Here is a 144179-nt window from a genome sequence, read left to right on the forward strand (position 1 = left end):
TTTCTGTAGCATGGGCCGGTTCCGGGTCCAGTTTTCACTGAATCGGACCCGGCAGGTCGGGCCCGGTTAACCGGCCCGTGCCCACCTCTAGTACCGGTTGTGTTAATGTTTAAGTTTGTGTTTAATACTTGTTTAATCATGTGATTTCTATAGGTGAGTGAAGAGGTCAAAATATGGGTGGAATTTTTTATTTTTTTATTTTTTACAAAGAGGATCAACACCGCCTAATAAGGGGTTATCAAAGACATACGAAATGTAATAATGCACTAATTATGGTGGTTTACCATATGTGCCCAAAAGAATGTATCATAAACCATAACCCCAAAATGATCAAATCTACTTCTCTTGCAAGCCACAAGAGTAGAGATGGCAAAGGATCGGGGCGGGTGCGGGTATTGTCATACCCGCACCCGCACCAGCTACACCGCCCCCATACCCGAACTTGAACCTTAACCCGACTGATCTTCAAAACCTCAACTCACACCCGCATCCGACGGGTAATATGGTACCTGTGAGAATACCTAACCCGCCGTGACTCTATTTAAAAATATTTAAAATAAAATTAATATACCAAGTAAAAATTAAAAATGTTAATCCAAAATCATAGTTTTTTTTGTTTGAATGAACACCATAGAATAGCAATTGAAAATAGACATTCAATGCAACACAAAATAGAAAAATTCAACACCATAGAGTAGGAATTTAATAAACTCTAACAAAAAAAGAAATTGAATATATATAATTTGGTATATTTGTTAATTGAATTTCGGGTCGAGTTTGGGTTCGGGTATGGTATCAGGATTTCTATACCCGCACCCACATCTGTTTTATATCCGGTTTTACCCAAATCCGACTTGAAACTCCGTCAAACCAGATTTCCCCTATTAAATTCGGGTCAGACCTGGTCAGATTTGGGTATTATTGCCAATAATACAAAAGAAACCTTGTAAACAGTTGATGAACATTGTTACGAAGTATTTATATAATTTTTTAACACTATTGCATACTACCACAGCTCCACTCACGCACCATTAACGTGACTTTCTCACTGGACCATGCAGTGGTTGCCTAATTGATATTTTGAATTATAATGAAATCTATGGTCTTATTTATAATGTTTTAATATTTTAAGAAAATCTTTACTATCATAATATCTTGTTTTTATAATATACACATATAAATACATGTTCTTTCATATAAAAAATATAAACTATATTAATTAAAAACAAAAGGAGTATAGGAACTACAGAAACAAGTGAGACAAAAACAAAGCTACAAAAATGTCTTGAATACTGACTAGGTACAAATATGATTACACCAATATAAGAGATTAGGAGAGGAATAAAGAGGTCCACTAGAAGCGAAAGAGAAAAATACTTATCACGATAGCTAGGAGCAGTGGTGGAGCTACATGCATTTTTTGTGAAGTCCATTGACCCTACAAAAATTTAAAAAATATCAACAACAATTATAATATGCATTTTTTGGTTTGGCAATTATAATTGTTGTTGATATTTTTTAATGTTACAGTTCTAATGTTAAAAGTTTTAAAGGACCTAGATGCTAGGTTTGGCAATTTTTTGGTTTCCTTTTTATTTTTATTTTCTTTGATATGTTTGAAAATCTAAACGGAAGACTATGTTTTTACTTCTTCACTTGTGAAAGATTTTTGCCTAACTAGACGAATAGGATCACCATTGCACTAATTCTTTTTTTATTTTAAAATTAAAATCCTAAAAAAGTAAAAAAAGTTGGGCTACATAAAAAAAATTAATTAAACACTAAAATTATTTTTAAACTTCAGTTGCTTGTGATAATTTTTTAAATATACATTCTTTAATATAATTTCTTTGTTTGGGTGGATTTCAATTGATTTTTTATATTGTTTTAATTATGACTGTTAAATAATATATATATATATATATATATATGATTCATTTTATATTATAGATGATAATATTATATTTGTTTATTGACTCCATTTTATAAATTTTTTAGCTCAGCCACTAAGGGAAAAGATAAAAGCCATGCTCTCACAGGAAAAATTATGCCCAAAAACCCAAATTGAATATCGAAGAGTTGACATATTCAATTTAAATTGGGACACAACATTGTGTTGGATACGATTGATTTTTGCTATGTGGGATATTGGTAAATAAAAAAATTATAAGTAAAACAAAACTTTATATTAAATGTAAGAGAACTTGATCCTGAAGACGAGGAGAGACAAAACCTGATACAATCGTCTTCAATTACAAGGCATCACCACTTTATAAATCTAGCAAACTGAATTATATGTCTTCAATTGCAAGGCATCACCACTTTACAAATCTAGCAAACTGAATTATATGAGCTCTATCATACGAAACTTAGGCTTTCGATGAGAGAGTAGGTGAAAAGAAATAAGTGAAGTGTGTTTTTCTCCTCTAGAATTGTTTTTTTTTTATTGTATTGTATTTTTCGTATGCCTTATATATTTAAAGTTGAAGATTGAAACCCTTTATATAGCCTTGAAGACAAACCTTTGGAATTCAAAAAGTTTGAGACCTTTTAAATTCTATGAAATTGAAAAACTCTTCAAATTCTAACTTAATTTTAGAATTCTAAAAGTTAAAAACCTTTTAAATTCTATGAAGTTGGAAAACTCTTCAAATTCCAAAACCATTGGAATTCTTAAAGCCAAAGTCTTTTCAATTTCTAAAACACCGATTCTTACAAACATAAATCAACCATTTAAATTCCATTCAAAATTAATTTTCCAACACATTGCTATGGATCCTGGTTGGAAAATATCACAGACATTCCAAAGATGCTAACACTCAAAGCGAGATTTACTTTGTTAATTGCTTTAATGCTCTATCTGATTGCTACCTTTTGCAGATGTATCTTGGATTCCTAGTAATTAGATTGATGGAGCGGGTTGCATCAAAGTGAATACTCATAGAAAAATTACTGTTGCATGATATGACAGAATTGAAGCCAATTCCATAGTAAAAGCTGACCTCTGTGCTGCAGAAATTGGTCTCAAGATTGCTGGCAAATGGAATGTAAATATTAGTACCATTTTCACAGATTGCAGAGGTTTTAAATAGGCTCTTGATAATGAAAGATGCGATAATACTTGGAGATTCAGACAAAGGCTTGCAAATTTGAGACTCAATTATATGTTAGACAACAGAAATATTATTGTCATACCTCGGGACTTGAAAGAGATTGCTGATAGGTTAGCCAGTCAAGGAAGGCACTCTCACACTATTTCCCTATTCTTTCCAGGTTTAGATCTCGGTGGCTCATGAAAAGAATTAAAAAAAAATTCAGGTTTCCATTTTTAAGCGTTGTATTTTCTTCTTTGATGTTTAGCAGTTGCTTTGTTCTAACTTATCTTTTGTATCTTCTTTGTTTCTTTTAATAAAATAGTTACAAAATAGCTCTTCCGTTTCCAAAAGATATACCTCTCACCCATGGCTTTATAGTCATGTAACCAACAAAACCGTTCTTATCTTCTTTTATCTTTTTTTGTCCTCAAAATTGATTTTTGAACATATGATGTTTGAAAGAGATCAAATCTGTTTTCAAGTGTGAAAGTGAAGGTGAAAATGGAAAGGAGGGATTTGAATGAGATGATCATCTCGCCAACGAACTCGTAATCTATTTGAACCAAGTTTTTTACGTAGATTGTTTGTCTCTTATTAAGGGAATTTAAATCCCAGCTTACACAAGATGAGAATACATATGTTGAAATACTAATTTCACGTCTATGCACACACACCAAACATGTGGTTTGTCCATGTTTCATAAAAACAAAAAACAAAAATCACACATTGATTTCACAATTATATAACTTAAGTCTTTTATCCTACTAAGATATTTTAGTATTTAATTAAATATATTTTGTGGTTCTATTTTTAAGTAGTTTTATTATTATTTTGAATTTTTATATTAAATATATTACACTGTTTACAACAGCCAAGAAATAATTATTGCTCTATGAATTATTAAATATCAAAATATGATCAATTATTTGTTTTTTAACGGGCTTAGTATAAATATACTTACATTTAAAAAATAAAATGGTATATTACAGTGACTTCATAAATATGAATATGAATATGTAAAATATCTCTTCTTGGATATTTAACCATTTTATTGAATTTAATTTAATAATATTGTTAGTTCCGGTGGGATAGGAGTGTGACAGATATTCTCTCAACACACAACAAACATGCAAGAGGGAAAAAAGACACAAAAAAATGATTACCCAGTTCGGCACAATCTTACCTACATCTGAGTATGTAGCCCGGAGAAAATAATCCACTAAAAGAGGTAAAGAAATGAAGAGTACAACACACTCTCTCACTCACACGATAACAAAGAAAACTCTCTCAAGATTGCCCGACATCCCTATGTCCCAACAAAACTTTCTTTTTTAGATTTTTATGCTGCTTCCTAACTTAAATACTTTCCAAAGTCAGATGTTGCAACACCAGTTACAACCGAACTTACAACACAGCCCACCTTGCTGAACCTATTTGAGTTCTATCCCAGTAGCAACTGAACTTGCGACACCTTGACTCTTCCAGAGCTCCTCCGTTCTACAACTGCTTTCTTCCTCACGTCATCTCAGCAAGTCCCTCTCCTGAGGGTCACACCTACCATGGCGCGAAACCATCTCACCAAAGATCCCGATTTTCTTTCCAAACTTGGTCCAAGTTTGGTCTTCACACAATCCTCAAACTTGATCTCCATTCTTCCAAGTTTGGATCTCCAATATATTATTACTAAACTTGATCTCCTCTTATCCAAGTTTAGCCTTCGATATCTTCCAAGCATGATCTTCAATCATCTAAGCTTGGGTCTTTAATCTTCAATCAAATTTCACCATATATGTCTTGTATCTTTAAATAGTTCTGCCCATAAATAGCCTTCATATCAACTTATGCTTCATGCAATCTTCATGATGATCTTGCCAATCAATAAATTATCTCTCTTTTAGAAATAAATCTCTCATGAAAAGAGTTTACCAAATATATAATTTATCATCTTGGATCTTACCAAAGATAGATAAAATCATATCTAAGATAAACTTGCTCTTCAAAAGAGATCATTTTACCTTGGTGCTCATGCTTTCCTCAAATGAATCTTTTTGAGAGAAATATTCCAATCATAGTCTCCTACCAAGATCTTCTACCCACATCACCAAATGCTTTTGCCATTTCATCATCATAGTCACCTTGCTTGCCAAATCATCTCCTTTGCCTCATCAACAATGCTTGTGCCACACCATCTGCTTGCTTGTCACATATTGACAACTTTAGGCTTCCAGACCTAACAAAATTATTTGGTTTTTATGTAAAACTAATATATATGCAACATGAATAGAATTCTAGTCCAATTTCTAATTGTTAGTTGCTAAGTTGAGTGGAATAAATTAGTTTATCTACTGAAAAATAAATATGGCAAAATTAACTCCAGAAATTAGTTTTGATTGTTGTTGCTATATGTATTAGAGGAACTAATAACTTCACATAAATTAATTTTTAAAATATGGATTTAAATATATCACATCAACTAATTTATAAAATACGAATTTAAATATATAAACTTGATTTCTTAAGATATATACACTAGATTAAGTTTTTAGACTAAATCAAATATTTGTTTTGCAATAACTATTGTTGGATTGTTAAATAATCTTGTAGGTTTGTGGTTGTCTCAAGTCAACTCTTATTATTTGATGCATATGCCAAACTTGAGCTATGATAAAAAAAACATGTAATAAATTGATTTTGAGCAGAGATTGAGCATGGGTTTGCCTTTTTGGAGCTTAGTTTGAAAGCTTATAAACATTGAAGATATCATTATATCAAATTAATATCAAATTCTTGCATTTTTCTAATAAAAACAATTATAGGATCAAATTCGCTTTTTGTGGTGACCTAATCATGTCGTACTTGTACTTTTTGTTTGTCTCGTGTGTGGAATCATGTCTTTTCGGTTCCAGCTTAATTGAAGTAGATGGGACTAGGCGATAAATGGTCCCTTCTTGCCTAATTACCCATTAGTAAGCGGTCCTTCGATTCCATTAGGTCTTATACGGTCTCTGAAAAGGGAGAAAACTACCTAACTTAAGAGACATAGTGCTTTTTCTAAAAATAAGCGTGGAGAGCTTTTTACTAGGAAACTTGTGTTTGGATTGAGGGTTAGGGAAACAAAATAAAGGAAAGGAATGGTTAAGGAGGGTTGGGTTGAACTTTCCCTCTGTTTGAATAAATTTTTTTAGTTTAGACAAAAAAAAGTAAGAATCAACTTTGACCCTTCAAAATTATTCAAAACCTCACTTTTTTAAGCCCCCAATTTGGACTGCCAGGAGGCGAGAAAACTTTCAAAATAATTTATAACTTGTAGAAATACTATAATTCTCTTAATTTCTTAATTATTTGTTATATAACCTCACTTTATAATAAAAGTATAATATGTAATTCATATTACTATTTATATTTTTCTTTCCTTTTCCCTCAATAAGTATTCCAACCCATGATCCCCTAACCACTCTGCCAAAGTTGGTTTTTTATTAAATTGCTAAAAACTTAAAAATAAAAAAAAATTAAAAAAATATTTTCCACTTTTTTCCCTCGATCTATAGTACCCATCTTTATCCAATTATTTTGCCCTTAAAGTCATTTTATTTACTTTAATTGTTATTCTTAATTTGCACTAATGATTGGATTTGTGCTAAAGTTTGACAATAAGAAACAGGAATGAGAAGTGTAAAAGCTAGTGAATTTTTTTCACTAACAATATGATATTGATGAGTACAATAACCACCCTCGAGTCGAAGCAAGAGCCATAAACTGATGTTGATGAAAAGATAAAGAGGTCAGTAGGTGAAAACTCTGATTTATATTAAGAGAACTACATGGGCTTTGTCATACCCATAAAAATTAAGAACTTGTTTGAACTTGATGGTTCCGATGGGTAGTGTGGTAATATAAGTCACTCAAGAAACTCACTCGAAGATTGGACACACACACACACAATCATGCAAGAGAAAGAAGACAAGCAAATTGGTAATCCAATTCGGCATAACCTTGCCTACATCTTGGGGGCTAGGCCCGGAGAATCAATCCACTAAAAGAGGCTTAAAAATAAAGAGTATAACACTCTCTCACTCTCTCAAGACAAAGAATATCCCCTTAAGATTGACCGATGCCCACTCTCTTTAATCCTTACCAAATCTTCTCACTCCGTGGCTCATCCTAAATCTTTAAGCATAATATTTTATATAGACGCACCGACATCCAAATAAACCTTCCTTTTTTAGAATTCTCCGCAGCTTCCTACCTTGGACACCTTCCAAAGTTAGATGTTGCAACACCCAGTTGCAACACGGTCTACCTTACTAAACATGACTGAGTTCTAGCCAGTTGCACCCGAATCTGTGACCTTCAACCTTCCCGATTCCTTCATTCGGCCTTATAGTAATTAACTAGACCTGAGCTCCTCCTGCCTGCAGCTACTTCCTTCCTCACATCACTTCAGCAAGTCTCCTCTCCCGAGGAACGTGCCTACCAAGGCACACACAACTATCTCTCAAAGATGGTTACCGAAGATCTCCCGATCTTCTTCCCAAACTTGGTCCAAGTTTGCTCTTCCCAAATGATCTTCATTTGACTCATGAAAATATTGTTACTAAACTTGATCTCATCTCATCCAAGTTTAGCCTTCAATATCTTTAAGCATGATCTTCAATCATCCATGCTTGGATCTTTAAATCTCTAATCATATCTCATGTAATATTCAATCAATCTCCATATCTGATTAGACTCCTTGAATAACTCCGCCCATAATTAGCTCTTGGATCTTTCTTCAAATTGTGTTGCTAAATATGGTCTTGATAATCTCATTGGCTTGTCCTTGCCTAACTTAGTTTGTGTCTTCAAATAACTCTACACCAAACTAAGTTCCATACAATCTTCATGATCTTGAATTCTTGCCAATGATAGAATATTCCTCTCCTTCTTTAAGATAGATCTTTCCTAGAAGAAGTTCTATCAAAGATATAGTTTATCATCCTAAATCTTATCAAGAATAGATCCAACCATACCTTAAATAAAACTTACCCTTCTTGAAAAGATCCTTTTAACTTGATGCACTTTCCAAAAATAGTTGATCATCACATGACTTCATTGAGAGGAATATCTTCTAAACTTAATCTTCATCTTGATCTTCTAACCCTTGTATCTTCACATGTCATGACATTAACATTTTGCCACATCATCATCCTAGTCATTACTTCCTTTGCTGAGTCATCATTGCCACATCACCTTCCTCTTGCCATGTCATAACTTGGCTTGTCAAATAATGCCAATCCACATTATCAGACCTAACAGAACTTTCTTCCCCTTATGCACTTTGATCGTGCGGTTCGTGTGCTCTCACTATAGGACCTGTTATTACCACTGCATCTATAAGGACTTAAACTGAGAATTTGAACTTCTCACATTAATATTTTTTGCAGTGGGATTAATGCCACTGGACTATGAATCCCTTGGCTAGTCATATATGTGTGTGTGTGTTTTTATAACTTTTTTAATGTCAAAAATAAAACGCTAACTACAATTTGATTTTTTGTTTGGTTAATTGGTTGGTTGGTGACTCAAAAAGCTAATAATTTAATTAATTGCACATGCGTTTGACTACATGATGTTGCTTTGTAATAAAGGACTAAATCATTTATCTTAATTATTTACACACTTTTTTATTGGTTAATTAGTGGCTTATAAGCTAATTTTTCAAGGCTACTTTTTAAAATTATAATAAGAAATTTAGTTATGAGAATGAGAGCTTATTGTCTTAGGTGATCATGGTAAAATCTTAGGGGATGTTTGGTGTTATATGATAGTAATGCTGTGATGACATTTAATTGATGGGGAAGTAATTGATAGAAATGTGATTCCTTGGAAAGTAATATTCCTCTGTTTGGCATGCATGGGAGTATTTGATTAAATTAATGGAAAAGTAATATATATGTGTTTGATATGAGAAGATATACTTGGAAATTTTTTGCAATAATGCCATAAATACTTATTCTACTTATCAACAACTTGTCAATTATTTTTAATATTAAAATAATAATAAATTAACTTTCTATACACATTAACAAACTCACTAGCATATAAAATAAAGATTAACATATTAAGCAGAAAATTCAAATCCACAAAACTTAAGATGGGAATGGGGAGTAATTTTGAAAAAAAACTTGAGGGTATTTTGGTAAAAAAAAACGGGTTTAGTCTCCCAGGGGTAATTGACTTTCTCATCATGTATTGAGGGAATTACTTTCCCTCAATTTAATGGAATTACTCTCTCATGGCAATGTTATTTTTCTGGGAAAATAATCTACCAAATATGGTAAAGTGAGTATCTTATATTACTTTCTGGGAAAGTTGGCTACTTTCCTATGTTCCAAACACACCCTTAGAGAAGGTGTGTCATGAAAATGAGAGGTTAATGTCAAACAACAACACAATTCAAATCTACATCATTCATATCTACAAAACCAGATATAAGATTCTACACATCACAATCCTTGAAGTAATCAAACTCTTCAAATCACTTATAAATCTCATGTAACGATTAATATGATCAAATTGTTAATGTTGTTATGATATGTATCTGATGTGCCTTGTGCTTATAAAGGACATGATTTGTATTATTCTATTTTTAATTTATGGTGAAGCACACATTGAGCATATAGATTTGATCTTAATTTTCTGCATATCATCTTTGGTTTTCTATAGTTAAGACTAATGGGAGATTAATTATGGTGAAACAATTCTTAGATGAGATCATTGATCACCAATATCCATTAAGGAATATGAGTTCTTCCTTAGTGTGTAAGACTATTGTTTTTTTTTTCCTTGTGAATTAATTCTCTTTAGCTTGGCTTGGTATGTGTAGTCACGTGGTGACAAACCACTTAACAAATCTTATGTCCTCTTCTCTTGATTTTTGTGGGTTTGTGTGCTTAATGATAAGAATTAATAACCTACAACATTTAACTGAACTAACAAAAATAAATGGAAACGAGATACAACAAGGCAATAAAATAAAATAATTTTATCAATGTCATGAGCTTTATATGATTAAATATAAATAGATATGATTGATTTCCTTAAATTTATTTTTTTTAAAAAATAGTCTCAAAACATTGTTGACTCCTCCTAGGCTTTTCACTATATTGTCATTGAAGAATGCAATTGATTATTTTTTCTCTGACTTACTGATTTAACTTTTTCAAAGTTTTGAATTTTATATCCTAACCCATATCATGTTTTGAATCTCAAATTCTAGCTTCTATTAGAAATTTTTTATAATAATTAGGTTATTAATAAAATTATTATTATCGTGTTGTTCAAATTTGAATATCTTATATAATAAAAAGATATCTTAATATATCAAAAGGGTGCATTTTATCAGGTAGTTGTCATTTAAAAAAGAAAGACATCTACTTGTTTGTATATAACGGCTTACATCTCTTAGTTATTATATGATACTTTGCATCTTTTTAATGATAATTAACGGATAAGATATTTTTTGAATAGTTGTATCATTTGGAAAACAAGTCCGTTCATAAACTATTAATACGAACGGAAGGTTAGTTTTCAGACATAACAAACAATCTCAATTTTTTAAAATTAAGGAGAAGATCAATACCTACATTCCATTTTTTAATCAGGGTTTTCTCTACACTAGTGCTGGGTGCAGAAAAACAAAGGCTTGTCTTACCCACTAAAGCTATTTGCATTCAAATGCTACAGCAATCTTAGAGGAGAGGGGGCAAATAATGCTTTTAGGAGAGAGTTCATCAACACATTTCAAGCCTATCCATTATCTACATAGATTTCCAACAATCTAAAAGCGTTATTTTAAATGGATTCCGACACTATCAAAATGATGAATCAAGATTTCATTCGGTTGGATCGCTTTGATGGCGCAAACTTCACAAGATAAAAAGCCAAACTAAAGTTCATGCTTACTTCTTTGAAGGTTTTCTACATATTTGATCCAGATTTAGAGCAAATTCCTCCTCCGAATGTTGATGACTCTAATGATTTAATTATTCAAAGAAAAAAAAGAGAGAAAGACGAAGTTGTATGTAGAGGACTCATCCTTCATTCTCTTTTGGATCCTCTTTATGATCTATATACATCCGAGAATTCCGCACTTAATATATGGAATGCACTAAAATTTAAATACAAGGCGAAGGAGGCAGGTACTAAAAAATTTCTTGTTTCAAAATATTTCAATTTAAGATTTGAGAATAATGTGCCTATCTTACAACAAGTACATGAGTTACAAGTTATAGTAAATCAATTAAGAATTGCCTAGATCGATCTTCGTGTTGCTTTTCAAGTTGGAGCAATTGTGGCCAAATTGCCAAGTTCTTGGAATGGGTATCGAAAGAAATTGCTCCATGATTCCAAAGACTTTACTTTGGAAGAATTACAAAAGCATCGTCGAATAGAGGAAGAGTCAAGGGGAAGAAATAAGAATGAGGAGTCCCTTAATGGAAACAACAAGGCAAATGTTCTCAATCGATCATCTAAGCATAACAATGGCAAGAAAATCAAAGAAAGTTTTCTTGGTCCAAAAAAGGAACAAACCAAGCTCAAAAAAATAAAAAAAGGGAATTGCTTTGTGTGTGGAAAATCTAGCCACTATGGAAGGGACTGCAAGTTCAAGAAGGTGCATAAGTCAGAGACAAATTCTCTAGATTTGAAGTCAGATATTATTACAACTATTAGCGAAGTTAATTCCATAGAAGGAAAAGTGCTCAGTTTGTGGTACGCCATATGTGCCACTGTTCATGTTTGCTATGACAGGTCTTTGCTGAAGACATACATCACTATTGATGATGGACAAGAAGTACAAATGGGAAATGAAATAAGATCCAAAGTTATTGGTAAAGGAAACATGGAACTGGTTTTTATTTTGGGTAAAAAAGTGATCCTTACTAACGTACTTCATGTTCCAGACATGAACAGAAATCTAGTTAGTGGAGATTTGTTAAGTAAGCCTAGAATAAAATTTGTGTATGAATCGGGAAAGTTTATCTTATCCCAAAATGGTATCTTTGTTGGGAAAGGGGTTTTTTTTTTAATGGGATGATTAAACTATTTGTTGTACTTGTTGAGAATAATAATAACAAAGTTGATTTTGCTTATATGGTTAATTCTTTATTTTTGTGGCATAAAAAACTTGCACATATTGGTTTTAATACTATTAAAAGAATGATAAAATGTGATATATATAAATGAATTTAAAAATTATGAATTATGTGTTAAATAAAAAATTAACAAAAAACCTTTTAAAAGTGTAGAAAGGACTTCAAATTTGCTAGATTTAATACATTCTGCTATATGTGAATTGAATGGCATACTTACTAGAGGTGGAAATAAATATTTTATAACTTTTATTGATGATTTCTCTTGATATACTTATGTATATTTGTTAAAACATAAAGATGAATCTTTTAATGCTTTTAAAAAATATAAGGCAGAAGTAGAAAATCAATTAGAAAAAAGAATTAAAATTCTTAGAAGTGAGAGAGGTGGAAAATATTTTTCTAATGATTTTAATGCATTTTGTGAAAAACATGGCATTATACATCAAAAATCTGCACCTAGAACTCCTAAACAGAATGCTTTCGCTAAAAGAAAAAAATAGAACACATCTTGAAATGGTTAATGCTTTATTGTTGCATGCTGAATTGCCTTTTAATCTTTGGGGTGAAGCACTTCTTGCTACTTGTCATATTTTGAATAGAATTCCTATGAAGAAAAATAAAATTTCTCCTTATGAGTTGTTCATTATTTTAAAGTGTGCAGATTCCTTGCTTATTTCGAAGACAATAATCCAAAAAGAACTAAGTTAGGTTCTAGAGGGATCAAATGTGCTTTTGCTAGGTATACTTTTAATAGCAAAGCCTATAGACTGCTAAATTTAGAGTCTAATGTGATACTTGTATCTAAAGATGTAGAGTTTTTTTGAACATCTTTTAATCTCAAATGATAAAGTTCAAAGTTCCTCCAATGAACTATCATCAAGTGAGACATCTCAAAAGGTTACTAAGCAACCAAGTTCTCAAATAATAAACAAAGAACCTAGTGAATTAAGAAGAAGTACTAGAGTTCGAAAGCCAAAAGCACTTGTGACTGATGAGATTAACTCACAAAATATTTCCTTTTACCTTGTAGAAGGTGATAGAGGTAAATTTTTGAAGACAATTCCTATTGTCCTTCAAATTAAAGATGAACCAAAAACTTCTAATTACGCAATGGCTGCTAGGGATGCAAAGTTTTGGAAAGATGCTATAAATGATGAAATGGATTCAATAATATCAAACCACACTTAGGAATTAGTCGATTTACCTCATGCTTCAAAACCAATCCATTGTAAGTGGGTATTCAAGAAAAAGCTTAACATCAATGGTACTTTAAACACTTACAAAGCAAGGTTGGTTGCAAAAGGATTTTGATAGAAAGAAGGCATTGATTACTTTGATACTTTTGCACCTATAGCAAGTATTACTTCTATTAAAATAATTTTTGCATTAGCTTTAATTTACAAATTAAATGTTCATCAAATGGATGTTAAAACGACATTCTTAAATGGAAATCTCGATGAGGAGATCGAAATGGAACAACCAAAAGAGTTTGTTCTACTGGGAAATGAGCACAAGGTTTGTAAGTTAATTAAATCATTATAAGGTTTAAAGCAAGCACCTAAGAGTTGCCATAAGAAATTTGATGATGTTATATTATCCTTTGATTTCACACATAATGTTGCTGATAAATGCATATATTGTAAATCGTGTTATGATTATATAGTAATTATTTGTTTAAATGTGGATGACATGTTAATTAATGTTATCAATGATATAAAAGCTATAATCGAAACAAAAGAATTCCATATTCAAGATGAAAAATCTTGGAGAAGTTGACACCATTTTGGGAATCAAAATAAAAAGAAATAGTGGGGGTTATGTATTAAATTAATCTCACTATATTGAAAATGTGCTAAATAAATTCAGTCATCTAAAAATAAAAGGGGCAAACACTCCATATGATCAATTATCAAATTAGTAAAAAATGATGGACTAGCAGTTGCACAAATAGAGTACGCAAGTGCAATCGGAAGTCTAATGTATGCCATGTAATGCACTAGACCAGATATTACATTTGATGTTAGTAAATTAAGTAGATTAACTAGCAACCCTAGTTTGGAACATTGGAAGGCTATTGCTAAAATTCTTAGTTTTCTTAAGAAGATTAAGGACCTTGCCTTACAATATTCAAAATTTCCTGCTATTTTAGAAGGATATACAAATGCAAGTTGGATATCAAATTTAGGAGATAGCAAATCTACTGCATGTTGGATGTTTACCTTAGGAGGTGGTGCAATCTCTTGGAAATCCAAAAAACAATCTTTAATAACTCATTCGCCCATGGAATTGGAGTTTGTTGCTTTTGCAGAAACAGGAAAAGAGGCTTAGTGGTTGCGGGACTTTCTTTTAGAAATTAAATTTATTTCAAATAATATAAGATCAATTTCAATATTTTGTGATAGTCAAGCCACTCTAGCAAGAGTATATAGTGACGTTTATAATGGAAAGTCTAGACATATGAGTTTAAGACATGATTATGTGAGGAAATTAATTAAAGATGGAATTATCTCCCTCAAATTTGTGAAATCTAATAAGAATTTGGCCGATCCTTTCACTAAATCTCTTACAAGAGATTAAGTAAAATCAACATCTAAATTGATGGGTTTAAAACTCCTAGATTTATCCACCATTGATGGCAACCCTACCCAAAATTATGAAATGAGTAATTCTTAGGTTCAAAGGGTAAAAACAAGTCATTAATTAGTGAATGCTTAAGTACTTAAATTTGATTGGCCAAATTGTGATAAAAGTACTTATTGTCACTATGCAAAGGGTTGAGTATCAAAACTCATAATGAAATTCAGTTTTGGGAACAAGTGTCTTAAAAGTGACAAAGACACTGGAAGAATTTCACTTATGTGAACTTACAAGTGGTGCCACTTCAATTGAAAGTTTAAGAGTTCTTTTCATGAAAGTTCATGAAAATGGATAGCACATGGCCATGATAAGCACTGAGCAAGTGTTTGATTGGAATAAAAGGATACAATGTTTATATATGTGTATAATAATACCAGTGTTATCACAAGGAATAACTAGTTCAAAGCTTCATGCTACTAGAGATTTCAATTACACTTTGTGTTATAATAAGGTAATGTTCAAATCGAAAGATACATTATTTTATGCATAAGCTTGATGATATTTGATCTTCTTTAGAATAGAAATTCCATTTTGAACAAGTGGGAGATTGTTAGAATATTTTATAATAATTAAGTTATTAATTAAATTATTATTATTGTCTTGTTGAAATTTGAATATCTTATCTAATTAAAAGATATCTTAATATATGGGTTCATTTTATCATATAGTTGTCATTTTTTTTTTAAAAACAAAAAAATACATCTACTCGTTTGTATATAACGGCTTACATCTCTTCGGATAAGATATTTTTTGAATAGTTGTATTGTTTGGAAAACATGTTCGTTCATAAACTATTAATACGAATGGAAAGTTAGTTTTCAGACATAACAAACAATCTTAAGATTTTAAAATTAAGGAGAAGATCATTACCTACTTTCCTTTTTTCAATCATGGTTTTCTCTTCACTAGTGTTGGGTGTAGAAAAATAAAAGCTTATCTTATCCACTAAAGCTATTTGCATCCAAATCCTATAGCAATTAATCTTAGAGGAGAGGGGGCAAATAACACTTTTAGGAGAACGTTCGTCAACTCATTTCAAGCCTATCCATTATCTACATAGATTTCCAACAACTTCTGTGCGTATAAGTCACAAAATTAATCCCTTTTGACTTACCATTTGGAGGTTTTGATTTTATAGGTTAATATTTATGATATGCCGTTGATCTTTAAATTTATTTTTCTATCATTTGAGATGATCTAATCACTATTCTTTCTTAATTTTATATTTTTGACTCTTGACTTATCGACTATGAAAAAAATCAATCATTCCCTTTGTGGAGATAACAACTGTTAATTTTTCCTTTAATTCTTCTCTTTCATGCTCTTATCTGATACAGTTTCAATGATTTAAGGTGGTAACCACTTCATAGATTTAAGTACTTAGACAGCTCTTTTCTGATTTAATAACATCTCTAACTCAATTACATTATTTCTTTTTAGCTATGATTTCATCTACAGTCATCCTCATTAAATTCAGTTCATGCAGGAAGAACAACACCTCAATAAAGTTGAAAGGATATGATATTAAATTTATTTAGTCATAACAGCATGAAGAAACAAGTCTATCACACTGCAGAGTATTGCTCAGTAGGCATCTTGATGAGGCCGGCAGAGTCAGGGGTGCATGGATGGAGCATGTTGCTGGTGAACGGATAGAACCACACCTCGTCATGACATGTAGTTTCTGTGTTGAAAGGGCAACTGATGATAGACTTGCCGTCTTTAGAGATGCAGAAGTTTATCTTTGAAAGCAATGATTTTCTTGGCTGCCAAATTGGCCACCAAGTATTGACGCACTCAATATGGGTTGACAAGCCATAGTTGACCCGGAGAGCATTCTGGATATCTTGGAGCTTGTATCTGGTTGAAGATGAGGGGACAATTCGGTTAACATCAAGGACCTCAAGCAAGTTGACATGATAGGAGATATTGAGTGCAGTCTGTATGTAGTCATGCTGGTTGAGGTTTGAGCACTGGCCATAAGTGCACCATGTTTTCTTCCAGTTTTTGAGCCCGTTGTTAGATGGGCAGCTCAAGTCGCTCCAGTGTGCGTAGAGTTCGTTGATGTAATCTTTCATCTATGGATATAGATGATTAGGAAAAAAAAGTAATATATTAAATAAACCAAAGTGTTAAAATAAACCTCGAACACAGATTACCATATTAACATAGAATTGGCATGTCTTCTTGCAGTTCTTGACGATCTCTCCAGTTTGGTTGTTGTATGTCTTGATATCTTCCACCATGAAATCCAGTGCCGGTTCTCCTGTAGTCGGCATGCAGCATTTTTCTGAGGTGCAGAGTGTCCCGGGCCACTGCAAGGATGGACAAATCATTGTGTTATTATTTTCTCTTAATTTGATGCTTCAATCTTTAAGAAATTAAAGTGATGATATCATGGTACCGTGAGAGTCAAGTAGAGAAAATCCACATCTGAGGATGAGGTTGCTGTTGCCGGGAAAGATAGGCAGAGGATGGTGATGAATAATGGAAACAGAATGAGTGCTTTTGATCTTACTGCCATGGTTTGTTTCAAGGATGATGTGTTTGTTGGATGGGATGAAGAAAGATGCAGAGGAATGCATGCCTTCTTAAAGGGAATGGTAGTACGTTGTTGCGGCTTCTTTCAATGCCTTTTTTAATGGATGATGAAACACTGAACTACTTGTCACATGTTGTGCCGGATATGAACCTCAATTTTTATCCGGGTTTTCATATATGATTTAATGTTAATTCTGAATTGTGAGTTAAAAGTGAATATTTACATGAATGAATTAGAAGCTATGGTTAGCTTATATAGTCGATAATGTTTTTTAAGCAAGTCTTTTATTCACACAAAATGCCTTCTAGAGTGTTCGATATGTCACAATTGTCAATCTAAAAAATGATTTGTAATTTTTCAGAAATATGTACGAGAGGTTTTGTAGGTTAAAGAAACCCCAATTTGTGACCAGGCAACAAATAAAATATTAATTTTTTGAGGTATAATAATTTCATTGTTAGTAGAAAAATATCAAATTATCAAATTGGATAGTTCAATGGTTTAACACAAGAGTGCTAAAAAAAAAGTAAATATTCGAATTTTTATTCTACCAATACTGTCATATACTGTTTATCAATATTATTTATAGGCCTGAGTGTGGGTTCCCTATAAGAGAAATAGTGGTTTCACCTTTTTAAAATTGTAAGGTATGGAAATTATCCTAGAAAATCTGTAAGCTAACTAATGTACTCCATACTTATAAATTTTTTTGACAATTTTTTAAATAGGGAGAGCTTGTCGGTTATTTGTCAAAAAAAAAAAAATCAACAACAAATATAAGCTTTGCTTCACCGAATATTAACTAATTAAACATTATTATTTAATGTTATTACAAGCCATTAACCGTAATAAATATTTAAAGACAAATTCAATCATCCCATTGGAAAAACCATTTATTTTTTTTTAATTTTGAAGATAAAAAAATAAACCAATAGAGAGAATTTGAGAATTTTTTATATATATATTTTTTATGGGTTGGTTGGTAGCCTTAAAAGATAATTGAATTGCTCATGTGATTCACGAAAAAGGTGCACATGTGATTCACGAGAAAGGTTAGCTTTTACATAATATTGCACTATGACAAAGGATTAAATGAGGCATACATTAGGTTTAATTTTTAGATAGAGCTTGAATTGTTAGGTTTAATTTTAATCAAAATAAAATACTAAAGTTCAATCATGGTCAATGGTTTTAATTTTAACCCTTATATGATTATTTGTCAGATTTAAGCATATTTAATTTAATAATAAGTAGCAACTCAGCCCCAACTTATCTTACCTTTGTGATTGGTCATGTTTGATTTAGCTTTGATTTGATTGTAGTTTTAGTTAACTTGATTATTTATTAATGGGCAAAGCTTATAAGTAATATTATGATAATATAAATAAATAAAAATATTAAAATTTTTAATATTATATTAGATAGATGGGTATAGATCAAACTCGAGTAAAACCTAACCCACTTTAGTCTGCCACGTTCCCACCAGTTTGAGTTAAACATGGTCCGTTATATATAGTCTACCTTATTCACACTTTTGAGTTTTGACTTTTTTAGTTTCACTTGTTCTCATTCTTGATTCCAACTAAAGAGAGCTGATACCGTATTTCAAATATCAATTTCATATGCATTTGAAATTTTTATGAGTTCTAGTTTTAAATAAAAAATATAAAAATAATAATTTAATCTTTTATTACAATTTAATAATATTAAGCTTATTATTAAAGAGTGGATATATATGAACTAATTTTTTTTTAAAATAAACTCATTTTGATTTTAACAAGTACCACATCATAGCACGGATTTTTTTTTTTGACAAAATTTACAAGCACAGCCACACAAAAGAATATTATCAAAAAAATTACATTATAACATAGAATTAATATTGGTATAATATCTATATTGGTCTTTCTGTTTTTTTCTATCTTCTCTTTTGGACTTCTCTTTTGGACCCTAATTTAAATTTTTTTTTTTTTGTCTTTAAACTATTTGAATTGGGTCAATTACATCCAAAACTCTACGAATATTAGTTCCCAGGTTATTTTTTAGTAATCTAATTTTTACTTAGATTAAAATATTATTAAAAAAATATAAAAAATAATAAAAAACAACTCCAAACAAGGATAATAAGTTTTTGATCTGAGATTCCCTACTCCCTCTCCGTTCCCCTCCTTCCCTCCCCGCTCTTCTCCTTGTCCTTTAAGCGTGCAGCTAAAGCACTCGTAGTCAACAACTAGACCCAGACCTAACCACTGTTGTCCTCCGCCCTATGGTCACTGTCGACTCCATCATCCTTCACCCAACCCCTATATCAGTAACAACATTAACCCCGAAGAGCGCAACTACCTTTAATCAATTCACTTATTGATGATATGAGAGTTGATTGAAGGCTATATTTGTTTGAAGCTAATTAAACAAGGAGAATGCTAAATTAAATTGAAGATTTAAATTAATTGAAAATATATTTAACGAATTCAAATTTTATCAGAGATCATATGCGTCTAATTCAAGATTGATTAAAGATGTATTAGAATGATTTGAGAATTGACTGAAGTTTTGTTTAGCATGACTGAGGAACACCATGATTGGGTGTGTGATTAAAGACCAAGTTGGGTTCCTGCTAAATGGCATAATGATCAAGCATTATTAGTTGGCAGTTTGGTTGAGATTAGTGGGTGATTTAGTCATATTTGATTCGGACTCAACCAGGAGCATTAATTGATGTCGTTGTGAGGTCGTGTCGCAACATGGGCTTGTAACTCAGGCTAGTTTTAACAAATGTGTCAGCATATATTAACTGTGTGTTGGGACACAAGTGATGATATCAGATTCAAAGATTTAGAATATATACTATAGAGAGACATGAAATAGAGGGTAAGAACATCAATAAATCTTGTGAGAATGAGAGTTTATGTTATCCAAGGTGATTATCGTAAAATCTCAATGAAGATATGACATTCAACAAGAGGATTGAGACTAATGGAAGGTTAGCGAAAGTGAAGTTTCTCTGATGAGACCATTGATCACCAATATTCATTAATGAATGTGTGCGTTTGTCCTTAGTATGTAAGGCTATTGTATTTTTTTCTTCCCTCTGCTAGTGGATTAATTCTCCTGAGTTTGGCTTTAAATGTAATCATGTGGTGCCGAATTGAATTAGCAAATCTTGTGTCCTCTTCTCTTGATTTTTGTAGTTGGGTACTTAATAATAAGAATTAATAATCTACAACATTTACTGGAACTAATAAAATTAAATGGAAATAGATACAACAAGCCAATAAAAAAGATCAATTTTATTAATTTCATGAACTTAATATGATTAAACCTGATTGATTTCCTAAAATTTATTTTAAAAAAAAGTCTCGAAACATTATTGACTCCTCGGCTTTCATTAGTTTCTCAAACAGGAATGCAATTTTATAAATTTTATAAAATTTATTTTTATAAAACAAACTTGGTTTGTGATTTTCTTTTTTATTTATTATTTTCAAAATAAGATCGCAAAATTGGAGGGTAGATCAGTTGGTTAAAATGCCCATGTAAAAGGCATAATTAAGGAGGGGAACTCTTCGCCTTCGAATGTTGCACCCAAAGGCGTTAGGAAGAGCGAGCGTCACAAGAAGCAGTCATCCAGATGGAACGAGGAGGCGGGTTACGTGGCAGAGCCTCCTCGATCGACCAAGAAGAAATTCATGCGGGATGAGTCAGCAGAAGGTACGCCTTCTATGCCACTTCTTATTTCCGATTGGTCCAATGCTCAAATTGCTAGCTACTGTTATGTATGTGGTATTTCATTTGATGGTTCAGCTTTACATTTGGATGAATGCATTGATTTTATCCGTAAAGTAGAAAAGACTCGTTCCTTGACATATGTTGTCTCCAATTTGGAGCATACGGAGACCTCCTCGAGGTCCGCGGCAACTAGATAGTTGATTATGAATATTATATCATGGAATGTTAGGGGTCTGGGCAGACCTGCTAAACGCTTTCTTGTGAAAGATTTTCTGAACCTCCATTTTGCGGATGTATGCTGTTTACAAGACTCCAAACTAGAGGATTTGCCCGGAACTAAGTGGAGAGAGATTGGAGGACCACGCTTAGACCAATTTGCTTTCCTTCCTTCGGTAGGGACGTCTGGGGGCATTATTGTAGGCTGGAACAATGTGCTCCTTATGGGTACTGTAGTTAGGAGGGGAGTATACTGCTTAACTGTAGACTTTGTTTCTAAGAAGGACAACCTCATTTGGCGATGTGCTTCAGTTTATGGACCGAACGCGCGAAATCTAAAGCGGGATTTCTGGAATGAAATTAGGGGCTGCTGTGGAGGCCCAGATGTGCCTTGGGTGATTTGTGGTGACTTTAATGCTATTTTTGCGTTGGAGGACAAATGGGGTGGGAACCCGAACTTAGCGGACATTCGTGATGCAAACACCCTGTTGTTCGATCTCTGTCTACATGAACCCCCGCCGATTGGGAGAAGGTTTACTTGGACAAATGGGCAATTTAACCCTATCTGGGTTAAGTTGGACAGGTTTCTTGTTAATAGGGCCTGTGCGGATCATTTCCCAAGGATGATTCAGAATTGCCTTCCTAGACTGGGATCGGATCACGTTCCAATCAGGCTTGAGGTAGGGATGTATTGTGCAACTCCGAGATCGTTCCACTTTGAGAATGTCTGGACCACGATGGAAGGTTTCTCTGATTTGATGTCTATGTGGTGGGCGGGATCCAATCCCAGGGGTTGCGGTGCCTTTGTTCTGGCTAAGAAATTGGCTTGGCTTACGGACCAGCTCCGCAGGTGGGCTAAGGAATGTTTTGGATCCATTAAACTCCGGAAGCTTTCACTGCTACATGATCTTGAGCTAATCAATGTCATCAAAGAATCTAGGAGCCTTAGCTCTAGTGAAATTATTCAGGAGCGCGGCTTGAAGAAGAATTTAGCGGATATTCGTAGACAAGAGGAAGTTTATTGGAAATAGAGATCCTGGTTACAATGGTTAAAGGAGGGGGATGAGAACACTAAATACTTCCATTCTGTGGCTAATGGGAGGAAAAATATCAACTTTATCCCTTCCGTCAAATGGGGATCCGCTTCCTATACTGATGGCAAAGTATTTAAACAGTGTTTTAGGGATCTTTTTGGACAAAGAAGGCCTTTTCGTTTCAAGGTGGACCTTTGCAACCTTTTGAAAAACAAAGCTTCGTAGATTTATCCTCTCTAGAGTGCCCGTTTACACTGTAGGAAGTGAAAGGTGCGGTTTTTGACCTGGGAAATGACAAAGCCCCCGGGCCGGATGGGTTTCCTATGTTGTTCTTTTAAAAATATTGGGAGATTGTAAAAGGGGAGGTTGTGCAACTTTGTGAGGACTTCTATGATGGAAAGGCAAATTTGGAACGAATTAATTGGCCTGCATTGTGCTCATTGCCAAGGTCGTGAGCCTATCTACACCGGGGGAGTACCGACCCATTAGCTCGATTAATTCTTCTTTGAAAATCATCAGCAAGATTTTGGCCATGAGACTTATCACGGTGATGGACTCCTTGGTGGACCATGCACAATCTGCTTTTCTCAGTTTCCATAAAAGAAGACTGCGTGGACATATACTCAAGGTGGACTTTTTTGCTAAAGCATTTGACTCGGTTGACTGGGACTTCTTGTTGGAGCTTCTGAAGGCCAGGGGTTTCGGACCCAAATGGTTAGGATGGATATCCTCACTCCTCAACTCTTTAAAAGCTTCCATTTTAATCAACGGGTCCCCTTGTGGATATGTGAGGTACCAAAGAGGATTGAGACAAGGAGACCCTCTATCGCCGCTACTCTTCGTGCTGGTTTTGGATGTATTGTGCGCTATGTTTGACAATGCGCTGATGTCTAAAATCCTGATTGGGGTGCCATGGGTGAGCATGGTAGCATCTGCAACTTGCACTATACGGACGATCTTCTGGTTATGACGGTGGGAGGGGTTGAGGATCTTAGGATCATCAAGCTGATCCTTCTAGTATTTGAAGGGCTTTCTGGTTTGGAAACTAATTTTGCCAAAACTTGCCTTTACTCTACCTGTATGCATCAACTTCCGCAGGATGGTGAGGCTAAGATGGTTAACTATGGGGTAGGCCTCCTTCCTGTTACATACCTTGGTATCCCTGTTTCGGGCAGAAGGCCTCGTAAACAGGATTGGGAGAGTCTGATTGCCAAAGTTAAGGGGCGTCTGTCATCCTGGAAATCCAATTACCTTTCAATTGGGCGCCTGTCATACTGGATGTCATTGTACAGACTGCCTAAGTGGGTGATAAAGGAAATTGACAGGATAAGAAGAGACTTTTTGTGGACAGGTCCAGATATTGAGCACCCCGGATGTCGACTTGTGGCCTGGAAAAACATTTACCGCATGAAAGAGCAAGGTGGCTGGGGTATCTTGGATCTTTCTTCCTTCAACTTGGCGCTGCTGGGGAAATGGAGATGGAAGGTGTTGTCTGACTCGCACTCGGGGGGGAGTGAAGATTTTTTTGGTTCAACTATAACGTTCCCACTTGGGATTTGTTTAGGCTCCCAAAAGGGAGGGTCTCTTTTTTTTGGTCTGGTGTTTCTCGTTGTCTCCATGCTTTTCGCGGTTGTGTCTCGGTCCAGGTCAAATTTGGAGCTGAGTCACTCTTCTGGAAGGATAGATGGTTCAATGGACTGGCGCCGATGTACATCTGGCCAGAAGAATTCCGTGCATCCCATTTGCCTAACAGGACAGTTTGGGATTTGGCGTTTTTACTGGAAAGACCGCCTTTCGTGAATGACCCGAGGGCAGCGCAGCTCCTCTCTAGTTTGAACTTGGCATCGTGGAGGATAAAGATTTAAAGTTTTGGTGTTTGACGACCAACGAGTCCTTTTCTGTCAAGTCCTTCTACTGTCTATTGACTGAGGGAGGACTACGGTGCCCCCTTGCAAACTCCTTTTGGAAAGGTCCCTGCCCGAGAAAGGTTAACATTTTTAACTGGTTAGCTTGGAAGAACAAAATTCTTTCTCTTGAAAACCTTGCCAAGCGGTGATGTAATAGGCTACCGACGGACACATGTGTTCTCTGCAACTCCAATGTTGAGTCGCTAGATCACCTTTTCTTAAATTGTCAGTTCTCTCGGGAGGTGTGAGCGTACCTCAGTAGATTTCTACAACTGCCTGCGCTCCCCCTGTCTATGTCACTCTTGTGGAGCGACTGGAGGTCTACCTTACATCCCGCGGTCCGGGTGTTTGGGGATTGGATTGTTAAAGCTTTTGTGTGGTCTATTTGGCTTACGCGAAATGATTATATCTTTGCTGATAAATGTGATAATGCTCTTGTTGTTATGACAAAAACTGCTCATATGCTGTTATCTTGGTTCTCTACAGCTCCTGAGGGTTTGAAAGTAAAGCTTGATGATCCTATTTCTTCCATCAGGCGTAGCTTAGAGCTTGGTGAACCTCGTTCCAAGGAGGTGGAGGTCACTTCTTTGACGGAGGTTGTTCAGGATGGTGGGGAGGAGTAGTGATTTTGTTGATTTGGGTCAGGAGGAGAACCGTTGTTCCTCCTTTTTTTTATCTTGAACTTGTTTTTGTTCCATAGCTAGTGGGATGACTGTTGTACCTTTTTATTTTTAATGCATGTGGTTTATCCACCTTTTCAAAAAAAAAATGTCGGTGTATCCACTGTTTGTATATAAAATTTTTTTTTAATCATTTACTAGTTACTACCTAGTTTATTACAATTGAAAAGTTTTTTTATTAACTGATGCTGTAAATTTTTTTTTGAAAAAAATAAATAAATCACTTTAATTAAGAAAGAAATGAAGCAAACACACAACCACAAGCACATGTGGTGATAGTACAAATAAACACCTGATCACTAAAAGTGATGCAACATCAAGACCTAGAAAAACAAACATAAAAAGCAAAACAACAAGCAAGGAAGAACAACTTCCTCGAAGCAACTTTGCAAGCATTTTTATGTCTAGAAAATACTTGCGCCATAGATGACAATGTTGATTGAATACATTGTGATTTATCCAATTTAAAAAAAAAATGCTGGTTGAATTCATTTTGTATATGTTCTATTTTGGTTGAACATTAATTAACTTGTTTTCTTGTTTTTGTTGAGTATTAATTGAAGACTGGAGCTGGAATTGGTTTCTGTATAGATGCAGTCAGTGATTCAGAAAAACAACATATGAGAATGTGCTTGAGATTAGAATGGGAATTTCCAGTATTTGAATTTCAGTTCAGATTCACTAGTGCTGAAGAGGGAATGAAGGAACGACTGTGATGGATGAGAGGATCTGGATAAGAACGGATGGCTGGGGTTTGATGATCCAGAGAAATGTCGTAAGTTCAAGGCAAATCAGGTTTGAGAGGTGAACGTGGTTAGATGCAGACGCGCGTGATGGTGATTCAGCTAATGTATCATTTTGAATATTGAAGTTTGTGTAGTGTATAAAAGGATACAGTCTAATTTTTCTCTGTAATGTTTTTTTTTTGGTGTTTTACTGAATTTCTGTGTTCTTCCATGCTTGTATGAATTATCCTGATGAATAGAGACATATTTGTGCTTTGATGTTTATAAGAAAGTTGTTCCTCATGAAATATATTATCTATATAGTGATTATTAGTGGTATCAGAGCCATGGTTGAGGCGTGAGGCTATTGAAAAGCAATGTGGGTGTGATTTGGTGTTGCTCTTGATTGTGTGTGTGTTTGAAGTGTGATTTGATAGAGGAATTGGTGTTCGTGTGAAGATGTCTACAGGTTCATTTATTGAGGTAATCACTACTTCTCTTCCATTGTTTAAGGTGAACGTTATGATCGGTGGAGTGAGAAGATAGAGACTTTGTTTAGAAGTCAAAATTTGTGGAAAATAGTTGAAGAATGACCCTTGTCTGAAGGTACTGAAGTTCAGAAGATGGAAAGTGCCAAGGATAATGCTAAGGCTTTTTTCTATGATTCAACAAGCTTTGGAGGAAGCTATTTTTGATAGAATTATCAGGTTGAAGACAGCTAAAGAAGCTTGGGATTATATCAAGACTAAATATCATGGATGTTCCAAAATTGTTTTTGTGATAAGGCAGACTTTGAGGCAACAATTTGAATTATTACAGATGAGAGAAGATGAAGATGTACAACATTAAGTCTCAAGAGTTGTGGCACTAGTGAATAGAATTAAAGGGCTTGGTTTTGACATTGAAGACAAGAAAGTGTTTTCTAAAGTAATAAGCAGTCTAACACAGAAGTATGAACACATAATTACTTCAATAGAAGAGGCCAGAGATGTTGAGAAATTGTCTTTGAATGAACTGACTGATCCTTCCAAATTTGACTCCCATAACTGCTTGAATATCTCCTCGATTTCGTGGCAGTTTGCAAGCTCATAAGGCCAGATTGACAAATTTGCAGAAAAAGTTGAAGTTAAAACTTTTCAGACAAAGGGCCAGTATGTTGAGCATTGTGGTACAAGTGGTAATCAGTCCACCGAGCAAAGAAGAGGTGGCAGATCTTTTCAAACCGAGGAAGAGCTGGTTTTAAAGGAGGTAGGAGTGATTATGATAGTGGCAGGAGTGGAAATTTCAGAAGTAATCAAAGAAGTAAAGGTTATGGAAGAAATCAGTTTGTTGGCCAAAGGTTTTCTGGCAATTCAGGGAGAGGTAGTTTACTGAATACTTAGTGTTATCATTGTGGCAGATATGGACATATGCAATCACATTGTTGGTCTAAGTTGTCTCAGGGTGATGGAAGTGTTAATTCAGTTGGGTCTCAGACTATGACTGGTGGTACTATATATGGGAATATATTTATGATGGCTCAGAATGTTGTATCAAAAGGAAAGGTTATGTGCTTAGTTGATAGTGGATGTTCAAGTCATATGGCAGGTAGAAAGGAATTTTTCCATCAGCTTAATGAATCAATAAGACAAAGAGTGAGAATGGGTGATGACAGTGCGCTTGAAGTTCAAGGAAAGGGTGTATTGCAGTTCAAATGCCTAATGGAGGAAGAAGATTGATTCATGATGTGAGGTATGTTCCTAATCTTGCATATAACTTGTTAAGTGTGGGTCAGTTAGTTGATAATGGGTATAGACTTGTGTTTGAAAAAAAGAGATGTTGTATACATGATACTAGAACTGGAGAAGTGTTTATGGAAGTGTTCAAGGATCAACATAATTTGTTTCCTCTTGAATTGTCTCACTCAGAGGTGGTGAATACACTGGTAGGCAGTAATGAGGAAATAGCTTATTTGTGGCATAGGAGATATGGGCATCTGAATTTTCAGGGTTTGCAGTTCTTACAAAGGAGGAGTATGGTATTAGGATTACCTAGAATGCACAAAATACAGCAATGTGAAAATCATATCTTTGGCAAGTTGACAAGATTCCCATTTCAGTCAGGGAAGTCATGGAGAGCAAAGTATAAATTGCAACTTGTTCATGCAGATGTGTGTGGACCTATGCAAACAGAATCGTGTGGAGGCAGCAGGTACTTCTTATTATTTGTTGATGATTTCTCTAGAATGTGTTGGGTTTATTTTTTGAAGAACAAGCATGAAGTGTTTGGCATGTTTCAAAATTTTCTTGCTTTTGTGGAAAGGCAACCTGGTAGCAAGTTAGATATTTTGAGGACTGATAGAGGAAGTGAATTTTTGTCTAGAGAATTCAATGTGTTTTGCTTTCAAAGGGGAATTAAGCATGAACTAATAGCCCCATATACTCCTTAGCAAAATAGAGTTGCTGAGAGAAAGAATAGACCTTTGGTTGAAAAAACTAGAAGTATGTTGAATGATAGTCATTTGCCAAACAAATTTTGGGCTAAAGCAGTAATGATTGCAGTGTATTTATCTAATATTTCACCCACATTTGCTGGATCACAAGGAACTCCACATGAGGTGTGGTTTGGAGTGAAGCCCAAAGTCTCACATCTGAGGGTATTTGGTATGTTGCATATATTCTTGTTCCATCTCAAAAATTAAAGAAGATAAATAAAAAAGGTAGAAAAGGGTATTTTCATGGGGTACAGTACAAATGATAAAGCTTATAAAGTTTATATGCCTGATTCTAAAAAGATTGTTGTAAGTAGAGATGTGGTGTGTCTTGAGAATCAAAGTTGGAATTAGAAAGGAAAACAAAAGACTGATAAGCAGAAAACATATATGAAAACAAAATTATTTTTCAAGAGGTGAAAAGGAGGCAAGTGCAAAATGAAGAGAATGGTGAGAATACCATAGATGTTCAAACTTCTAGTGGAAATGGTTCAACTAGTGGAAATGGTTCAACTAGTGGTCAGTCTCAAGAATTTGAAACTGAAGGAGAAGTTGATGATTTACCAATTCAGAGAGTGAGAACTCTCAGGGATATTTATGAGAGTAGTTCTTTTGCTCTCACAATGTCAGATCCAGTGAATTTTGAAGATGCAGAAAAATCAGAAGCTTGGAGGCAGGCAATGGTAGAAGAGATTAAGGCAATTTAGAAAAATGATACATGGGAATTGTGTCAGTTACCTCATGGGAAGAAGGTTATTGGAGTAAAATGGATTTATAAAACTAAGATAAACCTAATGGAGAAGTGGATAAACTCAAAGCTAGACTTGTGGCAAAGGGTTAAACTCAAGAATTTGGGATTGATTATGAAGATACTTTCTCTCTAGTAGTAAGAATAGACACTGTCAGAATGTTTATAGCATTGGCAGCTCACAAAAGATGGCCAATTTTTCAACTTGATGTGAAATTAGCCTTTTTGAATGGAAGAATTGAAGAAGGAGTGTATGTTAAGAAATCAAGAGGCTTTGAAGTTGAAGGTAAAGGAGACATGGTGTATAAGGTAAAGAAAGCCTTGTATGGGCTTAAACAAGCTCCAAGAGCTTGGTATGGCAGGTTGGATACTTGGTTTCAAGTTCAAGGGTTTCAGAGAAGTGTTACTAAATTTACTTTTATAAGAAGCTTGCGAAGAATGAAGCAGGGATGATATGACGAAAGAATTTGAGATAAATGATTTGGGCTTGATGTGCTATTTTCTGGGCTTTGAAATAAAGCAAAGTGAGATAGGGATTCATATATCTCAAAAAAAAATATGCTGAAGATGTATTGAAACAGTTTAGAATGCAAGGATGTAAGGCAGTGTCTGTACCTATGAGTTAAGGCACCAATTTGCAATTGAATGCAGAATCTGAATGGACAGATGTAACACTGTATAGGAGTCTGATTGGTGAGTTATTGTATTTGTCTCGCACAAGGCCTGACACAGTGTTTTCAGTGAATTTGTTATCTCGGTATATGCCTAATCCTACAAGGATGCAGTTTTAGGCAGCTAAGCAAGTGTCAAGATATGTGGCAGGCACAAAAGACTATGGAATTTAGTACAATATAGTAGTAGAGAATTACAATTAGAAGGTTATGCAGATAGTGATTGGTGTGGAGATAAGCAAGATAGAAAGAGTACTTATGGGTTTGTTTTTAATTTGGATTCAGGTGATGTGTGTTGGTCATCAAAGAAGCAAACTATAGTGGTACTGTCAACAACTGAAGCAGAATATAATGCCTTATGTGTAGCCTGTTGTAATGGTGTATGGATGAAAAAGATTTTGTTTGATTTTGGAGTGAGAAGTGAAGGTCCATTTGAATTTAGGTGTGATAACAAATCAAGCATTGCCATAGCCAAAAATCCAACACTGCATGGAAGAACAAAGTATTTGGATGTGAAGCTACATTAAGTTCGAGATTTGGTGGCAAAGAAAGAAGTTAACATCAGGTATTATCATACGGATTTGCAAATAGCTGATATTTTCACAAAATGTTTAAGTGTGCAGAAGCATTTGCAGGTCAGGGAAAGTTTAGGAGTATGAAAGCTTCAATCACAAGGGGGAATTGTTGAGTATTGATTGAAGACTAGAGTTGGAATTAGTTTCTGAATAGATGCAATCAGTGATTCAAAAGAACAACAGATGAGAATATCCTTGAGGATAGAATGGGAATGTCCAGAATTTGTATTTCAGTTAAGGTTCCTTAGTGCTGAAAAGGGAATGAAGGAACGGCTATGATGGAGATCATTTACATTTAAGTTCGAGGTAGAAGGTGATGAGAGGATCTGGATAAGAACGGATGGCTGGGATTTGATGATCTAGAGAAATGTTGTAAGTTTGAGGCAAATCAGGCTTGAGCGGTGAACGTGGTTAGATGCAAACGCGTGTGATGGTGATTCAGCTAATGTATCATTTTGAATATTGAAGTTTTTGTAAAGTATAAAAGGACACAGTTTAATTTTTCTCTATAATGTTTTTTTTTTGGTGTTTTACTGAATTTCTGTGTTCTTCCATGCTTGTATGAATTATCCTGATGAATAGAGAGATATTTGTGCTTTGATGTTTATAAGAAAGTTGTTCCTCATGAAATATATTATCTATATAGTGATAATCAGTTTCTTTGATTAATCTTGTCTTTCATGCTCTTATCTGACGCTGTCTTGGTAACCACTTCATAGATTTCTCAAGTAGTAGTAGTTCACTCTATTGTGATTTAATATCTCTAACACAATTGCAGATATTAATTCGTCCTCTCATTAACTTCAGTCAATGCATGAGAACTACTACACCTCAATAGATTTGAAATGATACGATATTGCATTTATTTAGTCATAACTGCAAGAAGAACGTACAAGCTAGTCTGTTACACTGTAGAGTATTCCTTAGTTGGCATCTTGATGAGGCCGGCAAAGCTGGTATCGTAGCATGGACGGAGCATGTTGAGGGTGAACGGATAGAACCAAACCACGTCAGTACATTTCGATGTAGTATCCATACTGGGAGGACATGGGATGGTAGACTTGCCATCTTTAAACACACAGATGTTTATCCCTGACAGAATAGACATTGGTGGCCAAATTCTCCAGGGTGAATGACGCACTTGATGCGGAACGATAAGCCCAAGCTGGACTGGAGAGCAATCTGGATTTGTTCTAACTTGTAATAGGAGGAAGATTTGGGGACAATGCCCTTAGCCTTAAGTACATTAAGCACGTTGGCAAGATCAGAGATATTGAGAGCAGTCTGTAATGTTTGTCTCTAGCTCAGTTGACCAAGTTTGACTGAGCTTTGGATCCAACCTAAGTGTCCCCACTTGTGGGCCATGCTTCCTAAATTTGTGGATTTGGCGGGCTATTTTTTTTGAGTTTGGAGATGCTTTTAGAGAGGTTGGTCTGAAGGCATGCTCAACTTCTTCTTGAAAGCTCTCTCTTTCTCCTTTTAAGAAGTCTAAAGCTTGGATGTTGGAGGAAGGATCTCTTCACCGGCAAGCTTAGAGGTAGGCTTAACCCTGTAGAAATTCTGAAAACTTTCTTGCCTTGTTTCATTTGTTTGGTGTTTGATTATTGATAGATGATGTCTGAGCTTGAGTTATTACTTTCAGAGTAAATATGTGTGTATATCACTTGTTTTGTTGGAGTTAAAGCATGCATTTCTATCTCTCTTGTTTTGAGCATATTGAATCCATGATTTCTTTGAGCATGTCTTGCAGGGGTGGATTATATTTTTTTATCTTAAGTTATAGCTTTGAGTAAGCTTGTTGTCTTGAGTGAATTTATTTATTTGTGCATCTTTGTAAGAATCCAGGTAAATCAGTTCATTGACATCTAGATATTTATGTTTATACCTGAAAGCCTGCATTCAAGAGTTAATTTAAGTAGATTATATATATATATATATATACAGTTGAAAATATGAGGTGTAAGCAGACAACCAAAGTATAAACCTTTTCATTCTTATTTTTGTTTACTTTATGATTATATATATTTAATCATGCAGTTAATGAGGTTCTGAGGGTTTGTTTAACCTGAAGTTTTTGAACTTTGATAAACCTGCATCCTAGTTGTTTCTTGAGGGTTCAATTAAATTTTTTTCTAAAAGAAAAGCATGGCATTGTTCTTAAATCATTCTTGTTGGTGTTATTCATATATGTGTATATATATGTGCAAGGTTGTTCTGATTTTAGCTTTGAAATCTTGAAAATTATTTATCCCTTGGTGGTTAGAAAGTTTGTTGTCTGAATTCTTGTTGTGTAAAGCTTGGGTTTTAGTTTAGGCCCGGCCCAGAACTTGTAATCTAAGTTAGATTATTTTGTTAGGTAGATCCTGTAGCGAGCCCGAATTCAAGAGACTTGTTGAACCCAACTTTGTAGCTCGGAGCCAGGTAAGCTCTCGCACCTGTTTAATTCTACACTTATTGGTGTGTGGTTAATTATTGAATTATTTAGAAATTTTATTTATTATTTACTTGATTATTTATTTATTTATTTATTTATTTATTTTGTTTTTGCATTATTTATTCGAGTTTTTCTCTGTCTATACTCTGTATTCCTGCGGTTTTAAGTACATCTCCATTCCTGGCTCGCCCAGCTAGGAGGAGTAAGTTTTAGCCATGTGCACATGTTTTCTGTAGTAGCGCTACCCTCCGACTATGGTCGAAGATCCGGCTTCGGCTGTTGATATTCTGTCTATTCTGATCTAAGTTCACAGTCGAAGATCCAGCCTCGTGTTGTTAATTTTTGTTATTAGTCAGGGAGATGTACACGTTTGTTTTCGCATAGTTCTATATTTCTGAATCTGATTATTTCTGTATTCTGAGCATTTTTTGTATTTCTGTCTGTATTAATTATTTTACAATATCTGTATTATTTATTATTTCTGCGATTCTACTGGGCCCTTGTTACTCATGCACTCTGTGATTCCCTCTTTCGCAGGAGAAGATTAAGCCTAGGAGTGGGGGTTTATCTTGGAGTCGTATTCCTGTCTGTGGTTGTAGATCTTATAGTGAAATTTCATGTGAGAGAAAGACTTGTATCCTGTCTGTATTTTTTATTCGGAAACTGTTTGTGTGGCACAGTTTTCTGTAAGGCTGCTAAAGCCCATATTTATATTAACTCTGTTACTATTGAATCATTTGTAGTTCTGTATTATTGTTTCCTGTTCTGCTTGTTAGGGTTGACTCTGACCAAGTCAAATTTGAGGCCTTGCACCCAGTGGGGCCCAACCCCGTTGGATGCGGCCGATTTGTCAGCGAGCCCGACTATGGGGCTGGGGCGTGAGTACATATTCTGTATGTAGTTATGTTGGTTGAGGTTTGAGCACTGACCATAAGTGAACCATGTTTTCTTCCAGTTTTCGAGCCCGTTGTTACATGGGCAGCTTAAGTCGCTCTAGTGTGCGTAGAGTTCGTTGATGTAATCTTTCATCTATGGATATGAGATAATTAGAAGCAAACAATATATTAAATAAAACAAAGTATATATTATAATAATGTGGACCCCACCCAAAGCTTGATTAGAATAATCAAAGCATTATTTCTCCCCCTTATTCCCTTTCCTTTTGTCAGGTTGCTCTCAAATCTAGTGGTAATGAGGAATTCCCGGAGTAATTCCTGGGTTTCCATCATGCCTATGACTTTGATAACTGAGCCTTTTAATGTTATTGTTTTCTTCTTCTCCTTTTCTTCTTCTTCATTCCTTTCTCTTGTGAGGGAGGTTGCTAGCTGGGAGGTTTTTGAAGCTTGGATTTTCAGCTGGGCTATCTTTTCAACTCTCTCTTTTCCGGCCATCGTAGTAAGCCCCTAGCCATTCTTGGTTAAATTCTTTTAGTAGTGTTGTTTTTGGTAACTAAAACCATGACTTTTTCTCTATCCTTTGACTAGTTTGCCATGTCTTGTTGAATAGCATGTTAGCTCTTTTTATTTAGAAACCTTGGCATGTTGATGGCTAAATTCGGAGTTGTTCATGCTTGTTGTTCTCTTAGTTCATAGCTCAAAATTGTTGTTGAAATCCTTGGAGCTTAGTGTTAGCTCAAGGGCTTGTGCTTAACCATCCTTGTTTTGAGAAAGATTTGACCTTGGCATTAGTTTAATGAGTGTTAAGTTGCTTGTTTCTTGCTCACCCAAGCTTGGTGGAGATTTTTGGACCTTATTTGAGGGTAAAACCAGCATGCTAAAAGTCATGCATATTGTGTATGTTTCCATGTATATATATACATATATTTCTTTTTTATATATGTGTTGGTTGTATAAGTTGATATATTTCTTCTCTTAGTTTGGTTCTACAACTTTTGTTGTTGGTGCAGTGGTTTTGTAAAGTTGATAGCATTATTGTGTTAATGTGTCTGAAGACTAGAGCTTAGTTGTGAATCTGCGAAATGTTTTTTTGTGTTAATGGTTTGCATTTTTGTATTTATTAGTTTAGGCATTGTAAGAGAATGAGCGAAGTTTTGTAGTGGAATGTGTTTAGAATTGGATGGTGGAGATGTTCTCATCAAGTTAAAGTATTTCTTCAAGGCAAATGTCAAATGAGTGAAGGTTAAGCATTGGATCACTTTAAATTTGATCATGTTAATTATTTAAGCTTTTAGGGTGTGTTTTAAATTCCTGCATGAGTTCATGCAAGACAATTATTGTCATTTATTTATTTATTTTATTTTATTTTTATTTTCAGTTGCTCTCTAGAAAATGCTTAGGGTAATACTTGATGAGTGTTTAAACTTGCAATTAGAGTAATTTTGTTTTAACTATGGTAAATCGTTGGGGTTTAGGATTGTTTTAGGGAGTGGCATTGGATCTCATTCTTGGACGTAAGCTAATATCAAGTAAGTAATCTACCGATATAATTATTGCAAATATATATATATACACACTTCATTATCATTTGTCTTTTTTTTCTGAAATTTTCAAAAAATATTATTTTTGTTAATTACTTAGTTGTTTCTCTGTTATTACTAGTTTGTGGATAGATGTGTTTTTCACCTTTTGATTAATTCATTTGGGAAATTATTTCCATTTTATTTAATTATTCATTTATATACTTATTTTTATTCTATTTTGGGAGAGTTATGGATAATCTTGAATAATTTAATGTTTTATTATTCTTTTCAAGCTATTCATTGAATTATATTTTTAGTTGTATTACCATTATATTTTATGGTTTGGTTTTTGATAAGTTATTTCTATTTAAACTCGTTGGAACCATGGTCCCATTACCTTCAAATTATTATCTTGATATTTCCGTTATTTAATTGATTTTGTACACAGGTACTTGAATTCAGCCAAATACTTTATTTGAAATTTTTCTTCCCTTTGACTTTTAGATTTAAATTTTTCATCCAATTATGGGATTGATTGTCTTAGTTGTAATATCTTATTATTATTCTCCAAAGCGGAAATCAGGTTATGGCTTGAAAATGGGTATATTCTTATACATATAATTTATTTTTATTTTAATTTGAATACTTGGAAAATATCTGTGAATATTCTATTTTCTTGGCTTTGAAATCTATCTGAATATTTTGGTCTCCAAATAAATGATATGCAACCCTGCAGTGGGGGGTTAAACCCTAACCTTGTCGACAAGAAATTCTGGAAAATAAGACTGCAGTTTCGCACCGTGTCCGTTTGGTGAAATAATCAACGACCACCTGATATTCAGTCTCGGGTCACCGAGTATAAATAAATGATCTCTGTTATTCTGGCTCGGGTCACCGAGGGTAAAAAAATGACTTTTGGCATCTATAGTGAATTTGGAGACATACACTTGAATATGTTACGTTTTCTCTTTGCCCTTTTGATTTTGATTTTCTGCAAAAATACAAATATTTGTCCTGCCTTGAAATTCCTGTATTTTTTTATATCATATTTCTGGGCTTTGAATTCTGGTAAATCATATTTGGAAATATTCTTTTATTAGAATATTTCACTTTATATTATGTTTAAATTATGTTTTGAAGACCTATGCTCATTTCTGGCGAATTATTATTCGCAGTTATGAAATCTGGTTTTCTTTTGATTTCAATTATCTTGAATAGCATTATTACTTGAGAACTATATCTCTGATGAATTATTTATTTTGTACTTGTCTAAACTCTGTTTAAACTTTGAATTATTCTTAATATCTGAAATCGAGTTTCATAAACCCTGTTGTTTTAAACAATTTCTGGATTACTTACGGGGCTAGTGAGCTAATGGATTTTCTTTAAATCCAGTTATGAAATCTGGTTTACTTACGGGGCTAGTGAGCTCATGGATTTTCATAGACCGGCGTGGATCTTGAAAGATTGTCTGTAGATGTTGTCTTGTCCTGTTGTAAATTTTGAGTTCTTGTTATTGTCTATCCCTATATTCTTGTATTTTGTATTTTGGATTTCTGTATCCCGGTATTGTGTGCTTTATAAAGTTTGTAATCCTATAACTCAGTTGGGTTATTATAGTTTTGCCTATCCTGAATCAGATTCTGAGACCTTGCAGGCCTATGGGGCTCACACCTTGTGGGTCTGCGGCCGTTTGTTTGCACAATGGGTCCGGAGAGCCGGGTTCGGGGCGTGACAAATAAACCTTAAAGACATATTACCACATTAACATAGAAATGGCATGTTGCCTTGCAGTTCCTGACGGTCTTTCCAGTTTTGTTGTTGTATGTCTTGATGTGTTCAACCAAGAAATCCAGTGCCGGTTCTCTTGATGTCGGCATGCAGCATTTTTTCGGGTTGCAGAGTTTCCCTGGGCACTGCAAGGATAGACAAATCATTGTGTTATTGTTTTCTATTCGTTTGATATATATATATATGCTACAATCTCTAAGAAAGAGATGATATCATGATACCGCGAGAGTCAAGTAGAGAAAATCCACATCTGAGGATGAGTTTGCTGTTGTTGTAGCCGGGAAAGATAGGCAGAGGATGCCAATGAATAATGGAAACATAATGATAGCATTTGATCTTGCGTCCATTGTTTGGAGAGGATGATGTATTTGTTGAAAGGGATGAAGAAAGATGCAGAGGAATGCATGCCTCCTTAAAGGGACTGATAGTACTTTGTTGCTGCGTTTTTTACGCCGAATATGAACCTTAATTTCCCATCCTGATTTTCATGGATGAATTAATGTTAGTACTAATTTGCAAGTTAAAAGCCAATGTTTTCTTGAATGCATTTTAGAAGCGAAGGTTTGCTTTTGTAGTTGATAAGCAAGTCTTTTGCTCACACAAAATGGTTTTGTGTGTTTGATATGTGACAATTGTTAACCTAAAAGAATAATCAATTTAAAAGAAATATGAAGGTTTTTAAGAAATATGGACAAGCGATTTTGTAGAAAGAAAGAAAATCTCAGCCTTCAAAGAAATAAAAAATCAACTCTCTCTCATATATATATATATATATAATAATAATTTCATGGTTTGTAGGAAAAACATCAAAAATATAAGTTTTGCTTTAACCCATATTTATAACAATTAACAAATCCAAACATACTTTTTAAAAAATTATTTAAAGCTTTTTTTTTTTTAATTTTTTAACATAAAAAATAAAACAGGACAAAAAAAAAAAATTAAGATTTTTGTTATTGGTTGGATGACAGCCTTAAAAGCTAATTGAATTGCACATGCAATTCACGTGAAAGTGGTTAGTTTTCTCATGATATTGCGCACTATCACAAGGATTAAATGAGCTATTTAAATTATTTGAGATTAAGCAATATAGGCAATCGCTTGTCCATATTTCTTAAAAACAAGAGAAAATCAAAATGATTATTCTTTCTTTCTTTCTACAAAATCTCAATCGCTTGTCTATCACATGTATTGTTAGGTTTACTTTTAATCAAAATGAACAATAGAAAATTAAGCATAATCAATGGTTTTAGTATTAACCTGTATGTGATTATTTGTTAGATTTAAGCATATTTAATAACTTTACACAACCTTATGATATGGAATTAATTAATACCCTATTGATTATAACCACTGTTTTAATTATCAATACACTTAATGAAAAAATTATCTTACGTAGGTTATGAGAAGAAAATAAAATCTTTGAAAGCAATCAAATTAATGTGCCAAACACTTTCTAGTGCAGTGGAAAGACACATGGACAAAAGTGGGTGGACCGAATCCTTTAAAAAATAGTACTATAGCAATATTATGTAAAACTGTAGAAATATTGTGCAATACTGTTTACTGGTCTTGAGTGGGACAAGTCGTATTCTCTACTTCTCCAACTTTGCAAGGAATGCGATATTTACAATTAGTTTTAAAATATCATCTTGAGCACAGGTGGCAAGACGTTATTGCCCAACGTGTTAGCCCGACCAACATGATAAATCTCTAAGGAGTTAAAATCTACTGTAATTGGTGCATTATTTCAAGAGAGAGCGCATAATGTGTAGCAATTCGTCAAACACTTGATGTGTAATTTCACAAACACCTAGCAGCATGCTTTGCAAATATTTTATACAAGCATTCACACAAGAACAAAAATATGATATACAAGCATTCACTCAATCTCACAAGAAAATAAAGCACACACATACAATCAAGCAAAAGAAAGAAGACATAAAAGTTGGTTACCCAGTTCGGCACAACCTTGCCTACATCTGGGAGGGGTCAAGCCCGAAGAAATAATCCACTAAAAGAGGTGATAGAATAAAGAGTATAACACTCCCTTACTCACTCAAGACAAAGAATACCCTCTTAAGATTGCACAATGCCCATTCTCCTCAAACCTCACCGAACGGTCTCTCACTTGTGGTTTATCCTAAATCTTCAAGTAGGATATCTTATATAGACGCACCTACGTCCACTTGATCCTTCCTCTTTTAGAATTCTCTGCAGCTTCCTAATTTGGACACCTTCCAAAGTTAGATGTTGCAACACCCAGTTGCAACAGTACCCACTTTACTTAACATGACTGAGTTCTAGCCAGTTGCACCCGAACTTGCGACACCTTCAACCCTCTCGGTTCCTTCAGTTTGCTTCGTAGCAGTTGACTCGTCCCGAGATCCTCCTGCCTGCAACCATTTCCTTCATCACGTCACTTTAATAGATCTCCTCTCCCGAGGAACGCGCCTGCCAAAGCACACGCAACCATCTCACCAAAGATGGTCACCAAAGATCTTCCGATCTTTCTTTTCAAACTTGGTCCAAGTTTGGTCTTCCTAAATGATCTTTGTTTGACTCATGGAAATATTGTTACTAAACTTGATCTCATCTCATCCAAGTTTAGCCTTCAATATCTTCAAGCATGATCTCCAATCATCAATGCTTGGATCTTCAAATCGTCAATCAAATCTTCAAGTAATCTTCAATCAATCTCCCATATATGATTAATCGCCTTGAATAGCTCCGCCCATAATTAGCTCTTAGATCTCCCTTCAAATTGTGTTGCTAAACATGGTCTTGATAATCACATTGGCTTGTCCTTGCTTATCTTAGTTTGTGTCTTCAAATAGCTTCACACCAAACTAAGTTCCATGCAATCTTCATGATGATCTTTTATTCTTGCCAATAATAGAATATTCATATTTTTTAAAATAGATCTTTTCTAAAAGAAGTTTTACCAAAGATATGATTTATTATCCCGGATCTTACCAAGGATAAAAACAATCATGCCTAAGATAAAACTTGCCCTTCTTGGAGAGATCCTTCTAACTTGATGAGCTTTCCAAAATTAGTTAATCATCACATGAACCATTGAGAGGAATTTCACTAAACATAGTCTCTAAACATGATCTTCTAAGCCTCATATCTCCAAATGCCATGTCACCAAGCTTTAGCCACATCATCATCCTATTCACTTTTCTTTTTGCCAAGTCATCATTGCCACGTCATCTTCCTTTGCTATGTCACCTCTTGGCTTGTCACATAATGCCAATCCACATCATCAGACCTAACAAACACCAAATTTAACATGGTTCGGCCAAAAATAAGCCTACATCCTTAGAAAAATAATGCTTCACTATGCCTTGCGAACTAACAAGAGGACAAGAGTATTAGAAAAAAGCATAAGCTACGAGAGAATTACTAAGCTCTAAAAACTTAACCTCACCTCAAAAACAAGGATCTTACCTTACTTTAATGAGATTAAGAAGGAGAGCTCTCCTCTACAGCTTATTCACTCTTTCTTTTGACTCTCTACATATAAGAGAACTCACCCTTCATCTCTCTCTCTCTCTCTCTCTCTCTCTCTCTCTCTCTCATTCTCTTTTTCAACATCTAACAAATAAAACTCTATATAAGTAATAGAAACAATCTAGACCGTTGGATTAAAATATATCAAGATTTAGCTTCATTCCAATGATCAAACCACATCCCAAAAATATCAACTCAATATTTAACATGCACTACTATACCTCTGCCTGACAACCCCCTGTTGGGTTGTGGACCACACAATATGTAGGGATATAAGGATTTATGTGCATAAGTTGTGTAGACTTACACAACTAATATTTATAATTGTGTATATCTTATTATATTCAAGTTTTGAATAGACCCAAATTGTGATCTGATTCAAGTTTGAATTGGGTCCTAATTATCTAATTTTAAAAGTGTGGATATACATATTAATCATATGTTGTGTAGAATTCCTGGTGGCAAAATTGTCAAATCTATGATGGGCAGACTTATAATTAACCCCATAAAGATTTCTTATAAATAGGGTGTGGTCCCTGACTGAGCATGCAACAATTGAGATTCAGAATTAGGTTTTCTGAATTAGGCTCTGCGTGTGATTAGTGAGAAAAACCATAAGACCCAATCACCTTTGCCGTAATCAATGGATTCAAGTGTAGGTACGCTTCCGCCACTTTCTTTGTTCCTAAGCAATCTCCAAGCAAGAAGATTCAGGGTTTGAACTAGGATTTATACCCATTAGATTCATCAAGTGGTACTAGAGCCATCTTGTTTTAGAATTATTTGGGATTTATTTTAATTAAATCTTGAATTTATTAATTAATATGCATGTATATATATCTATTTATTTATTATGTATGCTTTCAGTCCTGAATTTTCATGTTAATACGATTATCGTCGTATATCGATTGGGTATTTATATATATATATATATATATATTCAATTTAGAATCCGTAATGATGTTATGATTGTATAATTGATATATATATATATATGCACTAATCAAGAAAACCCAAGTGCTGGTTTACTTGTTCATCCTAATTTATACAAATCTACTACATGATGATATTGTTTTTGTGTGAATTAATTGTTTCACGGATTTTGAGAAATTAAATGATCTTATGATATTATAAATAGTTAATATTATATATCATGTCATTGTTATGATTATATGATATATCATAGCATTGTTTGATAGAGATGAATTGATTTATAAATTCTTCATGATTCAACGTTTTTAACACATGATTGGATTTATTGTCATTATTATCATTATTTTATTACGTTAATCTTGATGATTATTAAAATCAAAGCTATTGAGTATAATTAATTAGTTATGTTACTTTGATTTTGAATTAGGTTAATATTTGAATTTTAGTTTAATTATTATGAATTTAATTTTTAATTCATAATTATAAAGTTAGTTTTAATAATCATTAGGAAATAACAACTTAGAGTTGCTTCTATAGCTTTCTTGGGTATTTACTACAATTGGTAGAAGCAGCATCATTACCAAAGTCACCTCTGTTGTGGAAACCTTTTGTTTGTGAATGACCATGGTGTTAGTGCATGCTTATTCTCATGCAGATAACACGTCGGCCCGAAGGAAGACTGTTGTCTGGCAGAGATTTGTTTGCACATGTGGTAATAAGTTGTTTATAGTTATAAAGTGTCTATTGTGAGTATTTAGTCAGCCCAAAAGAAGACTTTATACTTGACTAGATTTTACTATAAAACTTGATTACTACAACAAGTTAATTACTAATGAATTGAATCTTTATCCAAAGACTAGGTTTAATGTCACCACAATTAACTTGAAGATGGGTGGTTGTTATTTATATGTTTGATTATTATATTTTTGTCATTTAATTGTGAGTTGATTTTTGTTAATTGCTTTATGTACAGTTGATATTATGAGTGTTAGCAATGTGTCTGCTACACTCAGTGGCGTTCTTGTGCTTAACAGCACAAACTTTAAAACTTGGAAAAACAAGGTGACACTTGTTTTGGGATGTATGGATCTGGACTATACGTTAAGAGAACCATGTCCTGCACCTCTTACAGATCAAAGCTCTCTTGAGAATAGGAGAGTTTTTGAGAGGTGGGAGCGGTCTAATCACATTGGTTTGATGATCATAAAGAATACAATCCCGGAGACTTTTCTGGATACTAATGCTTTTATTGCCCCCACTATTTGATCCTTCTCCACCAGTGTTGTTAGATGAGTGGCTTCCCTCTCCATTATTGTTGTTGTTGGTGATGGTGTTATCCTCAAATGGATAATACTCATGGAGAACATATGCTACTTTCAACAAGGATAATTGGTAGTAAATCTTCATACTCCACCGCTTGTAATTCATGCCATTGAATCATTCTAGCCTTTCCACTTCATAAGAGAATGGTTTGATTGAAGGAGTTGCCATTGGAAGGAAAATAATATTCAAGAATTGTTGGATATAAATGCACTTTTGCTTTCTCAAGAACTCAGTTGAACCAGAAGGATTGAGAAGAGTTCTCAATACGGGAAGAAGATTTTTCTGAAAAGTTAGGTTTTTTTCTTTTAAAAAAGGTACAAGATTAGATTTTAAAATGATTGGAGGGGGTATTTATAAATTTGAGAAACCTCTTCGCATCACAACTGCTATAAAGTGAAGAGGCGTGAAAACGTTCAGAAACAACCCTTGAAAATATTTTATTACTTTATGTTTTATTTATTTATTTTTTTGGGAAATTTATGCAACACTTTTAACAAAAAAGACACCTAGATGTTGAAAAAGTAATGCTATATCGTGCGAATAGCTTGGCCGAATTCATAACACGAATGAGATGGCAGCTAGGTGTCATCCATTATTATCTCTCCTAATCAGCAACATTTTTTTTAAAAAAAATAACAAATCAAGCCCTACTTCCTCACTTCTCTCTTCGTCATCACACCTTCGTCATCTCACTTCCCACGCTACCAAACTTGTCACCCGCCGTCGCTACAGCCACCGACTTCGACGAACCCCCATCACCTGTCGCCTGCAAAAAAATATGGTCACCCACTCCATCCCATCTTCGCTCTCGCCTGCAAACGAACCTATCACTGCCGTCACCGAAGCCGACTAACTCCATCACTCATCGCCCGTAAACAAACCCTATCGCCCCCGCCATCCCATATTCTTCTCCTTTTTTTCTTCTTCTTCTTCTTCTTCTTCTTCTTCTTCTTCTTCTTCTTCTTCTTCTTCTTCTTCATCTTCATCTTCATCTTCATTTGCATCTACGTCTGCGTCTACGTCTTTGCCAGCCAATGCACTCTGTCACTCTCTCTAATCTCTCTCAAAGACATACTCACTCACACCAAAAGCTGATAACAATGTGTTTACGGTGGGGTGAAATAATGTAGACCATCCTCTTGGGGATGACCATAGAAATTGTTCTGATGGTGTTGCTTGCAATTGGGTCCACTCGTTCCTCCGTTGACATCAGTATTTTGAATGAATTTTCAATGAATTCTGGGATTTGTTTGCAGATGATGTATGATTTACATAATTTCGTTAATAATAATCTATTGATTAGTGATGATAACTCAATGATTTCACTTTTAACTATTTGTGAGTTCTGCCAATGAGCTTTCGGTGTGGAGCTGGTCATTGGCGTGTTGCTTTTCTATGCATTATCTCTTTATAAAACTCTTATGAACAACCATTAGATGAACATTTCCAATTGAATTTAAAATAGTTGAGGCAATTTAAAAAACCATCATAATTGATATTTACTCACCACTCATCAGAATTACTTCAATTACTCATCAAAATCACTATATTTAGGTTAAGAATTTAAGACCTGTGATTTAAAGAAAAGAACACTTCAATGAAAGAAGTAAGAGCCTCTTTCCTCAACAAGGAAAGATTTGCCTTTGATAGTTCAGCATGTTCTCCATCAATTTGTGAATTAGAGACAAAAGAAAAATAATTCTCAAAGGAAAAAAAAAAACTTGTAGAAACATCTGGGATGGCGCGGGCAATAGGGTTTGTTTGCGGGTGATGAGTGATGGAGTTTGACGGCGTCAATAACGGCAGCGACAGGTTCGTTTGCAGGCGAGAGCGAAGACTGGATGGCGTGGGTGACCATATTTTTTTGCGAGCGACGAGTGATGGGGGTTCATCGGAGTCGGTGGCGGCAGCGATAGCGGGTGACGAGTTTGGTAGCGGGGGATGTAAGATGGTGGCAGTGTGAAGACGAAGAGAGAAGAGAGGAAGTAGGGCTTGATTTGTTTTTAAATGTTGCTGATTAAGAGAGATAATAATGGATGACACCTGGCTGTCACCTCATTCGTGTCATAAATTTGGCCAAGCTATTCGCACGATATAGCATTACTCATGTTGAAAATTTGGAGCCAACTCCCTATAATAATCAGTAACAGTACTCCCAATGTCCTAGTGTGCCAAAATTGGCTATGAATATTAGAGATAGCAAAGACAACAATCGAGAGCCTATTTCAATAATCTTCTTACTCTCAAACTAATACATTTTACCAGTAGTTGATCAGAAATATCATATAAGGGCTTCCCACCACCAGCAATGAAAGCTCTACTATCGTCTATGATCACTCAACTTATACCACCATTGTTTGTATTAGGCACTACCACACCATTTGTATTTATCTTCACTAAGACTAATGTTGGTTTTGTCCAGTTGATCATACTAGAGGTAACTGTAGATGTTTGGTTGCTATAACATGTTTCCTAGCCTTTTACTACTGAGAAAACATTTTCATGGCTAAATTGAGAACGGCCTCTAGTGACATGAATTTCCTATCAACGTTGCCAAATTAATTCGCTAAATTGGCGGATTTTACATTAGAAAATTCTATTTTAATTAGAGGAGTTTTGTTGATTAGGCACCGATAAATTTGTTTTTTCGTGGCGTTTATTAAAATAAACGCCGCTAAATAATTTATTAGCTTGAAAAAATAAACCAGAGGAATGTGAGTTAGCGACATTTATGTTCTAGACGCCGGTAAGTGTGTCTGTTTTGGCGGCATTGTTAGAATAAAACGCCGCGAGGATAGTTGGCGGGATTGGCGTTAAATTTTTTCACAAAATTAAATTTTATTTTGCGGCGTTGAAAATATTAAACGCCGTAATGATTTCATTTGGCGGCGATTATTTGATTAAACGCCGGGAAGGCTTTTATGTAAAGTGAGCTACCTAGGTCGTCTTCTTTCGCTTTCTCTCCCTGCGCACGTTTCTGTTTCTCCTTTCTCTCTGTACGCACCTCCGGTCTTCTTTCTCTCTATCTTCTTTTGCCTCATTCTCACAACTGAAGTTGATAGAGTTCATAAGGTTGGTGATCATTTATCCCTTTTATGTTTTTTATTATGAATTTCATGTTGTAGTTTTTGTTTTTTTGGTTTTTGGTGGTTGATTGGTGGTTTCGTTTGGGAAGAATTGAGGGTTTTCCTTAGGGTTTCTGATTAGGGGTTTAGTTTGGATAAATCAGTTGCTAATCTCTACTCCTCCATCAAGGTAACCTCTTTTCTTCTTATTTCTATCAATCAAATCTCTTTATTTTATTTTGTTTATTTGTATATTTTGATGATGATGAAAGTAAAGTTCATGTGGTGAGAATTTATGGGAATATTGAGAGTGAGCTTCTTGCCAAACAGGTAGCTTGAATCATTGGATTGATAGATTAGGGTTTCAATAGTTGAGGCTTTTTTTCTATGTGAATTCTTGTGTTTTTTAGTTGGCGCTGGTTGTCTTTTTATGAGCACGTATATACATATATATAATAAATAAGAATTTAGCGAAGCTAGTATATATAAAAAAACAGAGCTTAAAACAATATTATAGTGAAAACAACACATCAAACACTTCATAAAAGCGTGTGAGTGTGTGTGTATATATATAGAGAAAGACAAAGAAAGGAATGGGAACCTGGTCCTCTCCATGGGCTTTGGCGGCATTGAACGTCTGTTTAGTGTTTGACAGAATGTCTCAAAGAGTTTAGATAAGAAAATTAGCTTTCTTTGCATTGGTCATTATTCTTGTTGCTCAGATCATGTCCAGCATAGTATTTTTGAATATAGGGTGAATATTACACATTTTCTAAAAGTCATCCTCTGAGCTAATGGAACACATTGTCTTGTACTCATTTGGGATTATATACTTTACTCGCACTGTAGGTGGTTCGAGAACCCAATATGTGCATATCTCCTCTAATAATATCTGTCATCCAGTCAAGACAGTGAAATCCAACACATAATCATCCCCTTTATACTTCGCAACACTATAAAACAAATCTATGGAGGGCCTACATCAAGAAAAACCACTATAGATGAAAGACCCATGAATGTGATACTAGTGAACGTCATAGTTAGTAAAACATACTAATAAGACCAAGATATACACCTTGATGGGGATCTAAGAGATACCTTCACACATTCTTGGCGGTAGACTTTTGTCAAGTTACCTCGCCACCGAAGAACATAGATGGGGAAATAGATTGAGATGGGTGATAAAAGAGAAAGATCACTCCAAAGCCAATGCCAATGAGGAAGAATAGAAAATGAAATGAAGAAGATGCAAGCTTCTCCAACAAGACAAAAAGTAAGGAAGAAGACTTTTGAAGCATATCAAGTACAAAGCACCATGCTGCTTTGACAAGACATGGTGGCAGAATTCCCAAAAAGCAAAGGGTAATGTGGGGTTTTTCAAAAATATAAACGACCAAAGGTGACGGGAGGGATGAAATAGAAATGGTTGTAAAAAAGAGGGACTAAAAAAAATAATATTTTATCAAAAAGACTTACTGGAATAAGCAAAAAATTCCATGGACTAATAAGTAATTTTTCCTAAAAATAAAAATGTAGAAAATTTGAAAGAAATCATTAGATATGTATAATAGATGCAATATATTCCAAGACAAAAATTCATACTATATCCCATGGTGTTTTCTTCTTCCTCCAATATGTTTTAATTAATAAAATATTATTATGTAATATTAATGAAAATCATTAATACTACCACATTTATAAAAATAATTTTCCTACCCAATGGAAAAACCACTTAATTTTTCTTTTAACTTTTTTAACACTAAAAATAAACCGTACTAGAGAATTTGAAATTTTTGTATTGTTTTTTCCCTTTTTAAAGAAAATTTCAGCTGAACAAAACATTGCATAACTAATAACAATTTAAAAACAAAAACCCATCAAATAACAAACATCTAACAAGTAAATGACAATAACAACGCTATGTGGAATATGGATTAAGAAAATTTTCTTTTTGCCATAATCAACCAAACTATATGCTATAATGTTATCTTCCCTAGTTATAATCTCAAGTTCACATCATTCCAATGGTTTAGTATTGACCGCGATGTGATTTTAGGCTATTTTTTATTTTTTTTCTTACATTTAAAATAATTTGTATTTCATTTAATTTTTAGTTTAATATCAAAATAAAATTTAATTTTTGTTTGATTTCAGTTTGAGTTTTGCCTGATAAGCATCTTGTCCATATTATCAAAAATGTGGCTTGATGAGGTTATGAATAAACTTTTCATTAACTTTTTTACTAGTATTATTATATCTAAATATTTAAACATCCTTTTTAGAGTGTCTTCATTCCTAATTCCAATTATAAAAGTCGACTTTGTGTTCATTTAGAATTTTGTTGATTTTAAATGGAATTAAAAGAGGAATTTAATGTTGGCATTGGTAGAGTAAATATTAACTAATAATTTATGATAAATTACTTCAATTTCAATAATCAAGATTAATTCTATTTCTATGTTTGTAGCTTTTTGTTTTCCCCTTATAGAGCAAGCCATAATCACTTTATAATACCGACTGATTTACATTATGAAAACATAAATAAAGAAAATAAATAAATATTTATGATTTTATAGATATCATAAACCTTCCTAAATCTTTCTACTCTCATAAAAGCTTGGACTTCCATACTTGCAAAATTATTTTATATTTTATATTTAAATTTACCTGTGTTTTAAATTTTTTTTTCGAATATAGCAAGCTTATATTAGTGAAGGTGTGTTCATAGTTAAAAATTAAACATTTGATTAGGCATTTTCACACAAGATTTGAGTAAGTTTAGATTATAAGCCCGCATGTTACGATTGAAAATCTGTAACCACCATTGTGCCCAACAAGTTTTGAACTTATTTTTTATAAAACGTAATCCTTATAGAGTAATAAAGAGAAAATGTAATCAACCATAGTAACATAAAAAACTAATCTAACCAACGGCCTTTGGGTCAATTGGTATTGGGTCTCTTACGTAAGGCGTTCATTTCGGAAAAGACCCGGGATCGAACCTCATGTCTTACGCTAGGTGAGGGCACATAGGTCGGCGTTGAGCCTTACTCCCCACATGTGCACGTCCTTGAGGTTCTGGTGCTTGTCGTCTTTCTCAAAACAAAAATAATAATAATAATAATCTAATGGGTTATCGGGTATAAACATCAAATTCCGAACCCAATCGGGTCAATCCGTTATCACTCAAACTCCGATAACGACCAGACCCGAATCCGAAAAAGCATCATATCATCGCCGTGCTTTTGAATCCGTCGAGATCCATCTCTCCGGCAGTGCGATGCCGCTGCGGTGCTTTCTCCTGCTTCGAGGTACGACATCGCTCGCTAGGGTTTCGTTCTTGAAGAATTCTAGGGTTTTAATTCTAGTTATTGATCTAGGAATCTCTTGTTTCAGCTCAAATGCTTCGAATTCGAAGTCGTTGAGGGTTTCTGATCTTGATATGGCGCCGGAGCAAGATCCGGTTGCTGTTGAGGAGGTGAAAAACGCGGAAGTGGCCGTGAAATCGGAGCCGGAGGAGGAGAATGTTGATTTGAAGGCTGAGATCGCGGAGGATGGAGAGATTGATGTGGTTGGGTTTGGGGATGGGGCGGATGTTTATACTGTTCAGGGCGATGATCCGGATGCTACTGAGCATTCGAGCTCCTTTGGGGAGACGTTCTCCGGGTGCGGAGATGGGGGGAATTCGAGCTCGAGTGATGCGGAAGTTGAATCGCGGGTTGAGCAGCATTCTCTCTCCAATGGAGTCCTCAGGATTTGCAGGTTTTTCTTTTTTTTTCTATTTTTCTTTTTTTCGATTTGCTGGTTTCGTGTGACAAACAATTAGACAAATTTGGAATTTTTTTTCATGATCTTGGCACTTGAAAGATGATGAATTTCCGATGCTATATGTTGTGTTCATAATTGATAAAATTTGTGATGTGTTGTTATTGTGTTCAGCATGGAATTGGAGCTGCTGGAATCATTTGCACACTGAACTATGCTTTCTGATTATAGGATATATCCCTTTTATCTTGTGATGTTTTTCGGTGGTATGATTGGAAGAGAACCATCAGTTTGATTTATTTCTTAGATAAATTTGAAAATAAACATTTGTAATGGATTCGTCTTTAATCATGTTTTTCACGTTTTTTGTCCTTTGTTGAATGTATCTTTTTACAATGGTGTAACAAGGTTATTAAATTCTACTTAAAGATGGTGATTGTTGTATTGGTGATAATACAAGTTATTGGATTTGTCCAGAGAATGGCATATCATAGAATCGTCTTACTAGAATTTGTATGGTTTGAAAGAGTGGCACCACTATGAGAACTTGGATGAAGAATTGATGTTAAAAGAGAAAATGCTTGTTGGGCTACTTGTTTTAGTTGATGCTCATTTAATGTTTCAATTTTTAGATGGCATTCATTTGCTTGTACTTTGTATCTCATTAAGTTGAAATATCCGTGGTAATGTGATTGTATCATGGGCATACAGGATTCAATCTATGCTCTTTATTTTCTAAAGTTTGCGTTATGTTTTTGAAAAATATAATAATTTTTCCCATCATTTATGATTCCAGCTATAGTGTGTTACATGTGCATTAAAATCAAAATTATGGCAATAAATTAAAGTGATAAATCTGGTCTTAACAATGTAATCATGAAATATTTTTGTTCAAGGACTATTTTATTTTATTTTATTTTTGAGTAGTTATTTGGTATCACTATTGCATTTGTCAGCCCCTTGAAATTTGCTTTGATAGTCGCCTTTGCTTAATTTAAATGATGATACGAGTTTCACATGCACATTCCCAGGAAAAAGAAGATAACTGACCATTGGAGGAACTTTGTTCGCCCTCTGATGTGGAGGTGCCAGTGGCTAGAGTTGCGGATGAATGAACTACACTCCCAAGCTCTAAAGTACGACAATGAATTAGCAAAATATATGCAGGAGAAGCAGTTGCATTCAACAATGGTAGGCTTAGAGGGATCTGCTTCTAGGATGGTTCCTTTGTCTTGTGGGAGCCGTAAAAATCAGGTAATGAAGAGGAGAAAAAGGAAAAGAAATGAAGAAACAGTTGATACAGCATCATATATGTCACAACACAATATATTCTCCTATTATGGTAATGATTGTGGATATCTTCAAATGCCTCTTTGCCATATCATGCACAGGACATATTTTGATAATAACTTTGTGCATTCTTCTACAGAAAACAAGCGATCCGAAATAGATCGTCACTCAATTGATGATGATTGTGGCGATCCAGGTATGGCTACTTGGTGTGCTTTTCTTTTTTTAAAAAAATAAAAAATAAAAAATGCCACATTCTAACAATTTTCAAGCATGGACATAGATGCTCTTCCACCTTTTCATCCAGTGGATGAAGAGGTTGATCGTGGAGAGTGACATCGAATTTTTCTTTCTGTGAGGAAATTTAAACTTTAGAGGAATGAAAAGAATATTCTTTACATAGCACCTCCACCCACCAATTTCTATCCATGGGACAAAAAAGTTGGGAGGAGTATAGAAGGGAAAGGTAAACAAACAAATCTGTACACATGCACTCACAGGCCTAAATCCGCAACCTAGTTATATTCCTGTACATATTTTTCTTTGATGGAAGGGAAGTTATTTAGAGATCGTTTTTTCTTGGCTTCTTTATCATGTAATGGATTATGGTTAATATGTTGTGTTATATCTGTTTTAAGACTGACATTCTTGTTATGCTTTTTTCAATACTACACAGTGGATGAAAGAAACAGAAGCACTGATGTTTTTGAAGCTTTGAATGAATGGCTAATGTTTGGTGGTCGTGATGCCTCTTTGGAGCAAATCCTGTTGAACATTGATGTTGTTCAGTCACGGATTGTAAAGTTGAGAAGTCGTCTTGATTCTCTTATGAAGGCAAACAATCGAGAGCTAGCTGTGAGCCAAGGTTTTCCTGGTTCAGGAGAAACACGTCATAGCCATGCTTTGAGTCCTAGCTGCTCTCCACGCAATAATGGAGATATAAAATTGCATGGAGCTCTAAATACTCCACCTCATCATGTATCTGAACATGAAATTGGGGATGCAACCTTGCCAGGGAGTACAGTATCAAGCTATGGAGATGCTGCTGAGCCCGATATAGTTGAGAGCACATTGGACCTGTTGTCTGCTGCCCCTTCAAGTCAGCATCAATTTGGAAACTCAAGCAAGGAAGTAAGTAACTGTATTCTCCCGCTGATTAATAACTCTTAGAAATATCACTGAACAAGAAAGTTGCATGTGTAGTACCCAAATGGTAGCTTAATAAGTGATCCCATGATGGCAAGCCAAATAAGAGAATCTATTTCTCAGGAGGATTTGTATCTTTTATATCTATTTGACTATTCATCTTTAGCTCAGAATCTTGGACCTTGACTGAATTATTCATCTCATGAGTAGAGGAGTCATTCTTTCCATTAAAAGCCAATTCATCTGTTCTGTTTATGGGGGTTTTTTTTTTTAAAATATTGTAATTCTATGGGTAATTCTCTATCTCTATCCCAGTGTGTTTGTGGACTAGATGATGGATGTCAGATCACATGATGAGAAGTTGGAACGTGTTTCAAGTAGATATCACATTCATCTTTCGATTACTGATTGCATTTATGCCTGCAGAATGCTGAGGAAGTCTTGATCACTAACCAGACTGCTGACGAAGAACTTCAGAACTTTGATAAGGTCAAGCAAAACCACGAAGTGGTGAAGGAAGAGGCTGAATCAAGCTCATCCGATGAAAGCACAGCCCCTGAGCTTTCAGTGTCAGGACCAGGCTCCGAGAAGGAAAAGCCTAACACGACGCAACAATCAGTTCTAAAACCTTGCTATTCAGGGAAAAAGAGGGGCCGAAAACCAAAGAGGAAGCGAAGAGGTGGTTTTGTCGGTAACTGGAAGAGCGAAAGGCTGAAAAAACGAAAAATGGCATAGAGAACTAGTTGGAATGATGAACTTTGTTAAATGTTGTTTGTCTGCCTTTTGTTAAAAGATCTAAATTCCAGTTCTGTTACTTTCAGAAACCCTTAATTTTAAGGGCCTTTGTTTGGGTGTATTTGGATTTACAAGTAACAAGTGTCATTTTGCTTTAGAATATATGTATATATATAGGGGTTCAAATGAATCACTAAGAAACTCATATGTTAGTGTGTTTTTATTTTTTTACAATTTATTTTTTATAATTTGCATCATTAGATGAAGCCCATAGCATAAGCACCGGTATTTAAATATTTGGATTTTATTTTTTTTAAAATTTGTTTGGTTTTGATTGGTTTTTTTAATAAGTTCCACACCACCTATTTCTCTCTCACTACAAATAATAGTTTTTCTTTTTTTTTTTAAATATTGCTTTTAAACAGTAGAATATATATTTATTATTTAATTGTCTCTCTATATATATAATTTTATTTTGCTTAATTTTATTATTGTTGATTTTTTTTATTTTTATTTGGTTTTATTATTTCTATATATATATATATGTATATATGGTGTTTGTTTTTTTTATTATTTATATACATAAGCACATATATAAACACATATATTGCCTAAATGCCTCTTATGTTTTCATTGGCTTGATTTTGATTGACATGTATTTTATTTATTTATTTATTTATTTATTTATGTGTTTTAAGTTTTTATTTATTTTAAGTGGATCACACATCACTCACCTTCCTTTTTCTCTCAACACATACATGATGTAATATTATATATTAATATTAATATATATTATACTATATTATATTATATGTTTACTAATAATAATATTTTTATTTGCTTTTATTTTTTCCTTAATTTTTATTTAAATTTTTTTATTGTTTTCATACATATATAGACATAAACATGATTTCGTATATTATAATTTTCTTTTTGTTAGATATATTATGTCTTTATTTTAATTTTATTTTCATTGCTTTTCATCTATATATGATTTTATTATTATTATTATTATTATTTGTATTTTTTATTTAATTTATCTAATAATGTTGTCATTTATTATTTTTTTCCTTTGTTTGTATTTTTTGTTAAGTGTTTTTTAAATGATTTGTATTAATAGATGAAGTCAGTAGCGCAAACACGAGCATCCATACTAGTATATATATATATATATATATATATATATATGTGTGTGTGTGTGTGTAAGCATGCGCATCGCCCTGAGAAAAATAAATATTTTTTATGCTTGTGTGTGCGAGAGAATAATTTTTCATGTTTTTCCAAAAAATAATTTTTCATCCACCACCGTAAGCACATGACAAACAAAAGCTAAATAAATTTTTAATATTTTTATTTAGTCAATAACATTGGTGCATTATTCATTTTAACCCCATGATAAAAGTATTTGATGAATTTGTTCATTTTATATTCTCTAGTTGGCTGTTATTGTTATTATAGAAGACAACCGGTTAATATTTAGGTTCAAAAACTTTAGCATTTAGATAAAAAGCGTATCAAAAACCTATGGGGTTTCCTTCTAACTTTTGTTGTTCTCTCTTTTGACCACATGCACATACACATGTACATGGAGGTATGTTGTTAAGAGATTGGAATTCATCCCAAAGCTTCTTGATCCTAGTATAATAGGCTGAAATAGAACTAGATCCTTAAGTAATTTGACTCAACTCCTTCTGAATCTAGAAAAACTGAGGCCCATTCGATTGCTCGAATCTTTCTTATAGTTCAAGCCATATATCACTAGCCTTTTCCATATACACCACACTATCCAAGATTTCTAGTGATAATCCATTCAAAATCCAAGTGATTACCATACTATTACAGACTTCCCAACTCTCTAAATCTTCAGAATCAATCTCTGGCTTCTTGCAAGAACAATCACAAATCCCAATTTTCTTCTTAGCAGTTAAAGCAAATTCCATTACCCTTCTCCAAGAACCATATTCTTCACCATTGAATGGTTTAGAGACAAGCATCATTCCAGAATGATCTGAAGGATGTAAATGTAGAGCATCTAAGGAATTCATAGATACTCTTTTCATCTTTAATGGAGAAATCAGCCATACAGAGTATATAGTCAAACAAAACTCAAAAACAACTCGAACAAAACCTTAAAATCACAAGATCCAAACCAAAGAGGTCATAGAGGATCAAAGAAGAACACATTGTAGCTCTGATACCATGTTGAAAAGTAGATCTGTGATCAAGATTTAACTCACATAAATGCTTCAATTTACTGAAAAACCAGTAGAAAACCTGCTGCCATTGATGAGACTTGAAGCTCCATAGCATCAGATCTGATCTAGCAAAACAAACATGAAAAGAAAGAAGAAGAACAAAGGATTGAGGAGAAGAGATCAAAGGTTTTCATTCAATCTCACACCCATAAAAAGAAGATTAGTGTTTATATATTCTGTTACAAAGCTAGGAATCCTAGATAATAGTTATAACTACCATGCTGATGCGACAGAGCTGTCAGAACTTATTAAGCTTAGACTCCACATCAGCAAACCGTCATAACAAATAATCACGTGTAAATCACATGACAATGTAACATCAAATGAATAAGGCTTTGTTTTCATCCAGCTTCTCATCGAACTGCCACTTCTCTTCTTCATTTGAATGTCTGTCTCTATCTCTTCTTCTCCTTTATTTATTTTGATAACTTTAACTTCAATAATATCTAACCAAACTGATTTTTTTCAAACTCAAAGTTAAAATCCTTCAGTGCAACACAAAGGATGTTAGAATTTAGCATTTTAGTTACATATAATAAAAACAAATAGATTTGACTCTTTTATAGTTTCGAATACAAAGATTTGTAATTACATTATAATATGAGATCTAAGGAATTTATAGTTGCATTTAATTTAATGGCACCTTGGTTTATGTACTATTTATTCATTCTCCCTGTTATTTACATTTTAGTGTCATCATGGCTATTGATTGAACTTGAGCTTATCTTTAAAGTTCCTATTCATGTATTGTGTTTGGCTGAGTTATTATTTAGACATATTAATTGGTTTCTAGCCACAATTGGACGGTGAAACAAACAATCAATCCTTTAGGTGCTCTAGACATTTTCTAAAAATATTTTTTTCTAAAAAAAAAACCTACAAAATTTTCTCAAACATTTACCTCCAAAAAAAAAATTATTATTATTTTAACCTGGATAAAAATTCAATTAAATTTTTATGAAATAACACTTTTATCTTTTATTTTTGGTTCAATTTTTCAATTGTGCGCCGTGTCTATTTTACGGTAGCTCATAGGGAAAGCCAACTTAGGGTTAAGAAGGCTCTAGCCTCCAATAGTTGAAGCGAGCCTTTTACTTTGAAGGAAAAAATAAATATGAAATATATATATATATATATATATTAAAAATAAAATAATAAATTCAAAAAATTATAAATGAATTAAATATGGATTTAAAAAAAAATTATAGAATCTTTCCACTAAAAAAAATCATAGAAAAATTTTTATAGAATGAAAACCCGCTTCAAACTTTGGAAGGAACTTTTGATTCTGAGCTTTGTAAAACATGTGATGGCAATTAAGACAAATAAATATTAATACGTAAATTATATTACATCTCACATTCTGACGAGAGATTGTCTCACAGCCACAGTTTCATAATAGTTACGATTCATTTTTATATTATTTCAATTTAATGATTTAAAAAGTAATTTTTTAAGATAATTATCAATATATATTTATATTATATAATAAATAAATTGATTTACTAGTAATTATCACGAATCCGAGTGTAGTGGATTATTAAAAATACGGGGCCTCACGTGAGACCCAATTGGAGATCACCACGTCATCCGATGAGATTGGGCGCTAGGGCAAAGGGCGGGAATAATTTCATCGCCGCGCGCTTCACTCGAAATCACAAATCACGCGCGCGTTTACAAATAGCGTGTCACAAATCCAATTCTCTGATTCTTCGAAAATGGGGAGAAAAATGAAATCTAGGGTTTCGGAGGAAGAGGCGGCCAACCCAGAAGTCGAGGATGACCAGCCGCATCGTGAAACCCTAGCCCAGGAGAAGAGCTTATACGAGGTATTTCCTCTTCTCCACTTTGGTTTTCTTGAGTGAGTTTGGATTGCTTTTGATTCCCTTGGTTTTTTTTTTCATGATCCTTTGCTGAAGATGGAGGGAAAAAGATTTTTTGATTTATTTTATTGTGGTTGTTCTTTTAAGGTGTTAGATTGATTGTTGTTCTTGACTCTGATTGAGGGTTCTTGGAAACAGAAATGTTTGATTCATTGAATCAAACAGGTGATGTGACTGAGGAAATGGAGGATTTGATGGTTTTTTAGTGGAAAAAAGTTCTTGCTTTGTGTTTTTGGAAATGATTCATGACACTAGTTTTAGGGCACGACCGAATTGGGTGAACGCTATAAGTGGGACATTTGCAGCGATGTGAAAATTTTGGATGTAGTGTATTTGAGAAAAGAATGTAGCAATTTGAAAGGAAGAAATAAGGGGAAATAAGAATGATAGATTAAAGGATTATTGGGAGATGATGAAATTTAGACAATCATGTGCAAAATTGACATGTGAGGTAAAAGGGAAATAGATGTGGTTGCACAAAATTAAAATTTTGTTTTGGATGCATAAATGGTTTGCCCCAACTAAGAAAATTGGTATTTTGATTCTTGGAACTGAGAGAATTCCAGTACAAATTCTAATATGCGAGTTCTAGGTTTCATTGGATGAACTTGCACGTTTCCCCTTCATTCTTCTAAAATTGCACGTTCCTTCTGTCTAAAATAAGGATATTATGCTTGTTAATGTTTCACATGTCTTTTATGGGAGTTGTTGTCTCTGTAAACTAGCGTTTTGTTTATATCTTACTTGAATGAATGTGGAGATTTTTGTTAGATTTTTAATTTGACTTCTTGCAAAGATACATTCAGACTGCTAGTCATCTTAAAAAGATTTCCATGGAGGCATGCCTGTTTACTGGCTTGGACTATGAGCGCTTTTAGCAGATGAACAAAATAGCTTGTGAGAACAATATGTACATGTTCCTAATATAATATTATTTTGCCGGATCATGTAGGAATAGTCATGTTAGTTATAATGATCCATTTATTTTCCTTCTCTAAATCAACCAGATCTTGTTTGTTTTTTTATGCATTGGCTTATGAGTGATATGCTGATTCAGTTTTTGTCAATGAATTTTTTGAACTCAACTTATGCTTTAATCAGTTAAACTAGAATGATCTGTTTATTTCATTTTCACTGAATCAATTAGACCTTCCTTGTTGGTTTTCTTATGCATTGGCATGTGTGATATGCTGATTTGGTGTTTTTGTTTCCATTCCCTTGAATGAAGTTTTCTAGACTCAGCTTATTCTCTAGTCATGTGAGCCATATCCTTGTTATATTTTACTAAATTAATCAAATTTTCCTTATTAGTAGGCCTATGCATTGCTATGGGTGATATGTTGATTCCTTATAGGTTTCCTTATTCTTTGATGTTTGCTGAGGTTTTTTGAATTCAACCTGTATACTATTGGAATATTTTATTTTTGAAGAACTGCTGGTGAAACCAATGTGCGCAAATACTCTTATTAAGCAGGAGCAAGTTATTTGTTCAGCTCATGTCACCAGAGAGCTAGAGCTGCTCATTTTTTTAAACTTGAAAAGAAGCCATAAGATGGAAAATGAAAGCATTGGTTTGAAAACTCTATTCTTGTTCCATGTGCATTTATTTGTGTGATGTAGTTAACTTTTACCTAGCTATTGTTGACACTGCATCAAATAGTTGTTGATTTATAACATTGGTTTTCTTGTAGATCCTTGGTGTGGAGAGGACAGCATCTCAACAGGAAATAAAGAAGGCTTACTACAAATTGGCTTTGCGTCTACATCCTGATAAAAACCCTGGTGATGAGGTGCCAATGCTTTTATTGTTTTAGAGACTTATTTTTTAAAGTTTTGATGTAATACAGATCATTTGTTCTAAGCCTAGTCACTTTCATTCACTCAGGAGGCCAAAGAAAAGTTTCAGTTATTGCAGAAGGTGATATCTGTTCTCGGTGATGAGGAGAAGAGGGCACTGTATGATCAGACTGGTTGTGTTGATGATGAGGTCAGTGATTCAGGATAAGAAATAGTTTATACATTGTTGATCAATATATATATATAGACATATGTATGCTTCTAAAGTTTTTGACAATGATCATCAGGGCTTGGTAGGGGAAGCTGCTCACAATTTACAGGAGTTCTTTAGATCAGTTTATAAGAGGGTATATTGTTTTTACTTTTGCCAATTTGATATCTTACTCCGTTGACATGCCCTGTTGCACCGAAGTAACTTCTGCATCCTTTGTAGGTTACGGAAGCTGATGTTGAAGAATTTCATGCTAACTACCGCGGATCCGATTCAGAGAGGAAGGATCTTAAGGATCTTTATGCCAAATTCAAAGGCAATATGGAGAGGTTTGCAACATTAGATTATTAGATGCATCTGCATTGACTATCTTTTTAAAATTAAGTATTTGTGCAGTTTTCACTGTAGATACTTCAGATAAATCTGTTCATTTGTGATATTAGGATTTAGTGATATATAATATTGCAGAAACTCAGTTATATGATGCCTCATTTTTCAGGCTCTTCTGTTCAATGCTTTGTTCTGATCCAAAATTGGACTCACACCGCTTCAAGGATATAATTGACGAAGCAATTGCTGAAGGTTTGCTTCATGTTCTGGCTACTCTGCTAATGATAATGTTTTCTGAGTCAATGAATTGATTGATAACACCTCGTATTTATTTATTTTTTTCTTGCATCTTTGGTGATTGAAAACCCAGCCAATCAGCACTACCAACTTAAACCTTTTATCTGCTGTCAATCTCTTTTACGATAAAAATAATCCGTTTTGGTTGAATGCTTCTATAGGTGAACTTCAGTCAACCAAAACATACAAGAAATGGTCCAAGCAAGTGTCAGCAACAAAGCCACCCACCAATCCTCTTGCTCGGAGGGGGAAGTAAGTGTTTCTTTGTCCTTAAATCATTCTAAAATTTTTTCTCACTCTCATTTTGTATCCATCCACGCCTCTAGACCAAAGAAGCAACCTGAAAACGATCTGATGGCACTCATAGCTCAACGTAGAGACCAGAGGAAAGAACAATTCAACTCAGTACTTTCATCCATTATATCTAAATGCAATGACAACCTGACCGTGGAACCTTCAGAAGAAGAGTTTCAGAGAGCACGGCAAAGGCTCGAGAGTGACAAGCAGACCAAAAAACGGAAACGCTAGTAAAGTATCAATCATCTCCAAAGCCATTGCCCCCCATTTACTCTGGTTTTATCAATTTGCCATCAAACAACTCCTTTTCCTTTGTAAGTAAGTAGCTTGTGAAGAAAACTCTCCCATGTCATCTAAAACTGTACTTATCTTATCAATGTTATATTAATGCATCGAATCATGAGATAAAACATCACTACTTTGCATACAAGTAGTAAAGCTGGAAGTGGACCATGCAACCAACACTATCTATATATATTACATATCTTAAGCTAAAAGAAAACTAGTGATATAAATACTATTAAATAGCCAACAACTTATCAAAAGCGCACTTTTTCAACAGTCTAATTATCTCCCAACAATTCATTCATGCTCCTTTAGACCAAAACTAGTCATGTTGTTTTCAGTACTTCACTTAACGGGTCGGATCACACCCGAATAACCGCCGCCGAGTAAACGGATCCAGAAAACCCAATCGGGTTGGAAACCCGCATCCACTTCCCATCCTCCAAAACCCAACCCACCATTCCACCCCCCTCCGCCACCCCCGTGACAAACACCGTCTCTTCTCCGATCTCCACTGCCACCGCCACCGCCCTCATCCCCTCCGGCCCCTTTCCCACCTCTCTCCACCCTCTCCCATACTCCCTCACCCCTCTCCCATCCACATACCTCACCCTCTCCCCCGCCGCCGCGTAGATCCCACTGCCGGGCCCATCTCCACCGCCGATCTCCTCGCAGACTCCTTCGATTTTCGTCCATCTTCCCGTTGCTGGATCGTAGCACTCCGCCGCCGGATCGAACCTCCCCTGCCCCTCCGTCCCGTACCCACTCACCGCCCAGAACCTCCCCCCTACTCCCAACCCTTGACACTCATCCCTCTCCTCCCCCATCTCCGGCAACTCCACCCACTCATCGTCCTCCACATCATACGCCTCCGCTGTTTTCAACGCGTTCTTCTGCGAATCATGCCCTCCAGCGACGTAAACCCTACCCCCTGCCACTCCACATCCAAAGAACGATCTCGCCTCCCTCATCGCCTTCCCCGGCCTCCACCCTCCGGTCACCGGATCCACCACTCTCACTTCCCCCACCGGCTTCAGCGTCTCCGGATCCCACCCCCCGATCACCACCACCCTCCCCTTCACTACCGTCACCCTCGCGAACACCGGCACCGCACCCACCGCCCGTCTCCACTCCCCCATCGACGCATTATACGCCACGAGCCTACACGGCGGCGGCCGGAACTCGTCCTTGCTCCTGCCGGCGCCGGAGAGACCACCCGGTTGTGCCTGGATTAGAAGAATCAGATCCTCCGCCACTCCGATGCGGTGTCGGTGAAGCCTGAAGGCGGAGGCGGTGACCAGATCCCGCCAGCGTCGGCTCACCGCGCAGATCACCGGGTGGAATCGGTGCGGCACTCGTGCGATGCAATCGAGTGCGATATCGTCCGGTAACCCTGGGATCAGCGCTCGTTCCTCATCCCAGCCGTTCATTTCCTTTTTAGGTATAATAATAATAATACAATTTATTTCTTAAGGCTAAGACACTTAATAAAGAGCATTGATTGATGAATGGATAGAGCAGGGAGCATGAAGGGGGTTGTGTGTGTATATATATATTGTTCAGGGTGTGTGCAATAAAGGTGGGGTAGGCCAGGCACGCAGCGTCTTTAGGAATAATGTTGATATTTTTGGAAAGCTTACCTTGATTTGATTGGAGGTGGAAATTAATGTATATATATATATATATATATATATAGAAATGGAGTATTATTATTCGGGGGATTGGAGGGCGGTGGGCAAGTGGGGTCACATGCTGGGACTTTGATTGCTACAACGAGTTATTTATGGTAGGGATAAATTTAGAGCATGTTTAGCAGAGTTTGTTTGGATGTGGTTATTTTATTTTAATTCTCTAGGAACACCAATTATTTTTTATAGTAGAATGATGTGTATGGACTATGGAGAAGTTCATTGTAGAAAAGAAATAAAAATCTGATATGTTTAAATTTTTGTTTTGAGTAAAGATACAACATGTTGAAGTAGGATGAAATTACAAATGTTTTGAAGAGTATTAATCCTATATGGGTAGACGCTACTTGTATGGCTTGTATCAAATCAAATAAAAATTATAAATTCAACCCCACAAGACAAGACTCTGCCCAACTATGTCCATGTAATTCTACATCCACACATACACCCTGTGGTGTATTTAATGAGATAGACTCATAGACTAAAGCTGTACCAAATTCCAAATTCAGCTCAGACATGAGTTGGATTGTTAAATTTAAATTGACTATTAATTGGTAAAATAAAAAGCTGGAATATCTCTTTTGTGTTATTATTATTATTTTTTATCATAATGGATGTATTTATTAGATTTAATAGTGGTGAATTTGTTCATGGTCCCAGTTATTTTGCAGGAAGATGGCTCAGAGTACAGGACAAGGCATGCGGCGCCAATGCTTTTGCAATTCCATGCATTGCCAGCTCCAACCTGGTAAGTGTCATCCAGCTCTTCCTCTATTATTATTATTATTATTATTATTATTATTATTATTATTATTATTCAAATTTTTATGGTTTGTTATTACATGATAGTTGGTTTCTATTTGCATCAATGAAAATGATATCATTAGATGAGAAATAGCTTTATTCTTCAACTTTTAGTCTTTTATAGTAAAACAAAAAAGTTAGGCCCACGTGAATAGTAGATGAATGGGAACCATTAACTTCTATCACATACAAAAGCCATGAGAAAATGATGAGAGTGAGTGGGGGAGATGCTACTACTTCCACCCAATTGATACTCTTTCTAGGACCTTCTAGAAGATCTCACCTGGACTCAACTGCATTTTCGGGCCTGTCCAGGGGCCCTCTTGGCCCAAACTGTTCTAATTGAGCCATGTCGTGTAAAAACTTGTTTTTGTGTGTTTGTTTGCATTTACGCAAGAGATAGAAATATGATTCAAAAGTTATATATTTTTCTAATTAAATTCTTAAAAATTATTTTAAGGTGTGTTTTTTTATATTGAAAATTATAAACAATGATTACCACTTAAAAAATTCTTATTAAAAAAAAAATATTTTTTTTATATTTTCACAAATTATTTTTATTTATTTATAATTTTTTAGATTGAATTAGCAATCAATATATTTTTTTTAATTTTGTTTATTTTAATTTTGCTTTTGGATGAGGTGAGGCGAGCTTACTAGTAAAATATGGAGGTGGAGGTGGTAATAATATAATTTTTAAAAAAATTTAAATTAACAAAGACGTAAAAAAGTTTTTTAAAAGCTGTGCAGTCACTTGGCAATTTCTGCGTTGGCTTTAGTTGAATCATTTTATATACTAAAGCTAAACAACAACAAAAGAAAAGTACAAAAGGAATAAAGGGCACATGCAAGCTGATAAACAAATGAAATAAAACAAAATGTCTAATTTATAGACGACAAACAAAGCATAAATAATGGTGTTTATCTTTCTCTTTATTAAAGAATAGTCCTATTAAACTTTTAATATGAGACAGGCCTTAAAAAAATTAAAAAATTAAAAATAAATCCTGGCAAATAGTGGGGCTAAAAGTACATTGCATGGGAATCTTCTCACTCTTTTAAGTCTTTCTCTTGTTTCTACTTCCACATTCTTTTGTTGCAATCATTCATCTCCATGCCCCCTCTCTTTTTCTCTTTTTTATATTAGAACCCATGCAACAATCTTTTAGTATGCCATTTAAAAAGACTCCCTCCTTTTCCAAAGACAATACTAAAGTTAAAAAAATATTTAATAATTTAATTATTATTTTATCTGTTTTATTATAAGTGGTAATTTTTTAAATTGCCCATATTTCAAATTATTTGTTCATATACTTAGTTTAAAAACTAGTTTTCAAAATTTTAATTTAACTAGTTTGAATGCATTGTTTTTTTATCACTATTACTTTAAATGCGTGAATTGAAAAGAAATGGATAGAATGAAAAAAAAAAAAGTTTAATTATTAATTATTTTTTTCAAAACAGTTCACAGAGATATTTATAATGAGATTGTAAGAATATTCAACTAATTTTCTCCCACACAATTTTAGAATGCCGTACAAGTTTTTATAATTGTGTATTTTATGTTTTTTTAGTCTTTCCAATATTTTTAGGTACAATTAAATATTCATATTTAGTTGAATTGGGTCGTTTTAATCAACAGAAATATTTTTAGGTACAATTAAGTCATTGTAATTTACATTTATCTATCTACACAGTGGACTAAAATGACCTAATTCGATTAAATATAAAAATTTAATTGTATTTTAAAATATTGCAATGACTAAAAGATCAGAAAAAATATAATTATAGAAATCTGTACCGTAATTAAATATGTTTTTTTTTTTTAAAGCCAAGGTATTTGAATTCTTTTTCTCGAACAAATTTTTAATGCATTGTGCCTTTTCCGAGGCATGAAAAGATATTTTTCCTGTGACACCCTGATGGCTCATTCCAGTTTGTCTCATCTCATGTTCTTATGTTGATTTTCATAATTTTGAGGGGCATCTCCATTGTGGTTTGTGTACTTTTTGTATATTTATTTTTTTATTTTTTATTTTTAAAATATTTCATATGTATGTTTTGATTTGTAAAATGATGTGTTTGATATTTAAGGTGGAGATGAGAGGTATACATTATTATTTTAATTATTTTTTAAATCATTGTGGAAACCAAAACTGACATTGATAGATATTATTATTTAACATTTTGAAAGCATATAATTGAACTTCAGAGGAGTACACTGCCTTAGATTTTAGTAAGGATAAAATAATTTTCATTTGGTATATTTTTAATCTTTTGACATGTTTTTTACTTGATAAAAGATCTCAGGTGTACGATTATTTTATGAATTTTTATTAACATGAAATCTATGTAGCATAAGTTGATTTGGATATAAAAGTGATTGAGCTTGGTCATGTTAGAATTTATAAGTTGTTTTAAAAATATAATAAATTAAATGCTTTTATGGTTCAAATTTTATTTGAAGTGGTGATCACATTTATTATTTTAAAAATATCAATAAAAAAAAATTACAATGTACAAATGATAAAAATAGGCATATATATTTTCTAATATTTAGTTTTATGATTGTTATTGAATTTTATTTCATAGAAAATTATTTTTTTAATCATTTGATTATGCAATAGATAAATGTGATCATATATTAATTAAGTAATTTTCTGATGTTTATGATTTTATTATTCATTTCAATGGATGCAATTGTATTATTATGATTATATTCATCCAAATTAGTCGATATTGTTTAGGTTGGCGTGTATTATTTTTAATCTTAAAATACCTATTTGGTCTGTGGCTAATTATTATATCCAAATATTTTTTAAGAAATACCTTTAATTTTTCACTCTAATAATCTATACATGAAATAAAATTTCACTTTATTGTTACATGTATTCATTCTCTCAATCAAGAACTAAAATGATAATATTATATGAAACCCATTGAAACATCATAAAATCCTAGCTATTTCATGGTTATCATTTATTGGAGATTAATACACAATGGACTTTTTAAAAAAAATTATTAGTGAATTACGGTTTTCAACCATAAATTTCTGAGTCACAAACATATAATATAACAGTGATTAGCCAATGACTATTTGGTCTATTGGTATCAAGTCCCTTGCGTAGGGTGTTTATCTCGAGTGTCGAGCATGGCTCCCCGAGTTTGATCCCCATCTTTCGCATAGTGAGGACACGGTTCGGTGGTGAGTGTGGCTCCCTCACGTGTTTGTCTCTGGGTTCTGGCGCTTGTCGTCTTTCTCAGAAAAAAAAAAAAATATAACAGTGATTAGGTCTAGAGAAAATATATATAAACATTTAAGTGTATAAAGGTGTATATGTGCCCATTTGGATATGCTTATGAAAGTAAATGCTTAACTTGTGTACTTCAAAAATATTTCAATAAAGTATTCTGTTTTTTTTTTACTCTAAAAGAAATTTTATTAGAAATTATTCATTAATAAAAGTCTAGAAAACTGTTTATTTTATAAAATAAATAGTTTTGAGAAGAACAAAAGCATTTAGGGTGGTTTAAGTAAATTTGTGAATGCTCTAAGTCGCTTGACTTTGAGACCATCGAGAATTATTTTCGTGGAATCAAGGAAACAATAAGAAAAAGATAACCTTATCAAGAAGGGTGGGGATTGTGTGCAAAACATGAATTTCGCTATTTTTTTTTTTTAAAAAAAACTCACGAAATCTACAAAACTTAACTTGGTTCCGCCCAAGTTTGATCATGGTCATGACTGAATCAATTGGGTTTGGATTGAGCGTATGAGTGCTCTCAACCGTGTGGATGGTCCAATGTGCCCATCAACACTTGACTCGGAGTTATTTTGTTAAGTAAAAGAAAGGGTTTTTATCTAATATTTTTTTGAACTTATATGCATGTATATATGTTTGGTAAATATGGATAAATTTCAATCTTCAACCGTTGTTGTGAGAGAGTTGATCCCTCTATCTTTTACTTGGAAGGAACATAAGCAGAACTATTTTATATTTCAAAGTAACTTAATTTAACGGTAATATAGTAAAAGAATTATTGTTGCATATGTAATAATCAATTAAATTTCATCACTTATAAATAGAGGTGGGCACGGGCCGGGTAACCGGGCCCGTCGGGTCCGGTTCACCGGCCCACTGACCCGGACCTGGCCCGGCTGGGTCTAGAACTCGGCGGGTCCGGGTCACATGACGCAGGGCCCAGAACCGGCCCGGCTCCAAGTTGGCCCGGCGGGCCAGGCCAAATCGGTGGGCCAACCCGCCGGGTTGGGCCCGGGGTCGGCCCGCAGCTTGGGCTCGGCGGGCCGGATCGTGGCTCACCTTAAAAATGTAAACAAAATTCAAAAAATTCAAAAAAAATGAGAAAATTTGTGAAAATTCAAGAAAAAATTCAGAAAATTTCATAGAAAAAAATGAATTAATTAAGACCCCAAAAATGAAGACTACAAGTTTCAAAGTAATAAGAGATGTCACGTATTACATCTAAATTTCACTAAAAAAATTTAAATTACACTAAATTTGAAAAATAAATGGCTTGGACTTAATTCGTTTTACATGTCGAATCAAGTTGCCTACGTATCCTCCTGGGTGTAAGAGGAATCAAAGCCCACGTAGTTCTATTACACATTATAATCGATCACCCACTTACTTAATCGAGTACCATCTAGGTCTTGGTCGGGACTCAATGATCGTCGAGCGGTGTGCTCATCATGTTATCCGTGTAGAAGAAATCACTAGCATCCGGACTTCCTTCTTCACGCTTCTTGTTGCAGAACTTGAGCACGCTTTCCGGTCATCCGTCGAAACTTGAATTTCAATATTTTTGTGGGGTCGATTGCGAGCGTGTCGAATCCAACATGTTTCCACTTGCGCTAAAAAAGTCCGCTCGCAAGCTCACGTGAGACATAGGGACACGCAAAAAAATATCTTTTACCATTAGTGAAAGAATGGGGTACGGATTTTTCATTACCTTGCCACCGATTGAGGGACGTTGAATGTCATGTCCGTGTTGATTTCTTCGAGAACCCGGAAGGTTGTGTTTAAGTACAAGTCGAGCTCACGTATATTGTGATCCCCTTGGTTTCTTCTTTGCTTGCCTCTGCCGGAATGATTCTCCTCCACCAGTACTAGATTGTCCTATTGCCTCCTATGCAACCTGTGGAACTATATGACTATATCTAATACAATAGCTATCATATAATTCAACAAGTTGACTCCTAGTATCAACAACAATTTCATTGACATCCACAATGCTATCGGAGTCCAGTTCAGATTCTTGAGTATCCACGTCGCTCATGGGCAAGTTCATGGGAACCGGCTGGGAATCTTGTCCTCCATTGAATCCTAAGAATTTGTAATATGCATCCAAATATTCCTGCAAACCTTCTAGCTTCTGCCTTGGATCAAGAACAAATGCAACTAAAGCAATAGGAGCTATATTTTTATAATAAGACAACCATTTTATTTTCATAGTGATTAACGCACTAAACAATTGTGGATCTAATCTAAACTTCCAAAATTGTTTAGCCACGTCAACAACACCATATAGAAATAAATGGGAAGTAGGAAAATAAACTTGCGAAAACAAATTAGTACATGTGTTAAAAACCACAAGCAAATCAATAATATGAGCGATAATTACCCAGTTATACTCATATAAAGAAAAACCAACTAAGGAATCATTAACAAACTTAGTCAACAATGTCCTATAGGGAAATGTTGCACTAAGAAGCCCGATAAGTTGAGTTCCATCTTATTTTTGACATCTTTAGGGAATTTTTTTGACCCTCATGTTATGTGCTTTTACAATAGCGAGCCCATTGTTTCATGAGGGTCATGCTTTTTTTCCCATATAAGCTACGACCTTCCTAACGGGGAGTACAAATTCTTTAAGCTCTTCCAAACCACTTTGCACACATAAGTTTAAAACATGACAAACACATCTTATATGAAAATATTTGCCACCACATGAAGGCCTCAAAAAATCTTGTAGAGGTGTAATTGAGGCCGTATTAGCGGAGGCATTATCAAAAGAAATCGAAAAAATTTTAAACATTAAACCAAATTCTTCGATAACTCCACGCATAAGTCTATAAATATTATTGGCACTATGAGACTCGTTGAACACCCTAAAAGCGAGAACGCGCTTTTGGATATTCCACTTGTCATCAATCCAATGTGCCGTAATACCCATAAAAGAATTTTCATGAAAAACATCGGTCCAAACATCGGAACATAAAAAAACCGAAGAGTTAAAAGTACGAAAATACTCACAAAGTTGTTCTCTACCAAACTTGTATTGTTTGAATATTGTTCTTTGAATTGTCCTTCGTGAAACCTTCTTGCATGCCGGTTGTAGTGTGTCATTGATGCATTCTTGAACTTGACACCGTTCAGCGAAGTTGAACGGCAAGCGTTCGACGGAAATTGTCTCTGCAATTTTATCCATGTATTTTGCTTGCGAAAATGTAAATAGAGATGATCGAGAACCTGTACCTTCATCCACAGGAAATCGAATTTGTGACTGTGATCGGGCATGTCCAAGCTTGTCCGGGTGCTTCTTCTCCAAGTGTCTGTTGAATGTGCCATACCCTCCACCCTTACAATGTTTAAATTCGGAACCACAAAAGTTACATTTACCATGTGTTACAATGCCATCATTATTATACAATTTTGTAAAATGAGTTTTAAAAATGTTAGATTTGAGGGTAATTTCTGTGGAGTTGATTGCTTGTCCGGATTGTGAGGGTACATCAACCGGTGCCGATTGTTCTATTGGGCTCTCAAAATCTTGAAATGGATTGCTTTCTTGAGTAGGTGGTGTGGGAGTGGAAGCCGATCCAACAACGCTTTTTCCTCGAGAGGATCCACCCCGTGAAGCCATGTTTTAATATATAAGAATACAACAACTAATTTCATTCAAGTTTACAACAAATAATATCTAACAAGTATTTATATAAAAAAAAAGTCTAAAACTAATAATGGAATTAAATATCTAACAATATTACAAATAATTTCATTTAAGTCTACAAAAATAATTTCATGCAAATATTAAAAAAATGCATACACAAGTATAAAGCTAATAATGAAATTAAGTACATGACAATGTTACAAATAATTTCATTCAAGTCTACAAAAATAATTTCATGCAAATATTTACCAAAAAAAAAAGTCCACAAAAACCACACATAATAATTTCATGCAAATATTAAAAAAATGCATACACAAGTCTAAAACTAATAATGAAATTAAATATCTAAGAATACTACAAATAATTTCATTCAAGTCTACAAAAAAAATTTCATGCAAATATTTAAAAATAAAAAACAAGTATACAAAAACTACACATAAAAATTTCATGCAAATATTAAAAAAATGAATACACAAGTATAAAACTAGAAATGAAATTAAATATATGACAATATGACAAATAATTTCATTCAAGTCTACAAAAATAATTTCATGCAAATATTTACCAAAAAAAAAGTCCACAAAAACCACACATAATAATTTCATACAAATTTTTAAAAAAATGCATACACAAGTCTAAAACTAATAATGAAATTAAATATCTAAGAATACTACAAATAATTTCATTCAAGTCTACAAAAATAATTTCATGAAAATATTTAAAAATAAAAAACAAGTATACAAAAACTACACATAAAAATTTCATGCAAATATTAAAAAAATGAATACACAAGTATAAAACTAGTAATGAAATTAAATATATGACAATATGACAAATAATTTCATTCAAGTCTACAAAAAAATAATTTCATGCAAATATTTACCAAAAAAAGTCCACAAAAACCACACATAATAATTTCATACAAATTTTTTTAAAAAAAATGCATACACAAGTCTAAAAACTAATAATGAAATTAAATATCTAAGAATACTACAAATAATTTCATTCAAGTCTACAAAAAAATAATTTCATGCAAATATTTAAAAAAATAAAAAAACAAGTATACAAAAACTACACATAAAAATTTCATGCACATATTAAAAAAATGAATACACAAGTATAAAACTAGAAATGAAATTAAATATATGACAATATGACAAATAATTTCATTCAAGTCTACAAAAATAATTTAATGCAAATATTTACCAAAAAAAAAAAATCCACAAAAACCACACATAATAATTTCATACAAATTTTTAAAAAATGCATACAAAAGTCTAAAACTAATAATGAAATTAAATATCTAAGAATACTACAAATAATTTCATTCAAGTCTACAAAAAAATAATTTCATGCAAATATTAAAGATGCAAAAATCATTCAACTTTACAAAAAATAATTTCATGCAAATATTAAAAGAAAGCCAAGTCTACAAAAAAATTAGAATTATTAATTTCATGTACTTTTTAAAACTCCCACAAGTTAAAAAAATAATTTTCATACAAGTCCATAAAAAAATACATTCATGCATTTTTTTCAAAATAAAAACCACAACTCTAAACTAATAATAAAAAAATAAATATCATAAATGCAAACAAAAAAATTCATTCACAAAAAAAATAATTTCATGCAAATATTAAAGAAAAACTAAGTCTACAAAAAAATTAGAATTATTAATTTCATGTACTTTTTAAAACTCCCACAAGTTAAAAATAATTTTATACAAGTCCATAAAAATAGCATTCATGCATTGTTAAAAAAAAACCACAACTCTAAACTAATAATAAAAAAATAAATATTATAAATGCAAAAATTCATTCAACTCTACAAAAAAATAATTTCATGCAAATATTAAAAGAAAGCCAAGTCTACAAAAAAATTAGAATTATTAATTTCATATACTTTTTTTAAAACTCCCACAAGTTAAAAAAATAATTTCATACAAGTCCATATACATTCATGCATTTTTTTCAAAAACCACAACTCTAAACTAATAATAAAAAAATAAATATCATAAATACAAAAAAAAAATCCTTCACAAAAATAATTTCATGCAAATATTAAAGAAAACCAAGTCTACAAAAAATAGAATTATTAATTTCATGTACTTTTTAAAACTCCCACAAGTTAAAAATAATTTCATTCAAGTCCATAAAAAATACATTCATGTATTTTTCAAAAAAAAAAACCACAACTCTAAACTAATAATAAAAATAAATATCTTAAATGAAAAAAAAAATTTCATTCAACTCTACAAAAATAATTTCATGCAAATATTAAAGAAAACCAAGTCTACAAAAACTAGAAATATTAATTTCATGTACTTTTTTAAAAAAAACACATATCCATTCTAATAATAAAAATAAATATGAAGAATATAACTAATAATTTTGTTCAAGTCTACAAAAATAAATTCATACATTTATTTAAAAAAACAACTCTATGGAAACTACAAATAATAATTTCATGCATTTCTTATATGTCCACAAGTCTAAACTAATAATTAAAATAAACATATCAAGAATACAACTAATACTTGCATGATTAAATTAAGACAAGCCTAGGAAACTATAACTAAATATAAAAATAAATAAATCATCACCAACCACTCCAAGTCTTCAAGATTCCAACTTGTAATATTAAGCCTTGATAATGTTGACTTGAAATAATTAAACTCCAAGAATCCAAATAATATGACTTGAGAGAGTGAGATTAAGAGAGAATGAAAGTAGGAGATTAAGAGAGCATGAGAGTAGAGAGTTGGGAAAGAGTAATAATTGGTAAAAAAAGTAAATAATAGTGGGGTGGGGGGTATATATAGAAATTTATAAGAATTAAAAATGAATTTCGAAAAATTTGAAATTTGAAATTTAAAAATTGGCCGTTGGCTTCAACAGCTGTCTGTGATTTTTGAAATTCAAAAATCATAGCCGTTGAAGCCCAGCTGGGCTTCAACGGGCCCAACCCGCCGGGTTGACCCGGTGGGTTGGGAACCGGGTTGCAACCCGGTTTTAATTAGGGCCGGGCCCGGCGGGCCAACCCGCCGGGCCACGGGTTGGAAGAAGCCCAACCCGTAACCGGCCCGTCTACAGTACGGGCTGGTTACGGGTCAATGACCCGGGGGGGCCGGTTCCGGGCCGGGCCGGGCCTGGTTGCCGGACGGCCCGTCCCCACCTCTACTTACAAACACATTTTAGCATAACCAAAGAATTAAAAAAGGTAATATTCTAAAAATAACTTTAAAAAATTTAAAAAAAATAATGTCATAAAATTGTAATATTTTAAAAATAGATGATAATTTTGCACAGAATATTGCTAAAGATGGAGTTTGAAACTCATATCTAAATTTAAGTCACCCAAGGCCCTTTCCAACTCAAAATTCTATATTTAAAGGTTCTAACATACAAAATTACAGTTATTTTAAAGCCTAAAACAGGATCTTCTAAGAATATTTTTCTCATTTCACAATTTATATATTCCTACCATCAACAAATTTAATTAATTTTAATTGTTTTTCACTTTTAACCATTGAATTTTAATGAATCTATATTTTGTGTATTAATTTTTTTAATTTCTTATTTCTTATTAATTTAAAAAATATAAAATTAAATAATAAAATTTATTAATTTGAATAAAATATGAAATTATAAATAAAAATAAAACAAAAAAATAAAAAAAATCAAAAACAAAAATGAAAACAAATAAACAAATAAACAAAAATGATAAAAAAAAGGAAAAAAAGGAAAAAAAAAACAGAAAAAAAAACTAAATAAAAAATAACATAAAAACAAAAAATAGAAAAACAAAAATAGAAAAGCAAAAATGAAAAAAACAATAAATAAATAAACAAAGCTTGCTGCAATGACGCACAAATAACTGCATCCCACGGTAGCAATTTGGTGATTTGGCACAGTTGGTTGGAGCCTGTCTTGTGCCAAATCAAAGGCATTGCTTATTTTGCAATTAAATTTTATGAAATTTTTTATTTTTTTATTTTTTTTTTATAACAAGTCATCGTACACAAGTTAATAAAATGAAAAGTTGTGCTGTGGATATCACTACCTTGAAAGTGAAATTCTGGCACACTGAGGTGCAATCAAGATTGTTGTTCTCCTCCCAAGATTAACACAACTACTCCTAGACACATGCACTCTTGGCTGGGAGTTGGAATAACCACACCAATTATCCAGAAGCCGAAGAGAAAGGAATGCCAATTCAAACACATGTAATTCTGATGAAGAAAAATCAGGTTATTATAAAAAAAAAATGTGAAACTAAAATTTGAAAACCAAAACGAATAAGTACTATCAGCTTGGTGAACAATTTAAACCACAATGAGACATGTTTTTTGATAAATTAAATACATTTTAACCTAATCAACAGATCTTTATACAAAAAGCCGTTCTAGTAGTCATTCCTAACAATCCCCCACGAATGACTAACTTGTCAAAAAAACAATATTTTCTGGGTAATGGAAGGAATTTTATTACTTAGGCATCAAAATCTTTCGATTGAATTAATGCATAGTGAAATGAGGCAACAACTAAGCTAATTAAAGTGAAATGATTTTTGAACTTTCAAAAGCTTAAGCTAAGACCCCCACAACATGTATTAACTCCTTAATGTAAGCTATTCCGCGATACAATTTCATCAAAGCACTATTGAAAGCCATGGGAGTACACCTTGAGTTTTTATGAGTGCTCTAGAAAAATAAAACTCTTTATTTTTCTTAGAATGCGACCCACTTTCAAACTCATATAAAATAGCTTCATCAAGTCTATATCACAAAAGGACAACTCAAAGAAAGATCTATGAAGCTTTAAGAGTCCATAAGACTCATGCATCACAAAGTAATCAACTTATCCATCAACTCCTCACTAGGACCACCCAACACACAAGGCTATGAATACAATCACAATAAGATTAGGGATAGATAATATATACTCACTCTATGAGTTTTAGTCCCATTCCCCTTGATGCCTCAAGAATGGTCCTCCTTGTCAATCCTTTGGTGAGAGGATCTACCAAGTTCCTCTCGGAACTCACAAATTCCAAGGAGATGACATTATTCCTTAATAATTGCTTAACCACACCATGTCTAATGCGAATATGCCTCCTCTTGCCATTATCAACTCAGTTCTTGGTAATACCTATGGCAGCTTGTGAGTTACAATATAGGGAGACTGATGCAGACGACCCCTATAAGGTCATGTCTCCCAACAAGTTTCTCAGCCACTTGGTCTCCCGGCCGTTAGCTCGAAAGTTATAAACTCAGATTCCATGGTGGAGCGTGCTATACACGTTTGCTTGGTTGATTTCCATAAAACAACTCTTTCACCCAACGTGAACACTTATCCACTCATAGAGCTCACCTCGTCATTATTCGTCACCTAGTTTGTATCACAATATCCTTCTAACACTGCAAAAAATTTGTTACAAAACAAGCACAAATCCATGGTACCCTTAAGGTACCTCAATAGACAACGAAGTGCATTCTAATGCTCATTGTTAGGGTTATGAGTGTACCTACTCAATCTTCTTACAACATATACAATGTTAGGTATACTATAATTCATTAAAAAACATAACACTACCAATGACCTTTGCATACTCAGCTTGAGACATACTATCATCTTTGTTTTTCTTAAGACACATACTGCGAACATAAGGTGTTCTCACGGGTGTCTCATCAAAGCAATCAAATCTCTTTAGCATTTTCTCAATATAGTGTGATTAGTTTAAAGAAAACACATTTTCAACTTCACCTAAATCTTTCATATCAAAATGTGAAAGCAAAAACAACTTGGTCTCATTAATCACATACAAGTTGGTACCGATTTTAAGCATATTGTCCACATATAAGCAAATAATCACACAATGAACCCAAACAATTTAGAGTAAACGAATTAATCAGATGCATTAACTTTATAACCATTACTCACCAAAGTATGATCAAATTTCTCATACCATTGCTTGGATGCTTGTTTACTCCCATAAAGAGATTTTTTTTTTAATTTATGTACCTAGTGTTCTTAACCGGGAATCATAAAGCCCTTGGGTTGTGCCATGTATATCTCCTCCTCTAGATCACAATTAAGAAAGGCCTTTTACATCCATTTGATGTATCATTAGACCGTGAATTGCTAAAAGGGCAATTAAAGATCTAATGGTAGCAATTTTAGTTACAAGAGAATATGTATCAAAATAGTGTATACCTTGCATTTGAGTATAGCCCACAACCGCTAATCAAGCTTTGAATTTCTCAATTGAACCATCAAGTATAATCTTTTTCTTAAAAATCCAATTTCACCAAATAGGTTTGTTGTCTATAGGTAAATCTACCAAATCCCACGTGTGGTTCAAAATAATAGAATCTAGCTCGCTTTTGATGGTTTCTTTCCAAAAATTAGAATCTATTAAACTCAAAGCTTCTTGGTAGGTTTTAGGATCCTTATGAATTTAAAACATAGATGCAAATTGATCATTAATCTTATCTAGGTTTTCTACTAGGAAAGCAGATAAGAAATCATGCCCAAACTTTTTTGCATTTTTTCTTCTCTTACTTCTCCTAGGTTCATACCCAATAGGTTTAGAAGTAGAAGGAAAAGAGACAGATATCTAGTCAACGTTTGAAGTACCAATGGAAGTGTCAACAACCATGACCATAAAAAAATGTATGCTCAAAGAACTCTGCATCTCTAGACTCACAAATAGCATTGTCAGTCAAGCACATGAATCTGTAAGCTGCACTATTTTGAGCATAACCAATAAAAACACAATCAAACATTTTTGGTTCAATATTGAGTTTTTTAAATGTCGGATATGCAACATTTGCTAAACACCTCCCACACTTTCAAATAGTTCAGGTTAGGTTCAAAACCGTTCCACATCTCGAAGGGTGTCTTATCCAGCTTCTTGCGAGGGACCCTTTTAAGAATAGAACAAGTAGAAATCACGGCTTCCCTCACATGTTATCAAATAACCCATAACAACATAGCATTCAACATTTCCTTTAAAGTTCTATTTTTACGTTGAGTTATGCCATTTTGTTGTTGTGTGTATTTTGCACTAGTTTCATGTATGTTGACATGCAATTCACAAAACTCTTTAAGAAAATGTGTACCATATTCTCCACCTCTATCAGACTTTATTCTTTTTATCTTTCTATCTAATTTGTTTTCAACTTTTGCTTTATATTTTAAAAAAATTTCAACAGCCTCATCTTTTGATTTTAAAAAGTAAATTCTTGTGTACTTGCAAAAAACATCTATAAAAGAGATATAGTATTTTTTTGCCACCTCTACTCAGTGTTTTTAAAATCTTCCAAGTCAGAATGTATCAATTCAAACAATTTGGTGCATTTAGATGTGACAAGTTTAAAGGGCTTTTTCGCAAATTTTGTTTTCGCACAAACAAATTAAAATGATTAGTAGCCTCAAATGCATTAATAAGATGCAAGTTCTTAAGCCTATATGGATGCAATATTCACATGTCCTAATCTACTATGCCGCACATCAATAGTCTCAACAATATAAGTAGAGCGGGAAACATTTTCATTAAAATCAAAAACATAAATATTGTTCAAAACAAAAAAGCAATCGGCCAAATATCCCTTACCAACAAAGTCACCATTTTTAGTGATGATCACCTTATCAGCCTCAAACACAATCTTCAGCCCAGCCCTATTCATTAGACTACCATACACTAAGTTCATACGCAAGGAAGGAGCATACAAAAGATTATTGAGTGTAAGAGTTTTGTTAGGAGTGAGTTTTAGAAGAACCTTCCCTTTTCCGAGTACACTAGCGGTGATGAAATTGCCCATGAACACGCACTCCCCATCAACAGTCTCCTGAAACTCATGGAACAGCTCCTTGTTAGAGCAGAAGTGCCTGGACTCCTTGGTGTCAAGGATCCTATCTAACTTGTTCTCCACTAAATTGGCCTCCACGACCAAAGCAGCAACGATGTCTTCTTTCTCGGCGAGGTTGGCCTTTGGGGCAGCTTGGTTATTAGACTTCTAACCCTTCCTAGGTTGGTCTTTGCGCAGGTAGCACTGGTAGGTCTTGCGTCACTGCGGAACAGCAAAAATAGGACACCTGGGGCTTCTGAATCTTTCCATCAGTGCCTTTGAACTGTGTTCCCTTCTTGTGAGGCTTGTCTTTTATCACCTTCTTGACTTGTTTTTGGACCTATCCATTGTTGTTGAACTAGACTCAACCATGTTAGCTTTAACAGACAAAGAGGAGGCGGAGTTTTGCTTTTCTTTTAGCCGGTTCGCCTCCTCAGTGTGCATGTGGCTTATCAACTCCTGCGGTGTAAGGTCTTTCTTTTTATGCTTAAGATGGTTACGGTAGTCACTCCAAGATAGTAGGAATTTCTCTAGTAGCACGTTATCTTGCAATATCTCACACATCTTCATCCCCTCAGATAGGACGTTGGCCGCTAGGTTTTCAAATTCAAGGACTTGGTCTATCATGGATTTTCCATCCACCATCTGGAAATATAGTCACTTTCTGACCAAATTGTTATTCCTGCCTACATCATATGCACCATATCTAGCTTCCAAGGTATCCCAGATAGTTTTAACATACCTTTGGTTGACAAACAGGTCAAAGAGAGGGTTTGTTTTGTGGTTAGGAATGCAAGTGCAGAGGAGCAGGGCGGGCAATGGGATCCCCATCCCCATTCCCACTTCCCATGGGGCGGGGATTCCCCGCCTCAAAATTCTCCGCGGGGAGAAATTCCCCCCACTCACTCCCCCACGGGGATCCCCACCGGGTCGAGGAATCCCTACGGGGAAGAGGAATTCCTATTCCACCAAATTATTTTTCCTAATTACACATGTAACACATCATATATGAAATTAAAAAAAAATTAATAAAATATTTCTCAAAATAAGTATTATTTAATGTATAAGAAAACAACAAACTAACGAACTAATCGATGGTATGAAAAATTGAAAATGGGGAACTGCGGAAGTTCGGATTTCATTAGAGATGTTCAACTTACAAGTTGAGATTTCATAAGAGATGTTCTATTTCAAATTCAGATTTCAATAAAATTGATAAATTAATCAATTTAATCTTAATTTTAATATAACATATTTATCTATAATAGGAAATAAAAAGTTTTGATTAAAATTTTTAAAACAATTTTTCATATAATTATCTCCAAGTATTACATTGAAGTAACACTAATTTTTAATTTTATTAGTTTGAATTTTAATTTTGTAAATATATTATATAATAATTTTATTAAAATAATTTAAGATTTTATTAAATAAATATGTTTTAATGAAATATATAAATATAAATAGTTAATAAGTTGTATGAAATAATTGTGAGTCCCATTTTATAATATAAAGATAAATTAATGAGCAAAAGTTTAAATGTTTAATGGATTGAAAAATAATATTTATAATATATATAATGTTATTTCAAATTTATTGTTACAATTATATTTAAACTCGGTTATTTTAAATTAAGTTTCCCGTGGGGCGGAGAGAGCATTTCCCGCCAATGTTTTTAAAACCAGACCGGATAGCGAACCGGTCTCATATTTGGGTCACGGGTCAGTCGGTTCGACCGGATGACCCGTTTTGGTCGGACTGGATGACGTCATAAATAAATAATTATCTTAAATATTATATATATAGAATATATATATATATATATATAATAACAAACTTTATTATATTTTTAATCATAATTATCTTAAATATTTATTTTAATATCATTATGATTTTATCAAAATGGTTGAAGATTCAAATAATTAATCTAGATAAAGCAACAAATACAATTCCCTAAACCTTTTATTTCTTAATCTATTAATCATAAATGGATGATGATAACTACATAAATTAAACAACTAATTAAATTACTAATTATGTGAGGATGAGACAAGGCATGAACAAAAAAATTCAAAACAAAACTAGAACTAAGTATGATTAATTTAATTCTTATATTTGATCATCATTACCATTAAAATAAAAGTATAAAATAAAATAAGTCCTAAATGATCTATACCTCTTAAACAATTTACAAGTTTCTTTTTTTTGTTTATTTTCTCATACCTCTAAACTCCAAAGTTCCAAAAAAATCCAAATAATATTTTTCGACAAATCAAGACTCAAAGAGCATCATGAAATCAAGAAAAAAAAAGAGCCAATTCATGCCCTAAGTCCTTTCTTACAAAAAAACAAAAACAAAAACAAAAACAAAAACAAAAACAAAAAAACAAAAATAAAAAAATAAAAAAACAAAATAAAAATTGAAAACCGGGTTCCATCCGGTTTTTGGTCCGACCGACGGTTCACCGGGTTTGACCGGTTCAAAAATTCGGTCAACATTAATTCTAAAACTGGACCGATCTATGGGCCGGTTCCCGGTTTTTCCGGTCCGACCGGCCGGTCCGGTCCGGTTTTCAAAACATTGTTCCCTCGCCCCTCGCCCCTGCCTCGCTAGGGCGGGAAGGAATTTTTCCCCGCTCCCAGCCCCGCGGGAGGATGTTTTGGGGAATCCCTGCCCCGTCGAGACAGGAGCCCAAGGGGAACGGGGACTATGGATCCGATTGTCATCCTTCTTACACTTAGGCCTAGCATCCCCATTTGCCCTTTGTTAGTGGTGTAGCGATAGGCGTAGCCAGGATGGAGATGGTATCCGGTTAGTCATTGTGGTGGTCAATGAAGAGGAAACAGTCGACCTCCAGTTGCTCAAAGAAGATGAGTAATTTCTGCGGCCATTTGCGGTTTTTGGTGTCGTTAAGGGGGTCCAGTTTTGACAGGTTGGGAAGGGCCTTTGCGATTGGTACAACCATAATTGAAGTTAATTTTCGCGCTCAGATTGTTAGGAAAATGGAAAGTTTTGTCGTGGATACCATTGCCCTGAAAGTGAAATTACAGCATGACCGAGGTGCAATCATGATTGCCATTCGCCCCCCAAGGTTAACATAGCTACCGTTAGGCACGTGCACTCATGGCAAGGAGTTGGAATAGCCACACCAATTTTTCAGAAGCCGAAGAGAAAAGGAAAAAAAAAGGGAAAAAGAAGTTATGTCTCTCTTCAAAAGCCAAAAGCTTATTTAAAAAAAAAAAACTAGAAAAATTAGGTTCTTATAAAAAAAAAATGTGCAACCAAAATTTGAAAACCAAAACAGATAAGCACTATCACCTTGTTGAATAATTCAAACCATAATGAGACACATTTTCTGATAAATTAAACACGTTTTACGCCAACCAATAGATTTTTATACAAAAAGCCTGCCTTTATAGTAGTCATTCCCAACAACATATGCCCCAAATCTTCTCAAACATATTTTGGAAGAGAATCGAATTGCAGTGGTTGTTTATTTATTTATTTATTTATTTTTAAAAAGCAATAACAAAATATTTAGGGAAAAAAAGAGGGCTATAAGAAGGTTATCTACTTTTCCTGTGAAACCCCCAAAAAAAAAACAAACACTTATTTTCTGCTAGTTTGTCTTAGGGAGTTTGAAAAATAGTTTTGTAATGGAATCCATTCGAGTTGAATTTTGCTTTGTTCAAGCTCGGTTGTATACTATTTTAATTGAGTCAGATCCTGAGATTGAGCTGATGGCCTAGTTTAAACTTCATTTGTTATACTTAGACTCGGTTAGTTTAGCTAAAGATTACAAAAACATAGCTTCGGTAATTTAACTATAATAACATGACTACCACATGCTTGGTTTATTTATTTTATAGGCTCAAAAATTAAGATTAAGGATTATTTGTTTAACTTTAATAATAAATTTGATGGAGATTTTAATATGGGGTTTTTACTTGCATATCCCTGTAAAATCATGAATTTGCTTAAATACCCTCATAAAAATGATATTTGCTTGTATACTCCTTGCTACAAATCAATTATATTTGCTTATATGCCTCTATGGTTAAATTGACTCTTAATGGTGTTATATCAATAGATGGAATAAGGGTAAATTACCAAAATGGTTTTGCTTATATACCCCTCTAATTTTTTTTCTTATTTTGTAGACATTGCTCATTTCATTCAACAAATAACCATTATGGGTTTGTTAATATATCCATCAAATTTTTTTTATTATATTTTATAAATTTTATATTTTTAAAATTATAAATAACCAATGTAATTTTTTTTATATACGCTTTAGTTATTTTTAAAAATTATTAAAAATCATGAATTTTTGAGTAAATTCATATTTTTAAGGTTTTTACAAACATCTCTAAAAAATTTTACATTATCACATGCTTTTTATAAACACAACATAAAAATAGGTAAAAATTACGACATGTGACGATATATAACAAATTTGGGAGGTTCTCCGAGTAAGCTCCGGTGACGGCATTGATCATAATGAAACCTCTGACGGTGAAGGTAACTTCACATGCACAGATGCCACAACGTCGGGCATAGCCGCTGTTGAGATGGTCCAGTAGGGTTATGTTGAAACCTCTAGGGACGGCTGAGACGTCTATAACGCCGATTTGAAAGAGCCGGCAAGTGAGATGGCGTGGCTTGAAGGGATTGGTGAGAAGAGAACCTCCAAAAATGGAGGTTGAGTGGTTGAGAAGTTTTTAAATTTTTCTCAGATGGCTTAGGTTGAAAGATGTTAAGGGTAATTGGGTAATTTTATTAAGTTGGGTTAAGTGGGAACTATGGTTAATTCCATAAACTCTAACGGTGGCTAACGGTAACTAACAACAAAGATATATAAGTAAAAAAAAATTAGTTTTATGGGGGTATGCAAGTAAATAGCATTTTATGGGGGTATTTAAATAATTTCATGGTTTTGCAGGGGTATGCAAGTAATTTTCCCATTTTAATAAACCTAATATTTTTTTTTACCGAATGCATTACCGAATGAAAAGTTAACAACTTAACAATCCCGGCAAAATCTCAATCCAAATGGGGCCTACTTTTTGTCTTCATGACGTGTGGGGACCCAATAAAGATGCCATCAAGATGCCCTAAGACCCTAAGTCACAAACCTCTATCCCTACAAGGCCTTATCAAGGCTTTAAATCAATATTTAAATCATCATGGAAAACATTATTCTAATTTTCTGTTATTTTCATAAAAGGCTGAAGATTATTAAAAAAAAAAAAGTTGATTCCATAGTCATAGATAATTTATTTTTTTCAATAAAAGAACCACTTTTTTCCTTGAAAAATCTTTACTATTTAAAAAAATTAAGCACAAAATTAAGTGGGACATGGTATCATTTAATCATCATTTTATTTAAATACATGTCATCGTATAAAGGAGATGTGATAATTAGGTTATAAAATTATTTTATGTAAATAAAATTTATTAATTCAAAAACTTATTTTATTTTAATTGGGATTAAAAATATATTTGTTCATATCTATATCTATTAAATTAATAGATATTGGACAATTAACTTTAGAAGAAGTTATGCTTTGTTTTGGGCTACCGGACCAATGCCTTATTTTGCCAGGCTTACCCACAAGTTCTTTATCTTATTATTCTTAGTTTTGCCAATGTATATTTTTTTTAAATAAAAACAATGAAATTGTTGGCTACATCATGGTTTTTCGAATATTAGGTCACTTATTTTAATTTTAACTTTTGGATTTAAATGTTATTTTAAATATATATATATATATATATTAATTTGGATGAATATGACATTTTTTATCCTTTTTTATTTATATGAAACCATTTTTATAAATGCAAATCACTATATATATATATGTATGTATGTATGTATGTATGTATGTATGTATACATTAGATATCTTATATGTAAATGACATGCATTATAAAAATGATTTTTGGTCATTTGGATTTTCTTATAAAAATTAGTATTTAATTTATATTTTTTAAAAGTGCTTTTACAATTGGTTTTCTATACTACTGCAAAAAGCGTCACTTTTTAGCTTCTAGGGGAAAAATATCAAATATGTTTATTTTATAAAGTTAACATTTAAAAAATTTTATTTATATTTTCCTTCTTAAAATTCTTATTCTGTAAGCTAAGCAAAAAGAAAAAAAAACATTTTTTACACTAATTGAAAAAAAAAAAACAAATTTAAAGTTGGGCCCCTTTACATACGGAATATGTTCAACTCAAAAAAAAAAAATATATATATATATATATTTAATTAGAATTTATCGTGCAAATTTTGTTCTTTTTGTACAAATAAATAGATTTTAAAATTCATTATTTTCTCATTTGTTTTCCATTCACGCGTTAAAAGGGCATAATATTTGAAAATTTGCATCACCATCTCTTTGTTTGTTAGTTCAAATTCAAATTGGAGGGCCCTTTTTTAGATAATGTCATAATATTATTGCAAAAGAATCACATGAATTTTGTTTCCTTATTATTAATAGTTGGGATATGTTTAACATAATGTCTATCAAACATCTTAGTATACTCAACATAAAATGACCATTTTATGCAACACTTTAATTTGAAGAATTTGATGGGTCAAAGAATTAATTAAGTTATATATTTATATATATATATATATATATATAATATTTAACATTATCTGTGAAGTGTGTTAAGCTGAGATTTTTTTTTCCTCTGGGATATATGAAAAAGTTTCATGTAAGATCTGAGCATTCGACATTTGAATGGAAGAAAAATAAAATACCAATTATCTTACCACCGATATATGTTTGAGATGTTATTTTTATTTGATAGAAAATGTTCTCTTATATGTTGGTAGATTAATTTTTTTTTCAAGTAGTTTATTAGTATTATATCTTAACTATAAAATATTATTATGAGAACACGAGGGAGGACTTAATCAACCATAATTACGAAATTAACTAGAAGCATGTCATAGAATAGATTGATTCACAGTTAAATCTTTATTATATATAAATAGCTTATTTTTCATTATTATTTTTTTCTATGAGATCAAACTCTTGGATGTTTCACTTTCCATTGGTTCATAAACGACTTGAACATCTGGTCCAACTCTTGTTTTCTTCGCTTTGATTTTATTCTAACATTTGATGTTATTCTAATATTTTTTGTTTCTGATTTGTCATCAAATTCACATTGCACTAGTTACTATCTACATTTGGAATTATTTATTTGTTATGATTACTAGTTTGAAACTTAATAAACTACTATAAGTTTTCAAACATTGCCACAAATAGGATATTGTTTGGAAAGTTGAACAAGCACAAACACAAGGTTTCATACGGTTGACTTATTCTTAATTTTCTCAAAGTCAAGATGACTAACCATAACAATGTCTTGAATTAAACATGAATTGTATTAAATATATTTGTCTCATTTAATAAATACAAAATGTAAGGGTTGCTTCATAGGACAACAAGAAAAGATTCCAATTTGATAAGGTGGAGATTTGTGAAGAATGAATGATTCACTTTGAGGAAGCAGAAAGGCACATGGATTAAAGGAATGGAGGAGTTTGAATGCAAGCTTCCCTTCTCGTGTGGGCACCACTATGTGAGCAACAACATAGTACTCTTTCTGTTCTCTATCCTTGCTGTCATTTGGAAACATGAAAGAACACACAACACAAGTAAAAATAAAAATAAAAAGTAAAAAAAAAATAATGAGAAAGAAAATGAAATGGGCGGGCGGTCGCTAACAACTTATTAATAAAAAATATTAAATATAAATTAAATTTTTTAAAAAAGAAATAGGAAATAGTTGCAAGACTAAATAAAAAGGTTTTTTTTTAAAAAAAATTGAGCAATTATGGGATCTCAGTGAAAATTTAGCAAAAAGTGACAACACACGGAAAAGTAAGAAGAGTACCAACAATTGAAAAAAAAAAACTAATCAATCATTTTAGAAAAAAAGACAAAAATTAATAAATCTTGTCCTCTCATGAAGGTATATTTTTCTATATTATTTTTACATATAAAAATTTAGAAGTTATATTCAAATAAAAGTATAGAAAAGTTTAAAGAATAATAAAAATCTTCTTCAATTTATAAATGCATTAAAGAAATTATAGCAAATATTGCAAAACATATATTCATAGAAAATTAGAAAAATAAGGTATGAAGTATTGTGACAATAGTCGAACGGTTAATGTATTTAATTTCTATGTAGAAGATCAAAAGTTTGACTATTTCTTAATTATGAAGATACTAGATCTAATTGGAAGCGTTACATGAGAGGTCGAGAGTTCGACTCTCTTCTGATTATGAGAGCAATCGGTCCACATTCTATTAGAATAGCTTGATAGAAAAAGTTGCTCACCTCTTATAATCCTAAATTTTTATTATTATACAAGCAATTCAAGAATAAACTTGGTTGTGAGCACATAACACAAAATATGGTTGAGGTATAATAAAAAAACATGTTTTTGCAGTAGATTGTCAACATTGTATTAAAAAACCCATAGGGCCACAGCGGGAATTGGCATAAAATAGCAATACAAACCCAATATATTTATACATGGTTAAAAATATTAATTTTTGGATTTAATTTAAAAGTGAAATATGAAACTTGAACCAACCACGCCAACTCAATATAATCAGATTAGTTATGATCCTATCATCCTTTGACTGTATTTAATTGACCAAATATTTTAATTATCGCCCACAAAAATCCATTCCTATATGATCAACTTCATAATTACCTATTAAATGATTATTAAAATAATTAATTACTTTGATTGTTCTAGAATTAAAATATTCCAATCCCCAACCTACTTTTTCCTTACAATAAATGACCAAATTATAATACCCAAGTTCAATGAAATTAATTAATTAAAAAAAAACCCATAAAGTCTAAACTATAGATTTATATTACCACCACCAAACACAGAAGAAATATGAAAAACAATGACCACTTACCAAATCAACGGCTCAGATTCACTGATCAACATATACATGCTCCTCACGTGACGTCAAACCGGTTTCCGGTCCGATTCAGACATCGGTTCGACGGTTAACAGGTAAAACTTAACCACTCATCATCTGACACGTGTCCTCAAGATGTCCTTACCGCCTTCCCGGTTTCAAACGGAAAAAAACCTCTTCTTTTCTCATCACAAAGTAAAATTCAAGAAAGGAATTATGAAAACAAAGATTTTTAAGTTAAAAAAAGTAGAAAAAAAGAAAAAGAAAAATGAGAGTTTTTAAAGACTCCATTGCTTCTTCTGTCAATATAGACCAAGTCTTTCTTTCTCTTGTCGCTTAAGGCTATATAAAATCACATTCATCATCTTCACTTTAGTATTTTAGTTCATAGTTACAAAGCTTTCTTTCTTTTGTCTCACTGTTTCTCTATTAAGATATGGCCGGAGGAGAAACAGAAGGACTTTCTTTACAGAACACTCCGACATGGATCGTCGCCCTTGTTTGTTCAGTTATCGTCATAATCTCGCTCTTCGTTGAGCGTCTTCTTCACTATCTTGGAAAGGTATTAGCCTTTTTGTTATATATATATATGTGTGTGTGTGTGTGTGTGTGTGTGTATAATTCATCATCTCTTTGTGTTTATTGATTTTATTCAATCAATTAAGTTTAGTAGTACTTGGGTGCAGTTTTTGAAGAAGAAGAACCAGAAACCATTGTTCGATGCATTGTTGAAGGTGAAAGAGGAGTTGATGCTTCTCGGATTCATTTCTTTGTTGCTTGTTGTGTTTCAAGGGGCTCTTCAGAAAATTTGCGTCTCTGGTGACATTCTAAAGCATATGCTCCCTTGCAAGAGGAATACGGAAACAGTGTCAGAGCATTTTGTCGTTGGTGGCCGGAGAAGTTTACTATCGAGTGGTGGCGCTGATTCGGACTATTGTGTTAAAAAGGTTCAGTTGAATTCATTTAATCGCCATATTTATTTTTCATAATTTATGGATTACTAATGGTTTTTAACCGTTTATCAGGGGAAATTTCCATTGCTTTCAGTCGAAGCAATTCATGATCTTCACATCTTTATCTTTGTATTGGCGATTACTCATGTCGTCTTCAGTGTGATCACTATGCTTTTAGGAAGTATGAAGGTAAATAAATGAGCAAATGTTATCTAATGTGTTCAATTATACTATAAAAGTTTCAGTCTTCTGGAACAAGTCTTTATGGAAATTTTATACTTTAGATTCGTCAGTGGAAAAAATGGGAGGATTCGATTCAGACAAATAATACAGGGAGCAGTGGTATCTATAATTTTTGGTTAATTAAATGTCAAGTGATGTCGAATCAGTTTTCTTTGGTAGGTTTTGCTGATGGCAATGTATATATAATATGCAGGTCAGGGTATCACTCATGTTCACCAGCTCGAGTTTGTTCGAAAGCGATTTAGACGATTCGGGGTTGACTGGCCGATACTAACTTGGGTGGTAAGTTTGACAGTAATTTTCACATCCTCGATTTATTTGAAATTAATGACTCAAGTTGCAAGTCGGAAAAGTTAGTAAGGATCATTTTCTGAAATACTGTCTTTAAGTTTGTATTAAAAGAACTTAAGCAATACAAGTGTTCTATATAATAAGTTTATCGGTTATTTGTTATGCGTAATTTCTAATATTGTTTTTAATACTAACTGTTTCAGCATTCCTTTTTCAAACAATTTTTTGGGTCTCTCACCAAATCAGACTATGAAACCATGAGACTTGGTTTCATCATGGTAAGCAGTTTATCATTAATATGCCAAAATCTTTAGCTGTTTCTTGAATAATATGTATATATATATATATATATTTCCGATTGCAGACACATTGCAAAGGAAATCCAAAATTTAATTTTCACAAATACATGGTGCGAGCTCTAGAAGCTGACTTCAAGAAAGTTGTCGGCATAAGGTATTTCCTTTCTTTGAATTATCACTTCAAATAATCAAAATTATCTGGTGTTAGACCATGGTCAGAAGATCGAATTGTATTTTCATTGCAGTTGGTATCTCTGGATCTTTGTGATTGTTTTCATGTTGCTGAATGTTCACGGTAAGTTAAATTAAGTTAGTTCACTGTTATCATGACCTACGATGATCAGAATTATGTTAAATTTCATTCAGTAAATCCTGTTCTTGTTTGCAGGTTGGCATGCATATTTTTGGCTCTCTTTCGTTCCTTTGATTGTGAGTTAACCGGTGAAATTATTCCTCTTATTGATTACATTAAATTTTCATATTATTTGGTAACTCAGAAAGGCAATGTAAAACACTAATGTATTATGCTGCAAAATCTGCAGGTCCTTCTTGCTGTGGGTACTAAATTGGAGCAGGTGATCTCTCAATTGGCTCAAGAAGTTGCTGAAAAACATTCGGCAATTGAAGGGGATCTGGTTGTGAGCCCTTCCGACGACCATTTCTGGTTTCACAGACCCCAAATTATACTGTTATTGATACATTTCATCCTCTTCCAAAATGCATTTGAGGTTGCATTCTTTTTCTGGATACTGGTAACAAAACATTAACAACTCCCAACTCCTGGTTTTCATTCGCCATTTCATGATTTATTCACTAACAATAAATCCCGGTTTCTTCATTCTGTATAGACAACATTTAGCTTCAATTCATGCATCATGGGATCAATCGGTTATGTTATCCCAAGGCTCGTAATTGTGTGAGTAGTACCACCACATATTACCGTATTATCTCTGTTATATTAAACAGTTTCACTGCATTAGATCGTTACTTTATATAACTATATAGTAACATTATTAAAATTTGTATTCTTTGCATTGTTCTTGCCGCTTCACAGTGTGTTCGTTCAGCTCGTCTGCAGTTACAGTACCTTGCCACTCTACGCCATCGTCTCTCATGTGAGTTTCATTTCTCGTTATCATGTGTTTGGTTTGCATTTAACATGGTATCTTACACATACAAGCTCATCTAATGCGGTGTCTGCATACTTCAGTTTTTAGGTTGAATCAAGTGCATCTAACAAATGGCTATGTATTAAATTTTTATTTCTTTTGCTTTTTGTGTTGAAGATGGGGACCTCGTTTAAGAAGTCTATATTCGATGAGAATGTTCAAGAGGGGCTCGCCGGATGGGCTAAAAAGGCAAAGAGGAAGAAGGGGCATTCAACAGAGAATACCGTTTCGAACCGTGGTGGTTCGACAACTAATGGTGGTTCGACAATTAATGGATCTCCTACAAGTGTCATGTTGCACAACATGGTCAGTCATCATGATCCTTCTTTCATGGAAGAGGGAAGGCAACTTGAAGAAGAACAGAGAGCATGAATATACTGTCTTTTTGCTTTTTGACTATTACTTCCGTGAATATGTTGCACTTGTATCTTTAGTTTGTTTATGTCATCTTGTATATTATTTATTGTATCTTTGTTTTGTTAGTTATGAACAAAGATTGGCCATGTTGGTTCAAAATTTTACAAGTATAAATTTGATTTTGAGGGAAATTGAGTGTCACAATGATTAGTTAATCAAGTGCACTGCTGCTAATCATTATTGAATTTGAGATGATAATTATATTTCTTAATTTAATTTAATTATGCAATTTTAAAAGATAAACCAAAAGATGAATTCGTCTTGAACTTAAAATATGGTCCTTTTAATTTTTGGACTCACAACTCTCCTGCTAGTTACCCCTGGTTTTTTCGAATTTTTTGGAGAACAATTGACAGTATCAAGTCCTATGTGTGGAATAACTCTCTTAATCCGAGCAATACTTCCTTTATGAATGACCCTTGGTATTTTAAAATCTCATTGGCCTTGAAGCCTACATTTTTTGAATATGAATTTAGATATTAGCACTTTTCAATTATCAGATCTTCTGATTAATGGCAACTGGGACTCTAGCAGTTTTGAGATGTGTTTTTGGTGATCTTTTAAATGATCATATTCTGAATGTGGGACACATAGACTCAACCACAAGGAAGAGGCATGTCTGGTTTCCTGTAACAAATAGTAACAAAATTGTTGATGCAGTATACTCATTTTTCAAATGGATAGACATTTCTAGTCATAGCTGGACAGGTTGTCAGAAAATTTGGAAGCTCAATCCTGTCCCAAGAGTAAAATTTTTTTTAATAGCTTATTATGCATGGGAAGATCAAAACTCATGAATTTCTGCATGTTTCAAACCTGAGTTATGTTGATATATGTGTGTTTTTGTGGCCTTAATTCTCAAACTATAGAGCATATTTTTTCCATACATGTCACAACACTCAATGGAGTTGGAAGGAAATTGGAGCCAAACTGGGTAAAAATATGCAATTTAATGATGGTTTCTCATCAGGGAGGTGTCTTAAAAAAACAAAAGCAACTCTTCTGTCATCTCTAATTATCTAGCATATGTTATTTCTATTACTGTTTGGCTTCTCTGGAAATCTATTAGCATCCTTAAGATTTTTTTTTGTACTCATATGCTTTCTGGCTTCAGGAACCAAAGCTTGAGGATGCAGGCTTTATAATATCTAATTCTAATTTTAGGATTTTTCTTGCATGTTGCTGTAAGATTTTTGCTGTTGATAGCTTTGAGGCAGAATTGAGAGCTGTGCTTAATAGGATTTCAGTGTACCTAGCAATGTATTTTTCAAGATTGACTCCATTTTAAGAAATTATGATGCAATTCTGCAGAGTGTAAACACTAACAAATGTGATAATACTTGGAGAGTGAACCATTGTATATCAAATCACAGATAAATCCTACAAAGTGATGGATCACAACTGGTCTTAATACCTAGAGATTGGAATTGTATTGCTGATAGGTTGGATACTGAAGGCAGAATGGACTCATGCCCTTTCCCTTCTGTATTATTATCACGAAGGCATGGACCTTCCTAGATGGTTGATGAAGGTGATTGATCATGAAGGCTTCTATTTCTCACTCTTTGTGATATATTAAGAGCCCTTTTGAACAGTTCTTTTGCAAGTTGTCACTGAGCTTTTATGGTTAACGAATAACTACTGTTTAGTAACTCTTTTATAATAATAATAATAATAATATTATTATTATTATCTACAAGTTTGTTTGAAATGAATGTGGAATTAAAAAATAAAATCAATTAAGGACAATTTTTATAAAATTTAATTTTACATTTTTTTAATAAATTAAACTCTATCGGTTTTTTTTTTAGAAAGGCGACAAGCGCCGGAACCCAGGGACGAACACGTAGGAGAGCCACGCTCACCACCGAACCGTACCCTCACCTTGCGCGAGATGGGGATCATACTCGGGGAACCACGCTCGACACTCGAGGCGAACAACCTACGCAAAAGACCCGATGTCAATAGACCAAATGGTCGTTGACAAACTCTATCAGTTATAAAAATTGCATAAAAAAATTATTAAAAAATCCTAAAAAATAAATTTAAATTTCACTTCAAGAATTTGGCCTCAACCTACTTTAATTTATTCCCGAATTAATCCAACAATTTGATCTAAAACTTATCTTTTAAGATGGTCAATTTGAGATCAACAATTTCAGGACGTATTACAGAAGTTATATTTTTAGTTCCAGAACCAAGGAAGTACTTGGTTTCAAGTGTTAGTGTTGTACTCCACTCCCCCTCATTCTCACTTCTACTCCACTCCCCCTCATTTCACTCCTATTCCACTCCTCCCCCAATCCACTCCTATACCTATAAAATTATAAACAACCTAAACCTTACCTTAAAACCCCAAAAAAAAAATTTTTTTTTTTGCATAAACAATAATAAAAAGTAGAAAAACCTATATGTCTCTTACTATATGTTTAAATACTTTAATAAAAAAATTTTAAATAAATAATTTTATGATGTCATGTCAATGGCTTTATTGAGTAACTTTGGTGAGATGTTTGTTTTAGAGACGACCCAAAATAGAATTCCAAAACCCGTAAAAAATGAAAATATAGGTGACTTAAAATCTATTTGTATATATATATATATAACCATTATATAAATATATGTATATAATATTTGACATAACATGCTTTTATAGGGATCTACATGTAAAAAAGCAGGCTCACCGCCAAGGCACCGACTCGGCCGAGGTCTCGCGAATGAGACGCTTCTTCGCTAAGACCCGCGCCTCTGCTGCACTCCTCGCCGTCGCGGCCGCCGCTGCCGGAGCCGGACCCGCCTTATCCGATGAATCCCCCTCTCGCACTTCCTGTGAGAACCTCTTCATCGCTTTCTTCGTCTCAATTTTTCAGTTTTTTTACTATAAATCTTGCTGTATGATGCTTATTTTGGGGGTGAGTTCATTTGCAGCGACGACCATTTCGATTTCAACGCCGCTTCGCTGGTGGATGATGCAGCGGATGAATCTTGTTCCTCAAGAACTCGCTTTTCCATCTCTCGGAGGTTTGATCTTCTTGAAATTATGTGTTTTTTTTACTGTGCTTGTTTCTAGGTTTTATCTTCATAAAAAGGAGCTAATTTTATGTGTTCCATTTTTGTTGGAAATCTGAGTTCCAGGGTTATCTCTGATAAACCATTCTGTAGCTAGTGCAACTCCACCTACTGATTTCAATGAAGAGGTTTCTGGGAGCAAGGGAGATGATTCGAGGTGCTGCCCTTGGTGCTTGGGCAGGAATTCGATTGCTGTTGCTGCCGAGGCCGCAGCATCTGCTGTTGTTAACATCTCGGTTACCCAGAGTGAGAATTTTTAATGTCATTGTGATTTCAATAAAAGATTTGAATGCATGATGATTGTTGATGATTTTTGGTGTAGGTATTAATGGAATGATGATTGCAAAGGGCATAGGATCAGGGACTATCATTGATCCTGATGGAACTATATTGACCTGTGCTCATATTGTCTTGGATTTCCTAAACCAGAGATCAATTACTACAGGAAAGGTGAGCTAATGGTCTGCAATCACTAATTTTCTGAGCTTATTGAGTTCACTAAGTAATGTTCATGATATTGAGCATGCAAGCACTTTGAAACTTGTTACATGAAAGTGCTCCAAGGATTGTTGTCATGCTTGCCCACACCGCATTCTTCGATGAGAAAATTGTTCTTCTATTGCTATCATTTGTGTATGTGCACTCTTGTAAATCTTGGATAAGTGATCTGTCTCATGTTTTGTCTTACTCTTTTCAAGAGCAAAAAAGGAAGATACACTAAGGTTTATGGTCTCATGAGTTTTCATATCTTAAGAAATGCTATGTGCTTGAAGTGCTTTCATAGCTTTCATATTCACATGTGCCATTGTCTTTTGTGAATACTCTGAAGAACTAGATTCATTTCTTCATACCTGCTATTGGAAATGAGTTAGATGGTTGCAAATATTTCTTCTTAGTTACAATTTGATGAGCAACAACAGGTTGAGGTAACTTTACGGGATGGTCGAAAATTTGATGGTGTTGTTGTCAATGCTGATTTTCATTCAGACATCGCAGTTGTGAAGATTACATCTAAAACTCCTTTAGCAGCGGCAAAACTTGGGTTGTCGAAAAGGCTACGCCCAGGAGATTGGGTGGTTGCCTTAGGTTGCCCACTTTCTCTGCAAAATACTATTACTGCCGGCATAGTAAGGTAATCAATTATATAAAGCTGTTTGCTTTGCAAGTGTGGAATCTTCTTGCCTAGAGTACTCTGAATTGCAGTATCTCGATTAGAATTTGCTGGTCTTTCAGCAGTTATCTTGTTTATGCTAATGCTAGCTTATATCTGCTGTTGTAGTAATTAGTTATTTGTCTTCTTTGGTCTAGGTTTCCTGTCTTAATTCTTAACTATTTAAGTAGGGTAGGCTTCAAGAACGCATCTGATGTTGACTAGGACTGTTTGTTCACTTGTTTGTTTTTTCTAATTTCATATATTTTATCACTTCTATGCTATTTTTATTGCAGCTCTGTTGATAGAAAGAGCAGTGACTTGGGGCTGCTAGGTGTTGAAAGGGAGTATTTGCAGACTGATTGTGCAATCAATCAGGTCTTCTTCTTTGTTTTGGTTTTTGTTAGCACAGCTGATAAATTTTCTCCCATTATTGCATACTTTAGAGTTGCTACAATTTCTTGACTTTTTTTGTTCTTGATTCACATTTTCTATGCAATCCAACAAATTTGTGCCAGAAAACCATTTCTCATCATTCATTGAACTTACTTGCAATGATGGGTAGGACCGTATGCAATCATTTTTATGTTCTGATTACAATGAAAAGTAAATATTAGTTAACTTGCTTTTTTATTTCTTTTTTTTTATCTGTCCCCAAATTAGTTTCTTAAACTCTTGGCTTTTTGCACCTTTTGTCTGTTAGCCATTAGTTTCCTGAACTGTTTAATCTGGTTATTGAACTAGCTCCTGCATCCTGTTGGTGCATGTTGCCCTTTTGCTATGTCTAGGCTCTTTGTTGTATATTGAACTTATGATACAACATGGTGAATTAAACAGACTAGCTTTCAAGGAAAGTTCAAAACCAATTTTCCATTTATGTTATCATTGCCAACCTTTCAAAGTTAAAGAATGATGGCTGGTTAAATAATCAGTTGAGTACATGCATTTTAGGGCAACTCTGGTGGACCACTTGTGAATCTTGATGGAGAGGTTATTGGTATAAATATTATGAAGGTTGCAAATGCTGATGGATTGAGCTTTGCTGTGCCAATTGACTCAGCTGCAAAAATAATGGAGCAGTTCAAGAAGAATGGGTATGTTCTGTTTTTCCTCAAAATGGTCCTGCATTTGCACTAAGACCGTTTTAATGTTTACTAGGTTGTTTTTGAGATGAGGATAGTTATTGCTTTCTTATGAGAGTTTCCATCTTTCTAATGAACCAAAATTTTAAACATTGGAGACCTCTGCCAACATCCTTTATACACTTGCTTTTAGAGTTTGAATTTCCATAAAATCCTTTGCCATTGGTGTCATAAAGATCGAAACTCATCTATCCTCAACTTCAGCATATTTAGATCAATGGAAACCAACTTTTGGTGTGCAGGATAGTTCTGTTTGTTAGATAACTCAATATGTTCCATTGTGCAGAAGAGTAGTCCGACCTTGGCTTGGAGTGAAGCTCCTTGATCTTACTGAGAAGAACATCACTCATCTTAAAGAAAAAGATGGCTCTTTTCCTGATGTTAGAAATGGAGTGCTTGTGGTTGTGGTAAGCTGCAGCAGTCTTTTCCTTGTTAGCTGAAATTTTGATTATTTAATATCTTGAGTTCAAGCTTCACATGGTGTTTTATCCACTTTAAAAAAAAAAAAAACATTTGGTATGGAGAGTTATTTTCAATGTGGATTGATTTACATCATGGAAGCTTTTTGGGTTTATTTCCAAACTTGAACAACAATTGAATGTTAGGCAAACTTATATCTGAAATGAGTTCAGGTTTGTTCTGGGTTTAAGTTTTTCAAATTTCTAGTGAAAGCCATTACCACTTGCATTCTTCCCTCTTTTTCCAAACAAATTCTTCTTCCCTTTAGGAGATTGGAGCTGATTTTTAACCTTGCATAAGGGCATATTGGGCTTTTAGCATCCCGTCTTCTCTCTTCTTTTTTTTCCCTCTTCATGTTGAGAGCGGGGGAATGTACCAGTCTCTCTTTCACTGTTCCTCTGGGCTCCTTGGAGCTTGATATTTTTCCAAATAATACTGTCAGAGATAATCTATTCAGCAAGTATCAATTAGATTATCTCATTGCATTTAGAATTATTTTGATCTTATGCTCAATAAGTCTTCATATTGTCATCCAAATTATTCAAATATTTTCACTTGTTGATCTTGTTTATTTGCTCAAACCTCTTGGTTCATCAACAAATGAGTTGCCATATAATGCTTTATTTGGTGCTATTTTCGTGATCGCAAGTCTTGTAAATGATTTCTTTGTCACTGTCAACCAGGTAACTCCAGGATCCCCAGCTGATCAAGCTGGGTTTTCCCCAGGTGATATCATCATCGAATTCAATGGGAAGCCTGTTGGAAGCATCAAAGAGGTACTTTCTTTCACATATAACAGTCACTAATGAATAATGCACTTGTTTGGATGCTCAAAAATACTTAATTGTTTATGTGTTGCTCTATAACTCAAGCTTTGAAAGCTGAACCGAACAAATGCTGTCTTAACCAAAAGGTTTTTCATTATTCTCTCTTAGCAAATATGGCTAGCATTATCTCATAACTATTAGGGAACATTTTGAAGATTTATTCGGCATCACTTCCTGATGGAAGACTTCTTTTTTGCTTATTCCATCCTTTTCTTTGGCTGTGCTATTATATACATCTCGTTAGTTCAAGAGCTCCATCAATTTTTTCACTTCAGTGTCCAACTTCATAGTGTTGTTGTGGCACCATCCACTTACCAGAAACAGTATACCATTCCTTTTTTCAGCACCAATGTTCCTCGAACACATTCTCTTACATGGAGATCAAATGTCTTTCACCCATTAATTTCTTAATTCAGACTGATGTTTACTAGTAAACTGTAACACCAGATTCACAATTGATCGACGTTTATGCCTGCCCTTTCCGTATAATCTTATAATCTCAATTGAAAGCTCTTAATGTGTTAGGATTTTTTCTTTGCAACAGATCATTGATGTCATGGGGGACAAGGTCGGGACACCATTTACGGTTCTCGTTAAGAGGGCAAACAACAAACTGGTCTCTCTGCACGTCACACCGGCAGAGATGAAACCTGATAGATGAATACTTGAAAAAAAAAATTTTTGATAGTCAACTAGAACTATGGGCGGAAATATTTGTCAAGAAGAGGTTTGGCTCTTTTATTGGACTGGATTAGTGCTTTTCCGTGGTGCTGTGTTTTTTACTCACTCTGTGCACCGAGTGAAAGCGGATGAGTGGAAACATTTTGATGCTTATAGAAATACATTGTCTGGATATGAAAGCTAATTTGTCAATAAGAGAACAAGATGCTTCTTAGAATTGTGAATTTTATCTATACTCCCTAGTGTATTTTGTTCAGATATTACAGACTAGGTACCTGTCAATGCTACTTGGTTATGCATATGTATGAGTCCCAGAGAGTAGGGAAAAAAAATCGAAGTAAATAAATTTGAGAAAATTACTTGCATACCTTCATACGAGCGGGCAGTAAGTGTTAAAGGGATTTGCGTATTTATATATGTAAAATAATTTATTTGCTTATATATCTTTATTGTTAAAATTAGTTAATAATTTTTATATAAATATAATTTGATTTTTAAAAAAATAAATTGAAAAAAAAAATGTTAATGATAGTTTTTTTTTTAAAAAATAGATGTTTTTTGTCCAAATGGATTCCTAGAAAGTATATAAGCAAATATACTTGTTACAAAGGTATATTAATATATATATGTGTGTATGTGTGCAAGCATATAGAAGCAAAGACCCTAGATTCAATAAAAAACCTGAGGATCTCAGATAAATCTAGTAGCTGGGTATCAAACTCCCGTGAGAAATCTACTCTCGTCGTCCCTCTCTTCTTCCCCTTGCCATGGCAAGTGGGGGGTAACCACCCCCTTATGTCCCTTTGTCCAAGTCTTGGGTGGATGTAGCTGCTCCATCTCAGGGGAAGGCCAATGTTTCTCCGTTAGCCGACGGTCCAGTGCTAAACAAACTGAAAGCGAACACTTCTGATTTTGTTCGTTTAGATCAAGACACCATCTCCAAAGCTCGAATGCGTTTTCAGATTGCGCTATATGGAAAGTTCTTTGGAAAACCACCGCCGTTCGAACAAGTAAAGGAAATACTAAGTGCAAAATGGAACAACCTTGGTCTGTTTCAGATCTCCAATTTGCGGAACGGGTACCTGTTGATCCAGTGTAGTACACACGAAGCAATGCAAAAGCTATTATTTGAAGGACCCTGGGCGGTGAATGGTATTATGCTGCAACTAGTTCCGTGGAAGCCATATTTTGAGCCGGAATTCTCGAAGCTCTCCATGGCGGCCCTCTGGGTGCAGCTCCACAATTTACCAGTCAAGTTTTGGGAAAGGGAGGCGCTGGAGACTATCTCTTCTCTATTTGGTTGATTGCTCAATATTGACGAATTTACCTCTTCTCTTTCTAGGTCCAAATACGCTCGGCTGTGTGGAAATCGATCTATCCAAACCCCTGAAACAGGGTTTTTGGATTGGGGATGAGGATGAGGAACACAGGGTCTTTGTTGTAGTGCTGTATGAGCGACTCCCGACGTTCTGCTACCATTGTGGACTGGTTGGCCACAGGTCAAACTCCTGCAACCGCCGGAGCTCAGGGAGTTCGAAGAATCTCTTTCCACCCCGTTGCAATGATTCGTATGATCGTCAACGACAGGAGGTCAGGGATTCTTCTAGACTCATGGGTGAGGGCATGGATGTAGGAATGGATCCTGGGCCGACAGACCAATTAGAGACGAGGGAGAGAGTGGATGAGATGCCGGAAATGGAATACGGGCCTTGGATGTTGGTTTCGAGAAGACGGGGTCGCGGAGGAGGTCGCGGTGGCACTGGTGGTTCAGGGGCTCTCGGATCACGTGCAGCGCATGCGGTCTCACATGACTAGACCGTTTCTCTCCCCAACGTCTCGAAAACAAGGAATAACGCTACATGGTTGACACGTGGTGGGGGCTCCTCGAGAGGTAGAGGAGGTGCTGTCAGGGTTTTGGCTCTCGGTCACAGCGATGTCCCTGGGAAAACGTCCAAACTCTTTGAAAAAGTGGACGGGCACAATGCTCAAGGTTCTGTCCCTTTATTCGGTCCTCTCTTGGAAACGGGAGTGGAGAAAAACAACTCATCTACTGACAATACCCTTCCGTCTCTCGAGGGGTCCTTGCGCTTTGAACAAAGGGGGAGTTCCGAGGTAGCACACCCTAATGAGGAGTCCTCTCAATCCCTAGCCTCTGTGTTATTGAAAGTAAAGATGAGTATCTCCACTCAGTACCAGCAACCCATGGAGAACCATCCCATTCTGAGAACCTCTAAGAAAATCCCTGAAGTCTTAGCTCCCGGAGGGCTTCCGAATTCTCATAAGATAATAGTTGATAAAGTAACAGCGGTCCTAGCCTCCCCTTTCCATCCTTCTGGTGACTCGGATCAAGAAATGAGCGAATCAGAGGAGGAAGAAGTGGAAAAGAAGACCTTAGAGGAAGTTGAGACTCAGGAGTTGGATGATCTAATTACGCTAGACCAGTATCAAAGTAGCTTCAGGAAAGAGGCTTTATCCAGAAAAAGCAATCAGTCACAGTTGACTCCTCAGAATAAGGGGAGATTGGAAGTAGAAGAAGATGACTCTTGAGTTTTCTTCCTCTTCTTTGTTTCTTTCAGATTTGATTTATTTTTGGTTCAGTCTCTTAATGATGTGTTGTTTTAGTTTTTTGCAGTGTGTTCTCTTTTGTTTAATTCTTACTATGTTTACAAACACTACTAAAATGATTTGCTGGAATTACGGGGGAGTTTCTAGCAGGGATACTGTATCCGGAATCCTTTATCTTATGAAGAAGTTCAACCCTGTAATATTATGTTTAGTTGAAACCAGAGCGAATGACGAAAGACTGGAGAGATTTTGCTCTAAATTAAAGCCCAAATGGAATTGGGCGGCGATTGTAGCGGAGGGATACTCGGGTGGAATAATCACAATATGAAATTCCAATATCGGGTATGTTACTCCCATGGTCAAGTCTAAACATGTTCTTCACCTTGTGGTTACTACAGGTACTACCAATAATTGGATTTTATCCACGGTTTATAATTCAAACCTTCTACAAGGGCAATGTATCCTTTGGAGGGAGCTCTCAGGTATAAACTCACTCAATTTACCTTAGATTATTATGAGCGACTTTAATGCGGTTACTTCACAAGATGAACACAGAGGTGGATCTCACTATTACTATAATCATAAGGCCAGTGTCTTTTCAGATTTTATTGCTTCAAATAACCTGTTGAACATTGACTATGTAGGCCCTCCGTTCACCTGGTGCAATAACCAAAGTGGATTAGCTAGGCGGTGGGCTCGTCTTGACCGTTGTCTTGCTAACTCGATTTGGTTAAATAGTTTTGAAACTTGCTTGGTTAAGCATCTCCCGCGCTTTCTTTCAGATCACTCACCCCTACTTCTTATGATTTCCCCTCGCGTTTTAAATAAAAAGAAAATTTTTCGTTTTGAAAATTTTTGGTTGGATTACTTGGGCTGTCACTCGGTGGTCAGGGAAGCTTGGCATTTTAAACCTCACTCAAACCCTATGCACGCTGTCTCACATCTTATTGCTCGTACTAGGTCGATGCTTCTAGAGTGGAAATCCAAAGGTTTAGATCCTCTAGAATCTGACATTGATAAACTAGAGGCTTCCATCCTAGAAGCAGGAACCAAGGATGGTTCGAGTAAGATGAATGATTTCTCTCCACTCTCTATCTCTTCTGTATAATAAACTTTCATCATTGCAACAGCAAAATAGTACCAAATGGGCGCAACGGGCAAGACTAATGTGGGTGCATTGTGGTGATAATAACTTCTCTTTCTTCCATAATTCAGTTCGTTTCCATAATCATATTAATTTTATTTCTCATATTATGGATTCTAATGGCAATGTGTTTACTGATCATGTAAATATTAACCAGGTTTTTATTAAAGACTTTTCTGATCTCTGGCAAGAACATACTAATAGTAATTTTCAGGAGATTTATCATGCTCTTCCCACTGATCTTCCTCAAGTGTCAACTGTTGAAGGGGAACAATTAACAAGTAAAATTACCATGAAAGAAGTGCATGAAGCCTTGTTTTCTTTCCCCACTGGTAAGAGTCCTGGCCCCGACGGTTTAAATGTGGAGTTCTACCGTTTCTATTGGAATGAGATAGGTGACACCCTTTATGCAGCGATCAGGTATTTCTTTGACCACTCTGTTTTGCCTAATAATTGGGGTAGGACTTTTATCACTTTGATTCCTAAAAAATCCAATCCTAATCAAGCCTCAGATTATCGGCCAATATCTCTTTGCAACATGTGTTACAAAATCATTTCGAAAATTCTTGCTAATAGATTAAAAAGTGTTCTTCCTAATTTGATTTGGAGGGAACAATGTGGTTTTATTAGTGGCTGGACCCCATTTGATAATATTATAATTCTTCAAGAAGTGGTACACTCAATTGATGATGAAAAGAATTCCCCCCTAGGATGTTGATTAAGTTAGATATTGAGAAAGCATACGACTCCTTGAGCTGGAATGCAATTCTTGCAACCCTTACCAAGATGAAATTCCCTGGCAGATGGATTAACTGGATCAAAGTTTGCATCAGTAAAGTGTCTTTTGCTCTATTGATTAATAAGTCTCCCTCCAATTGGTTTAATTCTACTAGGCGTCTTAGACAGAGAGACCCTATCTCCCCTTACCTGTTCATCCTAATTGCTCAGAACCTGACTTCTATGCTTAATTTTGCAATGGCTAACAATATGATTCCAGGTTTTAATTCAGGTCTTAGTAATAATTTCAACCATTTGATGTACGTTGATAACCTTATCCTTATTACTCAGGCCTCTAGGAAAATTTCTCGTAATGTGAAGCTGTGTTTGTCTATATACGGTATCCTAACTGGTCAAAAATTGAATAACTCTAAATCTGAAATCATTTTCCCTTCCCGTTTCAATATGAGGCTTAAGAATAGTATCTCTAGAATTTTGGGGTATAAGGTTGGTTCTTTCTCATTTAATTACTTGGGAATTCTAATCTCACCGAAAAAATTGGCACTCTCTTATTTCTCTTCCTTGGTGAATAAGATTGAGAAGTCAGTCACTTTTTGGAAGAAATCTAGAATATCCCTAGCAGGGAAGACCATCCTTATCAACTCAGCTATCATGTCCACCCCTTTATACTACCTGTCGGCTTATCCTGTCCCTGACTCTATTCTTGATCGGATTACTAAAGCTGCCAGGGCTTTCTTTTGGTCCAAGGATTGCAATCGAAATGGCATTCACTCTGTAGAATGGAATGAAATAACACTTAATCGATCTGAGGGGGGCTTATCAGTTGGGGATCTTGGTTTATCTAAAATTTCACTGATGGCTAAAAATGTCATTCGCATGGTTAACAATTCCAATGTGTGGTGGGTTTCTATTATGAATAAAAAATATGGCAATTTCAATATCTGGGCAGATATTGTGCCAGCTAGCTGTTCATGGTTCTATAGGGGTTTATATCGTAATGCCAAGCATATTAGACCTTACCTTTGGATCAATATCATTAATCCTGCAGAAACCTCTTTCTTGAATGACCCTTGGTATTTTGAACTCCCTCTGTCTCATAAACCAACCTATTTAAATATGGACATTGACAATTCAATGGTTTGATTTGTGGCAATAGCTGGAATATTAACTATCTTCATATGATGTTTAGTCGTCATTTGAATGATTATATCTTGGGTCATAGCCAAATTAGGAATGATCAAGGTAATAATTGGGTTTGGTTCCCTGAGTCTAAGGGAACTAAACTATCGGCAATGATTTATTCTCATTTTAATCAGTTCAAAACTGGGCAAAATTCATGGAAAGGTTGGTCTATTCTCTGGCGTCTCAAAATAGCTCCTAGGGTTAAGCATTTTCTGTGGCTAATGTTTCATAATGCAGTTATAACCCAGGAATACCTCTACAAACTGAATTTGGGGCCTCAAACTCTTTGCTGCTTCTGTAATCTGAATCCTGAATCTGTTGAGCATTTATTTCTTACATGTTCAAAGACCCAAGAGATCTGGAATCTGATTAGCAATGCCATAAGGAAACCAATTCATATTCCTAATGGAATCTCTTCAGGTAATTGGCTTAACCAAGAATTTTCAGGGAATGACATCTTCACTCAATCGGTAATTGCTACAACGGTGTGGTTTATATGGAAGGCAAGATGCAAATTGATATTCAGTAATGCCCCTCTAAATAATGTGCTAGTGTCTTCTCAAGCGACGGGGCAATTGGAAAGAAATTCATATTCAATAACTCATCTTTTGTTGATAGTCTAATTTTATGTACTGCAGCAATTTACAACGAAGAGATTTCATCTACAGGTTGTGGTTTTTTAGTAATTGATTATCAGGAAAATTTTATAAGTGCAGGGAATTGCTGGTGCTCTGTAGTTTTTGTCATGGATGCTGATACGATGGCCATAAGCTTTGCACTATATAGTTGCTCAAGTTGGGGGACAGTAATCAAGACAATTTTTTCATCAAATGAGGATCTGGTCAAGGCTGTCAAGCAAGGTTTCTTTGAGAATGTTTGGAAAATGAATTTGCAGGTTAATGCCTTAAGGGAGCTCATTGCCAATTCTGGAGGCCCAAGACTGATTGCTACTCCAAAATGCTGGAACCGGGCTGCGTCTTCCCTTGCTATGCATGGTTTAAACCATCATGATATATCATTATTCCATCAAGGCAGGGACTTGCCCAAGTGGTTAATGAAAAGCCTTAGACATCAGGGGGTTAATTTCTAAGCTTTGATGTACTGTTAGTGTGTCTTTACAGCTTTTGTTTCTTTGTAATTTGCTTTTGTTTTCTGGTCTGTAATATTGAACTCATGTAATTTTTTTTACTATTAATAAAATAGCTCTATGAGCTCCTTTCCCTAAAAGATCCTAGACACTCTGAAAAGGGCAAAACATCTCCAGTTTGAAAGGCTAGGAGTTAATAGTCAATGTCAGTTAATCATTTTTTAATATCTATAATTCAAAACCAAACATGATTTTTTTTTTTTTTCATTTAATCATTTTTTAATATCTATAATTCAAAACCAAACATGAATTTTTTTTTTCATTTAAGGCCTCTTTTTGGGAAACTAACATGTATCCAGATTTAAGGCCTAACAAATAAAGGGTTGTCATACATAAAAAATCAAGTGACTAAATTTTACAATGACTAGTTTCTTTTCTATTTTTATGTATTGCCTGAACTAACACAAGCCTCTGAAGGGGCATTTATTTCACAGTAAATGAGGGAAAGTCAGGAAGTGAGGAAAGCACTACTTCCCTGAAGTGGGAGAAAATGATATTACTTTCAGGATTTCTGTGTTCATTTGTCAGAATAGAACCGAAGGATCTAAGTGTTGGATGAAATTCTATGAGTTCAAAAAAGACTTTAGAAATGAAAAGAAATTAGTTTTTATAGATTGACTCACTTCCCCCTACTTCAGTAAAAAAAAATACTGAAATGGGCTTAGTTCAAAATCCACTTCAGTCAAAAATGGTGGAAGTGACACTTCCCCCATTTTAGCACAAATGAACACCAGAAGTGGAAGAAGTCAGAACACTTTCCCTCACTTTCCCTGAAATGAACGCCCCCTGAGATGATCAAATGCAACATCAATCTAGTTTAATGGAACAAACATAAGAAAAAAACATTGATTTGTTTTCAAGCAAGCAGCATTAGTTACACAGACCACCATCACCACAAAAAATAAGTACAATAATAAAACACATAGAAGCAAATAAATTAGTTTTCAGGGCAGACATAGTTACACAGCATCAACATTAATGATTGAAAAAGAGACATTCTAAGGCTACTTCAGACATATTGAAAAGTCTATGTAGATAGCAGAGAAATGCTCAAGGAAATTAATTCAATTCAATTATCCCCATAATTAACTGAAAGATTATCTTGAGAAAGCGGCTGGAAATGGTAAGATCATGTCACCATTGACGCGTAACTTTTTGAAATTGTACTTTCTCATTCTTCCGCAGCGCTAGCAGCGCTCAAATCCACACTAAGATCAACATTCTGAATATACCACAAGGCACAAAGGAATGAAGGAATTAGCTATATAATGGAAGCAAAAGACAGGTGTCGCAAAACATGGTATAATATATGGTCTCATTGAAAGAGAACTATTGGTCTAATTAAAGCGCATTCGCTTCTGCATGATCAGGGAGCTTCATTTCAAATAGGATAAGAAGAATCTGCATGCTTTATTACAATAAATTCTGTTGTAAGTATGTGAAAGAATGCAAAATGCTTATGTCATAACTAAATTAATGAACTTGTACTCATCATGTCAAGACTTGGAATAAATGCAGAAAGCCTAGGCAGAAGGGTACCACATATTAATTGTATCTTCTATGATTAATAAAAGTTTCTGTGACCACAATTTTGCAAAAGGAAAGAATAAACAAACAAAAGAAGGAGCTTCATAATCAATTTACCTTTCCGGTGATCTTCGTGTACATGGAAAGCACATCCATGACCGTTGATTCAAAATGAGTGGTAGCATCATAGCTCTGTAGCAAAAGAGGAATCAATGATTGATTGTCCATGAAACAGGAGAGAGGCATTGTATGAACTTACAGTTGAAATGAAGCAATGATCCAAAGTGGGTTCATTAACAGGTTCCAATCTGTCATATGTATCAAAAAATATCTCATCAACTGGGCCAAGAAGATCAATGCCTGGCTTCAGTTCTGATTCAGGGTGATCTGTCTCAGCTTCCGTTGAAACAAAGGCAATGAACTTTCCTTTGGGAGCAACATTATGGGTATATGAACAACAGAAAAGATACCTGCAAAAAAAATTGCAGTTATAATGTGAAATGGATCAGGGCAGCACCAGCACAACTAGAGAAAAATAAGAAGGTAAAAAATATATTAGAATCATGGAAAGTTAAGATGCTCACATATCAGACTTGCGTCCAAGTTGCTTCTGGGGTAGTATAACCTGTACTGAATGAGAATCATCCGTATTTGGGATGGGGTGGCTCATTATAGCAATGGCCCTTGCAACCTTGCCAACTCTCCTCACCTGCACAGGATGAACAGTAGCTGTCAAGTTAGCTGCTGTTCTCTTTTGAACTATCTTTGTACTTTTAGTAAACCTTGCTCAGAGAGTAAATATTATGTCATTCCGGTGATCTAAAAATTAAAAACTAGTGGAGCTTCACCTGATGTTTAGGACAAAAGAATAAAATGTGATACCTTGTTTGGCAAGTAGGAAGGATCACAAACCACTTTCTTGCATCTAGCAGTCTCCCCTTCCGATGTCACACCACAGGCCTTTCCTTCCTCATCAAACTCAACCTGGCACAAGTATAATGCATATAGTAAATAGACGTGCCAGAACAAATCTAAAAATTCACATGATTAACCCCCCTTCCCTTGTAAATATTACGGAAGCTCTAGAAACTCCTGAGAATTACCTTGCATTCTGGTTTATTCAGCATGTATGTTCCACCATAAACAGCACTAAGGCGAGCAAATGCCTGCATTTTGATAGTTAAAACTTAGATTTTGGAACAAAACCTAAAGTTTAACTACTTTAAGAGTCATTAGAGCATACCTGGGGTAGCTCCCCCAATCCATATAAAGTATAAATGTATGGTGAGCCTCCTTCAAATCGTGCCAGTGATTCAGCATAAAGCTACCAAACAAGCAAAGCAACACATAATTCCAAACCATAATTTATCTTTATACAAGGGCAAGCAGATAAACAACCAGAATGCTTAATGAGTGAAAAGTTTTTTAAGACTAAGACAATTTTTCAACAACATAAAGCAACAATTAAGGCATTCTTTTCAAAGCAACCTAATTGTTGAGATGCTCACCAAGATTCTTATTTGATTATGTCTTACTTGCCTGATTTTGTGCCTATATTCTAATTTAGCTATTGTAATTATAGAAATTTAGGATCTATAATTTTAACCAGAACTAATAATTTTCTTAAGTTGTAACCTATGTAATCAATGTAAATTCCCAATCAGGCTTGAGGGAATAATTAAGTTTTCCCCTTAATAAAACCTCACATCTTCCTCTTCTTCTTCAAAACTTCTCTTTTTCTTCTTATTTGATTTCAAACTATCTTCTTTATGGTCATCATATAAAAAGCCCTCAAGTAGCTCATATGGCTCAGTCTGATGGAGACGGGTGCCCTCCTTTACCTGATGCGAAAGATCAGTTGCCTAATTCTGTTATTCTAACTGGAGCTGACTATAATCAGTACCTACAGTATCAAGTAGTGAACCAGCACTTATCTTTATCGAGGGATCCTCACTCTGGTAATTCCTTTACTTGTCTAATCCGCTCTCCACCTATTGACCCCTAGGTCTTAGATTCCGGTGCTTTTGATCAAATTCCTGTAATCACAGTTTTCTCTCCTCTATAATCCCTCTTTTCACACCATCTAAAATTACACTAGCAATAGTTCACATATAGTGGTTGAAGGGATAGAAAACAAAAAACCTATCCCTTCCATTCCTTTGACCTCGGTCTTATTGATTCTTGAGTGCCATACAACCTAATTTCCACAAACAAATTAACTAGACAACTTTATTGTCATGCAACCTTTTTTGCTGAATGTGTTCTTTTGCAGAACTGTGTTACAAGAAAAATGATCGGCGTAGAACACGAGTCACAAGAGCTTTACCATCTCTCTAATCCACATCTGCAATTGCTTTCACCACTGCCACTTCTGCTGAACTTCTTCATAGCTGGTTGGCTCATCCAAATCTCACCAAACTTTAGAAAATAGTTCCTAGCCTCTCCAATTTGCGTTCTTTGGAATGTGAGTCGTGTCAGCTTAAGAAACAAACTCATACTTCCTTTCCCAAGCGAGTCAATAATACAACCACTTCCATGTTTAAAGTTGTCATTCAGACATATGTGGTACGAGTTGTGTTCTAACTTTAGGATTACATTATTACAGTATATTTATAGATGATATTCTCATTGAAATATCATTCTAGATTGTCCTATATCTTTCAAAATTTTTGTACTGAAATTCGAAATTAGTTCAGTGTTTCAACTTAAAGTTTTATGTGATAACAATACAGGAGTATGTATCTTCTATTTTACCAACTTTGTGTCTTCTCAGGAAATCTGGAGAAATCCCTCATTAGACCTCTTGTGCTTACACTCAATAAAATGGTGTTGTCAAGGTTGTCATAGGCGCAAGGCACATTTAGGCGCAAGAGGGTCCTGGGGCCTAATTAACACTAGGCGCACCATTTATCACTAAAGAAAATTGAAAAATTAGAAATAATTGTTCTAAAGATTAATTTGTATTAAAGTTTTAAAATGTCCTAAAGATTAATATCATAGAAGACAATTAGATATTAGAAAAAAAAAATTGTACATAATAATATGCAAAATAATCTTCAAATGTTTAACAAAAAATGCGATAATATGATATAATGCATGCATCGAGTCCAAATCTTAACTTGTATAATAAAATCTAAATTTTAGTGACTCTTATCAAAATCATCAAGTCCATCATAGTCCAATATTATCAATTTCCTCTTCAAATTTATCATTCTCTTCATCTAAATAATGGATCGACCCGAAGAGAAGAGATGAAGTCTTGATTCTACTAGGTTGGTTGTGTGTTGGTCACCCTAATTTTGAACAACTATGATTGTATATGGGCCTCTTTTATTTTTAATCATCAAGATGTGTGGATAAGATTAAAAGTTAAACTAAATATTTAAAAAATAACCAAGTAAATTTGTTAATGCTACGAAAATGCGCCTAGGCCCACGCCTTGAGCCTTGCGCCTAGGCTCAAAGCGCCTTTGTAACAGTGCCCGCCTGACACCTATAAAGGCGCAGGCTGTTGAGCCTTGAGCCCGAGGCTCCCAAGGCGCGCCTTTGACAACTATGGGTGTCGTTGAAAAAAAAAATCAGCATCTCAATGAAACTACATGTCCTTGCTTATACATCATAACATTCCTCTTTGTTTTGGGGGAGACACTTTTCTATTTATTACTTAATTAACTGAATGGCTTCATCTATTTTGCAGCATCAAAGTCCTCACTCAATTCAATTTATAGAAACAAATCATAATCAATTATTTCTGCGTGTTTGGTTGTACATATTGTGTTCATGATCATACCCTCGAAAAAAACTTCAGCCCAAATTAATTAAAGACATAGTCCCTATTTCCCTTCTTGTGCCCTTTTGTGAAAAACCTTGTACATCCCTAGGGCTTTAGACTCCATGAAGGTAAACAGGGGTGATATGACACTCTGAAAGTCTGCCTTCTGAAAATGGCAAAATGGGAGCTGGAGGGGCAGGAAGAAAGATTTTCACTTGGACAGGAAATGTGGACGAATGCATCTTTTTAAGCTATTCTCAAGAGATATAACTTTATTTTTAAAACATCTCCATATTTTAACCAAACACTGCAAACAACAACAACAACAAAAGCCATTAGTCCCAACTCTATCTTTGCTGGTCCTGAGCCCGGATGAGAAAAGAGGAGGGTTGTTGTGTTAGGCAGCTAACATCTAGTAGTTAAATTTTTGTCAGAACTCAAAGAGCATGAATCATGACCCCAAACAAAAATCTTACTCCTGAAATTCTGCCAATTCCTCTACTTCCTTCATCACAAGTCAATATGTCTTCTTCTCTCCAAGTCCACTCATGTTGTCCTTACCCTCCTACAACCACCAATGATACTTATATATGATACAAGTATAGTGGTAACTCCTAATAACTCTTCTCCTACTCCATTATCATCTACGGCAGACATGCCTTTAACAAAAGCACCAACTTCACCAGCTGTCCTTCAAAAAAGTATTCGTTCTTTTCACAACTTCATTTATAAATGAAACAAGGAGTTGTAAACCAAGGGTGAAGTTGTAAAGCACACTTAACGTAACAGAAGCTTTCTCCAAGTTTTCAAGTTTTCCTTGAGTTATTTGCTTTCTTTACTAGCTTGAGCTGGTATTGTCCCTAGCATTCGGAGGGAAAATTGACTTGGTTGCAAACAATGACACTCAAGTACAACACAGTTCATCGGTGAAGGACCAAGTCCATGGCAACTTCTATCAAAGCTCCGGCTCCATTGGACTCGTAGTAGCACTCTGCTAGTGAATATGTCAAGATCACACTGCAAGACTATCCATGTTGCTAAGGAGACAAAGCCATCTAAAAAAAAAGGAAAATGTCAATAGATGTCATGGTAGACAAAAATGCAAGGCTTGCGAAGGTGGAATTTGCAATAGATGAAAGGCAAGACAAGTCTGAAAAGATCAACCATTACATCGAGGGACTCAAGAACAGTATGGAATTCTAGGAGACACAAGGTGATAGAATATTGCCACTTTGAAGTGTCTAGATCACATGAAGGCTTTGGAAAAGACTCTTTAACCCAGGATCACATCTTGTAGGAATGAGCTTGCTATAGTCATTGCAGGACTAAGAGAGTTACGGGAAAACTTAGTGCTTTGCAAGAGGATGATTACTCAAGGAGGAAGCAACACTATGCCTATGGTGGCCTTTACTCCTTCAAGATTAGACGTTACAAAGCTAATAAAATATTGTGAAGCCAAGAATAAGAAAGAGATCGCCAATTTTCTATGCAGCTTGAAGTAATAATTCAAGGTTATTGGTGTGGAGGACACCAAGAAGATGGATCACGCCATCCTCTACAATGACGATACTGCAATGGTATAGTGGATGAGGTGATACAACAATATTGAGAAGGGAACCTACATGATCAACATATGGGAGGATTTCAGCGTGAGCTTAAGACTCAATTCTATCCGGAGAATGTTAAAAATGACGCAAATGTTACGCTCTAGTGTCTCACCATGAAGGGAGCATCCACGAATATGTAAAAGAGTTCTCCAATGTATTTTTGGATATCCTTAATTATCTGGACAAGGAGGTCATCTTTCCTTCGTGGATGCTCTACAAGATGAACAACTATGGAAATTTAATGATGTGATACACAAGGCTTTACCACCACCATAACTCCGTCCTTGGTTAGTTTGTAAATGAAGTTCCTCGGGCTATTTATAACCCTCCACCGCTTAATACATGGCTTGGATTTACTCGATCCAAGGACTCATACTGATTCTCACCTAAATACCACCTCCACCTGCCCACACTTCAAGAGAATTCAAGTTTAATCCTTCTCTGTTGGAGGGCAGAGGTGTAGGGTGTGACATCCTCCTCTACTCAATTTGGTGATGCCCACATCACTTCTTTCTTGCATGCCTTGGTGAGGGTTTCTTTGGCAACTTCAACGGCATAATGTCCTTGAACCCCTCGAGAGCATTTGAGACTTTCTTAAGTAACCAATTTGGTGGTGAATCCCTTTTTACTCCTTCGGTGCTTCCAAGAAGGTGGGTCGCCTCTTCTTTATGCCCTTAGAACATTGCATAGCCAAAAGTTGTTTGGCTTCTATACATGTCTCCCTCAACAAAGGGACCACATTTGTAATGTTTTCCTCTAAAATGGGCATCGAATTGGCACAGGTAATTGGCACAACTTTCATGTTATCCATAAAAGCCATACCAAGCACAATCGAGTAGTCATCCATTAGCATGACCAAGAAATCAATTTGGCCATGCCATTCCCCAAGGCACACTTCCACATTGCAACCTACCTAAAAGATAGACCTTGCTTTGGAATTCATGGATTTAAGTCATCGTTGCTCTTTTTTGTTGGCAATGTTAAATCTAGTGTTATTAAAAGCGCAAAAAGTGCTTGCCTAGGCGCCCAAGCAAGGCGAAGCTATAGCGCCTCGTAACCCTAGGCGCCATCCAAGAAGCTTTGTATAGGTGAGAGCCTCAGCCTAGGCGCAAGGCAAGAAAAGTGTTGTTTTTGCTAGTTTTTTTCTTTTTCACAGATTTTTAAATGCTTTTTAAGAAATTATGTTACAGAGTAATAAATATACATTTATAAAAGAAATATAAATAACTATACTTGGAAAGTGTAATAACTAAGAGGAAAAAGGTTCTCTATTTTTTTTCAAAACAAAATAAGGCAATAAGAGGAATATCGGAGACTTTCAAGAAAGAAAACATTAACTGCTAAGCAAAAAAAAAAGGGGGAGGGAAACGGGAACTTTAGAAGAAAACTAGCGGAAAAGATTTCATGTGAAAAATAGGGAAGTTTAATTGGAAAAGAATCTAAATTAGGTCTTGCATACTAAACTTGAAAGCTTAAGAGTGTCTTTTGTGGTTTTATATTTGTGTTTTTATTTTGGGTCTTCAATAAGTTCAATCTATGCAATTTTGATGATGTTTATATATATATATATATATATATATATATTTATTTATTTATTTACTTTTTTTTTTTTAACTAGTGCTTCATGTTGTTCATGCGAGCACTAGGGTGGCTCCTAGCGCCACAAGCGATTTGCATTCTCATCGCCTTAAAGACGCCTAGCACTTTTAATTACACTGGCTCAATCTCCCGGCTTCATTCACCTCAAGAAAATTGTTAGTAGAACCAGTGACCAGTGTCGACCAAGGCTTTCACTACTTGACCTTCCACCTTGGTCTCCACATACAAGCCTTCCTTCTACTAAGATTTTGGCGATTCTGCCTTTGCCTTGATAGTGTCCAAGATTTGCAAAGAACCCATCTTTTGCAGGTAGTCAATTGCTTTGTGCAACCATCACAAAAAAAGCATTTAATCAATGGCTTGTCTTCATCCTTCCCCTTGAAGCTCTCCTGGATCATTTGCTCTTTGCTTTCATGGCCCTCTTTCTCACCTTTGTTTTTGTTACCCTTATCATTAAAAAACTCGGGTTTCTTGAGCATCTTGAACCCTATAAGGAATTCCACAATAGAGGCAGTGATCGCAAGGTCTTGGGCACTACGTTATTGAATTTCCATCCTTATCCACTCTTGCGGACCATCCATGAAAGCAAAAAGGACTTTTCTTGTCTAGATAATTAGCGATCGCCAAAAGCACCTTGGAGAACACTTTTACATATTCATGGGTGCTCCTTTCGTGAGTGAAACGCAAGAGCTTAGCCCTTGCCTCACTGTTAGCATTCTCTAGATAGAATTGCTTTTAAAGTTCACGTTGAAGGTCTTCCACATGTTGATGGTGCAGGTTCCCTTCTTAGTATCATTGTATTGCCTCCACCATACCATCACTATCATCAATGTAGGTGGCATGTTCCATCTTCTTGGCATCCTTCACATCAAGAGCCTTGAAGTATTGCTCAAAGAAAGCCCCATAGAAAATTGTCAATCTTCTTCGCGTTCTTAGCTTCAGAATATGTCTTTGGCTTTAGAACGTCTAACCTTGAAAAAGTGAAGACCACCATAGGCATTGGTTGTTTCCCCCTTAAGCAACCGTATTCTTGCAAAGCACCAACTCCTCCCATACCTATCTTTGTTCTATGACGACCCAAGTAAGCTCATTTCAAAGAGATGCAATTTGAGGTTAGACAGTCTCTTCCAAAATCATGTGGTCTAAACACTTCTAAGCGACATTATTGAAGGCATTTTGCATCTCCTTCCCGAACTCTTCACATGTTCTCAAGTCCCTCGATGCAATAGTAGACCTCATCAAATTTGTCTTGCCTTTTAGCTATTGCAAGCTCCATCTTCGCGAGCCTCACATTCATGTCCGTTGTGACATCTCTTGACTTTTACCATCTTATTCTTGGATGGCTTTGACTATTTGGCAACATGAGTAGTCTCGTTGTATGATCCCAACATTTCCGCCAACAGGTGCTACTAAGGTCCCAATGGAACCAAGGCCCTAACAGCAGCTATCACGGACTTGGTCCTACACCACCAAATCGTGCGACACTTGAATGTTGTTGTTCGCAATCAAGTCAATTTTCTCTTCAAATGCTAGGCACAATACCAACTCAAGCTAGTGAAGTAAAAAACTCAAAGATAGATGGAACATAAGGAGAAAAGCTTCTATTGCTTCAAGTATGCTTTACAACTCCTTCCTTAGTTTGCAAATTAAATTCATATGGCTATTTATAGTCCTCCACCCCTTTAATGGATAGCTAGGATTTATTTGATCCAAAAGCTCATAATGGTTCTCACCTACTTACCACGTCTACATACCCACTCTTGCCTATCACCTCCACCTAGCTACTTTTCTAAAGAATTCCAATTAAGGCCTCCTTTGCTTATGGGTAAAGATGCAGGGTATAACAATCATGTTGGCCTTTATATTGCCTCAAATCCAGTTTTTCATTAAGGAACATAACATATGAGGTGAATTGTCATTTTATTAAACAAAAATTGAATCAGGATGCATTGCCACCAATTTCATCAACTTAATGATTAGTTGATGTTCTTACTAAATCCCTTGGAGGCTCACGAATTAAATACATTTGTAACAAGCATGAAGCATATGATACGTATGCTCTGGTTTGAGAAAGAATGTTAAGATTGTTGCCTTGATTGTGTCATGCTTGATTGTGTGTCTGATTGTGACATAATTTAGTTGTTGTAATTGTATAAATTTAGGACTTGTGATTTTACTGAGAATTAGTAATCTCCATAATTTGTAACCTATTTAATCTATATAAAGTCCCAATTAAGCTTTCTCGTAGACAAAACCTCTCTCCTTCTCCTTCCTCTTCAAAACCTTTCTTTTTTCTTCTTTGATTTCAAAATCTTTGTTCTTTTTCTTGATTATTTGCACTAATGTGCATTAGAACAATCACAAGTGAAATATGATAAATGGAAAGTAGATAGTCTTTGTTTTTATGTATTTATTTATTCACATTTATCATGAGGAAGCTCCAACACCCTTTTCATCTCATGCTAAATTAAATAAGTTGTCTTATGCAAACTAACCAAAGTGATGCATCACTTGCAGGGGAAATTCTTCTATTTATTTTCCACCAGGTAAAAGTCATAGGCCCTTATTGGTCAGTATGACACTATTCAGGGTCCGTACACAGAAATTTTCCCATTCTAGTATTATCATCACAGCAAAGGAAGGACTGGTTCTACTCAAGTCTCCTTTAAAGCACATAAAATAAAAGATATACAAAAATAAGCCCAAGAGGATCCTACATCTAGCTTTTGAGCAAAAAAAACCTTCATGTGATCCTATCATCATACCCAAACAACAGTGATTGGACAGCCATTAAATTGGAAAAGTGCATTATAGATCCAAAACATATGCTCACAGAAACAAGTACCTTCATCCTTTTTACAGTATCATAAGCAGGTTCATTTAAATAGCGATCATCTCTATGAAGTGCCAGTGCATGACCGATGAAGTCTATAGTGTTGTCATCCAAACCATATTTCCTGACCACCAAATATATGAGTCAGATCAAATTGTGTGATTAATAATTAAGACTAAATATTGTGATTCATGTCCTAAGAAAAGCGCTGCAGTGATTTAAACAACATGCACAAGAGAAGAAAATTAAAGAAAGTTGACAATATGGATCATGTTCCAAAGAACAAGTTGTAACTCAATAATGACCCAAACTACTGGTTTCCTGAAGTAACAAGTTGACACTAGTCATAACAGAAAAACAACAATTCAGTAACCCTTGGGATAAGTTTTATGGGTCATCCATCAATGGAACACCTTGACCCAAGGTGATGTGTTATCATACACAATCTTACTGCTGAAATCTTATCGATCATCCAAATCAGCATAACCACTACCCAAGTCCAACATTCAGAAGTAAAACATTATATATATTCTAAAAAAGGCAGTTTGGCAGTGTACTGAACAAAATTGCAAAAGTTTTTGACAAACAAGATTATAGAACTCTGCATGCCAATTAATGCTAAAACCTTGTCGCCCTTTCTATACATGCAAGAGAAAACTTATAGACTCCTACAAATAACCTCAAACAGCAAGTTTCCATCAGGTAATCATTCATGGAAGCAACTATTTTATACTCAATAGAGAATTGCTTGCATTCATGACATCTTTCACTTTATTTTACCAATTCTCTCCACCTTAATTTCTAAGTTTTCAGGATAGCATGGTTTTTAAAAGACATAATTGACTAAATTGAAAATCTATGGGCAAACCTTAGGCACACAGAACACATTCCAAATAAAAGCTCATAAAAGAAAAAAAAAATCTAGAACATGTAAAATAGACAAAGCGGGGAACAAATCTCAGAGAGTGTGTCCTGAACAGAATATGCATTAAAAATTCATAGTTATAAAGAAGCGATGAAGTACATACGCAATAAGTTCTTTAGTGGTCACCCTTGTAAGATCCAAACCTCCATGTGTTTTTGGATCATTTTCATCATAATCTTGGACATACATGAAAAATTTTCTGGCACGACGCTTTTCAAATAAACCCATCAGTGGAGATTTAAGTGCCTCCATATCTGTCGCAGGAACCTTGTGAACCTGTTATACCAAATGAAACAAAGTGTAGATTAGTCACCAAAACCAAGAAATTCTAGCAGATCTAAAAAGCTCATAGACATTAAAATCTGGGACCAAAAAATGAAAAGGTTTATGTTACCTTTCCCTTGTTAAAGACATAGCTTCCATCAACAGCTTTGAATGAAAGGTACTTGGTAACATCAGTATGAATTAGCACACGAACCAAGGTACCATTTGCCATCATGAACTAGCCAGATAAACATTATGCAGTGTATATCAATATGAGAAATATATCTCAATCACAAAAACACACATATGAGAGGGCAAAACAAACTATTACAGAGATAAGAACCTGAAGGCCCTGAACCAACACATACAATCTGGCATGCATATGAAGAAATGACACAGATGAGAGGAGATGTCTCCCACACAAATCAACATCACAGTTGACTATTAAGTATTCAATCTGTTCAATATAAATGGAAGCACCAACCTAACCTAAATTAGTCAGGGGATATCTTCCTAAATAATAAAGCACAAAATGGGAAATGGAATTCAGGAAGAGTAAGTTCCTTAGCATAAATCTTCATCATAAACCATAAAACCATGCAGCCAAATGCAGCTATAAGTTTTAATTATTGAAAGCAACCAGATTTGATTAAGAAAATAGGAACATAGAAAAGAGGGTAGCCAGCAAGATCTTTCATTACAGAGTAATGAGGCACATATGAGCAATATTATGAGCTATTCATATCTTCCAAAACAGTTGACCTCACCCTCATGTTAACTCCAATTTGTCATTAAAGATCATTATATTTTGCAAATAGCAAAAGAAATGAAATGAGTAACTCAAACCTTGGGGATCATGTCAACGTTGTAATCTCTACTAGCACCCAGATGTGCAGGGGGTTTATCATTTCCCCTGAACCTTTTCCAGAGCTGCACAAAAGGAGATTTCAGAATTATGCCAATATAACAGTACACAAAATAAGATAAAAAATAATCATAAATTTCATTAGTCCAGTGCATTTTGAAATTTGAAAGCAAGCAATACAAATAGGCATTGTAGACTTAAAAAAAAAAGAGACTCCATATATATTCATTTTTATCTTAACTATCCAAAACCAAATATATACAAATATATATATATATAGAATATAGAATTATCACAGAGCCTTAACCAACAAAAGACATTTATACAATGCTATATTTTGCCATATCACTTGCAAAAGAATTAGGGTAATATAGGAAGCAAGATGGTATTTTATGATGGTTTCATCAACTGTATTTCCATCATGGATAAATTTCCTATAAGAGCATTAGAGATCAGATAATCAAGAATTTTCTCTCTTACTTGGATGAGACTGAGTGAAGATGATTCTCCCCCATAATAATCATTTCTATCCATATGAAGGACCTGATTGAATAAAAATCCAGGTAAATTAGCAATAGCATAAGATGTAAAGAACTTTCAATGCCTGATTATCTTTTGAACAAATTAAAAAAAAAATTGACTTAGCATTCTCAAAAAGGAAATGCATGAACCTATGTTGCATGATCATACTAATAATGAAAAAAGTTTATTGCTAAGAACTCCAAGCAACATATTACAACCAATTGCATAAATGTAAAGTAGGTGCTATTTAAGCACGTAGATATTACATTAGATTGTATCAAGAAAGACTCAGTTGAATTCTGCTAAAACCCACCACACACATTGCAAACATTTCGTAAACAACACAATAAAGTGAATGGAAAACTAGATACAATGTGTTGAGAAATAAGAATGATAGCAGAAGAAAAAAAAACACTAGACAATCCTTCTTTTCGTGATTCTTTATAACAATATAACATGAAAACTACAATAACAAAAACAAAGAATCAGAATATTTAGGAATAAATACAAGATCTGTACTGATAACTGCATAATTAAAATTATTGTGCAAACTTCAAGGCAGAGGCTATTAGGAGTGAGCAATATTCATCACTAGGTACAACAACAAAAGATTGGTACTCAGTAGCTGCATATTCATGGGAATAGGAATCCCCAATCATGAATTTTGAAAATAACTGGAACACACACCAATGAAAGACATAATAAAATAAGACATAAACAACACTCAGCTTTAATTGAAGCATCATATGGATCCAAACACACAGATCAGTATAGATTAAGTCTGCCAAATAAAGAATAATCAAGAAACCAATCAAAAGCAAGATCTTCTGATGATCCATTTTCTGGAAATAAAAATACAAAAAAGGCCAGAAAACACCAGTAAACACCATCCAAATTGAGGGACAACAGCCAATGATACCAAGACCATCCAAGAAACAATCTTTGAAGGTCGTCTTATAAGATCAACACCAGCATAATGAGAGAAAGAAAAGAAATCACAGAAAAGGAGAAGAATCGAGCATGATCCGATAATCAGAAACCAGATCAAGAATCAGAAAACCAATATTATCCACAAAAATTAAGCGATCCAATCACAATCACGATTGATAAAACAATCCCATCAATTCACAAAAAAAAGAAAACAAATGCATCAAATAATGAGGGAAAAAAAGGAAGTAAAAACCTTAAGGCCATCAACAGAGAGGAGACCACTGAGAATGCACTCTTTCAGCCCAGTCCCAAGCACGATGACATCGTATTCTTCATCCATGGCAAGCGAGAAAGCAAGAGAGATCAAAAGGGTTGAGAGAACGAGAAACGAAGAGAGAGTTATTGGTCAAGAATGTGAGAATGATGGTGCTAATGAAGGAGATGCCCTGTTACGCTGAAGAAGATGAGCATAAATGCAAAAAAGGACCTTGTTTTCATAAAATTATATTTAAAGGATTAATTTGCGAATGGAACCTTAAAAATGTTAAGATTTCACTATCAGTGGGATTAATTACTTTCAATTTTATAATTATTATATATTTATTGCATATTTATATTTTAAAAGTACTTTGCTTAATTTTTTTTAAAAAAGTAAAATAGGCAATTTTTACACCTCAAATTTTATTAATAATAGCACTGATTAATTGGTAGGATGTGAACATTTAATTATTTTTTATCAAATTTTTTTAATTATTTTATTTTAAAAATATATAATTTTTTATAATTCTTATGATTATGAACATTGAAGTTGAAGAAAAGAGAAATAATTAATATAAGTTCTTTTTAAGAGAGAGAGAGAGAGAGTGAGTGTGGAGCAACATAATTTTATTACAAAGAAAAAAACTCAAGGGCCACAACATGGGTATTCATTCTTCCTAGTGAGAATTATTGTAGTAGTAGGATAATGGCCAGAAGGATTTGAATACATTATGGCATTAAGATTTCTAAGGTTTAGTTCATGACCCCATTACTCGTTGTATTTGGTTTGGTATTGCTACTACACATGACTTCGAGAGTCATGATGATACCAATGAATGTCTTTGTCAAAACATTTTTTTTTCAAGAGGCGACAACTCAAGTGATGGGTACAGACACCAAAAATAAATCTACTAAGAGTGAATAAACGGAAATAAATAGAATAAAAATTTAAAAAAAACACATAGAAAAGAGGCTTTAGAATGATGACAACTACGAGGAGGCTAGAAGTATGTCCTTGAAGGCGCCATTAATTAGTTGGATGAATTAGTCAAGGTTGCCGTTAGGCGTCATGTTACCAGGATCACACTCTCATGACCTAATAAACTAGAGGTTGTAACACTTATCAATGTTGATTAAATCCTCAAGTTTGAGTCCTTTTGCTTTTGCACTTCAAGGGATTAGTTGGCTGATTCTTTTTTCTTCCCTGGCCTTAGGGAATGTGCTAGGAACTTGCATCCTCATTCCATCGTGATGAGGGCTTCTTCTACTTTCCGCTTCGGCAAGCAACTCAATGAGTGTCCTTTGAAGGCGGTGGAGACTTAAATGTTGTGGCTAATGACACCTGTTCAATGTTGTTGTGCTAAACTCATTTAATTTTTTTCATCACAATCATTATTTGAGTCATTTAACCTTTGGGAGTTAGGGGTTAGCACATTTGAGACCTTGCCATTGTGCACCAAGATTATATCAAACTTATCTAGTTCACCAGCAAAAAGGATTCTTCCTGTCATCTCCATTACCCATTGCTCTAACTAATTTCGAGATGTCTAAGGTATAATTTAGATATGAGTCAATTTTAGTGGAGTTTTCTTCAAGAGCTAGGGACCATGCCCCTAAGAAAAATATGTGCTTAAAACCTAAAAGAATTTATTTTAATTTATAGGGTGTAGTTATGTCATAATTTGCTAGTAGATTAGGGGAAACAAGTAAATTACATAAGTCAATAGACTTTGGGTCCATCACAAACCCATTAGTTGGATCGGGTGCGCCATTCAATTTATGTGATTCAAATTTAACTAGTTTCATCGGCCCAGTTGAGACTAGCTCATTGCAGTCAATCAGGTTCAGTTGAGTATGGTTTGATCAACTTTGGTTGGACACATTTCACACGGTCTTCAATTGGCTTAATGAGAGGCGGCTCTAACTTAGTGAGTGGGGAATCTAAATTGCTTAACTACGGCTCGTGCACAACTAGCATGATGACATCACATTAGGGCCCTAATGAATCAAACGCGGCAGCATTCTAGTTTTGGTACACCTATCTATGGTGCAATGGGATTAACCTACTTGGGTTTTAGTGCACCTGTTGATCACTCTTGATTTGTGTTGTTACATGGACCACTCATATTTGCTTGCATGAGCTAAAGTGACTCGTGTTCTAAACGAGCATGCATGGCTTCCATTCCATTGCAATGTGACACATTTCTACAGAGATCTTGAAATCTCAGACCATCAGGTCTTGTCGACGGTGGTGCCACGTTGAAGTCAGGTTGCGGAGTTCTCATGCTAGGGAAGTAGAGACCTTGATCATTCATCTCTACGAAACCACTAGTGGTATGCAATTAGCATCATCGTAAGATCTAAAGTCTTCATTACGACTTAGGCAAAGTTCAATGACACCGCCTTTATTCATTGCACTCTTCCCTTTGGTTCCCCTGGAAACTTCATAAGTAAAACGGGGACTGATAAGCTATTTGTGAGAGGTTGTCACCTCATCCACTCTAGCAGCCTAAGGATAAACATGGATATATTTCTCCATCTCTAGCTTGAAGATTAGAGACGGAGTTTTGGTGTCAGTGAGTAGTGCGTACCATGCATTTGCATATACCAAAGCTGACCTCAACCTCATGTAACAGGAAAGCTCCTTGTCAAAGATAGACCACAACGTAGATACTTATTGACAGGAAGTCACTATTTTTTTTAATAAAAACCAGTTATCCTATAGCCTTTTGATGGAGTAACTAGAGACTCTTAATGATGTTGAAATTCTAGATGAATTAAAGAGGTTGAAGGAGTGAGTCAAGTAGTTGTTACAGTTATTTTTTGGAGGAAACTATGGAGTTGAATTGAAGGGCTGGGATTTCATCATCAAGCATTGTGTGTAAGTTAGGGGCATTAGAAAGCTTTGTTTTAAGTTGGTCTGGTTGAGTTAGGTTGTATTGTACTAAGTCAAATGGTCATGTTAGTTGTCAATGCTTTGTAAAAAAGTTAAGTATGGTGAGTTGACTGTGAGGTGAGGGATGTATGGTTTTGGAGTGTTGTCATCATCTTCTTATTGTAAATCTGCAATTCATCTTTTTCTGATCAAAATTGCCATCAAAGTAGTATCAGAGCTCTGTTAGAAAAGTCTTAAAGTAAGGAAAAACATCACTCTAGTGCAAGATATGACTTCAAGTAGTGATTCATCTGGTTTTTCTCAACCCTCGGTACCTCAGTTTAATGGAGAAGATTATGATCACTGAATATCATGAAGAAGACTTTATTTCACTTCAATGGCTTGTGGGAAGTGGTAGAGAAGGAGTTTTTTGAAGAAGAAGCCAAGGTTGCTGAAAATAAACAAAAGGATGCTCATGCTTTGTTCCTTATTCAACAGGAAGTGCAACATTCCTTATTCTCTAGAATTGCAGTAGCTAACACTGCCAAAGAAGCTTGGGATACTCTAAAGACTCAATTTCAAGGGAGTCCCAAGATTATGGCTCTAAGAATTCAAGCATTGAGGTAATCATTTAAGAATTTACACAGAAAGGAGAATGAAGGAGTTCAAGTTTACATTTGCTAGAGTAACTGATTTGGTTAATTAGATGAGAGGGTTAGGAAATGAAATACCTGAATCTTTGGTTGTTGGGAAGGTCCTTAGAAGCTTGGGACCAAAATACAATTTCATAGTTGCAGCAATTGGTGAAGCCAAGGACCTTACAAAACTCACTATGGATGAGTTAGCAGGCTCACTTCAAGCTCGTGAAGCTTTGCTATTAAGTCAGGATGAAGTTCCTATTAAGAAGGCTCTTGTAAGTAATACAAAAGACAAGGCTCTTATCATTAAAGGAGAGTCAACTAGCAGTGAGAGTTGATACTCAAATCGTGGCAAAGGCAAGAACTTCTCAAGAGGAAGAGAGAGGAGTTATGACAAAAACAGAGGTAGATTTGTCGGTGATGTCACCACAGAGAGTAATCAAAGTAACAATTTTGCAGATCAAAATAGTTAGATGTCTTACCAAAGATCCACAAGAGACAATATGAGAAATATAAAATGCTTCCATTGCAAAAAAATTGGCCATATTCAGTCAAATTGTTGGTATAAAGACAAAAATGGGAGAAAGCTTGAGATCCAGTGGTGATAAAAATACAGGTGCTGAATTTGGAAGCATGTTCATGGTGCATACTAAAGTTGAATCACAGCAACCTTCAGTCTGGCTGCTTGATAGTGGTTGTTCCAGTCATATAACATGAAGAAAGGAGTCGTTTTTCAGATTAGATGAAAATCAAAGGCATATAGTTAAATTGGGAGACAATAAATAAGTTTAAATACCTAAATGGTCCTTCTATTATTCAAAACTTGCCCTTTGAGCCCCTTTATTATAATTTCAACCATTTAGATCCCTCTATTTTATTATTTTGGCAATTCTAGTCCACCATGTAACAAACATCTCTTTTGCCATGAGAAATTACTGACTTGACATTTTCTATATTAAAAAAATGATTAAAAATAATAATAATAATAATAAACATTTAAAAAAAACCTTAATCCGAGAGAGATCTAGCTTTGTCGGCACTAGCAGAGACCCGATTTCGGCGGTATCTCCTCGGAGAGCTGGTCGTCACTCGAATCGAGTATGTTGATGAATCCAGTGCCAAGATCGATCGAGGGATCCAACCGGTGATCCAGTTCCCAGGGAGGGATAAGGTCTGGAGGTTTGAGAAGCTAGAGAGATTTATAGGGATATCACTGGAAAACTAGTTATTTACCACTTCAAAGACGTGGAGGTTGCTGGTCATCGACTGTATCTCGCTGGAGAACCTATTGTTGGTGATTTAGAATCTGGAGATATTCCACCGGAGCTTCTCCGGCAGAGTGGCGGAGAGCTGGTTAACATGCATCATCACTGTTGTGAGGTTCACCAACAACCACATCTTGAAAGAGACATTGCTGGTTATCATACATGTAGACCTGGATATTATTATTAAAAGCAACCACTGAGGCCAGAGTCCCACCCGGTCAAAACCTATTAAAAACCTGAGAATATACAGTAGATACACCTAGGATAAGCCAGAAGCTAAAACAAAGCTCAAAACCAAAGGAATAATGGAGGAAAAACACTCTCAATTCATTTAGTTCTTCTCATATCTATTTACATTAGTTTTATATCTTTTATACTTAAATCTGATGAGTTATTAACAAGGTGTCACATTATTAACAATCCAACCGCTCATCTCTTTATCAGGCTAAGTATGTAAGTTCAAGGCAAGTCCCTACCGAATCCCTCACCACCTCCTCCCTATATTCAACCCTCCCTTTTCTCCTAAACTCCTCCACCACCTCATCATCCACCTTCTCCTCCATTTCCCACCACCACCACCTCCACTCTTGGGTTCATCCCCATCCTCACTCCATATATAAACCAATATTTCCCTGTCATCAACTCCTCCCAAAAAGAACACCACTATTCTCTTGGCCAACAAGCCTTTGGATTCCTCTTGGTTCACTAGCATCCCAACTGAACAAGGTGTGTAATGGATAAAATGTTTACTGCTTGGACAGTTGAGGCTACTACTTCAACTATGCCGTTAATGGCGATCCGACGATGGAATGGGTGGATAATTAACTGCTTGGATGGTTGATGAGTCATTACCGTTGTTGAAAAATGTGGCCCTCTTCCGGATTGAGGTTTATGTTTTTATGTTTATTTTTTTATTATTTTTTAATATAGGAAATGCCACATCAGTAACATCTCACAGCAAAAGAGACATCTATTACATGGTGGACCAGAATTGCCAAAATGTTAAAATAGAGGGACCTAAAAGGTTGAAATTATAATTGAGGGACTCAAAGAGCGAGTTTCGAATAATAGAGGGATCATTTAGATATTTTAACCATAAAGAAATGCAAGTAGCTAGGAAAGGGTATGTTGCAGTAACTACTCAATGTGGTGAGACAAAACTAATCCATAATGTCTAATTTGTACCCAATTTGGTTCATAACCTGCTTAGTGTGGGACAATTAGTTACCAATGGTTATCTTTTCATGTTTGAGAATGGAAAATGCAGAATTGTTGATGAAAAGTCAAGTATTCAATTAATGATTGTAAATCAGAACAAGAACAACCTGTTTCCAATGGAATTCTCATAGATTGGGCAATCAAATATTGTCATGCCAGATAAAGAAAATTCTCAACTATGGCGTGATAGATATGGTCATCTGAATTTTCAAAGTCTCCAAGTGTTAAATCAGAGGCAGATGATCATTGGGTTACCTAAGGTGAAACAATTTAACAACTGTGAATCTTGTACATATGCAAATTATCAAGATAATCATTTGTCTCTAGAAAATCCTGGGGAGCCAAAGAAAGGTTGCAATTGGTGCATTCTGATCTATGAAGCCCTATGCAAGTGGACTCACTTGGAGGAACCAGATACCTCTTATTATTCATTGATGATTTCAACAAAATAAATTGGGTTTACTTCATTAAAAATAAATCAGAAGTTTTTAGTTGTTTCCAAAAATTCCTTGCTTTAGTTAAGAGACAATTTAAGATGTTTTGTGAAAATCATGGAATTAAACATGAATTTACTGCACCTTATTCCCCTCAGTAAAATGGTGTTGATGAGAGGAAAAATATAATACTTGTAGAAAGGGTCAGGAGCATGTTAAATAGCAGACACTTGCCAATTAATTTCTAGGCTGAAGCTATATCTACTGCTGTTTATCTAACAAATTTGTCTCCAACCAAAGTAGTCATGGATAGGGATCCTTGTGGGCTGGTTTGGAAATAAACCCAAGGTGTCACATTTGAAAATATTTGGTTGCATTGCCTACACAAAAATTCCATCATAGAATTTACAAAAGTTTGATAATAAAGCTAAAAAATGCATCTTTGTTGGTTACTGTCATGATTCTAAAGCGTATAGATTGTTTGAGCCTCTTACTAGAAAAATTATCATCAGGGAATCAGAAAATTTAGCAGAATTACCTTTTCAAGTGTGTCTCTCACTAGTAACAATATTGGCAATAATTTAGTAGAAGACACTGCAATTACTGACACTACAAGGGAAACAGATTCAACAAGTAGAAGTGATACAGAAGCTCAAAAGGCATCAAGTAATAATCATAATGAAGATCAAAGTGAAGAAATTCCACCTGCAAGAGTTTGAACACTCAAAGAAATTTATGAAAATTGCTCTTTTGCTTTCACTGTAACTGATCTAGTAACATATGAAGATGCTCACAGAATTCCAGAATGGAGAGAAGTAATGGAAGCTGAATTGTCTGCAATTAATAGAAACAATACCTGGGAATTAATTTCTCCACCACCAAGAAAGAAAATAATTGGGGTGAAGTGGATTTTCAAAAGAAAATATAATGCAAATAATGAAATTGACAAGTGTAAAGCTAGATTGGTTGCTAAAAGATACACTCAAGAGCATGGTGTAGACTATGAAGAAATATTTGCACCTGTGGTAAGAATGGATACTATCAGGCTTTTAATTGCCTTGATAGCTCATCAGAATTGGCCAACCTTCCAATTGGACATAAAATCTGCATTCTTGAATGATGAAATTAAAGAAGAAGTGCATGTTGAACAACCCAAGGGATTTGAAATTCAGGGAAAATAGCAAATGGTTTACAAACTGCACAAAAGCTCTTTATGGATATTTGATTCCTATTTGAAGCAATAGGGGTTCCAGAGAAGCATGACAGAACACACTTTGTATCCAAAAATTGGAGAAAGGGAGGAAATGATTTTAGTCTACATATATGTGGATGATGTAAATATATGAGCCCTTCACTTGAGGTGATGAATAAATTTAGGGATAACATGAAAAAAACTTTTGAAATGACAAATTTGGCATTAATGTCTTATTTTTTGGGCTTAGAGATTAAGCAGGACAAGGCAGGAATTCATGTGTCATAGAGAAAATATATAAAGGGTCTGTTGAAGAGCTACAATATGACTAACTGTAAGACTTCTAATACTCTCTTGAGCTCTAATTCAAAGTTGAATTTATTTGATGAAGCTGAACTTGTAGACATCACTGCATACAAAAAATTAATTGGAAAACTAATTTATATGACTCAATCTAGGCTTGATATACCCTTCCAGTCAGTTTGATGTCCAGGTTTATGCATAAATCTACAAGAAATCACTATGGACCTGCAAAATAAATTCTCAGAAATCTAGCTGGATCAGTGGATTTTGGAATATATTATGAAAGGGGAAATGAATGCCAATTGATGTGTTACTCTGATAGTGATTGGGGTGGAAATTTGGTAGACAAAAAAAGAACAACAGGAGCAGCATTCATTTTTAAATTAGGCATTGTCTCATGGATATATAAAAAAAAAAAAACAAGAAGTGGTTACTTTATCATCAACAGAAGTAGAATATGTGGCCTTATGTAGAACATGTTGTTAGAGATTATGGATCAAAAAGATTTTGTCAAATTGTGGAGTAATCTTTGATAATACAATTATTGTCTTATGTGACAACAAATCCAGTATTGCAATTGCAAAAAACCCAATGCTTTATAGGAGAAATAAACACATTGATGTGAAATTCCATTTCATTCATAAACTTGTGATAGAAAATATAATTCAATTGTGTTTTTTCAATACTGAAGAACAAATGGTTGACATATTTACAAAGTGTGTAGATGCTAAGAAGCTTTACAAGTTCAGAGATCTTATGGACATATGCAGTCTTCAATCAAGGGGAGGAATTGATGGAGTGACTGAAGACTTTAATGCTGTTGAAATTCCATATGAATTGAAGAGGTTAAAGGAGTGAGTCAGGTAGTTGTTACACTTATTTTCTGGAAGGAACTATGGAGTTGAATTGAAGGGCTAAGATTTCATCATCAAGCATTGTATGTAAGCTAGAGGCTATGATGTTCGGCTTCTTCTTTCCACTTCTTTGGCCTTAATATGGTGTAAAGTTTTCTAGGTATGTAGTAGGTTGAAAAGGGGTTGTTTGTAATATTTAGAAATCTTGGGGGCTTTCTGAATAATGATTATTTTAAGCCCCATCTTTCAATCCAAAATTGAGAGTTTTGGCATTTTGGTTTCTTGATAGAGCTAGGGATTGGGAGAGGAAGAAGGAGTTGAATTGAGTGCTTTATATCTATCCTTTTATGAGAGAGATTGGGGATTTGGAGCCTCCCCATTGTTGTTGGCTTCCACCTTATATTGCTTCATTTCTATAGTGGATTGATTGTCTCAGCGCCGCACGTGGTTTTTCTCACGTAAATCTTAGTGTTCTTTGATATATTTGTTGTTTCTTGGAATATTGATTATTCTGGTAAGCTATATCTAATAGGTATTTTGTAATTTGGAAGCTTGTACACTTAGGTGCATGACAAGGTGTTGCTACAAGGCATGCACTCAAGGTGTTAAATGAAATACCTACGAGGACTTAGCTTGCCATTTAATTGTTTTCGCTGTCTCATTATACTCACAAGTGGTATCCGAGCTCAATTTCATATCAAAAGCATGTGTTTGTTTGCTATTTTGTCAAAGATGTCAACTTTGGAAGTACACAAGTTTGATGGCAATGGTGACTTTTGGCTATGGCAAGTCAAGATACACTCTATTATAGTTAATAAGGGCTTGGATAGTATGCTTGAAGGCGGTGATCCGAACTTGTCAAATGATGAGTTAAAGAAGTTAGATAAAAGGGCATTGGCGGTGCTCTATTTGGCTCTTGCGGATAATATATTACGGCAAGTATGTTCAGAGTAGACCTTTTTAGCTCTTTAGAAGAAATTGGAGTCTCTCTATTTGGACAAGTCACTCTCCAGTCAGTTTTACCTCATGATGTGCTTGTTTAGGATGCACATTCAAGAAGGGACTTCTATTAAGCAATATATTTATGAGTTCAATAAAGCGGTGCTTGATTATCAAAATTCTGGGAGCTCTATGGACATGGAACATTTGGCTATCTTATTCTTGTGCTCACTCCCCAATTCATATGATGGTATTAGAGACCAAATCCTTTACGGTAAGAAATTTATCTCCATGGATGATGCTACTTCTATTCTATTGTCAAAGGATTTGCTTTAGAAGACTCGCATGGAAAGTCATGGTGAGGGTGAAAGTCTTGTTGTCACACGTGGGAGGTTAGTAGAGTGTGGTTATAGTGGTGATGATGGTACTAATAGCAAGGGTAAAAAATCAAAGAGCCGTTCAGAGTCTTGTTTGGGCGAGAAAGACATTCATTGTAACTATTGCAAGGAATTGGGTCGTATTAAATGGCATTGTCCGAAGTTGAAGAAAAAGAAGGACAAGCAAGGATACAACAGCAAGAGTGAGACATCTTCAGCTAGTGTAGCAGTTTCATATAACAGTTCTTGTGAGTTACTTTTGCTAGGGCAGACTTTACTTTAGTTGGGTATTGTGCTTCTAGTGGATCAGCCGGGTGTGATATGATTTTTAGCACTAGTTGGATTCTTAATTCTGCGTGCTCTTACCATATGTCCTCACCGAGAGTGGTTTGCCACCTATAAGCCATTTAATAGAGGCTCAGTTACTATGGGCAATGACTCAAGTGTAAAGTTGTTAGTACTGACACCATCAGATTCAGGATGTATGATGGCATGGTTTATACACTCACACATGTTCATCATGTGGTTGGGCTGAAGAAGAATTTGATCTCATTCAAGGCACTTGATCAGAAAGGCTACAAGTTTGTAACTCAAAACTGTCAGATCAAAGTATTTAAAGGCTCCTTGTGTATGATAAAGGCTCCTACTACTCCAGATACAGATGATCTATATTTCTTACATGGTAACTTAATTATGTTAGGTAATATCGCAAAAATCAAATAGCATCATCAAAGGCATGCGGAAGCATAATAAATTTGCGATATATTCTAAATGTTTTAATGAACACCGTTATTTTAATAAAAGTCCTAGAAAAATACCTCTTAATGTTTAACAGCTTTTCTTGATGTGCCGAATTTATCTCACGGATTGTCGTAGATTTCATAGCGCCGAACAAAGTCCCAAGCCTCTAGATCACACACCGGAATTAAGAGACAATCTCCTCTTCTTCTCCAAATAGTGGCTAGGATTAGAGAGGAAGATATAGCTTGGGGATTTTCTCACTAGAGAATTAATTGAGTTGATTACATGGTTAGAGAGGAGTCATATTTATAGAGACTTCATAAAACATGATAAACATTATTTAATTATGAGTTCTATTTGAAATATGAACCTTCATAATATGATAAACATCATTCAATTATGAAGTCCTATTCAAAATATGAACCTTCATAATATGATAAACATTACTATAGAAGTTCTATTAGAAATATGAGTCATAATCTAACTAAAACCACTTTTGTCTTTGAGTCCTTATAATTTTGATTATCTATTCGACTCCATCGAATTTAAATCAAAATTTAAACTTAAGACAAAAACCTTAGACCAATTTATAATTTCACTTATCTCATGACGTAAAATTATAAATTGACAATTTTACCCCTGCACTCAAAATAAGACTGATTCTTTATCCCTTTAAGCTTGACTTCCTAGTTTCGTTCCGATTGCCAATAAGAGGATACCAAAGAACATGGGTGCCACCTAGCCAGCCCCGTGGCCCCACGTCATAACCTAATTGAACACGAATGAGTAGATCATTACGAACCTTTCCGATTATGATTACCATATGTGTATAAACCTTTCGTTCTTGTATCCCAACCGAGTGAGAGCCATGGTAATTGTCAAACTCACTGAACTCGATCATATGCAAATAACTATAGTGGGGTGAGATTACCAAACTACCCTTCGTGTCCCACATGATTAGTTTGACTGCTTTGGCTAGGATCTTCTAATCTCACATACTTATAATAGCATAGGATATTAACTCTTTTACTTCCGAGAGAATGGATTCCTTCTTGGTGATCACTCACAATTGCTACTTGCCCGACATAGTCGTACTTCAAGGTTGGCCCTACTAAAAGGTAAATTGAGCCTAACAGCTCTAGTAACAGACTAGATGTCACAAGTACATTGTGATCATGATACCTCAGGTCTAAGGTCCACTCATATGATCATAACCAACAATTCTAATCATTGACTGTCAAAGAGTAAAACCCATGTGATTGGATTGTTGCGAGTCATGTTCGAATACACCAATTCCCAATGATGCATTTATGACATATGCTCCCACTATTCCATAGTGTTCAACTAACATTCTTTGTCAAAGTATATGTCATACAAATCCTTACGACCCTTTAACGCCCAATTAAAAATTCTCCGATTTGTGAACTATTTAAGTGTATAACTACCAAATCCTTCTAGTGCTCTCCTCTTTATCCCACAAAAGAGCAGAAGGTTTAATTTAATACACATGGACTATGATATTTAAAATTAATTATAATGCCATCACAAGATTTATATGAACATCAAAATAAATGCCTATTTAATAAGAATAAGAATTTATAATACAAATGAAATGCCCTAATACAAGTATCTTTGTTGGCATTCGGGGGCATAATCCAGGGCAAGTTGTTGGTTGTTCAGATTCAAATTTTGTTGGGGATCTTGATGAGCGGCGCTCACTTACCGCCTATGTGTTTCAGCTTTGTGGCTGCTATGTTAGTTGGAAGGCAACTTTACAGTCAGTTATTGTATTATTTACCACAAAAGCTGAGTTCATATCTTTGACAGAGGCGGTGAAAAAGGCTATTTGGTTGCATGGTTTTCTATCCGAGCTAGCTCCATTTGGAGTACTAGAGGAGGTAAGTTTCCTATTTGTTGATCTATTCATTTAGAGGTTAGAGATGAAGCTTCTGGAGATTGGATGTTTAGCATCAAGTTACTTGATGTGTTTGGGTTATGGTTCAATTATCATCGAGGTGGAGAATTATGATGGTTGGCTTCTTCTTTCTACTTCTTGGACCTTAATATGGTGTAAAGTTTCCTAGGTATGTAGTAGGTTGGAAAAGAGGTTGTTTATAATATTTAGAAATCGTGGGTTCTAAATAATGTTTATTTTAAGCCTCATCTTTCCATTCGAAATTGAGAGTTTTGGGATTTTGGTTTCTTGATAGACCTAGTGATTGGGGGAGGAAGAAATAGTTGAATTGAGTGCTCCATATCTATCCTTTTGTGAGAGAGATTGGCTTCCCCATTGTTGTTGGCTTCCACCTTGTGTTGCTTCATCTCTATAATGGATTGATTGCCTCACCGCCCCAGTGGTTTTTCCCGAAAGGGTTTTCCACGTAAATCTTAGTTTTCTTCGATATATTGGTTGTTTCTTGGGATATTGATTATTCTGGTAAGCTATATCTAATAAGTATTTTGTAATTTGGAAGCTTGTACACTTAGGTAGATGACAAGGTGTTGTTACAAGGCATACACGTAAGGTGTTCGATAAAATACCTATGAGGACTTAGCTTGTCATTTGATTGTTTCCGTTATCTCATTACACTCATAGAAGCATTAGAGAGCTTTGTTTTAAGTGGGTTTGGTTAAGTCAGGTTGTATTGTACTGAGTCAGATGGTCATGTTAGTTGTCAGTGCTTTGTAAAAAAGTTAAGTATGGTGAGTTGACTGTGAGGTGAGAGATGTATGGCTTTGGACTGTTGTGATGATTATCTTTAAAACTCAATTTCTTGTGTTATTGTTCATCTTCTTCTTATTGTAGATCTGCAATTCATCTTCTTCTGATCCAAATTGCCATCATTTACCACCTTTGACACCAACAAACAGGTCCAACAGTGTGGTAGTAAGTTCCAAAATACCACCCAAACTCTTTGACACCCAACGTAGATGGGAAACTTTACATGGTCCATGCTTAGAGAGTTAGAGTTAAGGAGATAACACCTGCTCTTACTGCAAATTTAGAATCCTTTCCACTTACGAACCAAATCAAGAACGAGTTTGCCCAGATTTAAGAAACCTTCTCAAGTAAGTGAAAGATCTTAAATAGGGAATTCAGTAAAGATCTTAAGCTTGCTTAGCCCAATATCACTATAATAATAGCGACCTTTTTTAGACTTTCTTGAGCTTGACTGTCTCCATCGTGAATGGAATTGAAAGCTTGGCCCTTTGCGTAGTTAGTGGAAAACTATGGTGTAATGTTATTCGGTCCTTCCTTCAAGCATACATAGCCTCTCGTTGAGCTCTCATTCTTGATATGATTTTTTTCTTGTGCACAATGAGATGCTCTTCCTCAGCCATCAAGAGTTAGTTGGTCGCCACATGTCCGGAGCATGAGAACCTTCAAGTAAGATGACGAGTCTGCAAGAGGCAAGCTAACCGCTTGGGTATAGGTCCTTTTTGTCAAGCGTGAGTGTGGGTTATGACATCACTCATGAGTTACTCTCACCACTCCGCACGCCACACCACGAGAGGCTTATTTTTAGTGCCGTAACCACTTGAACTAGGTGGCGCTTTGGCCCACCGATTACTTTATCCAATATCTTTTGTAATTTAGTATATTTCAATATTAATTAAATCAAATTTTAATTTAAATTTTCAGCTTTTTATTAGATTTTTATGGGCTATAAAAGGTTCTTGATCTTAGCCTATTAACAACAAAAAGGATTTTTTTTTTTTTTAAAACAATGTAAATAACACACTCATATTATTACACCTTAATCATGCTTTTATTTTTACAAATTATGTAAATTGATTTTATTAAACTTTAATTTTAATTGGATTTGAATAGACCATAAAGAAGTTGTGGAAATATTTTTATGCATTTTAAAGTAAATTTCTCAAGCTTTAATTTAAACATTTGGCGTTTTAATGTGCTGGGATGGGCCATAATGATGCTACTAAGTGTCCATTAAAGGCCCAAAATAGGCAGTAATAATTTTTATTTTGTTAGTTTAACAGTATTTATTTATACTGTTTTATTTTCTTAAAATATTTATATATATAAAATTATTGGGAAAGGATAAGGCGAAACAAATTAAGGATTTATTTAGATTCATTTGCTAAAATAACTGTTATTAATAGCGGTTTATTTGGATAAATAAGATTATTGACTTTCTAAAATAAGTATTTAATATTTTATTCAAAAGTTAAACATTTATAGATTATTCATTTTTCTTCATAAATAAATAATGTAGATTATTTAATATTAAGAAGATTGTATATATATATATATAAAATATTTATTTGATAATCAAATTATTCATTGTAAATAAATGAAGAAGATATGCACATGTGTGTCTATTTTTGGATAATATCAAGCATTATTCCGAGTGACTTTTTAAATAAATTTCCAAAATTTTAAAAATAAATAATCATTTTCTCAGTGGGCCAACAACACCCCGATTATTATAAGGGCCCAAGAAGGGGCAACAGTGGTGAAGTGGATGTATGGATGTGGGCTGGGGCCCACGAGAGGGACAGCCATATGAGTAATCATTGAGGTGGGGCCCACCCTCCAAAGACCTAAAAGAAGCCATTTGTGGGGCCCACCCGCCTTCAAGAAAAAGGAGATGTGTTGGGTGGTGAGAGCTTTTGTAAGCTTTTTTTTTTTTTAATAATAATAATAATAATATATTATTATTGTTATACAACTATTATTTTAACTATTTAATTAATTAAATTTCGTTATTATATTGTATTATATATATAATTTTTTTATTTTATTTTTTGTTACTTTGTGTACTTGTTGTGTATGGTGCTGGTGAGGGACTCTCAAATCCATGAAAAATAGAGAAAGAGATGAACAAAAAACAAAGAATGCTTGGTAGCCACTCCCTGTTTTTTTAGTTTTAGTTTCTCTCTCTCTCTCTCTCTCTCTCTCTCTCTCTCTCTCTTCCCAGATGAAATCCCACTCCTCCTGCTCTTGAAATTGTAGATATATATATATGTATATATTTTTTTTTTCTTTTTGTGGTTTGGTTCTGTGTGTTGATGGGCATAAATAGTTGAAGAAAGGGAGGAAAAGGTTGGTTATTTTTTTTTTTGTGGGGTTTTCTTTTTTATATGTGTTTGCCATTTGTTTGGTTTGGTTTTTATGGTTTTGGCGTGGTTTTGTGGTGTTTATTGTTAGCAAAATTTGATCTTTTTTTTAAAATTTTTTTTTTTTTCGTTTTTTGGGAGCGAAATTGATGGTTTGTTTGCGCTGATTGATTGATTGATCGATCTCAGGTTTGCCGGAAACTGTTGATTTGGTACTTGGAATCTTGATTTCAAAGGTTTCTGGGAGAGGGATTTGGTTTTGGCTGTCTGATTGTAAGGGTTGTGATGGAGATTGGGGGAATCAACCGCTGAAGGTCGCGCCTTTTTCCACTATTTCCTGGGATTTCCATCGGTTTCGTGGTCTTTTGGATCGCAATTGCTTTGCCCTTTTTCCAATGGGTATTGTAGGAATCGAATACGGTATGGTTGATTAGATCGGAAAAGGTTTGATTTTGATCAAGGGGAGGTGCAAGGAATGGAAGTGGAAACTGAGGTGATGATGGTGGGGAAGGATGATAAGGACGAGGTCCATTTGGAGGAACCATCATGCTCGGAGATGGAGATGGATATGGATGACAATGGTGGTGTTACTGGGGATTCAGATGATGAGAAGGAGGGGGAGCCATTGATGCAAGAGAGAGGTGAAGGGAGCAATGTGGTGTTCTCTAGAGAAGCTCCTCTTTCCAACAAGAACTTGAGGAACTCCGTGAACTGTGGATGCAAAAGCAAGAAGGTTCGTGTTAGGGCATTGGACAGTGGAGAAGAGTTTGAGGTCCGGAGGAAGGATAAGGACTCGGATGGGAAGGAGAGGAGGCTTAGTAGGCAGGATAGGATTGAATTGGGTCGGTTGTTCCAAGGGGCTGTGAGCTCCCATGATTGGGAGCTCGCTGAGAGTTTGATCTTGCTTGCTGATCCACAGATGCTTAATGATGCATTGTGCATTTCACTGGATTCGATATGGTTCTTGACAACAAGGCAGCAGTTGAATGGTATCACAGGATTGATAAAGAAGATTGTTGCCAATGGAGCACGTGATTTCACAAGAGCTGCACTTCGGACATCGTTTTTAGCTTCTTGTGTTTCTGCATGTCAAAGCAGGACTATGAGTCTTGCTGATACTGTGACTGTCATGGCGCAAAGGTAAATGCAGATTTTCTGATTTAATATTGTCTTATCTTTGTGAATGATTTGATCAGTAGCTGGTTGGAAATCATGCATTTGAACTTGTAAAATTTGTTTTGGTGTTGTTTTTCTTATCAGATAATTTGATTCATTTGAAATCATTGTGTTGAATGCCAAATTCTCAAGGCTGTATTGTAGTACTTGGATTCCATTGCTTCACAACTGATTCCTTGTTATGATGAACATGTTTGTATTTTGATAGGTTGCATGAACGTCTCCAGGAATGTAATGGTGATGAGATTTTGAAAGCAGAAGCAGGTGCTAAGGTTCAAAAATTCACAGAGTGGGCTTTAAAATGCATAGGAATTCATTCTCGTTGCCAAGGCAACAGGGGTGGAGGGAACCAAAGCACAATTGTCGAGATCCAACTTCAGTTATCAGCTTTCAAAACCTTCTTGGACCTTGCTGGCAATCATCTCACCGGGAAGGATTTCACTGAGGCATTTGATGCTGCTTGCTTCCCTCTAACTCTCTTCTCTAGCTCATTTGACCCTGGTTGGGCGTCTGGAACATCTGCTGCTGCAATACAAGGCTTGCTGGGGATGTTGGTCGAGGGAGGCGCAGATAATGTCAACCAATGCTTTCTTGAAGCCTCACGCTTTGGGAGTACAGAACTTGTTCGCATTCTCCTGCAGGTAGCTTTTAGATCATATTTTGAGAATCGTTTTGTTGCATGCTACCTTCTTTTTTAAGTTCTTGCACTGAAATTGCTTTGTATGTGATCTCATTTATGTTGAAAAGTTAATTAATGTGCAAATATGATCATAGCATTATGTGCACTTGTTGTTCGATGCATGTCATATATATGGAAGTAGCGCATAATATTTCCTTTATGATCTTATATTAAGAACCACCATTTTACTTTTAATTGATTGTCCACAGCTTCCTCAAGCATTGTGTGATGTTCTCATATATGTTGTTACTTATCTTTGTTGAAATAATATATGACATTCATGTTCCATTGGGTAGCTCTAGAGCATATTTGTATCATGGTGTATATGATTGTGATTAAATGTTGTTTTATGAAGTCTATGACTAAATGAATTTTGTTATTCAAGTATTAATATGATGTTTTTATTAAAACACATACTGGATAATCTGATTACTATGCCTTAGGCCCCTTTTTTTGTATTATTTTTCTGCAAAAGTTCCAAAGGACTTGTTGCATTTATAAAGTAACTTCTCTTGCCGATTTTTATTCTCATTTTTGCTGACCCTCGCTAATGGCAAGAAGAAATTTATTGAAGAAAAGAAGTCGGAATAAAAATCTATTCATTGATATGTAATGCATCAAAAAGGATCATCCATTATATTTTTTTGACTCTTCACGTGCTCATAAAAATGTCTTTAACTAGCTTTTTAATTTGTGTACAATTTTTTTATTCTTAGGGAATCATTTGTGACTGGCTAGGGACGTTAGCCAAGGTCGTGGTTTAGCGAACAAATAATATATATAACTAACATTTCTGTATAAACTGGGACTCATTAGAGATGACGGTTATAAATCATTTGGTTCTTTTGTGTTTCTTCTAAATTTCATTAACCTTTTGATTACTTTTTTTTTTTGTTTTGGTCTTGTAGTTTGCCTTCTTAGTGATAAAACTGTATGCTTGACCACAGTACTTGCATCAAATTTAGAGATTTTTTTTTTTGCTTTCTGTTCTTCTAAAGGGTACTTGTACGGATTCACTTCTCAAATATCCAACTTTCAATAATTTAATTTGATGAAAACCTAATATGATGACACAACCATTTCTATCTACATAGATATATGTGTATACATCTAAGGACAAGGAGGACAGGTTATGCATATTTACAGGGACACAACCATTTCTACTTACATGCATACAAGTGTGTACATATCTGGACATGGAGGACAAGTTATGCATATGTGTGAGGACAACCATTTCTATGTGCATGCATATATGCATATACATATATAGACAAGGAGGACACGTCATACATATTTACAGAGACACAAGAATTGCTTTCTTTTAAGAGGAGAATGACAGAATGTATTGTGTTTTTAGAGAAATAAAGAACATTGTAGTAAAACACATGTTTTTAGGGAGAAATAAGAGATTTTAATTATACTGAAACTTAAATTGAAGCAAAATAAAGTGTTTTTAGAACCATGAGAATTCAAAAAAGGACCACCAAGGTCTAAAAAGCTCAGACACAGATAGGAAGAATTATGTTCTAAAAAAACTAAAAGATGAAAACAATATGTTTATGTAGTTTAAAAAGATACTAAAAACTGAGGTAGACTTCCAAAGATTGAAACTGAAATCAAACTAATATTAAGATTTTATCTTGGTATATTATCTGTGTCAAACCTCTTTGCTTTCAATGAAGCACTGAGTGGGACAAAAAAAGGTAAAAGTAGATGCATGTCTTCAACGTAGCACTATTTGAGAAGAAGATACGTAGCAAATCATATTACTTACCATGTCATTTATTACTAATGTACAAACCGGATTGCATGAAGATATTTGGTTAAATATGCACAAATTTCCTGTCATTGTGTTATTGAATTATCCTTTTGTTTTTTAAAGCTCATTGCTTGCTAGATGTTGGATGTTGTTTTCATCCTTCTAGTAGTTGAGAACATTTGCATGTTAAATGATCTCATCCATTTGTTTCATTCTTGAGTAAATTATCATCATTCATTTGTCCTCCTTTTGGCCAGATTGCTCAAAGAAACAGCTTGGATGTGGACGTTGATCTCGCCTTGGGATTCGCCTCTCACTACTGCAAAATTGGAACAATGGAATGCCTGGTCGAGGAAGGGAATGCAATTGCCTTCCTCGGGCCTCTAATGAGAGCTGCCGAGCGGGGTTGCATGCAGGTGGTCCAATGGTTTGTAGCACGTGGCTGCCGCGACATGGAGCTCTGTCTTGCTCTCACCGCTGCTACATCCAGCAGCCAGGTAGAAATTGCCGCCTACCTTCTCCCGCATGTCCCCCAGCATGTCCTTGCAGCCCTCAGTATCGAAATTCTCAAAGCGGCTGGTGAAAGGAGTGGTGGATCTCTCAATGGCGTGGCTTTCCTCCTCCGATCAGACTTTCTCAGTGACCCTGCAGCAACATATGCAGTAGCTGATAGCATTGCAAAGTCAGAAGATGAGGCTGTCGCACCTGAACTGAAGTCATTCATGCGGAAACACTGGTCAGAAGAAGCATTCCACGAGGGTCTGATTTCCGGTGAGGAACACTACATCAACTTTATGCGAGTTTTCAGACAAGGTGGATCAGCAATCCGTCTGAGGGACCTGCCGATGCCACTTGTCACCGCCATCGCTTACCTTCCGCTCTACCGGGAATGTGTCAAGACCGATGGGAAGCTACTCCCGCAAAGGCTGAGAGGAGAGCTCCTTGAGGCGGCGCGGAGGATTGGTGGCCTGCCAGTGGACATAAGAAGCCAGGGAAAGGAACTGCTGGCAATTTTGGAGCACCACCTGCCTCCCTTCTTACTGAACTGTTGACAAAATTATCATCCTTTTGATCTAAGTTCAAAAAAATGCTACATAGAGTTTTACATGGGAGTTCTATGAGAATTGAGACATATGTATGAGAAAGAGCTGCTGTTATGTGAGTGTTTTATTAATGTGAGCTCATTTGGGTATATGTTGTTTGTCAGCAGGGAATTGAATACTGTCCAATTAGTTATATGGGAGATATATAGATATGAATATAAATATTGGCAGTGGTCTATGTTTTATAGTATCTCAGGTCTCTGTTATCTTTTGTGCATCATAATCAACAGTAATAACTGAATTTTTTTTTTTTTCTTTTTTTTCTGGTGTCAGATAAACAAGAAAAACAATTTTCATGAGTGTATCTGATTTTTTGATAATTGATTCTGGGGGTGCAGTGGTTTTTATATAAGTGATATATATATATATCTAAACAGAAAAAAACAATTTCTTGTGTTTATTTGATTTCCTGGTATTTGATTCAGGTGGTGCAGTGGTTTTGAAATAAGTGGCTTGTGTTTATTTGATTTCCTGGTATTTGTTTCAGGTGGTGCAGTGGTTTTGAAATAAGTGGTTTTGATATTCATATATATAAATATATATATATTCACACAATGCTTATATTATTTTTAGTTAATTAATTTTTTTAAGAAGAATAATAAAGAGTCATCCTATCTACACCTTTCCAAATAAACAGTGAACTAATGGGATTGGTCTGGCTGGTAGAGGTTTAAGTAATTTTTAAAAATTTTTATGTAGGTAAAAAATACTTTTTGAGTGAAGTTTAATTTTTTTTAAGTATAAGTATCAAAAATAAAAAAAATTAATATTAAAAAATATTAAATCAATATGTTGATCCGCATGGTATTCGTGTTTTGTTGAGGAAAGAAGTTCAAATTGCAGCTCATATGCATGGTGAAAGTACAAATATGTTAAGCAATTAATTTTAAATTTATGTATATTTTTGACATATTTTATTTATGTTTTATAAAAAAAATTATGTTTTTTTTCTTCATTTGAAGCACTTTTACCTAAATAAATACAAATAAAAAAATTCATATGTCAAGAAAAAAAAATCCAATGTTTTGATGATGAAGAAATCAATTGTGTGGTGGAAACATAAAAGGTGATATTATGAAGAAGGGGGGGATATAATGATGATGAAATTGAGAAAGATAGGGAGGGTAGGGTGCATGCATCTACTGTTTAATGTCTTTGATGGTGTGACAAAGACATTTCTGCCCCCACACCACAAGTTTTGTTCTCCACATTATTATTACATCACCATCATCTTCTATTCATATCTTTCCTCTTTGTTTTTATTTTTTATTTTTTTTCCAAGATATATTTGACCCTTTCACCATCAATTCATTTTTACGAAAATTGCTTATAACCCTTCAAAAGTTCTATAATTGGATATTAACCTTCGAAAAAAAAATTGTATATATACCCCTGAAAAATATAGGTAATTACGAATATACCCCTACTGTTAGATTCAGTTAACAAAAGTTAATTAAACTTTATTAACTATAGTTATAATTTGGATTAAAATATACAAAAAGTGCAAAATAATCTTTGTAAATAGTCATTTTATAATATTTTTTTTCAAGGGTATATATGTAAAGGGTATAATAGTCATTTTATATATCTGCTATTTGTTAACAGATGGTTTTTCAGATAATTTAAACCCCAGGGGTATATATGTAATTATATGTATTATTGAGAGGTATGTATGCAATTATCTTTTATTTAGGGGTAAATATGCAATTTCAAAATTATTCAGGGGCACACCTGCAAAAACCACTTTATTATTTATATTTAAATCATACATACATGATATATATATGGTATTATGTTTTTTAGATTGAGGACGATTTAAAGAATTTGTTTTGTTCGCATCTAACAATATATTTTGTTTGTATCTAACATTATAGAAAAAGAATTCAGTTAATTAATTTGTTTTATTTATTTATAATGTGATTAGTATCAAAGGGGGATATATCAATATTCACATTATATATCGAGTTTAGTTAATATATTTATTTTATTTCTTTAAAAGAAAACATCTTAACATAAATTTACTAGGGTTTTTTATTCATGTATATATACATATATGCTGTGTATATCATGGCATTTATTTAGTAAAGCTTGTGGTCATCACTGATCAACACCATAATAAATTCTATGTTGAAAAAAAAAAATTTAATGTAGAATCTAGATCTAAAGCATTAGATTCTACATTAAAAAATCCTCTTCAAAAAATGATCAATGAATCATCATCATCATCATCATCATCATCATCTTTTCTGCAACTCTTATAAATGTAATTCTTCATGGAACTTTACTGCTCTTAAAACATTCACAAATGATAATAAGAATATTGATCAGAAACTCAAAGTTTCATCTGAAATATATTAATTACTAACAAGAAAAATCACTAGTCTTGAATATATTAATTAAACTTTTCTTTTCTTCAATACAAACAAAACAATCACCTTTACCTATCAATCTCCTTCTCTCCATATTTATATATATATATATATATATATATACAAAAGTTGCATGAATTTAGCAAGTATATATGAAGCAATATGTAAAACTCCATCTGGAATATAAGTCTTGGATATATTAAACTTTAAACTTTGAACAAACTTTTCTTTTCTTTACTACAAAAGCACAACAATCACCATTATTAATTAATTAGCCTCTAGATAGATATACAACAACAAGAAGATCTACATATATGGATTCATTTATAAACAAATAAACAAATTATAAAAGAAAAAGAAGAGGAAGTATTAAGGTAACTCATATATATGGAAGATCAAAACTTGCATGAATATATATATGTATATATATATATATATATATACTTTATTTTTTACAAGTATGAAGCAATATCGCGAACATCGGAAGGCATAAGACCAAGCAAAAGCAAAACAAGGAGAATGCCAATGGGGAGCAAGAGGAGCATTAGAGGTGGTGGAGGTAATGGAGGCAAAACAAGAGGCAAGATCAACAGTGAAGCTGTTAAACAAACAAGTAACAAGAATGATTCAATGCTGAAGTATGTTTTCTTTGTACCACTCCCTTGCACTACCACTCCTTGTGTTTTTCTCAACTCCATTTGATGTTGTTGTTGTGTTCTTGTTCTTGATGATGCCATAGAATAACAACCACAAGCTTTCAATACTTCAAGATACATAAGATGTGATTGTTTGTACTACCAATCACTTAGTCAACCTGTGATGAATAATAAAAATTAAGACAACAAGCTAACATTCATCATATATATATATAGAAATAAGAAAAGAAAAGAGTACCTTTGAGAGGAGATTAAAAGAGAGTGAGGATTGAGTAAGTGGGAAGAGAGGAAGAAGAAGAAGAAGAAGAAGGAGGAGGAGGAGAAGAGTTAGATGATGAGAATGATGGGAAGGGGGTTGATTATGTAATGGAAAGGGAAAGGAAGTGTTTTAAGATTGGAAAGAGAGAGATTGGATATAGATACACCGAATTGTGTATAAAAATGAAAGCATCCATGCAAGTGGTGGGGTTGTGTGTGTGGGTGGGTGGTGGGGTTATTCTTCTCCATCTTTGGAAAAGGCCAAGTTGATGTTTTGTGTTTCATGGTTCTTCTCCCCTGGTCTCTTTCTTCCAATTTCATTCACCACCTTCACACCTCTCCCTTACCTTAAATTTGTCTTTTTCTACTTAATTATAATTTTTTTATTATTATTAATTAAAAGATTAAATTTAAACATAAATATCTAAGTGGGGTGGAGCCAATCACCTCATAATTTATTAGTACTGAGTCCCTAATGTAAGGTGTTTGTGTCTTTGTCAAAGAAACATGCTTGAACCTTAGTTTACCTAGGGTAAGAGCATATATATGCTGTGATATTAACTCTAGAGTTATGCGCATTCCTAAAGTGTCTGGTCCACTTTACCTAAAAATAATATCATAAATTATTATTAGTTCAAATTATTTGGTTGAATTATGCATTAGTTTACCATTGTTGTTTTTATAAGTACTCATTTAAAATTTTATTTTATTTTAAAAAAATTTTAATTCACAAAATGACACTTCTTAGAAACACATCTAAATAAATCTATTTTTCATTGAAGTGCTTACAAAAATAAATAATTTTATTTATTTAAAAAAGATACAAATTTGTGTTTGTTATAAAAGCATAAAAGAACCCTCCCAAGAAATACTTTTAAAAACGTAAGTTAAACCAATACCAATCCAAACATTTAGCTTACCACCTCCTTCTTAATTTTTAGAATGTCTTTTTTTTTTTATCTCATTGAACATTATTAACATTTTTGGAAGTATAATAGAGTGATTAATAGTTAACATGTAACTTACCACCTCCCTCTTGATCTCTAAAATGCCTTATTTTCATAAAACATTATTAATATCTTTGAAAGTATAATGGATTCATCAACAGTTTTGTGTTTGTTAACTTAATAAATTTAGACTTCAATATATAAATTTGGGGTTTTCATCTTACTAGTTTAAGTTTTTAGGTTGCCTCAGATCTAATATTAGTTTGATTTGTATTAATCTCTTCTCTTTTACTATTCTCCTTCTTATTTAACCCATCATCTCCCTCTTGAAGGGGTGTTTAGTATGAGGGGAAAAATAACAAATTCCCCTGGAAAGTTAAGATTATGAAACGTTTTCATGTGTTTGGGTGAAAAAAAAAATTATGTAAAATAATAGTCAATTTGCAATTATTTTCCCTTTGACTAGAGAAAAGGATTTACAGAGAAGGGGGTGTGAAACGGATTACATTATGGTTGAAAAAATATAAGACATGTAATTAGTGAAGAACTCTTCTATCGCTTCTTCTTTTTCAAAAC

The 144179-nt window shown here is 34.5% G+C and overlaps 8 protein-coding genes and 1 long non-coding RNA gene across 10 annotated transcripts; 6 read left to right on the forward strand and 3 right to left on the reverse strand.

Annotated features, from left to right (window-relative positions):
• Positions 1-16371: 16371 nt before the first annotated feature.
• Positions 16372-17444, reverse strand: LOC120260771 (ribonuclease 3-like). The gene is made up of 3 exons (XM_039268331.1): positions 17271-17444; positions 17026-17181; positions 16372-16944 (listed from the first exon to the last, which is right to left on the reverse strand). Exons 1-3 carry the CDS (start codon positions 17388-17390, stop codon positions 16432-16434), a joined length of 789 nt encoding a protein of 262 aa, XP_039124265.1. The 5' UTR covers positions 17391-17444; the 3' UTR covers positions 16372-16431.
• Positions 17445-31602: 14158 nt separating this feature from the next.
• On the forward strand, positions 31603-33268 carry LOC120262346. 2 transcript variants are annotated; one of them, XR_005536759.1, is made up of 3 exons: positions 31603-31700; positions 32520-32584; positions 33135-33268. It is a non-coding gene; the product is annotated as an uncharacterized LOC120262346 (long non-coding RNA). The 2 variants fall into 2 exon arrangements; XR_005536760.1 differs by having other exon boundaries at positions 32524-32584.
• Positions 33269-48829: 15561 nt separating this feature from the next.
• LOC120261875 lies at positions 48830-52742 on the forward strand. The gene is made up of 6 exons (XM_039269881.1): positions 48830-48955; positions 49041-49406; positions 50441-50751; positions 50839-50895; positions 51376-51830; positions 52272-52742. The coding sequence occupies exons 2-6, from the start codon at positions 49087-49089 to the stop codon at positions 52578-52580; spliced, it is 1452 nt and encodes a 483-aa protein (XP_039125815.1). The 5' UTR covers positions 48830-48955; positions 49041-49086; the 3' UTR covers positions 52581-52742.
• A 3729-nt stretch (positions 52743-56471) lies between these two features.
• On the forward strand, positions 56472-60065 carry LOC120262190 (chaperone protein dnaJ 6-like). Its single transcript, XM_039270266.1, has 8 exons — positions 56472-56664; positions 58410-58508; positions 58604-58705; positions 58803-58862; positions 58949-59055; positions 59226-59308; positions 59515-59605; positions 59680-60065. The coding sequence occupies exons 1-8, from the start codon at positions 56554-56556 to the stop codon at positions 59879-59881; spliced, it is 855 nt and encodes a 284-aa protein (XP_039126200.1). The 5' UTR covers positions 56472-56553; the 3' UTR covers positions 59882-60065.
• A 77-nt stretch (positions 60066-60142) lies between these two features.
• Positions 60143-61554, reverse strand: LOC120262188 (F-box/kelch-repeat protein At2g44130-like). The gene has a single exon (XM_039270265.1). The coding sequence runs from the start codon at positions 61363-61365 to the stop codon at positions 60298-60300; it is 1068 nt and encodes a 355-aa protein (XP_039126199.1). The 5' UTR covers positions 61366-61554; the 3' UTR covers positions 60143-60297.
• Positions 61555-86485: 24931 nt separating this feature from the next.
• LOC120260465 (MLO-like protein 1) lies at positions 86486-89656 on the forward strand. The gene is made up of 13 exons (XM_039267947.1): positions 86486-86723; positions 86848-87108; positions 87187-87303; positions 87399-87456; positions 87551-87639; positions 87852-87926; positions 88013-88101; positions 88193-88242; positions 88336-88376; positions 88490-88699; positions 88796-88863; positions 89002-89062; positions 89234-89656. The coding sequence occupies exons 1-13, from the start codon at positions 86598-86600 to the stop codon at positions 89486-89488; spliced, it is 1500 nt and encodes a 499-aa protein (XP_039123881.1). The 5' UTR covers positions 86486-86597; the 3' UTR covers positions 89489-89656.
• A 2539-nt stretch (positions 89657-92195) lies between these two features.
• On the forward strand, positions 92196-97078 carry LOC120262316 (putative protease Do-like 14). The gene is made up of 10 exons (XM_039270404.1): positions 92196-92362; positions 92462-92554; positions 92669-92848; positions 92925-93052; positions 93523-93734; positions 94049-94130; positions 94704-94846; positions 95181-95301; positions 96037-96129; positions 96725-97078. The coding sequence occupies exons 1-10, from the start codon at positions 92251-92253 to the stop codon at positions 96839-96841; spliced, it is 1281 nt and encodes a 426-aa protein (XP_039126338.1). The 5' UTR covers positions 92196-92250; the 3' UTR covers positions 96842-97078.
• Positions 97079-104543: 7465 nt separating this feature from the next.
• LOC120261125 (guanosine nucleotide diphosphate dissociation inhibitor 2) lies at positions 104544-118937 on the reverse strand. Its single transcript, XM_039268848.1, has 13 exons — positions 118734-118937; positions 117509-117571; positions 117010-117093; positions 116294-116401; positions 116003-116175; positions 114987-115098; positions 106408-106488; positions 106268-106330; positions 106047-106148; positions 105749-105873; positions 105424-105634; positions 105282-105356; positions 104544-104859 (listed from the first exon to the last, which is right to left on the reverse strand). The coding sequence occupies exons 1-13, from the start codon at positions 118818-118820 to the stop codon at positions 104809-104811; spliced, it is 1335 nt and encodes a 444-aa protein (XP_039124782.1). The 5' UTR covers positions 118821-118937; the 3' UTR covers positions 104544-104808.
• A 15443-nt stretch (positions 118938-134380) lies between these two features.
• Positions 134381-139563, forward strand: LOC120261093 (ankyrin repeat protein SKIP35-like). Its single transcript, XM_039268773.1, has 4 exons — positions 134381-134642; positions 134846-135796; positions 136041-136473; positions 138528-139563. The coding sequence occupies exons 2-4, from the start codon at positions 135132-135134 to the stop codon at positions 139320-139322; spliced, it is 1893 nt and encodes a 630-aa protein (XP_039124707.1). The 5' UTR covers positions 134381-134642; positions 134846-135131; the 3' UTR covers positions 139323-139563.
• The last annotated feature ends 4616 nt before the right edge of the window (positions 139564-144179 follow it).

The sequence above is a fragment of the Dioscorea cayenensis genome, chromosome 5, assembly GCF_009730915.1.
Source record: "Dioscorea cayenensis subsp. rotundata cultivar TDr96_F1 chromosome 5, TDr96_F1_v2_PseudoChromosome.rev07_lg8_w22 25.fasta, whole genome shotgun sequence".
NCBI lineage: Eukaryota > Viridiplantae > Streptophyta > Magnoliopsida > Dioscoreales > Dioscoreaceae > Dioscorea > Dioscorea cayenensis.

Bases quoted from the DNA above. Each gene is read 5' to 3' on its own strand.
- LOC120260771 (XM_039268331.1), bottom strand. From the start codon at position 17,390: ATGGCAGTAAGATCAAAAGCACTCATTCTGTTTCCATTATTCATCACC. The intron at 17,182-17,270 runs GTACCATGATAT...CCATCCTTGCAG, and splicing joins TTCTCTACTTGACTCTCACG to TGGCCCGGGACACTCTGCAC. The intron at 16,945-17,025 runs GTAATCTGTGTT...CTATATCCATAG, and splicing joins GCCAATTCTATGTTAATATG to ATGAAAGATTACATCAACGA.
- LOC120261125 (XM_039268848.1), bottom strand. From the start codon at position 118,820: ATGGATGAAGAATACGATGTCATCGTGCTTGGGACTGGGCTGAAAGAG. The intron at 117,094-117,508 runs GTAAGAGAGAAA...CCTTTTGTGCAG, and splicing joins CTTCACTCAGTCTCATCCAA to CTCTGGAAAAGGTTCAGGGG. The intron at 116,176-116,293 runs GTAACATAAACC...TTGGTATAACAG, and splicing joins ATGTCTTTAACAAGGGAAAG to GTTCACAAGGTTCCTGCGAC.
- LOC120260465 (XM_039267947.1), top strand. From the start codon at position 86,598: ATGGCCGGAGGAGAAACAGAAGGACTTTCTTTACAGAACACTCCGACA. The intron at 87,109-87,186 runs GTTCAGTTGAAT...ACCGTTTATCAG, and splicing joins CGGACTATTGTGTTAAAAAG to GGGAAATTTCCATTGCTTTC. The intron at 87,457-87,550 runs GTATCTATAATT...TATAATATGCAG, and splicing joins AAATAATACAGGGAGCAGTG to GTCAGGGTATCACTCATGTT.
- LOC120262190 (XM_039270266.1), top strand. From the start codon at position 56,554: ATGGGGAGAAAAATGAAATCTAGGGTTTCGGAGGAAGAGGCGGCCAAC. The intron at 58,509-58,603 runs GTGCCAATGCTT...TCATTCACTCAG, and splicing joins ATAAAAACCCTGGTGATGAG to GAGGCCAAAGAAAAGTTTCA. The intron at 59,309-59,514 runs GTTTGCTTCATG...ATGCTTCTATAG, and splicing joins TGACGAAGCAATTGCTGAAG to GTGAACTTCAGTCAACCAAA.
- LOC120261875 (XM_039269881.1), top strand. From the start codon at position 49,087: ATGGCGCCGGAGCAAGATCCGGTTGCTGTTGAGGAGGTGAAAAACGCG. The intron at 49,407-50,440 runs GTTTTTCTTTTT...GCACATTCCCAG, and splicing joins GGAGTCCTCAGGATTTGCAG to GAAAAAGAAGATAACTGACC. The intron at 51,831-52,271 runs GTAAGTAACTGT...TTATGCCTGCAG, and splicing joins TTGGAAACTCAAGCAAGGAA to AATGCTGAGGAAGTCTTGAT.
- LOC120262316 (XM_039270404.1), top strand. From the start codon at position 92,251: ATGAGACGCTTCTTCGCTAAGACCCGCGCCTCTGCTGCACTCCTCGCC. The intron at 94,847-95,180 runs GTATGTTCTGTT...TCCATTGTGCAG, and splicing joins GAGCAGTTCAAGAAGAATGG to AAGAGTAGTCCGACCTTGGC. The intron at 95,302-96,036 runs GTAAGCTGCAGC...ACTGTCAACCAG, and splicing joins ATGGAGTGCTTGTGGTTGTG to GTAACTCCAGGATCCCCAGC.
- LOC120262188 (XM_039270265.1), bottom strand. From the start codon at position 61,365: ATGAACGGCTGGGATGAGGAACGAGCGCTGATCCCAGGGTTACCGGAC.
- LOC120261093 (XM_039268773.1), top strand. From the start codon at position 135,132: ATGGAAGTGGAAACTGAGGTGATGATGGTGGGGAAGGATGATAAGGAC. The intron at 135,797-136,040 runs GTAAATGCAGAT...GTATTTTGATAG, and splicing joins GTGACTGTCATGGCGCAAAG to GTTGCATGAACGTCTCCAGG. The intron at 136,474-138,527 runs GTAGCTTTTAGA...CCTTTTGGCCAG, and splicing joins TTGTTCGCATTCTCCTGCAG to ATTGCTCAAAGAAACAGCTT.